This window comes from Pipra filicauda, unplaced genomic scaffold, assembly GCF_003945595.2.
Source record: "Pipra filicauda isolate LSUMZ 115617 unplaced genomic scaffold, ASM394559v2 scaffold493_size893225_pilon, whole genome shotgun sequence".
Classification (NCBI taxonomy): Eukaryota; Metazoa; Chordata; class Aves; order Passeriformes; family Pipridae; genus Pipra; species Pipra filicauda.
In genome coordinates, this window is record NW_024104635.1 from 736,189 (window position 1) to 876,813 (window position 140,625).

Sequence of the window (140,625 nt, forward strand, 5' to 3'; positions counted from 1 at the left end):
TGCCCAAACACTGGGAGTACAAACACTGCACCTCAGCATCAGATAAGGACTGTTGTGAGCAGCACAGAAAACCTGACCCACCCGACCAAGGGATGGCAAATGCTTCCCACTGGGATGCTCTTAGGTCATATTCCACCCCAGGGAGCCACTGTCAGGGAACAATATATCAAATTTGCAAAGCAGTTTTTACCTTCATAATGAATCCACACATATAAAATATGGTAGGTTTTCCAAGGAAATTCTGGGAAGTTACACACTCTGAAGGTAGAACGATTAATTCTGTCCAGAAAAACACTACGGAGTAAATTTTGAAAACACTGCTAAGTTTTGGAACCCTACACTCTTCCCAGAAGGGATTAAAACTTCATGGTTTTGCATAGAAGAAATTTTAGTCCATCAGAGTTTTTTGTTCTCAGTGGACAGCATTACTTTTATTACAGTTTTCATTTAACATTCTTTCCCCTTTGCTTTTTTTCTTTAATTTTCTTTCTTTTTTTTTCTTCTTCTTTTTGTTATTTTATGTTTTTCCTTTCTCTTTTCTCCGTCCAAGACCTTTTGAGACTAATTTAATAACATGGAAGAACAAATGAAAGCAACGAGAAACCAATCTATGGAAACTAACAATCTATTTTGCTCATACATTATTTCAGAAATGGCTTAGAATGCCTCACTTGCCCTGCTAATTACACAGTTATCCAAATAGCCCAGATGAATTTTGAATTATCTCCAAGAATTGAGACTCAGCTGCTCTGGGCAACCTGTTCCAGTGCTCTGTCATCCTCATGGGAATGACTTCCATCCCAAGTACCAAAGGGCAGCCCCATCCAAAAATGGCCCCATACACTGTTCTATAATGAAACATAAATGTTTAGGTGAAACCAGAAAAGCTGAACCTGAAAATTCATGTTGGCAGTCAAGCAAATCATCACAAGAATGAACTGCTCATTCTACTTCATATCTTCTTGTATATTCTTATCTGCTGTTAGGGAGATGATTCTCAGCTGGAGGCTTCAGTCTCTGTTTATTTTCTGTAACATGAATATGAGGATAACTCTGTATATTCACACTCAATACCATCACGTCCTTTGATAAAATTATAAGATAAGAGAGCAGAGAACACCAAATCACCGAGATCCCACTATTGATTTTAGTGCTTCTGGGTGGGGACATGAACCACTTTGGGGACATGAACCACTTTGGGGACATGAACCACTTTGAACCAAACCCCACAATGTCTCTTCCATGTACATCTCCTTCAAGATTCTAGAAAAAAAGAAAAACCTTCGTCAGTTTAATCAGACCAGTGAAGTTGTGTATTGATGCAGCATGGTGGCTATTGTATGTATTATACTAATATTTCTCTGGACATCCAAAAAAATACAGCTAATACTGAGAAACCATGGAAAGGAAGAATAAAAAAGACTTGTATGGTATCTAACTTGTGCTCAGTTTGCTCAGGGCCTGAGGCTTCAGCATCCAAATCCCCTCTCTCCCCTGCACACAGTCCCAGTTGGGATCACAGGATGACAGGACTGTTTAGGCAGATGGACAGAATTTGATTATTCTGTGCCTCTAGGACCTCACGTTTTAGCATATTAAAACTATTAACATGGCTCCATTCTAAAGATAAACAACAGTTTCTAGACAAAACAACAGCTTTTGTTTGCGTGAATGCTTTTTGCTGAATCTGAGCAGCATTTGAGAACCATACATTCTTTGTTTAATGTTCCCTGCCAGCAATGAGAACACCATTTGGGCTATGAGCTCAGTGACATCACTGCTGGAGAATGAAATGACTTTCCTGTCGACTTAAAAAAACCTGGACACCATCTAACTTGTGAAAAAGGTGATCTCCACTGCCTGTTCCCGGGATATACGTGCCTAGGGATTGACGTTTCCTGATGGATACACCTCTTCTGTTTGCAGAGAGGTCAAACACACCATGCACAAGGTGGGCCCCGTAATTCCTTTTTCCTCTATGCACTGCAGAAAAAGGAAAAACAGAGCTAGCACTGAAAAATTGCTCCTTACAGGAAAATTTAAGAACATGCACAACCTATTAGATCAGCCCAGGGATCCCATCTGAATTTGTCAATCTATCAGAATATCCCACCCAGTAGAACTGGGAGTCCATTGCACCTTATTATCTTATGTATTTTTATATCTCTGTCTAGTGACACAAAATCTTTAGTACATTTATTGTATACTGCTCTAGTCAGTTCTGCTTTATCAGTCTCTGTAATTTGATGTAATTATTTAACGTCATCACTTGACTGCAGTGCTGCGAAACAGTCTCTTCAAATTTCAAGTAAGCACGGAAAGTCGATCTAAACCTAAGTGTTTGTTTATATCATTATCTGCTACTGAATTCTTTTATTTTGCAAACTAGAAATTGAAGTGGAGAAAGCTTAAGGAATGCTCCTGTGGTCAGACATGACGTGTGGCAGACCAGGGATACGCAATCACAGTCTCCAGCACTCTGAGCTATTGCACAAACTCATTTCTTCTGAGATTCAAACTTTTCTTTTTTTTTTTTTTCCCTTTCTCATCTCCAAAATGCCCCTCTCTTTAGAGTTTTTTCCTCCTCTACTGTAGAATTTTTGGACAATCAAAGCCAATCATAAGGTATTGGATCGTGTTACGTTACGTAATTTCTTAATTGGTTTGGGGTTTGGGGCTGTGACAAACTGGCTCTGAGCTTCCCCCCAGCTGTCTCTACTTGTCTGAGCTCTTTCTCAGTGGCTACAATTCCTGTGTGATAGGTGCCATCATTATTTACAGCAGCCATTGTCTTTCACTGGGTTTAAGGTGTTATCAGGCTGCTTATGGACTTTACCAGCCAAGTGTTCTGTGTGCTCCTGTTATAGAAAAAGCACTTCCTAATGTGTCTTGTGTTCTCAGAGAGCTGGGCTGGAGAAGGTTTGATACTTATGCTGTGTCCACAGACCCCTGGGACTTGTTTCCTAAGAAAGCAGGACTTGCACAGCCACAGTGCCTGTACTGCCCCTCTGGCATTCCTGCTTTCCCTCCACAGAACACATGGAATCCCTTACCAGCTTCAGCCCAAATAAAAGAGTGTTATACAGGTGTCTCTAACAGTTCATCTTACTGACAAATAAAGCTAGAATAAATAGAGATAAGTTATTCACTGTGCTGGCCAAACTTGATACTCCTTTATTGTTCATTAACTTTTTCTAATAAACTGGTCTTTTGTACTAAAATATGACAATAAAACAGTTTTCTAGCACTTAGGAAGGCCCTGAAGAAGGAGGAGGCTGAGGCCTTTCTTTTGCCCCAAGCCTTTGGTATCTTAAGCTATAATAGTTAACTTTGGGGCACATGGGTTTTATCTGACAGAAATGCAAAATGTATTTTCTTTAGCACAAGCTGCATTTCCAGAAGAGAAAAATGTTTACTATTTCTTTAAAATCTCTTCAGCCTTACTTATGTCTAATAGAGGGCTTTTTTTCTGCTCCACTCTGATGCATTTCCTCATAAACTGAATTATTCCACAGTTCTGTGGCTTATTTATACACAGGCTAAATTTAAAACTGATGCTGTATTCCAGACAGCAAGGGCTTTTGTCTTCAGTGAGGATGCAAAATCCATTTCTTTCTCAAGGTATACAGTTAAAAATTTGAGTTTTATCAGGAAGAGAGGTAAGCAAATTGCTAGTCAGGAGAACATTGCTGTGAGATCCTCTCTTTTTCTATACCACCCACTTTTTGTGCTTCACTTAGTTCAACCTGGAATGTACCTTGGAGTACATGCCCATTTGGTGGCCTGTGACTCCTCCATCTCTACACAACCTATGTCATAAATATAATCGTGCAGGAAGAAACTCGAATTTTTCTGTTCAATGTCTCACCCAGGCTGTAAGAGGACAAAGTCCCTCCAGTGTCCTGTGCTAACACACCACCAGAGCTCCCCTGTTTGTGCCACACACGACTCGTGCCCTCACTTTTGTAGGAATTGCTACACATCCCACTAAGGTCTCCAAAAGAGAAAATCCAAGAGCCTTTAGGCCGTGCCTTAGTGCAGTTCATCAGAGCAATAAGCTATTTCCCAGCTCCACACCAGCTGGATAACACTTGGCTGGCCTTGGCAGAATCTCTCATTCTTCAGTCATTTCAGCTTTCAGGGAAAAACACTTTCTTTGTAGAAATAAGCTTATGATCTCTGTCAGAATGAACTCTGGTGCTGGCCATCCTTCCACAAAACCTGGATTTTATCCTTCTTCTTTTTTTGAAGCCAGCAGGAACTGAACAGATGGCTTTGAAAACTGCCCTTTCAGTTCTGTGTATGCACCTATCCTCACACATCACAGGCTCACATGTACCGTGGGAGGCTAAAAATCCATCCACTGTAATTCCAGCTATCCTAGTCTAGACTTGGGACTCGGATTTCTGAGCTGGACTCGGGTAACTACACACACAAGGAGACCTGAACCTCCCAAGAATTCTGAACTCAAAACTGTCATTGCTCCAGACTGACTGTTATCCCAGCAGGAGCCTGAACCCAGGGAATGGCAGTGGATCCTTGTGCGTGGGATAAGACAAATGGCATTTTCCAGCTAAAAGGTTTGCTGGAGACTGATTATTTTACTCATTTGCTGCTCAGCAAACTCCAGTTATTATGTGTTTGCACAGTTCCTTTGGACTGGGTTTTCCCGTATATTACAGTATTAAACTGCTCACCAGTTGTATTGTTTTCCCATCTGTCTTTTCACTAATTTCTTCACTCATCCTCATTCCAGAGCAGCGTCATTGATTTCAAATCTTTTAACCAATCTTCATGACATCTGTCTTTAAATCTCATCCCTTAACTGCCGGTGACAGCATTAAAACAGCAACTAATCTTTTAATGTTAGCAATGAAATATCTTGCCTTTAAAAACAGTCACATCATTATGCAGCTGGCTGTTTCTTTTTGCCAGTTTTTCCTGTATATGCACTGTTTTTCAATCCTCACTTCCTCCCTAGCATTTTCAAATAAGGAAGCAGCACAAAGAAGCTCTTAAATTGTATCGATGGAGAAAGGCCACAGAAAATTTAATAAAGCTCAGAGCTAAATAATTTTTATTTTTATATCCTGTGTCATAAATATTTGCAGTACTCTTCCTTTTTCAATGTACTTGAGCCACCAGTGCAATATATTCTGTTGAGAAAGCCAGAGCACACAGTGGAGCACTGTTTTGTTCAAGGTGGTATGACAGTGATGGATCTGGATCCACAATATTTCCACTCTCTTGTATCACTTCAAAATGGCATCATTAGATTAGACCATGCATTATTATTAAAAAAGAAAGAGCAACTCGCCCTTATCCCTGTTTAGTGAGGGTAGAAAGAAGGAACTCTTGGTTTTTGGAGCTTGGCGTGAGTGGGTTTTGCTGCCGGAGCTGCAATTGTGCAATTTCTACTCTGACATCTAGAGGCTGCTGTTTATTTTCTGTGGGCAGGATTTTTGTGGTTCCTCCTGTGAAAGATTGCTGCTAAGAAGCCACAGGAATCAGATTTCTCAGGGTGAGAGTTCACTGTCACTGTGCTCAGCAGCACTGCCCTTCTGGGCTAGAGCACCACCAGCGAGGACCAGTGTGACTGCAGGGCCCTCATTTCACAGCTCCAAGGAATCTAGAAAACGGCAGCATACTGGGGGAAGGATTTAAACCAGCACCAAGGAGGCTCAAGTCCTAAAAAAGTATTCAAAGATTCATGCAAAAAACAGATATGTATATCTGTTTAATAATCTATTCAATGAAGTTAGCTAAAAAGAGCCGACCTTTAAAAAAGTTCCTATTTAGATAAAACTCTGCTTCCAAAAAGCAGTATCTACCCTGATTAAATGATCACCTGAAGTACTCCTCATACTCTAACTGCATCCTCAGCCTTTAACTGAGTAGGATGTCTGCTAGAGATTCAATTTTCCCTGGTCCCAGGTGCTGGCATCTGAAATGCACTTCATTAAGAATTGCAACAAAAAATGACAGAAATCACACACAAATTCACTGGAACAGACTTCACAGGACATTTCCCCATAATTCTCACGGACTATTTCTGTGCTTTGAGAATGTGAAGTACAGTTGTTTTGCATTACAGGGCTGGGAACAAACACAGGATCCTCAGGAAACAAATGTGGAGGTGTATGTGAAGCAAATAAAGAGCAATACAATTCCAGCAGGAAAACCAGGACTGCTGCTTTGTTTCTCAGCATGTCTGGTTGAGATACTTTAAACACCTTTCTTGCCCTGTGCAAACAAATTTAGTAGAAGTATTAAATTTCACTTAAAAGCTGCCTTTCATTAGCTCCTGCAAGGTTTAATTGCAGTAATTTCTGGTTTTTGACAGAAGAGCTGAGCCTTGCCTATTCCTGATTCAAAGCTCACTAACATCTGCAGGACTTACTAGGCCTGAGTTTTAGAAGTCAGAGATGACATTACATTATCACAACTTAGAAACTCAGCCTTCTCTTCTTGTAAAATAGCAAATAAAACCACAGAGTTATTATTCGTTAAATTTTTATTCTTTAAACTTTTAATTTACTGGTAAAACCACAAACAGAAAAACCCCACAAAACAAAACACACAAAAAACCAACCAACCAACCAACAAACCCTAAAACCTAATTTGATACATATTTTGGGGGCCCTGAACTAGTTGACAGAGCTGAAGAAAAGATGTCTGAGTTACAACATAGAGTTCTAAGAAAATGCCCCTCAGTGCTAAACAATGACCACAAAAACCACTGTTAGGGTTATATAGGAATATACATGTACCTTTTGGAAAATATGGAATAAACCAGAAAATATCATTATGACACAATCTTCTGACCCCTCATCTCAAAAAGGTTACATGGTGAAATTTTTAGAAGTACAGAAATTGGTAACAAGGACTGAGAAAGCTGTGACAGCTTTTAATGACAAATGACTGGACAAATTAAGCCTAGAAAAAGGGAGAATTAAATGGTGATGTGACAGAAGTCTAAAAAAACTTTTAAAAATAAGAGGAGCATCTATTTACCTTTCTAAAACATTTTCACAAAAATATTAACAAGAAGCAAATGACTACAAACATACCAAAAACACTGATTGCCATGAAAATCTTGTACACTAACTAAGAATTTCCTTGGGTCACACCTTTTCTCCAGAGGTAGAATGGAAAAATATTAAAAATACAAGAGTAAAAATTCCAAGAAAAAGTACAGTGCTGGACTCAGGTCAAGCACTGTAACTTCTTTTTTAAACTTTAAATACATACCTTTTCCCAAACTACTGATCCAAAATAAGCTTCAGGTTTTGTATTTTGAAACAACAGGTAGAATGGAGCAGGATTGTTCTTGCAAATGTGATTGATGAAGCTGAAAGTTTTCTAGAAAATTCAATGATGCCAGTTTTGTTTCAATTTCTATCTAAAGGCTTATTCATAGTACAACTCAGAAACTTATCCTTCTACAACTTCATATAAAGTGTTTTTAAGCAAGCAATTAAGAAATACAGAAAGGCTTTAATCACACAGTCCTTCCTGAAGAAAGCTCAAACAACACCTGACTAGGTCCAGCATCACTTAGTTAAACTGTAGAGCTGATGTAAAGTCTGCAAGCATTTCCTCACACGAGCTGGACAAACAAAGACAACTCCACAAACTTTTCAGCACTTGCTTTATTAATTTTTTTCTGTCAGGAAACTAAAAGTTCAGTTAAAAAAGGTCAGTCTGAGATATTCCACACAGATCAAACCCAACTTCAGTGACATGAGGACTGCTGTAGAAAGCACACTGGTTTATCCTCCCCCCCATCTGATGGCCTGTCTGTTCTGACACACACCTGCCCTCTGAGGTTTTGGCCATTCTGCTTCCCTACTTAAGCTCCTATCTAACTGCAATTGGTTCAACTGTATCAATGTGCAAAAACTGGGACATATCTTTTTGCTCAGGATCATCCTGTCCCAAGACACTTCTTCAACCACTTTTATGTTCTCCTTACTTGGTTTTCTTTTCCAGCCTCCTGTTTAATCACCATTTTGAGCCAGGTAACAACATCCCATCAGCCTGATCCCCAGGGCCACTATTTCAGCTGAGCAAACAGACCTGCTTGAACAGTCCCCTTTCAAGAAATGCTTCCTTCAAACATCTTTAAATCCTCCTGGTAATATCTCAAACTATGCATTCCTCCTTATTTTCAGAGATGAGAATAACTCGAGTTTACCTCAGCCTTGGTTTTTATTAAACCTCTCCTCCTTAGCTTGGTGTAGGCGTCTTCACCAGGGAGTTCATCCCAAGTCACCACTCTTGCTGAGCCAAAGAACAACCAGTGGGCTCCAAGCCAACATCACCAGGATGTTTTTACCCCAGGTTTACGTCCCAAATGCACGCAGGCTACACACAATTAGTTTGAGATCTATTCTCTAGAATAGAATGGGCTCTCTATTTCATTAAGGGTTCACGATCTCAGAGCTCTTGGATTATTGGCTGAATCTCTTGTGTCGCTCTCATTCTTTCTTCTGTTTCAGATCTAACCCTCAGGGTTAGTCTCCTAACCATTTTTCCAGTCCTCTCCACGTCCTCTCTTTCCCTCTGGATTCCACCTCCCTGTTATCCCCACCATCCATTTCCCCATGGCAGTTAGTTTCTTACATTGCTTCTCCATACTTTCTTCCCGTGTCTCACGTGCCCATTTTTCCAGTGTCACTGACTGAGTGAGGCTGTCTGCAGGAACACTGTGAGGGTGTCTGTAGGAACCCTTTCCCCCATACCTTCCCCACTAATTCTAACACACATTCCCTTTCAGTGCCCTGCCTCGGGGCTATAATCACCTTGATGCCTATCAAAATCTTATCTTCTTATTCCCCCTATTCACGAAATAAAAGCAACTCCTCTGACCAACTTGGCCACTTCTTCCTCTTTGCCCACCCGTGTGTCTGGCTGTTATTTTGCTTTAAGAAAATCCAAACCAAAAAAACCAAAACCAAACCAACCCAGAGTCTCCTGCCCAGGCCATCTTTCTTCCCTCCCTAGAACCTGCTAAGTGTGCAGGTTGTGATCTGTGGCAGCCAGCATTCCCCTCTGGCCAAGCTGAATAAGGCAGCATTGTATTTTAAATTGTCATTTCTTTCCAGAAAGGCATGAATAATTTAAATATTACAGCTAAGCCTGAGACACAAGAGTCAAACAATCTACTACTGAATCTATCAGTACTTACAGAGCAACAGTAATGTTTAAACACTACTTATGTTTTCCTGTGTGGCCTAGTAGATTGTCCTTTAGTTTGAGTGCAGTGTTTGAACAGGGTAGGGAACAGATAAAATAGTAAAACATGGGATGGCTCACTTAGAAATTTTAATGTCTACATACTTCTGTGTAATTCAGGTTGATTTATCCAGAATGTCACCGGGTGGTTGTGTTAAACTGTGCATAATACTGGGCTGTTGGGACATTGGAATACGCTTCTTCTTTAAGGTAGATGTTCCTAAAATAAACAATATTTTTAAAGAAGCAGTTAGTAAATGTGTTCTCATTACTCTGCAGAAGTAGCCTGAGAAACCTAAAGAAGATGTAATGCATTAGCACCCATAAATGCTCATTAGAAATGGAGTAAAACATAACTAGAACTTCTTCTCCAAAATGTATGCCACATCTCAAAACAGCAAACTTGGGTTTTTTCATCCTGAGATAACCCTCCAAAAATCTCACAGCAAAAAAAAAAAAAATAAATGAACACAATTCCAAATTTTTGCTTTCATAGTAAGAAAGCATCCTGTATTAGAAATTAATTAGCAAAATGTATGTATGTATAAGCAAAAAAAAAAGGACTGGAAGAAGACCAAATCACCTGGGTTTGATTTTCTTCTCCTGCACTTATTACCTTCCTCCTTTGCCATTAGAGCAGACACAAGAGCTGCCCAGGGAGACACGTCCAGTGGTTAGTTAAAGAATCATCGAGTTCTGTCACACAAAATGGAAATGCTCCCTTTGTGTTGTGATAGCTTAATCCTGAGCTATCAGAAACTGGCAGTTCTACTGATACCTATCCTTTTTTGTTTCAGAAAATTATGATAAATTAAAGAGGCATGCACTGGTTTACACCTGACAAAATAGTTTTCTCCATAGCTAACTGTACTCACTCTCTACTTTGCTATCTGTATAAACAGTCTGTTTATACAGCTCCTAATTCATTCAGGTAAGTAACACTCCAAACCTAGTCTCTGAAGATTGATCAAATAGTACTGAAAAACACACTTGAGATGAATTCATTTTTTAGAAGCATGAGCTTGTGACAAGTGCATTAAAAAAGCCACAAACAATAGAAGCAAGAAAGCCGAGTTGTTGTGTTAACATTGCTGAAGGGTTTTATGTGGGTACTTACTTTGCCCTCTGCTCCTGGGAGAGCTCTGCATTCATGAAGTCCAGGTCCCGGCGCCGCTCCCGGAGCTGCCGGCGCTGCTCCCTCTCCAGCAGCATCTGCGCTCTGGCCGCCTGCACGCGCTGCCTGTCCCACTCCGCGTCCCGCTGCCGCTCCTGCTCCCTCAGCCTCTGCAGGAGGGAAAAGGCTTCATTCTCTCCCTGTCCAAAGATGAACCTGCACGTGTAAAGTCTCTCCTTTTAATTCTCGTTAAGAGTTATAACTTCTTGAGGTGAGAAGCGCTCAGACATCATAACACGGGTGACTGGGTGTACGAGCTGAGCCACCCCCACCACGTGAGGAGACCCAGCTGTTGTTAATGCTCCTCACTTCTTGGCTGACATCACATGGCACTGAAGCAAGAAACTAGGCCTGCAAAAAACTCCCTTTTTTTCTCCCTTCGTACTCCTTTTCTGCCAGCTTAACAACCTGAGTGGGTTCACTTTAGGGTCATAGGAGAGCCAGGAAAAGGACAATCCTATCTTCAGCTTTAATAACAGACAGACATAGTAAAGCCTACGGTGTTGTAGGGATTAAAAGATAAAATCAAACACTATTCCTCAGCTGTCACAAATGCAGCCTCCGTACTGAGGGAGCCAAGTAGCTTCCTACTTCCCAGTGCCTAGGCCTGGACACTCCTGACTTCATAGGAAGGGCAGACCTCTTCATTTTGACTTCCTGCTTCCATGAAACCTTTAGAGCAGAAACTGTTACCAGTATTTAGTGTTTCTATTGTAATTCTATTCCAGAGACATCTCCCAGCCATTCAGAGACACTGTGTTCACTCAGATTGATTGCAGTTTGGGTAAAATGCAGATCAATGGAAAACAGAGCCTGGCAATGGGACGTGCAGGGCAAACAATGGCATTTTTCTCCTACCTTGTCTGTAACAGTATTACAACCAGGGAAACAGAACATGCATGTGAGCTTAAATACCAGGTTCTCCTGAACTTGTTCCTTCTGGTAGTGCCGAATGGCCATCAGCTGCTCCGGGCTCATGCCCTTCCAGCGGTCCACGAGCACACGGTCACCCAAGGGACTGAGGGCTTGGGCAGGGTTCTCCGAAAGGAAGTCTCCTCGAAGCAGGAAGGTAATTTCATCCATGTTGTCCCTCAGTGTTTGAGACTTGTCCAGCTCCTTTTTAAAAGCTAGTTCGTCAGCCTAAATTAAGTGGAAGGAGAGGAGCGATGTTTTGTCCAAGAGAAAACATGAACTAAGGGATGAAACAAAGTTAACACATCATAACAGATTTCTTTCCAACCTGCAAACAGTTCTCAAAAGCATCACATACAAATACTATGATCAGAGACAGGGAGCTGTTGCTACCCACTAGTCAGCAAGGTGAGAACCAGGAGGGACAATGTCAGCAGAGGGTAACTAGATCCTTGGTTTCTTTGTTCACTTGGCAAAGGGAATAAAATCTATCTCACAATTGCTGAAACAACCTTGGAAGCCAGCTGCTAAGAAACCTCTGTGAAAACATCACTCACTGTACTTTTGCACATCTTATTTTCCTTCTCTGTCTCCACTTATTCTAAGCAGCAAACCAACTACCCCAGGCAATGAGAATGCACCTGGATTCTGTTGAAATCCTTGGTGGCTGTGCAGACAGCACGCCTGCTTTCTTCTTCTTGTCGTTGGAGCTCCAGAATCTTTCGGTCGATTTCAACCCTGTACTTGTCATAAAGATCATCTAAAGGAGATTAAAATGAAATGGAGTCAGTATTCATGGATGTCATGTGTCATGTGAGTTAATCAGGGGAAGGGACAGAGGGCAGCTACAGCTACAGCAGGCTGAATTACAGAACTATTTCCAAATCCTTCCATCCAAGCTTTCCATCTTGGGATCTCAGGTGACTCACAAATCAGTTTATTACATAACCTATCTTGTCTTAACAGTAAGTGTTAAAATGAAAAAGTACCTTAAGTACTGTAGAAAACAGTTTCAAGACAAGCTAGGAAACAAACATCAGCGTTATTTTCTCTGCTCCAGAGCAGTACAGACTGGGCAATTTGGCCTGATGAAGTAAGCATACAAAACACAGCTGGGTTTGCAGCATGCCCCCACACCGTATTTGAGGGGTAAACCAGAAATGGAACCTAGGTAACATTACAATCATCACATGTTATTAAATATTGATTTCCTAAGGGGAAGACTGAATACCTTAGCTTCTACTAATTCATTAGTTTCTACTGCAAAGTAGGAACTGCTGCAGTACTTCCAAAAGTTAATACACAATAGGCTAAACCGGATTTTCATCGGAGAACTCACGATTTCAGAAAAAGGAGATTAAAACTTCCTGCTCTTTTTTGTTACCTGCCAGTTTTTGGTCAGCTAATGCATTCTTCCAGTCTTTCTGCTGCTGAAGAGACCACTCTCTTAGCTGCTCCTTTTGGAACTTCATCCTCTGCTCATAGTTTAGGTCTTCCCCTGCAAACTTCTGCATGCCAGAGATGGTACAGCGAGGGTCGGTGTCCGAAACTCGGGCGGGTCTGTCCTTCTTGAGGGCCTGGGGATCATTCAGGTCAAACTCACGTCTTGTTTCTGGTGTCTGATTCTTCTGAAATTCCTTGAGAGCCTTATTCATGTCTTTGATTTCCCTTTTCTGCTGTTCTTCCAGCAGACACATAAGCCTGTCATTCCTCTTCATGTCATTAGCTAGACAGAAACAAACACAACGAAGACACAAATCTTACAGGTCTTAGGAAAGAGTATCTGAACTGTGAGTGACAACCCAGCAAACACTGTAATGTTAGTAATATTTACTTATTAAATATTTTCATCTTTTTAGGTATAAATTATTTTACTCATGTCACAATGAAATATATGCATATGAAACAAATACAATAATAAATACTCCTAGAACTACGACGTTTCCTTTGGTGAACACCCGTGAGAACACATGAAGTGTACTGTAAACTGATTCTTCCCACTTACTCTTAGTTTACAGATACAACTAAAATACATTGAATTGCTTATTAAGAAGTAAACAAAAATCAGTGTCCCAAATGAAGGAATATAGATAGCTCTTCCATAGTTCCAATAATTTTTTTAAGCATAGCACTAAAATAATTGGCTGGCATTAACAGCTTAATAGCTCCTGCCCATTTATTAACACTAAATCAATTACAGCATTTTTAAGAAAAACAAACAACAAAACCCCCACCCTAAACTAGCCATTTTAGCATTTAAATATAAGTCACAAGGAAAGATCATTTCCTCTGTTGCCAGACTCCACATTGCTGCTGGCAGTTTCCTAAGAGTCAGAGCCTGACAGGTGTATTTTCCAGCCAGGAAGATCCCAAGCAGCTGCAGAGCCGTTGGCAGCTCCATCCTATCTCCTCTTGCAGCCCAGGGAGAGCTCAGGCTGTGGGACCTTTTCCCCCGATGGCACAGGGATGCATGGCAAGCACAGAGCCACAGAGGCTCTAAGGGCAGGGCACAGCATGAAATATCTGTGTGGCTGCATGTTGTGACTCAGCAGGGGCTCCTCTCACAGCCCTACTGTACCAGAGTCATGCCTCCAGCAACAATGATTGAGAGAGGATTCCATAGAATCCATATATTGCATGGGAGAATGGTCAGGCAGGACATGGGCTCACTCTACAAGAAAGCAATCAAAACACATGAGCCACTACTATTCTGAAAAGAACAGTGGTAAGTAATTAAGTTGGGGTTTTTTTTTAAATGCTCCTGTATACTCAGGTCTCTAAATGATGCTATTTGTCAACAGGTATTAAGAGAAAACACTGAAAATTCCAGCCTATTAGGCAATGTATCCCAGTTAATTGACATCAACATAAATCTTAACACACTAAGGAAAATATATATTGTACCAATGCAGATGTATGAACATAAATAGGACATAAATTGGATGACTGAATTTAGAGAACACATGAAGGGAAAAAAGAAAGCAGGAAGCAGATAGTGACATTTAACTGTTCACAGAAATATCATGGCATTTATGAATATACCAAATTTTTCATGTCGTGCTTTTTCAATCGCTTCTTGAATTTTCCTTTCCTTGACCTGCACATCCAGTGCATCTTTATCAATCTATTAAAATGGAAAAAAAAAAAAAAGAGCAGCTCTTTAAGAGATACTATGTTTGAATAATTAAAACCAGGGATTGTCAAGCTACATCGACTCACAATTGCACAAGACAGATATAAACCCACTACCAGCAGAGTGTCTATTACACATGACTAAGGTAGGTAACTTAAAACAAAACCCAGGAACAGCAATATTCCTGTTTGCCTTGTTTTAATAATGGCAGATATGTTCTAGCACCAGATCAGATGAAAAGACCACATTTACATGACCCATCCAGCTAGAAACATTTTCAGCTGCATTACACAGAATATGTTTTCCCCATTACAGCTGGTAATTTTACTTATATTGTTCTGCTTTCATTTATGAAGCAGGTAAGTATTTTGACAGTCAAGATGATAGGAAGTTGTAATAGTTCATATCTGAAAAAAATACAGACGGTTCACTAGAATTACATTGAAAAGATAACAGGGAATGTTATCTCACAGTCTTATCAGAGTGGGATTCACAGGGTTGCCAAAATGCCCTACAGGTGTATGATCTGTGATGAGCCAAAGTTACAGCACAGAACATCCACATCCATGGGGAGTGGGACCTGAGCAAAGTATAACATAGGGGACAGCATCCAATGGGAGCAGCTGCCTCCACTGGAGGCAAAGGAACCAGTCCCCACATTTGCTGGCAGATGGTGGCAAATTATTAGACAGAAATGTGCATTTGATTTCTTATTTTTTTTTCTTTTACTGTCAAGTCACTTAATGTATTTTAAAAAAATTTGTCCAAAACCAATGACAATTCTTCAAGAATCTGGTCAACTACTTTGATAGTCTTTGACTAAAATCTATTCAGATGAAGACAGAGACAAATCATGGCTGAAAATACACATGGTTAGTGCTGTAAAGGACAACTGACTACAGCAATCAGGCCAAGGGGAGAGGTTGTAAGCCAGGGGGAAACCGTAAGGAATCTATTGTCCAAGAACAACGGTGTCACTAAATTAAATATCAACTCCTTCCGAGGTCCCCCTGGGGAAGCCAAGCTTTCAGTATAACTACAGGGAATTCTGTTAAGAGAAATTCAATACAGGTTCATTAGTAGTTTCTGGCAACAACACAGGTGGGTCAGCGTACCGACCTGTCCCACTGCTGGCTGCCCGCGATGCCAACAGCGCTCGCTGGACACGAACCCCTCCAACCCCAGCCCTTCGTGACTCCGGGACAGCCGCCAACAACAACTCTTGGCGGTGCCTTAAAGCATCAACTCGCTTTCACCACCAACTTCAAAAGCGCCTCTAAAACATGCACGTGGGCTCTTTCTCCGTGGTTCCCTCTCACACACACGCGAGGGGGAGAAGGGCAGGCACCGGGGACGGACGGACGGACGGACAGGACCCCCCGCCCGCCCAGACCGGCACAGCCGCCCCTTCCCTCCCTGCCCTGCCCGGGGGATCGCCTCCACTTCCAGCCGTTCTGCGCACACCCCCCGGCGCCATCCCTGCCTCCCTCCCTCGCTCCCTGCCCGCCTCCCTGCCGGCCCTCACCCCAATGGTGCGGAGCCGCGCGTTGAAGATGCGGCTCCGCCGCAGGAACTCCTGCTCCCGCCGGCGCTGCACGGCGGCCGCCTCCCGCTGCTCCCGCAGCTGCCCCAGCCCGCTCATGGCGGCGAGGGCCGGCTCGGGCGCTGGCTCGGGCGCTGGACCGGGAGCTGGCTCGGGAGCCGGACGAGCAGCAGCGGCCGGGACGGGCCGTGTGCGGCCGGGACACAACGCGGGCCGTCGCCATGGCAACGGCAGCGCCGCCCCGCGCGGGCCCGCACGAGGCGGCTGGGCTGGAAGGGGCGGGGCGGGGCTGAGAGGGCGGGGCCGGGCGGGGCTGAGAGGGCGGGGCTGAGAGGGCGGGGCAGGCCTGGGCCGGGGTGACAGGGCTGGGTGGGCGAGGCGGTGCCGCTCGGCCGCGCTGGGGGATAAAGTTGGGCAGTAGGGGCCGATCGGGGCTCCCCTGTGCCCGCAGGCGAACCGCGGAGAGTCACCTCTGTCGTCCGTGTGTGGGGTGTTGAGGCGGGGAGCTGCCCCCGGGCGCCCCGGGGATGGGTTACCTGAAGGTGCTGGTGGTGCAGGATTTCAAGTCGTGGCGCGGGCAGCAGGTGATCGGCCCCTTCATGAGGTTCAACTGCATCATCGGGCCCAATGGATCAGGTAGCGTGTGCAGGGGCCGGGGGCAGCGGCCCCCGAGCCGTCAGCGCCGAGCTCGCAGTGTGCGGGCACTCGGCCCTGTGGGGCTGCTCGGTGTCCCCGCAGGCCCAGGCACACAGAGGAGCCTGGGCGGCCCCTGCACGGCCTCCTCGGCCCGGGGTGCAGGTCCTTCAGCCTGGTGCAAGGGCAGTGTCGGCTGTCTCTGTGCTTCCCAGGCCGAGCAGAAGGCTCGGTTTGCAAACGCAGCTTGTCTCGGCCGCCCCACTCATAGCTCAGCTTACAGACAGGGTTTTACTTCACTACTCCGAGTTGTAAACTGTGGCAGTGGAAACCTGCTCCTCGATTGCAGTGTGTGGGTTTTGCCACGCTTGTCCTGGAAAAGCTCTGGAATATGGGCCCTGCCTTGTAGTCCAGCCCATGGGAGCCGGGATTTGTGAGTGCGGCTCCACATTGTTATCCCAAACTGCAACTTCTTAAAAAATTATTCCCTTCTTCCAAAATCTCCATTCAACAAGTTGGATTTTATCCTGCATTTCCCCTGGGATAGGAGATGAGGGTTGTCCTAACAGAGCTGCATGGATGGGCTTTGCTTTTCATCTTAGTTTTTCCAGATTGTTCATGGTTTAGTCTGTGATTTAGGTTTTTAGATCCTGTAGTTTCTTCACTTACCTGATTGAAGTAAGACCATGAATGTAAGTTCAATATATTTAGCAGTTATAATGTTCTTTACCATCCTATCCTCACTGTTCTATATTGGGGAGTCTCAAAATTATGGATGCTTTTTCCAGGTGCTCTTCCAGTCAAATGTGAGTACATTTTATAGATGAATCCAAAGAGAAAAATTGTGACTATATAATCTCCGAATTGCATCTTTTTATTTATCTATTATCTATTTAACTCTTTTCCTCCTACTATTCCTCCTTTCCTGATATTTTTGAGAGTAAGTCAAAATAATGCCCAAGTAGCAAAGTTTAAGGCTGAAAATAATTAAGCTGTCAACAGAAGTGCTCAAGACTAAAGGGGGAAAACCAAAAGAGGATTCCATTAGGAGAATTTTTGTGGAAGGTCTGTGACCAGAGAGCTTTGATGCTATGGTGGATGGATCTGGGAAAGTGCTTGTCTTCTTCAGGAGCCTGGTGTTGTAGTGGAAAGTTGTGGCTGGAGTGCTCGTGCAGCAATGCTCCCTCATTGCATTCCAGAAAGGACACAGCCAAGGAAGGAGTGTGATGTGGCTCACTCAGATGGAGAAATGATCTCTGGATTTGTTCAGTAAAGCTGAACAAATGAAAAATCAGTTTTGTGATGATTTTTATTACAGACAGGCTTATTTTCTGCCGCTGGTGTGTTGCATCTTAGAGATGTGTTTCTTTATTTGCAGTAGTTTTTTCTCAATAAAATCACCAAATCCCAGAGTGGTTTGGGTTGGGAGGGACCTTAAAGCCCATCCAGTCCCACCCCTGCCATGGCAGGGACACCTTCCACTATCCCAGGTTGCTCCAAGCCCCGTCCAACCTGACCTTGGACACTTCCAGGGCTGGGGCAGCCACAGCTTCTCTGGGCAACCCGTGCCAGGGTCTCCCCACCCTCACAGGGAGGAATTTCTTCCTAAAAAAATTTAAAAATGCAGAATAAGAAATAGAATTAATGAAGAACTTTGAAATTCTGCATATTTTTTTAGCTGGTTGTTAATCAAATGCCTCCTTTCATTTCTGCCACGTCAGAGCAATTTTTAAACATTTCTTTTAAGGGAAATCTAACATAATGGATGCTGTCAGCTTTCTGCTGTGTGAAAGGACAGCCAATCTGAGAGTTAAAAGTGTTCGGGAGCTCATTCACGGAGCACACGTTGGGCGACCAGTCTCTTCCACAGCCAGTGTGAAGATGGTGTACTGTGAGGAAGATGGGGAAGAGAAGACATTTTCAAGAGTTATCCGTGGTAGGTGGTAGAGACTGCTGCAATTCTGTCTGTTTGATGTATAAAGAGGGATGTATAAATGATGTATAAATGGAGACAAGAAATACTCAGCTCGGAATTTCAGATGCCCAATGTCATTTCAGAGCTGGGTGGGTTAATATTTCAGTATTAATACACAATTTGGTGGTGGTATAAATAAAAAAAACATGCTGGGGCCAATTAGTTAAAAGATTCAACAAGTGATTATTGTATGTTCTTTACTCTCTATGTGTCTGTAGATACTCCCTTGGGATCTGTAGATGGAAATGGGGGCTGAAACCTTGCAGGCACGAGCACTGGAGCACGCCAGTGCCATTTGGAAGTGTGAAACTAGAGTTTTCATACAGAAAACTGGAATTATTGAGAGGAATAAAGGAATAACTGAGATCTGTTTTCTTCTTTGAGGAAATTGCTCCGTTAAATTGTTCTACTGGTTTAGTTCTTTTCCAGTGGGTTTTGTGTTGCAGCAGTAATTTTCAGTTACAGTTTTCAGTAGTAATTTTCTTTTTTCTTTCCTCCTTTAGGCAGTTGCACTGAATTTTTTTTCAATGACAAGGCTGTCAGCCGATCTGCTTACATATCCGAGCTTGAAAAAATAGGCATTCTTGTCAAGGCCAGGAATTGCCTTATTTTTCAGGTGAGCATTCAAGGTACTTTGTAAGGAAAATAAAAGCCTCTGAGGTTATTATTTCATAGATACACAGTTATCTGTTTGATAGAAAAGAGGGCACCCTTAGCTAACTACAAGCCAATATATTTTTTTCCTGACCTCAACCAAGAACTACAAGACTACAAAGTAGAAATAATGGGATTGCGTGTACAGAAGTGCACTAGGAAGAAAGAAGCTGATCTGGAAGAAATTGTGTGCTTGTATTATTCACAGGATGTAAGAAAATATGTGTCTCTATAAATGCTTGGTGTGTTCAATTCTAGAAGTGTTAGGAAAAAAAGGAATTTCATCTTAAAACACTTCTATCAGTAAAGATGCATCGAAGTGTAAAGGATATTTTGGTTCAGGCTGAGGGATTGATAATTCTGCTGGGCTGTTAGTTCCCAAGAATTTAATGACATGGGTCAGAAGTGCCTTAGCCTTGTGATGAATATGTTGCACAAAATTGTCTTCCTTGCAGTTGCTGAGAAGACTCCCGAGGAAGAACTGATTTTTTGCCTCTTACAGAAACCTTTATAATATAAATGGAGATCCATCTGTACTATATGCTCCTAAAGAAATCCATTAGGCAGCAGAAGGATCTACAGTGCTGCATTATTTACTTTTTTGGGGCCATTTTGTTTCAGGGAACAGTAGAATCGATTGCAATGAAGAAGCCCAAGGAGAGAACTCAACTTTTTGAACAAATCAGTAATTCATGGGAATTGGCCGAAGAATATGAACGAAAAAAGAAGAAAATGCAGCAAGCAGAAGAGGATGCACAGTTTAATTATAACAAGAAAAAAAGTGTTGCAGCAGAACGGAAACAAGCAAAGATAGAGAAAGAGGAGGTAACTCAGTTGTTCCTTTTTTTTGGTTGTAAAGATACCAGATTTTTATCAGATCTTTTATGGGCTTAAATACAGGTGGTTTTGGTTTTTTTTTTAAAAAAAACAACCACACATTTCTGTTGTGCTTGATCTAGGGTTTTTTTTTCAGTATGGCATACTATATAATAATTTGGTATAATTTATAAAGGTGAAGGAATACATATAATAAAATCTAAATAAATGAAAGCATAGGTTTGCTAGTATGATTAAGTATTGATTTAAATGTTTGAGTTTTATGATTGGTGCACATTGCTGGAATTACAGCTACTGGTACAGCATCTTATTTCAGTTTGGGCTTGAAATTAGACTGATAATGATGGAAAATCATTTTTATAAACCATAAATGAAATTTTAATGTTGGTAGGCAGAGCATTACCAGATGCTAATCAAGGACCTGTATGAAGAAAGGATACAGATGAAGCTTTTTCTGCTTTATCACAATGAAAAAGACATTGGCTTCCTGAAAACCAGTTTGGATGAAAAGAATATGGAGGCTTATACCAAGAAAGAGGCTCTTTCTGCAGCAGAAGATTCATTTAAAGCCAAGAAAAAAGTGCTTGGTGTACTAAACAGGGACCTACAGCATATGGAAAAAGAAATGAAGTAGGTTTTCCCATCAGATTCTGTGATAGTTGAATTAAAGCATGATCTGCACTGGGAATTGCTTGGCAGGTGTGCGTTTCCTGTTGCACACGTGGGTGAGAACCCAGTGCTAGGGGAGTCAGTTTGTAATTCACTGAAGTAATACCTAGACGTGGTTTTCACCTCCCTTGCCATGCCCAGGTTGTCAGTAATTTCATTATATATAAATACCTGTTTGCTATTACACTTTAGAAGGTTATGCTTCACTTCCTAAATGACTATTTTCAGTGGATATTAAAAAAAAATCCCCGCAGTGGAAACCCCTGGGCACAGCCACAGCCTTGCTCTTGAAACCTGTTTGCAGGTGTGGTTGGGAGGGAGGGTTCTTTTCTCTCCTCCCTCTCTCCCCTTTCCTTTGCTCCTTTTTGCTGCGTGGTTTTGTTGTTTTGTCTGTGTTTTGTGGTGGTTGGCTGGTTGGGTTGTTTGTTTTGGGTTTGCTTTTGGTTTTGTTTTTTAGGACTCTGGAAGCATCACTGATTCAGCAGAGACCCCTCTATATAAAAGCAAAGGAAAACACGTCCTACCAAATCAAGAAAGTAGAAATGTCTAAAAAATCTCTGAGGGACAAGGAGAAACAGTGTGATAAGGAAAAGCAGAACATAAAAGAGCTAGAGATAGAACTGAGTGATATTGAGAAGGCGTGGAGAGCGTTTGAGGAGAAAGCTGAAGAGGAGCTAAAGCAGAGAGCAGCACGTGTTGAGCTGGGAGAAAGTCAGGTGAACTGGGAGGCCCAAAAGCAGTGGTTACTAGAGAAGTCCAAAAATCCCCCCCCAAATCACAGGGAAACCATTATTTCACCAGTGACCTGTAATTTCTGGTGGTCTTTTTGTTCTTGAGCTCAAACAAAACCAAAATTGCAAGTTTTATATAGAGACATGGTACCCTGTGGGAGGGCAGGACAGAAAACATTCAGCAGGGTGAGAGTGTGACAAAGTAGGCAATTGCTGCTTGAGGCTGGAACAACATGAATCTTCCCACTTTCCAGGGAGTTAATTTATGACTTCTTTGGTTTTGTCTAGCTGGAGCGTTACAGAGAGCTAAAGGAGACAGCAAGAAAGAAAGTTGCTACACTAACCCAGCAGATGGAGAAACTTCGCTGGGAGGATAGAGGAGATCAAGAAAGGCTGAAACTTAATCGGAGGAAGAAAAATGAAGTCGAGGTATTTGTGTCAAACTAGAATTATGTTTGAAGGAGAAAAACGTGTCCCTGCTCCTGCCTCGGGTATGACTGTCTGTGAAGGTGTGCTCTGAGCTTTGACATAATCAAATCCACAGCAGAGGGGAGACATTGCAAGTGTTAGTTCAGTTGTATGAGAACTCTCATACCCTTATCTCATGGATATTGAAGCAGGTGCACAAAGAGGTTAACTCTCCATCCCTAGAGCTATTTAAAAGGTCACAAGAATTTCAGGAGTTAAATTAAGGCTTAATAAAATGCATAGGTAACAGTATTTTTTTTCTTTTCATTTGCTTTAATTAGTGTATTTTTTTTCAAAGGGAGTGACTGAAAATACTTGTTGGTTTTTGTTGTGGTTTTTTTGGTTTGTAGTTTTTTCTTTTTACTACAGTGTTTTGTGTCAGTTTGGAAGCTCTGAGCCTGCTTCTTTGTGTGTCCTTAGGAAAAAAATATTGATGTAGGGCCAAGAAAAGCACCTCTTTTTTTTTTAACACCTGTAATTTACTAATTCTACGTTTAAAGTTGTTTTAAGTGTTGGTGTCATGATTCTCTGTCATAAAGAGGCTTTCTCTAAGCTGTAGCTGAACATGAAAAATCCAGTAATGGCCTTGATAAAACAATTTCCCTCTATTATTCATGGTGCAATTTGGCATCTGTTATTGCAAAAGAGATGCTGTTACTTCAGTGTGAAATACCAGTCAGGAGGAAAAGATCTGCCTCAGTGCTTGTTCTGATTAATTCAGCTTTCTATCTTGCTGTAAGCTGTGGTTTTCTGGTTTGTTTTGGACACTTGTGTTTGTGATTGCATAGGAAATCATAAAGCAGACTGTGGAACAGATAGAGGAGCATAAGAAACGCATAGAGAAGTTGGAAGAATATGCCAAGATATGCAGGTATGGGTAAAAAATTAAAAAATCATTTGATTTTTTGTGTATTAGGTATTGTCAAAAATAACACAGCACGTTTCTAATTGCTTCTAATTATTTTCTTTAAAATTCTAATAGGAGTTAGAATCCTTACCAATTTTACTTAATAGCTTATTAAAGTAATATGGCTATTAAAGTAGCTGCCAAAATGAAGTAGGAGGTATGATGACTAATCCATATTTTATTTGAACCAGTTCTATAATTACTTCTAATTTCTTGCAAATTCTGTCACTATGGGTATGGGGCTGTTAGTGGACAAATTTAGCAAGGGAACAGGGCAGTTCTGTAGTCGTGCTGCTCTAGAAAGCATTAATACTTACCTTGTGTGTTAGCTCAGTTCTTCCCTCCTGGGTCTTGTCTTCTGCCTGGTTTTTACTCCTCGTGAGGTAAGGCGACTGCAGAATGACCTGAATCGATGCTACAAGTGTGTATAAATGAAATAATGCTTTTTATTTGTGCTTCTGTCCGAAGCGAATCGTTAGCAGAGAAAAAACAGCAGGAGGAGCTGCTGGCTGAGGAGATTGAGACCTCAACAGTGAGAATGGCTGAAGTGAATGAGGAGCTGAACAAAATAGTTGGGGAGCTGCAGAATGCCAGGATGGATTACCACGAGGGCAGGCGGGAGCAGATGAGAGCAGAGATCCTGGAGAGTCTCAGAAGGCTGTACCCGGATTCCGTGGTAATGGGATGGCCTTATCCCAATGCTTTATTTTAGAGCTAAGAGTTCTGCCTTAGGCTGAGGAAGCAGCTGGGCTAAATTGGACAGGCTGGATCCCAGTGGATCGTAGTTGGCCATGAATTTCCAGTAGATAAAACATGAAATACCTGAATGTGTTGTTCCTGAGACAACACCGTGAAAGACCTGTCACAGCTCATGCCAGTTGTCTCTTCATTTGTTTAACTTTGATAAGGATGAAACTGTACATCTGCAAGAAGAGACCAGTAGCTACGTGTGAACAAGCAGAAAAACTGTTCTTGCATGAATTCAAGGGTTATGGTGTTCAAAGTGGGCATCAGTAGGTTCAGTCCTTCAGAAAAAGCTCAGCTGTGCTTGTAAGGACAGAAAGGGAACAAAAGATCTTTGGGGAGCATGTACAATAAAGAGCTAATTAGTTTTACTTAATGGTGTTACTTAATGATTATTTGGACTATGCAGTACAAGAAAAACTGATTTTATTCTGTTTATGCTACTAAAATAAGCAGATACTTCTTTTTTGGGTTGAAATTAAAATAGTGCCTCTCTTGCTGCCATTTTCCAGTTCTATTTATTTAAGACTTTATAGACATTTTAAGATTTTACTGAGTGTCAGATACTTTCTTTCTCTCCAAAAAAGATGCTCAGCTAACTTTGTCACTCTCTTATGCTTCTGGAATTGTATGCTAGAGATTCTCAGTAAAACATTGAGATACATAACTGCAACCTTAGAGAAAAAATTAGATCCCCTCAGAAGGCATACTTTGCATGTTGGGTTGATGACTACTTCAATTTCTGTTTTTTCTGATGCACAGCCATTGTGAGAGAGTGCAGCTGGTAGATGTGTAACACATTTTCCTCTTACTGCTTCAGCCTCTTGTGTGCAGAAATATTATTCCATGTCTAAAGTAGCATATTAATATTTCTCAACATTTTAATCTTCAGTTTGGAAGATTGCTTGACCTGTGTCATCCTATCCATAAAAAATACCAGCTTGCTGTTACCAAGGTGTTCAGCAGATACATGACTGCTATTGTTGTTGCCTCTCAAAAAACAGCGAGGGATTGTATTCAGTTCCTGAAACAGGAACGGGCTGAACCCGAAACGTTTCTTGCTCTGGATTACCTTGATGTGAGTACATTTTTCTTTCTCCTGTCATCAGCAAACTGATACACTTGTAAATCTTGATACTGGATCATTTAAGCTTCACAAAAGTAGGTTTAAGTGTTAAGGCACAGGACTTGGGAAGTGAATTCTGTGGGGCTCTTGTTGGCCCACTGCTCCAGCCTGCTGAGGTCCCTCTGGATGAGTGTCTGGCATATCAGTCATTCCTCCCAGCTTTGTGTCATCAGCAGATTGCTGATTGTCCTCCTCCTTGTCCCTTTCTGAGCACAGGAGTGACACTGGTGTGTCCCTAATCCTCAGACACCTCTTGCAGTTGCCATTCTGTTACCTGCACATCCTGTGCCCAGACCTCTCAGATTTGGGCCTGCTTTATGGTGACAGCAGGAATTCCAGGCACTGCTTCTTTGCTTTCCAGGTCAAGCCAATCAACGAGAAGCTGAGGGAGGTAAAGGGAGCTAAACTGCTGGTGGATGTTGTGCAAACACCATTTGCTCCACTGAAAAGAGTGATTCAGTTTGTGAGCGGGAACAGCCTGGTCTGTGAGACAGTGAAGGAGGCCAAACACATCGCCTTTGATGGACCAGTGAGGCTCAAGGTGAGGAGCTGCAGTTTGCTGCACGTGTTTCCCACTGCAGTCATGGATTTGATGCCATTTAAATCATTCTTTTCTACATGTGCTGTGAAGGATTGCAGGTAAACACGGAGTGGTGCTGTGCTGTCTAATCCCACACAAACAAACCACCAGATACTTCACATGGTTATGTTTGCCTCTGTCTGGTAGTAAGTGTAAGTGGTTTCCTGGGAAAAGGGGGAGGCAAATTGGAGGATAGTTAGAGTCCAAATATGCTTCTTCATATGGTCCTTGTGATAAAAGGAGGGTGAAGGAGGGATAATCCTGCACTTAAAACTGCCTGATTTAGAAACTCAGACTTTATCTTGTGAGGGGTTTTTTGAAGAAATGCTTTCAAAAATCTTTAAAATATCTGCCAGAATATGCTGGTTGTAGATGTGGACTGTGTTAAGGACTGGAAGCTTCTCTGTTACTTCCTGCAGTTGTCTCTTCTTATTCATACCTGTGTTGCTGCAGACAGTCTTTTATGCACTTAGTGTTAACTGTTTAAAATCTTGATTAAAACAGCTTGAAGTTGAAGGTGAGCATGAAATCATGTTTACTTGGAATCAGGTCACTAAAGCACCCATGTTCTTCACTAAAATTTGCCCTTCCTGGGTACAAACAGGCTGTTTTCCTCTACTCCATTATCATGGGGCTTGGTTTGTTCTACTGAGCCAGACAGAACCTTCTAAGTGCCACACAAGTGTCTCATATTAATTTTCTAAATACAAGGAAATGATACAATTTCATTTCATTTGCTGATCAGTTGTAATAATACTAAAATGTGATTAGTGCTAAGAAACAACAGGCATTCTCTGTGGCTTCATGTATCTCATATTAGCAGGTTTGGAACATGAAAAAACATTGAAGTCCACCTCAAATGTGGTTGTTGCTTGTTTGACTGCCATATCTTGGGCACTACTTTGTTGGGTATTTTGGCTGATTTTGTTAAGATCTATTTGGGTTTACTTTTTTTTTTCCTTCTAGACAGTGTCTCTTGATGGAACTTTATTTTTAAAATCTGGAGTGATTTCTGGAGGATCCAGTGATTTAAGATTTAAAGCTAGATGTTGGGATGATAAAGAAATGAATAAAATGAAAGAAAGAAGGGATAGCTTGATTCATGAGTTAAAGGTAGGTCTCTTAATAGCACTTACTGCAAAAGTCATGGAAGTGTAGAAGTTGTCTGACTCAGTTCAGCTCTGGGAAGGGGATTTTCCAAAGAGGTGATTTTCAAAACTCATAGAAGATGCAGACAGGACACAGTAGCTGTTTATCCTCTTCCAGTTAATAATAATCCATTGTGCATCTTGTCCTTAGCTGATGGAGTGGTTCACAGATGGAGAACCAGGATAACACTCTTGGTCCAAGCTGCCTCCAGGAAAAGGAGCTGCTGTTCAAAGTACCTGGAGACTTGTAGTGAGAAAAAGATGATGTGATCTGTCAACATGAGAGTGTTTGCATGGACCAAAACCTTCCAGTGTAAAACTATGTCATACCTCTAGTGTTTGTTTCTATGAGAGGGATGGAGCAGGGATTTAGGAATCTGCAAGCAGATGCTTCCTGTGGAGAAGTAAATCTGTTACAAAATTCCTGTGGAGCATGACCAGTGCTGCCAGCCTTTACCTCGAATGAGGCCCGTGTCAGTGAGGCTGAAATCTGCACACGACTCATTTTCCAAGAGGCCACCTCATATTTACAGTGCTTTTTCTCCCACCCCAACCCTTCCCCAGACCCTGATGAAGACCAAGCGTAAGGAGGCCGACCTGAAGCAGCTGCGTGCCCAGAGCCAAGGAACCCAGACACGGCTCAAATACTCACAGAGTGAGCTGGACCTCATTAAAAAGAAACACCTTGCCAATCTCTACATGGTACCCTGCCAACTCTTAACCATTCTCAGCTTTAATAATTGTATTTTTTAAGCTGTCATTACCTGTGAAATAAATGCTGCTTCCTTACATAGTTTTTTTAATTCAGATCAAGTTTTGCATGCGGCAGTTACGACTGAGGGATTGATAAAATATAAAAAGCAAGACTAGAAAGTACTTTACGTGAGCCTTTTTCTATTTTAGGTTTTAAATTTGGATCTCTGGTAGCTTTGGTATATCATTTAGTAACATTCAGAAGTCTGTAAGTCAAAGTGCACTTTATGTGGTGCTTAGTTTGCTTTTCTCCTCATTCAAACTAATCATTGCATGCAAATTGGCAATGATAGTGAGTAAGTGGCATTTGAGAAGAAAATAAAGGTTTTAATCAGAAAAATACAGTTAATCTGGAACAGAGCTGTCTCTTTAATTTCTAGAAAGTTGACCCTCCTGTTAAGAAAAATTACCATATTTTTCCTTTCTATCCAGGAAAAATCAAAGCTGGAAAGTGAACTGCTAAATATTGAGTCTCAGCATGACATGCTGAATGAAGGAATAGCACGAAGAAAAACAAAAATAGAAGAATTTCAGACAAAAATTAATGAGGTAATGCTTTCTGTCAAAACTGTGACAGCCTATGCTGTTATGCTGCAGAAACTTCTTATGTTCCTGCTGACTTCTAGAACTTGGACAACTTTTAACTTTATAAACAACTTTGTCAACAAGACTTCTAAGTTATTCCAACAGTCATCCTCTTCCTTTCTTACCAGGCTGGCTGGGAACAGAGGTGCACTTGGATGTTAATGTGTCCCAGCTCTGCAGTTACTCGAGGTGTATCATACACATGTAACTTACTTCCTGGCCTCTGCCCCATTCTCATCAGTCAGCCTTGGGTTAATCTGGCTGGAATTCTGCCTGGAAAAAGGAGCCAAAACTGCTGTGTGTTCTCTGTCCTGCCTGTGGTGCAGGCACGAGGGAGTGCAGATGTCTGTCATCTGCAAGCACTGGCACTGTCATTGATGGTTAAGCTCTGAGAATTCCAGACCTGGGGAATTTTGCTTTTGCTTGTTCTGAAAATAAAAAATAAAAAATAAATAAAAAAAAAAAACAAACACCAAAAACAAACTAAAAAATGGAGGCTTTCCAAAGGGTAGTGTAACTTGTAACTTGAAGTGGTATTGTATCCCTGGCTGAAACAACCTGAGTACTAAAGCAGTGTAAACATTACCAGGTTCTGACCTGTAAAGTTCTCTTAAAAGTCTGTTCAACCCATTAGGTTTCCTTTCTAATAGGCTGTTGCTATTCTTCATTCAGTCCTGTCTTACACACTGTACCTAATAATTTACCTGCTTAAATTTTTCATAAAAATCTTAGGATTGGTTTTGCCTGAGGCTTTTGTTAGTATGCACTGTATAATTAGGAGGTGAAATATTCCATGGCACTGTTTTTGCTGTGACTTTGCTATAATTGGAACACAGTAATTAATATTTATGGATCCCTTGAAAGGATTAAAATGAAGAACTGAGCTGCACCAAGAGACCTGTTGTATCTGATTAGTGTCCTGTCCAGCTTTCTCTTCTTCAGCTGGCTGGGAACAACAGGCAAAACCAGGGCAGTTGGTCACAGTGATTACTTTAATTGTCTTTGGAGTGACCAGGTGCTGTCAAGAAGAACTTAGAGTTACATCTTGCAGATCATATGCCTTGTGTCTGGCATTTGGACTGAAAGAGTTATTGGAAAATTTCAAGTACAAGTTACTTCTCAGTACTTGTTTGCTGTTTCTTAAAGTACCTTAAAAACCCAGCCTGCAGCATGAAGCGATTGTCCAAATGTTTTACACCTGTGAGTGACCAAACATCTTTTTTTTTTGCTCTGTTTCTCTGTATTCCAAGGTGGAAGACACTGTTTTCCGAGAATTCTGTGAAGAGATTGGTATAGAAAATATCCGTGTGTATGAACAGGAACACGTGAGGCAGCAAGAGGAGATTGCCAAGAGAAGGTGGTGTTTGGCACTGATTAGTAAACCAGTGGCTGGGATTAAATTGGGCACACTGGGCCTTGGGAAACCCCAGCCCAGGAAATATCACAAAAGCCCAGGAGACAGTAAAAGGTTCCCCTCTTACTGCAGGGGTTAGTTAGGGATTAGTGACACTGCTATGCTTTGGGCTTATGAGACAGTTCAGATCAGTGACAGCTGGCAACAAACTTGGAAGGTAACATTTGCTATTTTGGTAGCACTGCTGTAGAAAAATAAAGCAAAGAATAGTTTTCTAAAACCCACGTGGAAAAATGGCACTATCCCAGATTGAGAACAGCATGAAGGGTCACTCATGTATCCAAAATCTGAAGGAGAACTGGATGTAGGATGCAGGCATTTGGTATAGGAACATGATCTTAAGGACAGCAGGCTCTGAGGTTTCTCACTGGCAACCTCACCTAGTATTTGTGTCCCAGGCACATGTCCCAGGACCACAGATTTGTGCCTTATGAAGGAGAATGTTGAACTAGACCCTTGAACTCCAGTGTCACTCTCCATATTGAGGTGGCCATATTAACTATTATCACTGTATCCTTGTGACTTCAGCACATCCACAGGATGTGGTGTGGTGGTCCCAAACGTCTGCAGATTTCTGTGCTCACGTGGGAGATACAAAAATGCAATCTGACTCCTCAGAGGGGAAACGTGCCTTGTCCCAGCTTACAGTGACAGTTAGGAGCCTGCTCTGTATGTGTTGATTTGAAGTCCTGTGCTTTGCCTAGGCTGGAGTTTGAGAGCCAGAAGACCCGACTGAACACTCAGCTGGAGTATAATCGGGATCATCTCCAAAAATTAACAAACTCGGTCAGCAAGTTGAGGGAGACCATAAAGAAAGATGAAGCTGGGATCGTCAGGCTTCGGGAGGTAACTCTGAAATCAGTCTCTGCCTCTGGGACTCTTCTGGGAGAACAGAATGCACTGAGTTACAATATTTAAAAAGTGTGATGCTGAGTAATTCTGCAAGGGGTTCATTCAGTGCTGACTTCGTAATTGTTTAAAAAAATGCAGATGCATTTTAACCTCGGAATAACCTGCCATGCTTGGGTACTTACTAATTATTCAAAATAAGTTTGCTCAAAATTGTGTATTGTTGTGTGTACAGTGTTATATTGTGTTCAGTTTTATGTGTTTAATTGATACGAAAAGGCAACATACAGCTACAAATAAAACCAGCAGCACGTGGCTCAGATTCAGTAGAAGATTTCACGAGTAAGACTAAACAACTCTGGTGCTTTACATCTTTAAGGTACTTCACAGCCACTAAGATAATTCTGTGAAACCAATTCAGATTTTTAATTGAGGTAATATGTGTGGATTCCTCCTTCCCAGTGTTCTTGATTCCTTGTTGTGCTCATGGTGCTTGTTAAATAAACTATGTTTGTGGTACACAGAAAAGGGAAGGAGAAAAGATCCGTAATAGTGCTCTGAATAAAAAACAAAAGTGAAGTGTATAAAACTGCTACAAAGTGGAGGAAAAAAAATCCCACAGTGCCTTTCAGATTTTGTGTTGTAACACATTTGAATGTAACAGGTTTAAACTTATAACTCTTTCTTTGTGTATAACAAGGCTCCACATCAAGAGTTTTGATGGGACGTTAAAAATGTAAATATTTTTATGCAGGATGAAGAAAAGCTTTTAATAAAAGTGAATGAAATGGTGGAGGAGCAGCAAGAACTTAAGGATAGATTAAGTACTCATAAATCTCAGGTTACAAAAAGCCAAACTGAAGTTGAAGAGTTCAGAAGGAGGATGTTAACTCTTAATAGGTAATTCCTACATGTACTGCTGGGAAAATGGTTAATGGGATAATATTTAGCAGAGATTTGGTGCTCAGATGTTTGGATTTCTCTTGATGTGTTTTCTTGTGAAAGACTTATTAGGGACATGGTGATTTGCATTTACAGTAGGTGTCAGTTTAGCAGTGTTTCTGGGCAATAGGGAGTGACTTGGGGTAAGAGTGTAGTATTTACATTTGACTGGGGGCGTGTGTAGTTCCCTGGTAGTTTCACAGTTTAAGTTGTACAGCACCTTCAATTAATTGGAATTTTTTTTCTGATTTTATTGTTATTTTCTCCAGACTTTTCATGGGTTGGATACCTTAAACTGATATTAACTTTAGGCTCACTATTTTGTCCCACTGTTTTAAATCAGCTGCTTTGGGGACAGATTAGACTTCAGTTTTGTTATGCTTGCTGATTATTGATGTGCTTAATGTCTCTTAACCAGGAGTTTAAGATACGTTTAAAACCCCTGTTGGCCCAGTGTGGTTAGATAAACTTGGGGAATTTTCTATGAACTCCTGGACTGTATGCCTAGGAATTCATGTCAGAGTGTGTCATTTAACCATGTAAGATATGACATTTCTGGTGCTGGTAACTTGATGCTATCACAGGAATTTATTGCAAAGAATCAAGCTGTGCTTCAAGGAGAGTAGTGACAGAAGAGACTTGATGGAATGTTAGAAGGATCGAATCTCCCTCCGTGTTGTGCAGAGCTGAACAGAACAGAGTTGTGGCTAGGGAAGGTGGGGTTTGAAGATGCTGCAGAGTGAACTTGTCAGTACTCTGAAACTCAGGCTCCCTCTGGAGTCCTGTGGGAGAATGGAGAGGATGGCACAAGTACAGCCCCCTTTTCCCGAGTTCAGTGGGGACTGCAGGGGAAGGAGCCCTCATGGTGCTTGGAGACTGGTTTTCGTGCTGTGTTAGTCATGCTGGTTTTCTCTGGATGTGTTTAGCAGTGATGCTTCTGCTCTTGAGTTGTTTCATTCCTTTTGTGCATGTAGGGAAGCCACAAAACTGCAGAAGGAAGCTGCAGCTCTAGAAACTGCTCTGGAAGAGAAGAGACTAAAGAGACATAATCTGCTGCTCGAGTGCAAGGTGCAGGACTTGAAAATCAAGCTCCTCTTTGGAACACTGGATGACATCAGTGAAGTAGAGGTACTTAAAAATGTTTACAGAAGATAAATATCCTGGGGGAGCAGTTCCTCAGTCATGAATTTAAAGATCCTCATTCTTTCCTTACGGGAATATTTGTCTCCCATAGTAATGTTCAAACAAATGTGTTGGTTTTGTGTTTTCAGGCCTCATTCGTTCAAGGGAAGGATTTTTGTTGCTTTTTGTAGGCAGAGATATTGTTTGCAAGTATTTTTACTTGAAACATATTCCTGTGGAATATCTAGAATCACCATGGTACAAGAAAATTGGTGTGAAGATGTGTAAGAGGACACGCAGGGGCAGTTCAGAAATATAAATAAATATGGCATATACGTGGATTGAGATCAGATTAGGTCAATCATCCATAATATAAATGCTGTATAGGAAATGATCCTTTTGGCTTGAGTAGATATTCACAGAGATCAGGGATAGGCTAAGATAGAAACATTCCTGCTATCAGAGGTTTGACTATTTAGTTGTCTACATCTTCCCTCTTTTTCCAGCATATCTTTGGTGAGGAGAAATAAACTTTCTCCACTGTTACAAAAGAAAAGAGCTGTGAGTTTGGAAGGACTTTTAAGGAGTGTGTGAATTTGGAAGGAGCCTTGTTGAACCCCTTCCTTAGAAAAGTATTTTTGCTGGAGGATGGGTATGAACAGGGCAGCAGAAAATGCAGTGAGGTGGGGTGGGTGGTTTGTGAAGGGAGAGAACAAGAACTGCTCCTGATCAGAGGATGCAGGAGCTCAGCTCTCACTATTTGGATAAGGAAGAGCTGAAACCAAGGAGGTGTGAGCAGTAGGAAAACCAACTTGGATTAATCAATGCTTTCACTAAGAAGACCAGCAGGATTTGGTGGTGGGAGAGGGACTGACAATGAGAGGTAGCACGTCTCCTTTGAGGGAAGGTGGCTGTTGGAAATTCAGGCTGCAGGGTCCAGAAGACACTCTGGTTGTGCTGTACAGAGCTGAAGCTCTTTCTGAGGCCAACTGAGCAGAAGAAATGCCTCAGCTGACACCTTCAGAGCCTTCCCTTGGAAGGGGGTTGAATTATCTGGGGAATATAAATCCTTCCAACCAGGAGATTTACAGTATGCCCATGGTTGTAACTACACTACAAAAAAATTGCTGCTGCTTTCACCTTGATTTAAACTGAGATTAGCAGATGTTTTCACCTTTGTTTAACAGGTGCATGGTTTAATTGGACTCATGAGATCTTAACTGTTCACTCCCTCTGGGCCAGGGCAGGAGCTTGTACCATGTTACCACTGTCTCTTCATTTCAAATCCTTTCAGTTAATTGGTGTAACAGTTTAAAAGTTAACTGCTGTACTTCTGAACTGGAATGTCCCTCATCTTCCAGCTGGGAACTGAAACAGAAGACACCCAGACAACGTCAGGGATCTATGAGAGGGAGGAGAGAATTCAGGTAGACTACAGGAGCCTAGCAGAAGACCTGAAGGTGATCTTTTTGTTTTGAAATTATTGCAGATGGGAGTGTTTGATTTTTCATTTTGGTAAAAAATATTTTATTTGTTGAAATTATTTGTTCTTCACCCCTGTCTTGAAATGAAACACTGCTAAGCTGAAGTGCATGTGTCTGTGTACTCTAGTTTTGCAGTCACATGTAGCACTGCTGTGTGGGATTTCTGGATGGGTCAGACTTTACCTTTAAAGCTTCTCTGAACCACAAACATGGAATTCAGAAAGAGTTAATATAACCTTGGTTTTTCCTTCCTGCTTTACCTTCTGCCTTGAAGTTCCAACACTATATGTTATGGCTCAGAACTCCAGGACCCAAGGATGGCTGCTGGGGGTTGTTACCACTTCTGTCTGTGGTATTTGCAGAGACTGAGACTTCCCATCCTTCCCTCTCTAACAACCCATTAGGTCACATTTTTCTCAGCAGGTTTTGTAATTTTTTTTTTCCCTTGAATCCTAAGAAAAGTAAGTAAATGTCAGAGGCCAGGTACAGAGCGAAGGATGGATCTGTCATCACTGGAACTTGTCTCCAAGAATTCCCTGAGAACCTGCCTTTGAAGGTTTTCTTTACAAATCAAGTAGTGAAGCACTAATCCTGCTCTTGTGTTGTATTGTGAAGTGAGGGAAGGGAGTTGCCTCTCTGTTTTAAAGGTCTTGTGGAAGAATACTGAGGACCTCCTAGATGATTGTGAGAACTAAGGCCCTTGAGTGGCATTTTTTGGTTGTTTCCAGTTAAAGCTATCATGAGTGGGGTGGTTGTCTCAGAACCCACAAGTGCTTGCCATGTGTGTTGAAGTGTCTTGGCCTATGAGCCGACTGGATCCCTCCGAGATTCCTTTTTCTTCAGGACCTGCAGTCTGAGAAGGACATCGAGGCTCGTCTGAAGCAGATGCAGCAGGAGATCAAATGCAAAGAGACCACTCTGCTGAAGACAGCTGCTCCCAACCTGAGGGCAGTGGAGAAACTCCAGATCGCCCGGGGCAAGTTCCAGGAGTCCATAGACGGTAACAGTCCTTCATGGCCATCTCTTTTGGGACTGACAGTTTTCACCCTCTTCCCTGGCTTGGTCCTGCTGGCTTTGCCTCTTTCAGATACTGAGGTATTTTTTTGTGCTCAAGTGTTATCTCAGTTATTTTTTAATGATGTGTAAACAATTGTTTAGCATACAGGTGAGTATGCAGTTGAAATACACATTGAGTGATTGGAAAGAGACTTTGTTGCCCGAATGGCATCATAAAGTATTTTCACTTGCTTTGTGAAAATGACTGCCTTTTAATCTTAAAACTTTTTACATTTTTCCTACATAATTGAAGGAACTGTGTATGTTGTCCAGAACTCAGACACGAGCATTCCTTCAAACTGATGAGTATCCCCAGAGAGCATTGCAGCCACGAGCACAGGAAGGGTTCTGGAGCTGTACCAGGTCAGTGCTGGAGCTGCTTAGGGCTGCCCAGCCTCCAGAAGGAATTAGGAGAAGAATTTTGTTCCTTGCTCCAATCGAATATGGTGTAGAGGAGATGGAATACACCACAACTTCTCAGGTTTTGGGGCCTCCATTTGAAAGGTTTCAGAGGAAGGAAACTCTTTGTATTGGTATTGCTCCCTGTATGTGTATTTTTTCTGCAGTAAGTGTTTTCCTTGGTGCTGCTTATGGTACCCAACATAGATTTGTTCTGTGTATTTGCTCAGAGGCTTCTTACAGAGGAATTCCTGTGATCTGTTTTCCTCAGCTTTTGAGAGCAGCAGGAAGGAGGCCAGAACGTGCAGGCAGGAATTTGAGGAGGTGAAAAAGAGGAGGTATGAGCTGTTCAGCAGGTGCTTTGAACACGCCTCCATAGCCATTGACAGGATCTACAAGAAGCTGTGCAGGAACAGCAGTGCTCAGGTGGGTCATGGGCTCGGGGGCTTGGCCCAAGAGGCCTCACTGGATGCTTTGTTACCAAAGTAACACTCGGGCTTTGCAAAGACAGTCTCAGTCCTGGAGAAGGAAATGGCACAAATAATAAAGATGCACGAGTTCAGGGTCAGAGAAGGGAGATGACAAGCCAAAGCATGCTGGACATTAGACAGAGAAAGGTAATCTCTTAATAAAATTGGGAACTGCTCAGAGTGAGGTAGTTTTACTCTTTGTGTTTATCAGACTTACAAATTATAAGGACACAAATGTGAAATGTAATTGAGTAATTCATTTAAAAATAACACTGGTTTGCACATCTAGTGATACCAATAATAAGCAGTTAAAACAGTCATTAATACAGACAAAACTCAAAATCATAAATCAGTGTTTTGTACAAGGTCTTGAAGCTCTGTGTATCCCATTTAAATATTTAGGAAACACAGACATAATAAGTTTGCAGCTTTTAAGAAACACATAGGAAAATTGTCCCACAATTATCTTTGTTACTGTGCCTGTATTAATGCCAAAAGTGAAGAGGGAACTCCCTAATGCTTTGGTTACATCAAGTTCCATAGACTGTGGAGTGTTTAAAGGGTTCAGGATTGGATTCTTTTCTGTTTTAAAACATCAAATTCATCAGCTTCTGTGTTTTCCCTCAACATGTTGTGTATTGGTTTGGTTTTCTTCTGCTGTGCCTGTGATCCAAGAGGAGACATTTGAAGTCAGGGTTAAGTATGGAAATTTCTCTTTTATCTGTCTCCCCCTGTGCAGAGGGGAAGAGACTTTATTCTTTTATTGTTTCTTTTATTAATGGGAAAAACAAACCACGTAGCAAAGATCTTACCCATTGTACTTTTTAGTGGTTTGGAAAAATGATAATTCCTTTAAAATAATACTTTCAATTTTTGGCCCTGGGAACCAGGATACAAAGTATGGAGAAAGACTGCTTTTATTAAAGTCTTTCTCCAGCTCAAAGCTGGGCTCTGTAAAGCTAACCTTCCACAAAAAAGGCTAATTTTGCAAGTGTATTGTCTTCCAAGCTGCTTTTTAAGTCTAAAATTCTAATAACTAAAAAAAAAGCAGTTACATAAAAGGTGATAAAATCGAGTTTGTTCAGTAGTTGAAAGTGTGCAAATAACAAATAGGTGGTGCCATTTCCAAACTGGTTTTGTTAATGAGCCTCCTGGTTCCTTAACAAAACCATATTCCCTGGGAATTTGGTAATGCTGCTCTCAGGATGGATGGATGAAGCCAACTCCCTGATTTCCACATTAGCTCAGGCAGTGTTTAAACCCAAACCATTCCCATCTTAATACTTTGATAAATGTCCCTGTTAACAATGCCATGTGTGTGTTCCCAGGCATTCCTGAGCCTTGAGAATCCCGAGGAGCCCTATCTGGAAGGCATTGGCTTCAACTGTGTGGCCCCTGGCAAGCGTTTCATGCCCATGGACTGTTTGTCAGGAGGGGAGAAAACCGTGGCAGCCCTGGCCCTGGTGTTTGCCATACACAGGTAAAAACACTGCCCTGGGATTGTCCAAGGGGGGAAAGTACTGTGGGATTCTCCAAGGATCTGCCTGACAGGAAGAGAGACAGTGTTCCATTTACAAACATGTTAAAAAACCTGCTAATGGAGTACTCAGGCGTTACTAAAGTTCTTATTCTTTACCTTATTCTTTGCCTGTCACGACTTTAATATTATATATTAAATGTAGAATTTTATGTTAATTCTGAACTGTTAATTCAGTTATTGTGTATTATTTAATATTGCATAAGTAATATCTGATTATTTCATTAAAATAAATATAAATCTAATATTGCAAAATATTATCAGAATTTTATTAGAGAGTAATTAGAATGTTTATTAACATTTTGGCTTCTAAGTGCAAAATACTGCCTTGCCTCCTGCAGCTTTAGGCCAGCACCCTTCTTTATTTTGGATGAGATAGATGCTGCCCTGGACAACTCAAACATTGATAAAGTAAGTTATCCTTTATCAGTATCTGACACCTTTTGTAGAAGGGTGGCTGCTTGGACTGCAGGGTGTTGGGATGCAGAGATTGATTGCCCTGACTGAACCTGGTTTAAATTAGATTAAGTTTAGGGCTGAAGTAATGGTTGTGTGAGATACCAGACATGGGAGAGGTTTAAAATCCTCAATCTAAGCGTGTTTGATTGGTGCCCAAGCTGTGAATGTGAGAGAAGAGGTGAGGAGGGTGAAGGTGTGAGCTAAGTCTCTTTCCATTCTTTCAATTTGAGGATTTATTAAAGCAGATCTGCAGAAATGGAACTATACTGTGAAATCAATGAATTCTGTAACTTACTAAAGGCAGTTCTTCCATTAAAAAATTATTTCCATGTCAAGTAGATAGGACTGTGCAGGCAGAACTGTGCCAGTACATTATTAAAAATGTACTGGTTTTCCTTTAGCAGCATTTAATTTATATTGAGGGACACTGCTGTCTGCAGTGAACTAATACATATTTCAGATCTTATTATGTAGCCAGTAACAAACTTTACACACCTTTTTTTTTTTTTTTGTTAAGCATTCAGGAATTTCCACTTTGCTTTGTAGTTATATTAGGTAAAACTGTTTTTCATTGGCACAGGCCTCTTTCTTTAACTTTACTCATTGGAGTGAATGATTTTGTTACGTGTTTTCAAAAAGCAGCAGATCTGAGGGCTTGTCTTGAGACCAGGGCAAGTATCTGGCTTAAGAGTTGTTTATTTCTCATTTTGCCCAGCTTATTTCACGATGGAATTCGGCAGCTCTCACAGTTCAGTTCTCTCCTCGCCATTCCCTGATCACAGCGTGGTTTCAGGCTGCCAGAACTAACTGAGGAAATGTTTGCTTTCTTTCCAAAGGTCTCGAGTTTCATCAGGGAACAGGCCCATGAGCAGTTCCAAATGATAGTGATTTCCCTGAAGGAGGAGTTCTTCTGCAAGGCAGACGCCTTGCTTGGAGTGTGTCCAGAGGTAACAATCCATTAGGGGCAGGTTTTGTTCAGTGATGCTGGGGGGTGGTGTGGAAGTGCTGGTTCCCACCTGCAGTGTTTGGTGGCTGGGTGTGCCCTGCTGTGCAGGGACAGGCTCCAGGGAATGTCCTGTGGCAGCTCAGGCTCGGTGTTGTCTCTCACACTTATGAAATGCTTATTTCAAGTAAGAGAAACATGTTCCCTGCTGTGATCTCCCCCTTCCCAGCACGATGACATCATGTTCAGCAAAGTGCTGACCCTGGATCTCACCGAGTTCCCGGAGCAGGAACAGCAGGACAGGGCAGAGAAGCCCAGACGCAGCTCTGTCCTGGGGTAGCACGTGGACAGAACCAGGGCACAGCAACAGCAACTGGGTTCACAGCTGACTGGGGCAAATGTGAGTTGGAACGTGGCTGTTGGAGGTTGATATGGGAATGTTTGTTCACTTTCCAAGGGAAGCAGTTTTGCAAAACAGTCATGGAAGGAGCTGTTCCTCCTTCGTGCAGTTTGGTTGAGGGGTGAGAGCGCCCGAGGTTGGTGCTGAGGTTGTGCACACTGCTACACAAAGTTCTCCCCCAGTGTTCGGGGGGGTTGGGCTGTAAAGATGAAGGGTGCAAGTTCATAAGCACAGCATCCCCAAGCTGGGGTACAGAACACTGTTGGAGGGAGATGGAATCACTTCATCTGGCCTGTGTTCCCCCTCTGTGTGTGCTAAGAGCTTCCCATGGTTTATGGTTGTTCATAATAATTGTAATGTTCACAGAGCAGGTTCCTTTTGTCCCCCAGACTGCCTACACACACCTGCCTTGTTGTGTGCTGGGAGCCCTGGGTTTGTGCTCCCTGCTGGGCACACAGGAACATTCCAACCACATCCAGGTGCCCACTGCTCCTGCAGGCAGATGTTCATCAAACACTTGTGTTATGGCCACACTTCGTTAATAAATTAATTTGAGGCATGAATTTATGTGAGTGCCTTCATTGAGAATCCAGTGACAGATGTGGAAAGACCTCTGGCAGTGTGAAGGGTGGATGGAGGAGCAGCCTCAGTGGTGTCCAAAGGTCTCTGACCTACAGCAGTCTGGGTGCTGCTAATACACAAGTCCTGGTTTGTTTGGGGGGTTTTAACCATTTGCTGGGAACGGGTGGTTGAGACAGAAAAATGCAGTGAAGAAAGGAACAGCCTGAAGAACGGGGACAGCTGTTACACAGGAACAGTTTACTTTATATATTTTATTGAAAGAGTGTATGTCACCTTCAGAGATGTCCTTCCAAATTCATTACACAGCTTGAGCAGAACAGGGTAATGTCATGGTCAACAGGTTGGTTTTCAGTAAGTACCTTACTCCCATTTGAAAAAAAAAAGGTTATGAATGAAGTAGAAAAAGAGCCCTGGGCAATGGAATCGCCACCAGCCTTGAACATGCCCCTCTGTGGGATCAGCTTTTCCAAGCCACTCAAGTAATAATTCTGTCTGTGTGGTGCCCCAGTGGGAGAAGTACCAGTCCCTGGGGCAAAGAGGTGCTGCAGTGCCCCACCTTCACCCTTAGAGTAGTTCAACCCACAGCAAAGGTCCACACCAGGAATTGTCTGCAGATCCATCCCAGGATACTGACTGGGCTTCATTCCACTGCAGCAGGACTCTGTCACCTGCTGTCCAAGGCAAGGGGCAGCACAGCCTGTGGTGTAACAGCTTGTAAAACATGTCCACAGAAACCCCCAGCAGAGAGGTCAGGGAGCCCTGTGGATACAGCACTGGTACAGCCCTTCCTGCCTCACCAGACTCAGGAAAACAAACCCTCGTGCTGAAAGTGAAAAGCAGGTGGGTCACTGTGCTGTGGGCTCCAGAACTGTGGAACACCACTTCCTGTTCCTCAGGGTTTAGGGATCTGAAGCCTGGAAGCAGCCCTGTGCTGACAGACCCCTGGAGTGCAGCCTCCACAGCACACCCACAGTCCAGTTGATGGGAAAGGAACCGAAACCCCTTGGTTTCACAGGCTTCTGTGCCAAAAGGCATTTTTGAGAGATTCCAAAGTTACCTCTCTTGTGCCTTCACCTGAGCAGAGTCTGGTCCAAAGGGCTTGAGAGAAGTTGCACCCACTTGTCTGACCCTGCAGGTACAGCCTGAGGGTCTGGCCGTGCCAGGGGAGTGACTGGTGGCTCCAGCTTCACACACATCACACATTTACAGCTTTAGAAAGGAAAGGCTAATATGTACAGTTTTATTCCACTTAAAACCATGGAAATACCAGCTCAAAACTTTCCATGCAGCAGACGTAAAACACCTACTGTTAAAAAGCTTCTGGGGTGCTTTGGTGTTTGGGGTTTTTTCATTCACTAATGGGTGTATCTGACTGCTTGATCCTCTTAGGAGAGTCAGTGCCACTTTCTCCCAGCTTCCTTTTAGCACAGTCCACACATGAAGTTCCTGGGGAGGGAGAAGGAAAAAACCCCAAATTGTTGCTACATACATGTGCTTGGTGTAATTTTTACTATAAGCACCAGATACAAAGGTAAACACAGTCCTGGTCCCGTGAGGTTCTTGGGTTTGGATTCTGAATTATATATAACAGTAACCCTGCTGAAAGTCTGTTTTACTTGGTCTGTATTCCAAATTACAAGTAAACAGGAGCTAAAATCACCTCTAAGGAGCTTTATGTTAAGAATAAATTGTGCTCAAGTTTTTGGTTTCTCCTTTACTGATGCCTAATTTTACTTTATTGAAAATGGGATTCGTGAACTCAGTTGCAAGACAGGTAAGCCTAAGATCCAGTTGGAATTACAAACCTAATCTCTGACTTTACACCTGCCCACAGGTGTCTGGGACCTTGTGTGCTCTGTGGTTGGGAAAGAGTGGGGGGTTCTCCTCCTTCACTGCCTAAGACCCTCCTGCACAGTAATGGAATACTACTTTTATACACTTCTGATGTTCCCTGCAGCAGCACAGAGATCTCAGGAGTGGGATCTTTCTACATTGTTTCAAAGGGAAGTTTTGCTATTTTACACCATAAACTGGAATGTATTATTGCTCAGCTTATTCTGTGAAGTATCACAAAGTCCCTGAACAGCTTAGCTGAAAATTCACCGTCAGTACCACACGCTTGAGATTCACTCTTCCAGACCTCCTTAAGGAAGGCTTTGGAACAGAAACCTGAGCTTGGAAATCTAAGTCAAAACCTCATGGATATTAGTATTACCTTAGAGTACTCTAGGCAGCATTAATAACTTTTTATATACATTTCCTGGAGCTCTTCCTTTCTATCATTTATCATTTGATAGATAATGAAACCCAGCAGTTACCTGCTGATAAGCAGAAAGAAAATCAGAGGGGAAAAAAGAGAGCGTGCAGCAGACTTTGGGAGGTAAAGTAGAGCAGTGCCCAGTAATCATTTAGTTACTTTGGAAACAAGAGATGTATTTTTCTCTCTTTGGTAGGATTATGGAACTTTCTGAGACAGTAAAAATGTTACTTACCCAGCAGGGTTGTGCTGTCCACCCGATCAGCATCTAGAGAAGTGTGAGAGAGCAGCAGCACAGGTTACCATGCAGAAAGCTTTTATAATTTAGGCACCATCCCAAAACAGCAAGGTTGTGTTTAGAATCCCCAAATGGTTTTTGGTTGGGAGAGACCTTGTAACTGAGATCACAAGGCTTTCAAGTCTGGGTAAGGTCCCTCTTCTCACGTCTGATGCCAATCAGGAATTCCCAAGGAAAAGGGGAGCATTTTGCAGTCATTTCCATTTAGACCTTAAGCAAACCTGTCTTCCTCCCTGGCTGCTCTGCAGTAAATTGGATTCTCCAGACTGAACAGGCTCTAGGTACTGCTCAGACTATGAAAACTACATCCATCAACACCAGCAGGCTGAGTTCAGTGTCTGGAACTGCACACCAACTTACTTTTAGTTGTCTACACTGCAGATAAACGTCCTGAAACCTCCATGCTGTGCTAAATATTTTTTTCTAGCCTCCATGGAAAGAAAAACATAATGCAGTCTAACTGGAATATTCATCAGGTCACAAAAAGCAGGCTATAATTTGGGCATGCACCTGCAGTTTTCTTTCAGGGGGAGCAAGGGGAAGGTTCCTGCTCTGCACCACTTGGAGTAATTTTAGACAAAACAGTTTCACTGAGTTGATAAATAAAAGAGCTGTCAAATAGTAATTCTTCCCAAGGTCATTTAGTTATTTTCCTCAGTTCTCAGGATAAACCATAGCAGACCAGTCCTTGTTTGGAAAACATGAAAGGAATCTCTTTCCTCTGACAGAATTGTTTCTCCCCATTAGCCCTGACTGTGATAAACCCAACGTTTATTGGAGGCACGGATTTAATTTCCCATTCTATGCTTGATCAGATACTGTGGCTCAACCAGGTTATCCCACCAGGTAATTCCTTCAATTCCTTCAGTCTCCTGACACGACAGATTTCAGATAATATAACACTCAGTAGGCTGGAATAGTTCACGCCAAAAAAATCCGCAAAGTGAACATCTTTACCAAATGCTAACAAAAAGGCAAATTCAGAATTCAAGATTAGAGTTGCAAGAATCCACAGACCTCCAAAATCCACAGATTTCCAAAACCAGATCTGGTCACAGTTTGGCCACGTGTTCCAAGCCTGCATGTCCCTCAGGAGCCAAGGAGCTGCACACGAGGTCAGCACCTCGTGCAGGGCTCACACAGGGCACTGCTGGGCACCTGTTCAATCCAGCCTGTGCTGGTGAGGAGGCCACGTGCCCTGGATTTTCCTTACCTGGGCTCCTCTGCTTGCAGATCTGAGCAGTGAGATCCTGGACGTACTCTGGGAATTGCTGGAAGCAGTCCCCGTAGGACACCACCTTTATCCCGTGCAGCAGCATGTCTGCCTGCAGCTTAAAAAAGTGGTCTTCGTTTTCTTTAAGCACCAACATGTAATGCTCTAAATCCACTTTGTTCTTTACTGTGTAGAGAAAAAGGGCTTGGAATATCTGGTCACGCAGAGTCTCCCCACAGCCCAAAAACAGGAAGGACTTGGTCCGGTACAAGTTCTGAAGAACTTCCTGTGAAGGGACAGAAACAAACAAAAGCCACATTTACTTCAGCAGGCAAAGCCAAGGTCAGGACTTCTAAAATAAGGCAGGCTGAAAAGGAGCAGCAGAGCAGAACCTTCACTAGGGAGCTGAAAGAAGCAAATGTTTTAGGGCCAGGCCAAACTGACATTTTGTAACTATTGTTTCTACCAGAAAAGAAAAAAAATCCAAGTTATACAAATACATGGCGGTTAGAACTAGGTGACCTCTAAGGTCCCTCCCAACCCAGGCCATTCTGTGAAGTTTAAACAGACACATAAGTGTTGCCAGCAAGGGAAATTAAACTGAAAGAATTGTGATGACAGAATACTGGGCTCCCGTTAGGTCAGTCTGTAAATAAGGAGAATTAATATTCTTGACCGAATGTTTGAGTTCCTAAACCAGCTAAGATACGACATTCAGACAAGGATCCAGAGCTGGTAGCAGCTTAAGCCCCTAAATCACGAATCCAAGCAATCATATGGTGATGAATCCTTGTCCTGGTGTCCAGTATTTTGGGGCTCCTGTTCTTTCCTAAGACAAATACAAAGAACTGCAACTGAGACATCCAGCTGAGGGGTTTGACTGTGATTTAGCAGGAGTATATGAGGGCACTGCCCTGGCAACACAGCTGCCTTTCTGAATAATTCTGAATCATTTCTCTGGGCCCCAAGTATTTTGTTTATATGACCCCACACAGCCCCAGCCTTAGGTAACATGTCTGCAGTGATTACGATAAAACAGTTCGGCAAAACATGGTAAAAAATGTAAAGATCACACAAACCATGACTTCAGGATCCTGAGTAACATCCTTATATCCCGAGGGATCGAGCACCATTCCACAGGGATCTGTGTATAAGCCATGAATGTGAAGAACTCCATATTTTACGTGGCCTCTCGCCCACTGAAGAACCTGAAGCAAATCACACAGTTATAATGGACCACAATCACCAGGATCCTGGAAAACTAAACAGCTGGACTGACTTATAAACCACTTAAAGCAGCAATAACTCCTTTTGCACTTCCCTGCAGCAAGAGATTGTAATTGCTAATCACACAGCTCACTTGAAATCATAACAAAGAGGTGACAGCTGATCCTGCAGCTGCCTCTGCCTTTTGGGGCTAAACAAGCATTCAACCAAGCAGCAAATTCCAGCAGCACTGACAGGAAAGGTATGAACAGCACAATTTCACCAGCCAGGTGAAATCCTGCTTGGGATTTTAACAATGACTTCACAGAAGTTAAATAAATCTGTGGGTTTTTCACAGCGAATGTGGGGAACTGGTCAATAAATGGGTCACTGAAATTCTCCTTGGTGACTGTTACCAGATTACTCAAAATAAAGAGACACATAAAAGAAATGTCTGGGCATCTGATGCAGCTCATAGACATGCTCTACCAATTAACAAGCTTTAGTCTTGACACTGTTTAAACAGGAAAACATTTTTCAATGAAGCTTTCGAGCTGCCTTGTCTTATATTAAATCTACTAATTTTACTGCTCTCATCATACCTTATCCCTATCTTTAAGGTCTAAAGATTCCATAGGTTTGCCCTGTTGCTGACCAAATATCTCAAGCAAATTATCATAGTTTGTGGTCAGAACCATTGTGCCTCTCTCCATGAGCCTCAGGATGGATTGCAGGACCACAGGGTTCTGGATGTGCTGCTCCAAGTTATCAAACACCTCCATCAAGCAATCCTGGAAGAAGTTGGGCTTCGTGTCCCCGGTACGCTGAGGAGAGAGCAGAGGAACACTTCATCAGCTCCATGATCCCTGCCTCCCACAGGAACCCACTTCACCTGGATACTTAATGCCAGAGCACGGAGGGCTTGCACAGCACACCGAGCAAAACCACCCAAAATAAATCCCAATTTATTTTCCTGTGTTGCCTCCACTCAGTGTAGCTCCAAACATTAGGCTGGGTTTCTCAAGAGAGCTTGTAATACAGGTACAAGAAAACAGCACTAAAATTACCATTCCCTGGATTCAGAGTCTGGGATATACTACTGAAGGTGGCAATTTCTTTTTTTCTGTTTTTCCCTTCCTGGCTGAGAAAACTGTTATTAATGATTAAATCTACCATAAACACAGACAGAGTCCCCTCAACAGTGGGGTAATTATTACACTGGGCCTGTAGAGAGGCTGCCCACATGGCTGCAAAACATTCCCCACAGCCTACACTTGGGGCTATGTCTGTCACCCTGAATATTTCAGCTAAAAGGAAGACTTGGCAAAGGGCTTAACAGAGTCTGAGAACCTCTGGAAACTCAGTGGATGGTTGAGAACCTGGGCGTGTAGGGACTGTCCTTAGGGAAGTGATTCACTCTGTGTGGCCAAGGCCATCAGTAGGGTCAGGGCCTACCTGTATTTTCAGGGTCCTCCTAGTTTTTTCCACAGAGCTGCAAATTCCCCTTTCATTTCCCAGAAGTGAATCACAGCGAATATTTAACAGTCAGGACTCCTACTTGCATTAATTCTGATGAAAGCTGACTCACACTAAAACCCAGGGATGTTTTAGGCTCTCCAAAACATACGATGTGTTACGTGATTGCCCACAAAATGGCCATTTTCACCAGAAAAAAGGTCAAGCTTTGGAAACAGGTTTTTGTTGGTAACCGAATAAAAGCACAAATAGTTTTAGAAACGAGCAGAGGTCACAGACATGCTCACCGGTGACATCTTCCTGATGAGATCGTGGGCAACCACGAGCAGGTCCCTCTCTTTGGTGACCTTCTTGCGGAATTCCGCCACGTCCCCGGGGTGCAGCACCTCCAGCTGCTCGGCTGCTCCCAGCACGGCCTCGATGCAGCTCCTCCAGGAGCACAGGGCCGGGATCCCCGGGGCCACCGCGGCGCTCACGCCCGTCCCGAGCACCACCAGCAGCTCCCGCGGCTGCTTCCGCACCAGGCTCTTCAGGAACTTCCTGGGAAACAGGAAACAAAAGTTCCTTGTGCACAGCGCATTTCCCGCTCATCCTGAAGGCAGGATGCTTCAAAGAAACGATTTTTTTCCGTTATTTTTTTCCTGGGAAGCAGCAGTATCTTCATTCTCCTTTGTGCTCAGTGCAGGATATGTGAACACAGCAGTCATGCTGGTTCAGATCAAGGGTCCATCCAACCCACTGCTCAGATGTTACTACCCACAGATCCCTCTCAGAGGTGAATCTGTGCTGTGTCCACACTCCCTGCACAAACCAGCACAGGGACCTGTCAGGACAATCCTTCTTGATTACTCAGCAGAGAAGTGAAAATGCTTTTAAACCATACAGCGAAATCACTTCTGTACAAACAGGGATTTCAGTAACACAGAATCTCAAAACACCCCTGACTTTCCAACTACCTTTACAGATCTTTCAATTCCTGGTGACATGGATGTTTAACTAACACCTCTTGCTTCACAAGCACCTGAAACTGTCTAACTCAAACTACAGTGTTTAACCTGAAATGGCCTCAGGCAAAGCAATAAATAAATGTAGACAGGGTTGCCAGCTCCTGCCTACAAAGAAAATGCGTCTGATGACCTCCCATCCCTGCCTGCTACATTCAGCCCAAATTGTTTCCTCTCAGGAAGTTCATTATTCATTCCTCACAAACGGCTTAACTGAGCATGAAGCACTTGGTCCGTGGAGAAACTAGTTACTGGAATCACTTCAAGTTTTCATGCATGATGTTCTTGTATCCAGTATCCAGTATTCTGCCCCCTGTGGTTTCAGACTGTCATTGAGACACTTAAATAAATACATATATGTGTGTACATAGACACACAGACACATAAACATGACCTTTCCAACACAAGTTACCTGGATTTCTGCTCACTTCTAATTGTGGCTCGTTCTGGTGAATCCATCTCTGAGCCCTGAATAAAACAAAAAGCTTTATTAATTACAGTAGAAATTCTCAAATTCAATAAAAGCATCATCTCACCACAGGCGAGATATTGCCAAATGTTGTCAATACCAACATTTCAGACCTCGCTGTTTCCTTTTAGCTCCCGGAGCTGGTTCCTGGAAGCAGGAGCTGTGCAAGGAAGCGGGAGCAACAATCGCCCACCCCTCAGGGCTGAAGAGCTGCAAGTGAGAAGGGGTCAAACCTCCCCGCGGTCGGAGCACCGGGAACTGCTCTGGAACATCCCCTGGCACTGCCCAAGGGCGGGGGCAGCTGCTCGCCCACCAGGTTCCCTCGTGGCACGGTGGGAGCCGCAGTGATGCGGGAACGCCGGGATGGGAGCCGGGTCCTGGCTCCGAACACACGGCGGGGACATCCAAACACCTCCGAATTTCACCTTTTGTTGCTGCTCAGGGCACCAAGTTTCATTTAAGGATCTATCTATGAAACAAGAAGACTGAAGCTCCGAGCCAAAGGTTTAACGGGACGAGTGTTTCCAGGGAGTTCCACGTCTGAAAACCGCCCCGAGCGCTCCGACCCCAAGGCAGCCGCGGGCAAAGGGATGCTCCGGACCCCGCCCGCCGCTTCCCCCCGGGAAAAGCCAGGCCGGGAGCAGGAGGCTGGGCAGGACAGCCGCTCCTGCCGATCCCGGGAATGACCCGGAGGGATTCCCAGCCTTGCCCGGCGCCCGGGAAACAGCCGCACTGCCGGCGCGTTCCGGCAGCTCCCAAAGGCAGGGCTTGCTGACGGGCTTTGCCTAAAACCGGCCCCAAACCCGCGGCCCGTGGGCGGGCGGGGGGACACGGACACATCTGAGCCCCGGGGACGGAGATGGGAACGGCCCCGGCTCCCGGGAAACGCTTAAAAACCCTTAAATCCCCTGGCAGGCAAACCCCCAGCCCCGCGGGGTGTGACACACAGCCGGGCTCGGCGGCAGCAGGACGGGACCCGCGGGACAGCGGGGTCGGTCCAAGGGAACGGGGAGGCGACCGGAGCCTTCGGGAGGAGAAGGACGGGGGCGAGAGGAACGCAAAGCTCAATCCAGAAGGAAGAAGGAGCAGGAGGAGGCGGCAGCGTTACCTTCCGCAGCTCTACCGGCGAGGCGGGGCTGGCGGCGGCCGCAGCATCCTGGGGCGCGGTGCGGGGACAGCGGGTGGCACAGCGCGGCTCACCTGGGCACGGCTCACCTGGGCACGGCCCACCTGGGCACGGCTCACCTGGGCACGGCCCACCTGGGCACGGCTCACCTGGGCACGGCTCACCTGGGCACGGCCCACCTGGGCACGGCTCACCTGAGCACGGCTCACCTGGGCAGGGACAGGGGGCAGCTCGGCTCGGCGCATCCCACCGCCGACAGCCACAGCCTCCTCCCCTCCCCTCTCTTCTTTTTTTTTTTTTTTTTTTTTTTTTTTTTTTTTTTTTGGCTCCTGATCTCTTAAAGCCGAAGCCTAAAGCTCCCGAGTCCCCCCAGCGTGGTTTGTTCCGGTGCTCGGTGAACAGCCCGACTCGCTCTTTGCAGCTCTGTGCACGAAATCCTGGCTGTCAGAGGAGGAAAAAAGGCTGGGATTGTGCCAAGGCAGGCTGTTCCAGACCTGTACCCCCAAAATTCCAGTCGTAAAACTTGTGTTGGAAATGAATCATTCTCGGGTTTAATGTGGTAATTGGAGTTTTCAGAGCTATATATGGAAGCAATTCTTCCCTGTGAGGGTGGGGAGGCCCTGGCACAGGTTGCCCGGAGAAGCTGTGGCTGCCCCATCCCTGGAAGTGTCCAAGGCCAGGCTGGACGGGGCTTGGAGCAACCTAGGCTAGTGGAAGGAAACAAGATAATTTTTAAGGTCTCTTCGACATGAAACCATTCTGTGGTTCTATAATTCTACTCATGGTACCATTTCACACAGTTTTAAAGACCTGAAGCACTTCTTGGCATAAACTCCCCAAACACAGGCATTAAAAAATTTCCCTTGTTTCTCTAGTCAGCCACTTCCATTGTTTTCAGGTACAGTTGGGACTCACAGGTTTTGCATGCTGATGTGACAGACCTGACCCTTCTGGTTTGTTCATTAAATGGCAGTGTGGATGAATACTGTGGTATAGTTTTAGGAAGAACTCTGGTAAGGATACCCAGTTTTTACTCCATATCCAGTGTTTTGGCAAAAACACACTGAAATCACCGACTTTTAATTGGTGTAAGAACACCGTGTCCTTGTGAGCTGTCTGTAATATTCCCTAAACATCACTCCTCACCTTCTCATTTTCCTTATATCACTGTACTGCAGCCCCTAGAAAGGCTTAGCAAATATTTGGAGAATCATATTCCTAGTGACAAGGAAGGTGGAGGGTAGGATCAGGGAGAACAGGAAGGGAGAAGGAAGAATGTAACCAATGTCACCTGAAAACTGAGGTGTGATGGAGCTTGGGAAGCTCTGCAGAGCCTCTGGCTCTTTGCCCTTCACCCTCCCCTGCTGCCAGTCAAGGCAGCAAGGAATTTTAGCATGCTGATATTGAGAGTTCAATAAACCTGAAGGGCAAAGACTGTGTTTTAAAAGAACCAGGTGATATTCTTCTCCCTAAACCCCAGAAACAGTGTATGAAATCCAGCTTGGAATGCTATTTGACACTGCATTGTAATGACATTGGAATGTATTACTAAAGAATTTGTTGAGTGTCTTAGAATATTTTGTCAGCTGTAGATAGCAGTTAAAAGACTTGCTAAATATTTGCCTGAGCTTGAGCCTCAAGGTCAGGCCCATCCTGTAGATTTACAGTGCCTAATATTCTTCTTTGGTTCACATTCATTAAAAAATAACGTGAGAGGAAATTTCTGTGAAGAAGCGCCTTTGAAAGAATTTCCATTTTTCAGTCTGAATCAATTAATCTGAGAAATGTTATTATCTTTTCCTGTAAGTTTTTCTCCTTTTATATCCTTAACCTATTATTTTAAAACCCCAACAGTACTCACAACAATAATACATTACATAAGCTCTGGATTTCCTTGCAAGGAGTTGGGAAAGTCACTAAGGACAAAGAATATCAATACTTCCCAATTAAGCACATTAAAAAAGTAACCACATAAAATACAACCAAAGGGAGGCTTAGATAATGTTCCAAATGTACAAGAGGTGACATTATCTGTTATATTACCATGGTATTATTCTGAAATGTGAACAATTAAATACGACAGTGACAGGCCAACACCATTAAGAGAAAAATGACAGAAAATTCAGGAGCAGAAGTCACAGTGAGAAGAGGATTTTGGAGTGAGTTGAAACCTGTGAACTTTGAAATAGAAAGGAGTTTCTTTCAAGCAGCAACAAAGAAAGGCAATGGAGGATGTCTGAGAGGCAAAACACACACTTCAGGAAATACCTACAGCAGCTTCCCACTCGATTCAGACAGAATGGATCCCTGTCTCGTGGTCAATCTGTGTGTTTATCCAAGTGTACCAAACAACACATTAATTCTGTTGCTTGTTTGGGGCTTTTTTGCAGACTTTGGAGCTATTACTTGAAAGGATGTAGTCAGGCTAAGAAATGCAGCTGGTGGGTTTTGGCTGGGAGAGGCAGTGCATCTGATTGTTCAGCTGTGGTTCCGTGCACTGAGGTGTGATGCTGGTTTGCTTTTGGCATCCTGCTCTTTGAGAAGCTATGATAAGTTAAATCCTAGTTCACTTTATGCCAGAACCTGCTGGTTTGAAAGAGAACAAGTAAAACTTGTCACGAAAGTTTACTGAGGTTGCTGAAAAGTATCTTGAAGACACCAACTAACTCGTGTCTTGATTTTTTCCATAGCAGGGAGCCAACCTGCCCCTGTTGATTGAGATAAAATTCCTTGCACAGTGGAACTGCTGGTTACTCCCTGTGAGGGGATTGCTCTTTTCTACTTCAGAGCTGACTGGATCTTACTAGTTTGGCATCTTGGTAAACAGAACAGTTTATAAAATACTTTTAAGAAGGAAGATAGTATCAGAAATGCAAAGTATGTTTCGAAAGGCAGAGTCAGTTCACTCAGAGTTCACCCCTGATTGAATGTAGAGATTAACTTTAAAAGACAAGTTTTGACTTCCAGCACTATCTGTGTGTCCTGCAGAGTGACAGGATCTGTAAAATAATTCTGGATGTAATCGCAGGTGTATTTTTAAAGCTGCCAAGTGACAAGCACATCTTCAGAGACAGACAGCAACAAGGTCTCCCCACAGTCAAATGTTACCTAACAGAGCATAATTACAGGCAGTGCTGCCTTCCCTTGCACCTACCCCCTCACATCTGCCTTCTGTGAGCAACACTAAAACCGTGAGCATTTCAGTACATCACATGTGAAAAAAGTACATATGAAACAGAGTAAATGCTGGGGGAAATGAGCTCTGTTAATGCCGTCTTTCTGACCTTGACTTTAGTTTGAACTTGTTTGTAACAAAGTCTGAGTATATGAGTTTGCTCTGAAGAACTGAGGAGTGTAACTGGCTGGAATGTCCTTTGATTAAAGAGGTTGTATTTTGCACTTTTCTGACAAAAAAAAAAAAAAAAAAAAAAAAAAAAAACCAAGAAAGGATCTCTGTCACAAGGTCCTTATCTGTTCTGGACAGCAACAACATGTGCAGCAGTGGGAGAGGGAGGAAAACCATCACAGAGAGACAGAACTGTGATGGAAAAAAGGAGCAAAACAAAACCAAAGAGAAGACAGCTTTAAAAAAAATTTAAAAAAAAAAAAGAGAAAAAGTAAAAGGAAACAAAACATTCCAGAGACTGGAAGGAATGGATTTAAACCAAGCATATTACTGTAAAGAATGGGCAGAGAAAAAGCCAGACTGGGTGTTGCAAATACTCAGATTTTGCCTGAGTAAGTTACTGCTGTTAAAAAACATAACTGGGTCAGAGAAATTAACCTTGGGAATATTATTTTAAGACTTTGTTTGTGAAATGGCAAAAAGGTCTTTCTTGGTTGTCAAATATCAAATGCCTGCCAAAATATTTTCATAAATAAAATCCATATAAATGAGGGACAAAAGCAGAGGTGTTACTTGCTCTGTCAGAACAGATCAGATGTGGTATGAAATAATAAAGTTGGGTTTTCCCCTGGTCAGTGGGCTTTTATCTTCCAATGGTTACTTCTTTTGTATTTAACAACCTTACAAACACAGCCCTCTGCTTGAATTTGCAGCCATAGCATTCTTTTAACATTGCTGGGAGGGTAAGGTTTGTGCAAGACATACAGACAAAATTCCATCCTGTGTTTTCAGGGCAGGAGACTTTAGAAGCAATTCAAGGACCTTTGTCACCCAAGTGAAGAAAGGAACTGATAACAGGAGAAAAGCCAACCTGCTGTAAATACACAGACACTTGTCATGGTGTGGGGGTGCACACACACACACTCACCCCCCTCATCCTCAGAAGCTCCTGATATCCCTTGACCAAACCAGGGGAGCCCTGAGGTGCTCCCTGATCCCACAGGAGCTCTGGCGTGGTGGAGGTGGGAACAATCAGAACCATCAACTGCTCAGCCAAGGTGGGAAACCAAGAATAAGCAATTATCCTCTGTGGCCCCGGTAAACCACTTACCTGAGTAAATAATTGTAATAAACCCCATGGAATCGCTTTGTAAATGTTAAAGTGCTTAATGACTAAGTGATGCTAAACCCTTTTGCACCTTGATTTTTGCATCTGTATCCTTTACACCCTGACTCCTTTTTCATTCTTGCTTTCCATTTAAATAATTCCAAATGGCTTCTCATTTGATCTTCCTGTGTATGCTGTAGCCTAGTAATAAGGAATAGAGTAAGCCCAGGCTCATTGCCCAGCACAGGCATCTGTTTTGCTCACTCACAGAGCTCTCCCTCTGTATTACATACAGACAATTCCATCTGGCTCTCCCCTCTTCTTTCCCTCTCCCATCACCCCAGTCCATGATTCCTTCCCATCTTAGTTATCCTGCACAACACATTTCAGCTTCCCTTTCTTCCCATTGCCTAATTCTGGTCTGTTTGCTCTGTAAATCCCATTTGTGATCACTCTCTCCTTCCCTTCAGTGCAGTTTTATTTATTTATTTATTTATTTATCTATCTATCTATCAATCAATCAATCAATCAATCAATCCCAGGTTTTTGCAGGCTGTATTGCCCTTATCTCTTCCTTCCTCCCCTGTAATGCACTTTTCTTCTTCAGACACTTAAAACAAATGGTTTCCTTCCTCTTCTGCAGTCACAGCTGTTGAGATGAGATCACCCCTAGGACACCTTGGCAGTGTAACCTTCCCATGGCAGCACCCCAGCAGACCCTGGGTTGGAGAGTGGGCAGTGCTGGCAAAGGAAAGCAGCTGCCACTGCACCTGACAGCGCAAGGGAACGCTGGGGAGAGCGTTTCTGATCTCCAAGTGAAAATAAACTGCAGTAAATTACTTCTCGATGAGCAGAACTAACAAGCCTGCTCTCCTATACATCAGTGCCTCTCCAGTGGCCGGTTGTGCCAGTGCAGCCTCTGGTCATTCCTAAAGCTGGGTTCGTGCCAAGGGAGAGGCAGCAGGTCCCGCCTGCCTCCCCTGTGGCAGGGCAGTTACCTCAGCTGTGCTGGGCAATCGTGATCCTCTTTGGGATCACCACGCTTCACCCAAATGTGCCCGGGGGTGCCTGGCAGCTTCAGGAGCCGTTTGAGGAGCTGCTCTGTTCCCTCAGGCTGGAACATCAGGGCTCAGTGAAGCTCCTGGCAGAGATACCGGCGTGGAGCCTGCAGCCCATCAGGGCTGGGCGGGTTCAGGTGTGTTCCAGGTTTCAGGGGCGGGCACAGAGCTATGGACACGGACCCTGCAGCCCATCAGGGCTGGGCGGGTTCAGGTGTGTTCCAGGTTTCAGGAGCGGGCACAGAGCTATGGACACGGACCCTGCAGCCTATCAGGGCTGGGCGGTCTCAGGTGTGCTGCAGGTCTCAGGTGTGCTGCAGGTTTCAGGTGTGCTGCAGGTTCCAGGTGTGCTGCAGGTTTCAGGTGTGCTGCAGGTTCCAGGTGTGCTGCAGGTCTCAGGTGTGCTGCAGGTTTCAGGTGCGGCCCTGCGGCCTCGAGCTGCCCCACAGCACACACACACCCCCTCAGGGCAAGGAGGGGCGCGGGGGTCCCCCCTCGTCACATCCCTGGCACCGGAGGGGGGGGCAAAACTCAACCCTTGCCCTGCAGGACGGGCAAGCGGGAGAGCAGCGAGGAGCCGCAGCGTCATTCCCTAACGCAGAAAGGTGCGTTCGGTGGGTGAGTGCCCTGCCCGTGCTGTGCCCAGTGCCCCAGGAGCTGCCCCTCAGCCACCCCCGGGGCTCCATCGCCCCCTCACAGCCCCGTGTCCCTCAGCCGACCCTGCGGCTCCGGAGCTCTGCCTCACCCCCTCTTCTCCCAGAGATATCCCTGGATTCAGCCCTCTTTTATCCCAAACACCACAGAAAGGAGTCCTCCTCCTTCAGTGGAAGCGGGTTGAGGTGCCCCACAGCTCCTCATGCGGGGTGACTCAAATCAAACTAGGTACCAAATCAAACTAGAACACTACCCATAAAAAAAAAATAATTTAAGTGCCTCCTGGAGTTTTATCTTGTTAACTAAGCGCATTTCGAAATCTTACTGGCTTGTCTGTTTCTTCTTTCAGCTCAGAAGTGGTTTTTAAATCCTCCCAGAACCCAGTGCTCCTGCAGGCTGGAATCCAGGACTCGTGTGAGGAGTGCCCAGGGATACTGTAAGTGAAACAATGCACGCTGGTTCAGCTACAGATGATTCAGTGCCCCGTGTAGATAAGTCTGTGGAAATAATGATGTCAATATTCCTTTTATGAGAAAATGGTGCATAATAGTGGGAGCATGCCAGGCATGTGCAATACCTCGGTTTTCAAACACAGTAAAGGAATTAAAAAAAAAAATGTGGGCTTAAAGTATTAAAATGTACAATATAGGTGTTTGCCTTCAAGCAAATATCTTTTTCATCTTGGCATTGAATAATGTATCTTGAATGATGTAAGAGGAATCCTGCATTCTATTTTTGTTACCTAAATCCATGCTAATAACCTATTGTACAAAAGTGCAGCAGTATGCAAAAAAATCCAGTCTTTTCCAGGAATGTGATTTGGAGCTTTTTTTCCCCGTTGTGCAGAACAAATTCAGGGGTACCAAAGCAAACAGAGAACCATCTCAGAGGCTGAGGTAGGGTTGCTGTCTGATTGCAGGACAGATGGCACAAGGAGCTCTTGTTTTTACAAAGGAGGATCTCTGAAATGTTGCACAGTGCAAATAGGGACAACAGTACATACAAAAGCGGTTTAACTGGCAGTGCCTGGTGTATCTTAGCAGTTCCTAGAAACTAGAATGGTGTACTCAAGCAGAAACAACTCCTTTTAGAGATGAACCCCGTGCCAAGTGCTTTGTGACTTGCAGGATGTTTTAAGCAGTGCTTGGCACGGTGCCCTGCAGCTGATGCCTCTGTCAAATGGCCTCAAAGAAGGGTAAAACCCATCATGTGTGGTGATGGTAATTGCTTGGAAGATGCAGTTTGTATTAGTTCACATGTGTGGCAACTCCACTGTATAACCTACATATTCCATTCCTACCATGTTTATTTTTAGCTGCATAAGGGTGCATTTGTGAATAGTTTATTTCTGTATTGCAAAAGCAGTACACCTGTGGCTCCTGGTGTGTATTTGTGAGCATGTAAACAGTGTCATGACATACAGCTTAGGTTGGAAGAGGCCTCTGGAGATCACCTAGTCCATCATTCAAAGCAGAACTATGTCAGACTGCTCAGTATCTTGGCAAGGTTTGAATGTGTAAGGGTGCAGAATCCACAGATTCTCTGAGCACCTGTCCCAGGGTTTTCCCCCCTCCTGGAAAAAAAGAAAAATGTTTTTTTGTTAATAAAAATACCAGAACCCACTTTAACAGCAGTTATTTTATATTGGTAGTTCCTACTATGTGGAAAGAAATCATCATTTGGCTCTTTTATACTTGGGTGGTTTTTGTTTGGTTGGATTTTTTGTGGTTTTCTTTGTTTGTTTGTTTTTGCATTCAGCAGATGTTGTTAAAACACAGCCAAACAGCAGCAGGCATGTAGTAACAAAAAGCAGAACAGCACTCCCTGATGTTCTTGGCTCTTGCCTTCCAAGTGACCCTAAAACACAAAACAACCCACCCCCAAACTGCAAGATGTTAAAGACAGTGCAGCAGATTTCAAAGCTGTCTTGTTTGAGTTTATATCTCAGTGTAAGAATATATTTTAAAATATTTTAAAAAATAAAAGATTTTAAAATGTTTTAAAATAGTTAAAATAGTTAAAAATTTAAAGTATTTAAAAACTGAAAGATAAGGTTTTATGTATGTTTAAATACTCATAAGTTCAGACTAATACCTGAAGGCATGTCTTGAAATAAACTATGTCAGCTACAGAAATTAAGTTTAGTAAGACTGGGTTTCAGTCAGTGCAGTGTTATTTTAGTAAAATTAAATATGAATTTATCTCATAATGGGCTACTTCCATCAAGATATTGCACTGATTGACCATTTAATGTCTGTGTAATCAAGCCAGTGTAATACCCTGCCTGCAGGTAAGCTTTTGGAGGTCTGGGGGAGAATGTTAGTGATGTAGGGAACCCCCTGCCTTCCTGCTCCACTTCCACTGTTCCCCAGCTCTTCTCTTCCTGGCTACATTCACCCCGTGAGGCAAAAGCAATACACACGTGCATGTAAACAAATAAACGTGCCGTTTGTGTGCAGCAGGAACGTGTAAACACTGAGTGAGGTGGGAGCAGAAACTCCCCAGGCTGGTGAGCAGGGAAAGGTTCCACTCCCTGCCTGCCTGTTCAGTGCAGGGGAAGGGCAAGGAAAGAGAACCAAGTGCAACTGAAAAACTACATTGTCCCCAGCCTGTGTGAGCCCTTAGGGCAGATCTTCCACCAAAATAGGGAAATCAACCCTGGGGAAGACTAAAGAGAGCACAAAGGGTCACTGCAGTAGTCCTGTGAAATCAGCTTGCTCCATGTCTTTCATTCATTCAGCTCTGCATTAGGGGTTTTCCCCCTACATATTATGCCACTCCAGTCAAAACAATAATAGTTTTAATAGAGGAAGACTGAAAAATTATAGGATCATGTGGTATTAGTCATTTGAAGAATCTAAATCAAAGTCTTCAATGGGATTCAATTGTTTGGAGGGAGTTTTGAAAACAGAATTTGGGTTAAATTTGTCACTATTCCTTATCCTGTTAAGAAATGTTTCTTTTTACTTTCACATATACCCTAAATCTGTACCTGTGCTTCTGGGTTTATCCTAAATGCAGTCACTCAATCCATTTTTAGGGTACCCATTTAAATGGAGCCCTTTCATCACTCAACCAGCTGAGACATTTGAGGAGACTGGCCTAAAGCCATCTGTCTTAACAAAGACTCCTGTAGACTTTAGTGTGTTTGGAATCAGGCTGTAAATCTCACATGCCTGAAGTTGGGAACTGTTCCTTGAGCTGTTTGGCACAAGGGAGAGGCTGGTGAAGCTGATGCATTACATTCCAGGGAACATTTGGATTTGCTTGAGTGATGCAGCATGAAAAACAATGCATATCCTGGTCACAGAGTGACACATGAGCACGGAGCGTTCAGGTACCAAATCTGTGGCTGTAGATCAAGAAAAGGATCTCTCTGGTTTTAAGAATGAACTGTCGGTTCTGCAGTAATATTTTTTTAAGTTACTGCCTGTGGATTAGTTCCTGTAGTCCTCTAATGAATTTAGTTCTGTGTACGAATTGAATGCAGTCAGGGAAGTTGTTTAAAACAGCGGACAGATAAACACCACAAAAACCTTTTACCTTCCTATCATCTGTTCTAGCATAAGCAATACTTTTTTAAGAGGTAAAAGTTTCTAAACAAGTTAAACAAAACAATATTCTTTCATTTGGCTGATGCAGTACATTTGAAATGATGATGACTTGAAGACTTGATTGCACCCGATAGCTTCTAAGTCATCATTTTATAGTTCCTATCACTGTCCATTTAAAAAAAGATCCTTAGCTCCTGTAACACAAGACACTATAATTCTGCCCAAAAGTGTATTTGTAGAGTAGGAAAGTTATGCATAGATATGGTCTGAGGCATGTCCATCACAGCTTGCAAACAGTAGCAGGAAAGGAAGTGTGAACTGGGCAACTGGATGAGCACAACAAAATATTTATTTTGTACTGTACAAGTTCTCACACAAGTCCCCCTCTAACCACATGTGAAGTGCAGCCACTCCTCACAACACTCTCTGTAACTTTGGTCAGCTTTTCACATCCTTATCTCTCACGTCCTGGTAGGTGAGCTTAACCTTAGGGCAGGACCTAATCCGTGATTCAGTCATCTGCTTGAAGCTCTAACAGTCCCTGTTCCTCTGAGAGCATCCATCTGTTCCTTCTCTTGTTCCCCTGAAGACTCCAGAGTGCTGCCTTAATTGAACTGTGCATTTTAATGCTAAAGACAGACACACACAGCTGTGTCCTCAGGATGCAAGAGGAGGTGCCTGGTGACCAGTGCCTTCAAAGGCTCAAGGCTAACTGCAGGCTGCATGCAAGGGGGCTGCCCAATTCCAAGCAGTTTTTAAACCCTTTGGAGCAGCAGGGTGTGATGGACACAGGCAGGGAACTAACCTTTTCCACAGGGAGGTGAGCTGCCAGAAGTCAGAGGTGGGGGAGGCACTTCCATTGCCTTGGTTTGAAGTGAAGATCAGAAACGTGTCTGTGAGTGTGGCACACTCCTGTATTCCCAGTGGATGATGTTCCAGTGCAGTCACAACCCCCTGTGAATCAAACACAAGCATGAACTGCTTGGTGCAGCAAGTGAAGCTGCCAAACCTGCCACTGCTGCCCTGATGGTCAGGTATAAACTGAAAAGGGATGAGGGGTACCTGGGGCAATATTACCAGCATAAAAAATAACCATTCTCATTGCTATAGCTTTGTTCTGCAGTGGACAGAAAGGCCAGGTTGAAAATAAGAGACAACATCAGAGCAAATTCTTTTCCACACAGGAGCATGATGGACAGAGAACTGGTAAAAGACAAATGTAATGTTATAACATCTCTGTTTCAGCTAGGAAATATTTCTACCTCCTCCCACCAAAAAACCCAAAACCAACACAGACAAAGTGTTTTGATGTTCATTGACAGTTTTCAGGTTCTTTTTTTTTCCTTTGTGAAAACACATTTCTGATTATAACCATACCTTTTGCTAGAATTCTGTGTATTTAAAAAAGTCTTTTTTTCCCAATCTCACATGCTTGAAACTAAGTTCAGGCTGAAGCTCTCAATTAAACTGGAGTTTAATTGTGATGCAGAAACATAAAGAATTAGTCCCATCACGTTACCTTGTGATTACCTCATGTGCCATCAGTACTGCATGATGTTTAAGCTGAGATTTCCTGTTCCTGAGCCAAACTTGGAGATAAACCCCGGGGTTCTCCTGCAGCTGCCAAGAGCAGATCCATCATTCCAGCAGGGCTGCAGAGGGATGTTCTCCTGTGGGATGAGCCCTTGTGCTGGGCTATGGCCAGCTGGGCCAATGCCAGTGGGGGGAAGGAATCACATATTGATAAACCCACTGCAGCTGTGCATCATCTTTCAAACCTTGGGCAAATCCCACTGGGGATGTTTCCTGGCAAAGGGCTGCAGTGCTGAATACAATCTGCTGCTAAACTATGTGTCTTAACGTGGAGAAAACAGACAGGCTCCAATAGATTTGGCTTACATTACACAGCCAAGTGTGGAACAGAATCTCTCCCAGAGCTACCCATGCCAGTAGAGAAATAGCAATCCCTTGTATTTAAATAGCTTCTTTCATCCAGACGGACTTTTCTTCCAGGTAGACTCTTGTCCTCTCAGATTCAGAGCAACTTTTAATTGCATGGTTCACATTGACCTCTTAGGAAAGCAAAGAGGTTTGTGTGGATATCTGGAATACCTGTGGCATTGGCTAAGTTTGGTCGTACATTTTAACTTCAAGAGATGAGACCAGGGCTTAAAAATTACTCTTATAATGTCAGACCAAAGGACATTTATGGTTGATGTGATCTCAGTGTGGTGATGCTGCCACATCCTACTTCTGTCATTACATCTTCACTGCCTTTCTGCAGAGGTGCTTTACTGCAGAACAAATCATCAAACCAGGTTCCATTTAACCATTTAGAAACCTATCCATGAAGTGATGTAATACATAGAATGGGGGAAACTCTTTCCTAGAATTCATCATACACTTATCTGTTATTCTTAATCCAAACCATTTCAAAAGCCCTTTATCACTGACTCACCTGCTGTGAAAGCTGAATCACCCTGTGAGAGGCAGACAGGATCACTCCTCAGCTCAGTTATTTTGCTTAGGCAGGCACACAACCCCTGCAGGCAAATATGTAAAAGGTCAGAGCATTCCTTCAAGGAGCACTGGCAATACTGGGGTTGAAACTTATTGTACTTGACTTTGGCAGGGTCACAACTGGCAACAAATCGTATACAGAGGCCACTGCACGTTACCAAGTGTAGGCAGAAAAGGCTTGAACACCCTTTATAAACCCTTTGAGAGATGATAATTCTGCTGAGACTTTTGCCAGCAACAGTGGAAGATGGTATTAATTACAGGACAGGATGTGCAGCATCTGTGCACTTGTTTAAATGGGAGTGTCTTGGAACTCAAACTTGCCTCCAAAAAAGCAGCCAGCTGATTATAACAGTCTTTGGTTACAGTCAGCTTCAGCTATACACCAAAGAACTGCCAGCCTGGTACTGTTTGTGTCAGATAATATCCAGCATACTTTTGTCTCCAGGACAGCTCCACATGAAGCTCACCCAGGCAGATATTGAAAACAAGGTCAAGGAGGGAAGGGAGGACAGTGAGCAGGCAGCTGCTTACTTAGGGCCAAGACACTCTTTCTATATTGATTAGGATTTAGATTTGGGGGATGTTGGTGCCACACATTCAGTTCAGTGCAGACCAGCAGCTTCTCTTCTTCAGAGGTCTCAAGTTAAACTTATTCACCACCATCACTTACACTGATAAAGCCTAAGCACAACCCCAAAGTGTTAAATGTATGCAGGACTTCAGCAGTGGTTCCTGAACTCTCTTCATAGGTGGGATTTCTATCTGTATTTTCTGCCACACAGCACCACCTGCAATCACCATTTCCAATACATTTTGCAGGGTCACTGAGGGAATAACAACTGTCATGCAGTGCCCAAAGCAATAGCTGTGAATAGATGAACAATATTTCGAAAACACCCGGCAAATATCACTGTTAGCTCTGTCTCATTTCTGTGGATGCTTTTATTGTAAATACACAGGGCTCAGGAACTTCTCATTTTATCCATATATATTCTAGTTTTAGATATACTAAAGAAATGCTCTTAGTCACAGACACCTTGTATTTCTTCTGCACAACCATGATAACGATCAGGACATACCTCTGATATGCTCCAAACAGGAGTTTCCATCCCCTTTCTCCAGCGAGGAGCCAAAGGCAGAGCAGAAGGAAATCTGTGTTTAGAGGAATGGCAATACCATGTGGAAAGGCACAAGCAGTAGTGACCCTGTTTTGGTGTCTGTTGTTCTGCCTGGGCCCAGTCCTCAGACACCAATTCACAACATAACAAGTGGATCCTGACAGGCTTAGGAAAAGCTGGAACTGCTCCAAGTGAAGTTCTCTCCCTGTCTAAAAGCAGGATTGCATAGAAAAAAAAGAGTGAAACCCCAGAAAAAAACATCACTCCAGATACTTGCACATCCATTTCTAGTCAGAAGGACAACACTCACCTCCCCCTTCTCCCTTCAGCCCTCATGTAGCTGAAAAGACAGGGCAGGGGAGCTTTACCACGCTGTAGTCAGAAAACCCAAACACCAGGAGCTCAGGTACAAATCCCTTCAGTCCTGAAGCTTAAAATGCCCCATCTTGCAGTCACCAAGCTACAACTCTTGACAGAAGACTTTTTAATTTTTATAATCCAAGGAGAATAAGTCCCCCTCCTTGAAATAAGCATCAGTGAAAGGTCACTCAGTAATTAAAGTGATAGCAAACTACCTGTGTTAGAACAGAACCCTTATTTATTATCTGACACCATTTAACAAATTTACAGAAAACTAGGAAGAGAATAACCAGTGACAGCTTTGTGCTTATCCCAGATTGTTGCTACCACAGGACAGTTACTTCTACATACTCAAGAGGTGTAAAGAAGGGCTTTGAATTTGGCATCAATGGAAAATAAAGCAGTACATATTCCTCATCAGTTCCTCTGGAGGAACACAGACACAAACAGCTCCATCCTGTTTGTCTGACTGCAAGGAGCAGGTGAGGGCTGCAGTGATGCTTACTCCAGATGAGATGTCTCTGTTAGACAACCTCTGACCAACTCCTGGAGCTAAAGAGTCTCAAGGATTTTTTTCTTCATTCCAGGCATTTGATATTCACTGTTCATATGTGCTATATGCTATGCAAGGTGATTAACTACATCAAATCTCATTAGGACAAGGTATGATGTACTGCAAGACTTCAAAACAGCTGTCCTTAATTCCTCAGTGCTGCTCATCTCCTGTTGCCTGGCTGTGTTCTGGAGTTTTTATGGACTCATGTTGGATGGAAGAGACAGTCCTGTGGGTCTCAGCACACGGAGCAGTTCAGCTGCAGTCCCATCCTGGCTGGAATCAGGCTGGTCACTCAGAGCCCACCTGTGGTCTTGGGTCACTTGGCTGAGCAGTCTGAGGGGTGCACCTTGTCTCTGCAGAAGGACCTTCTGGTCTCCTGGTGGGCAAGAGAAAGGCTTTATTAGGTTCCAGTAGCGACTGAGCAGAGCTCACTGTCAGCACATTTCACAAAGGCTTAAATTTGGTACTTAAATCATTCAGCACCTCAGAGGCCCGTAGATTTATTTTTTAAATGAACATTTGCAATTCATCCTTTGCTTTCCCATCTGTAACCCAGGACAGCCTGGCGGAGCTGAGTGAACCCAGAGCACTTGCATCACTTGCAAGTGACTGAAAGAGGATGGAGCCCCGATACCCACTATTTCTAAAATTGAGTTAATTCCATCCCAAAGTTCACCTTAGGAATCAATCAGGCCTCCTGGATCTCCCTGGGCAGGGGGCACACCAGGCTGGGAAACATGCACAGCTGTGTTAGACAGCTCCAGCAAAGCCTCACTCATTTATTGCAACTTATTTCCTCTGGGCATGAGCCAAATAAAGTCAAGGCATTAATTAGGATATTATGCAATCTTTACAAATTCCTGCACTCCTTAAGAGTTTCCCAACTCCTGAATAGATGGAAAGCTGCAACATGTGAGAAAGAATATACAGGCTTTAAGTAGGTGCAAGTCCACTGGGGTTTTTTTTCCAGCAGTCCTTACTAAAGTCTGGCTTAAGTTACCTTACAGCTGTGTAATAATTCCAAGAGCTGCTGATCATGGTGACAGAGTATTTTCCCATTACCAGCTTCAAGATGTGACCAGCACTGGTGTGCCATCCCAAACCAGAGCAGCAGCAGTGGCTGGTGGCAGGTTTGGGTGCTCTCAGTGCAAGCTGTGGGGTGCTCAGTACTCACATGACAGCTGAGGACACAGCAGCCAGAATGCCAGCAAGCAGGAGGAACAGGAGCACACTCAGGATGGATGTGATGACAATCATGGCTCCGCTCCTTCGGCCAGGCCAGGTGTCAACTTGCAAGGGAAGTTTAACTAGGAGAGCATGGAAGGAATGTTCCTGGTCATCTCTTTTTGACCATGAGCACTCCCACCAAGCTGGTGATTTAGGAGAGGCAAAGTGATTATATCTGTACCTGAAGACATAGGTGATTTATGAGAAACAGGTTTAAGACTCAATGTCAGCATTTAAAGTTTATGAGCTCTGCTCAGCAGGTTTGCCATGAGGGCAAGTATCTGTATTCCTGAGAAATGTCAACAGCACCAGATACCATGATCTGCATCAAATCTCAAGCTGCAGATACAAACCTTTTCTTTACTAAAATGATTGTTTTGTAGTACGCAAAAGTAGAAAATTATTATATATTTAAGCCTGCTACTCCAATACTGAAAGGCTGAAAAGAATTGCTAAAACTTGAGGAAAGGACTAGCTGTTGCTCCTAGAGCAGTAGTGTCCTAAGGCAAGCACAGCTATTCAAAAGAGCTGAGCAAAGCCAGACTTACCTCTTCTGGTTTTGATTGGATCAGACCAGAGGGTTTGGTCTTTCACAATCCCTTCAGTGCTCTCTACCAGGACATACTTAAACCTGCAGGGGGAAAAAAGTGTTAAATGAGGTATTTGTAATAGCCCCCTCACTAGCAGGTTTAAACTACTGGATTAGCTGGCCAGTCTTCAGGTTTTGTCAAAGCATTAGGTGGAGACAGTCAAAGGCTGCTGATTACTTCCAGAGACCTTATAAAGAACAGATAGAATTAATTATGGAAAAGCATTCTGTTTTGTCATGCACAGCCTGCACTTGGTTCTTGTGAGCCTTGGCAGATGACAGATTCCCAACAACAGTTTTCCCCAGCTTGCTATTCCCTGTTTGAAGAGCTTTGTTATTTAGGACAGCAAGTGGTTCTGATTTCCATATGGAGGTCAAAGACTTTGTCCAACAACAGAGACCTTTGGCACTTTCCCTGCTAGAGGAGACTGTTGAAGAACCAGGCCAACATCAGATTTGGCAAAGAAATTACATTTCCAGTCCACGATTTCAGAAATGAAGAGAGAAGACAGTTTTTGCAAAACTAAGAGCCCACAGACTTTTCAGAAGCATTTATGGCTCCATGTGACTGCCATTTTCCCTCTGGTTTCAAATAGCTGGCAACAGCAAAACGAGTGTTTGGGTAAGGGCTGTCAGGGTGCCCCAATTCCCTGGATGGCTGGTTTCACCAGGCAGCAGGGTCAGGCAAGTCTGCAAGCTCCCTGGCCTCACTGGGCAGTCTCCAGCAATATGAGGGGCTTCCTGGAGCTGGAGACCAAGGAGAACTTTGGCTGCCCAGAATCCCATCAGAACAAAGCAAGCAGAGCCAGATGCACATCTGCAGTTCAGCAGAATCACCTAATACAAAATACATGGTGAATAATCTCAACAACTTTCCAGTCAAAATCCTTTTCTACCAGCAGTTTCAAATCATGTGCTGTCACAGAATTACACAGGAGTAGATCTAGCAGGTCACACAGGAATTTTCCTAGTGGTCCATGAATTTGCCCTGGCAGAGCTCAGCCCTGCTGGGGCACCACAGAGCACCCTCTGCAAGGTGCTAGAGCAAAGCCAGCCACCTTCATGGCTACACTTGTAATGGAGCACTTCAGTTATGAGCTTGTAATCCACAGTTTACCTTTGCTGAGGAGCTTACAGGCTCAGTGCTGCATCCCACTGTGTTTTAAGAGGAGCAATCACCTCTTAAGAGCTAAGGACATACCTGTAAGTCGTGCCTGGTGCGAGAGGCGGGTTACAGACATTGAGGAAGTTTGGGTCGTACAGACAAGTCCCATCATCCCCAACTCTGAAGAGGTATTGTTTCAGGACATCAGAAACTTTGCTGACATCTCCTGCGTCCACAAGCCTGGGAGGGGCTGCACAGCTGGGCACATGGAATGCAGCAGCCTTGTAGGGCCCGAGCTGCCCCCCGTGTGTTTGCTGGAAGGTGCTGTCCAGTGCTTTGCTGCTGCCCTCAGTCACCAGGGAGCTCATGGCACCTGCTGCAGGAGAGAGGTTTCTTAGCAAGGCTGTCCAAACAAGTCCAGCCCTTTCCGTTCACCCTCTATTTGGTTGGCATCTCGCTCTTCTACCCCAAAACACTCCCAAGAGAAACCAAAAATGAGCTACCAGTTTGTCTGTGTCATGATCCCACCCCTTCCTGCATAGTTGTTGGTGAAGTTTTCATACTTGTCCCTCAAACTGTGAAGGATGTCAGAGCAATATTTGCCAGTAGCTACCCTCCCAAAATTCCTCTTTTCCCAGGAGAATGTGATGGAGCAGGAAGGAGGGTGGCAAAGGCTGCTCTTCCCACACATCACGTATGGCTCTAATACACATCCAGTAAATCCTGCCGTTCCAGATTTGATCCTACAGCCAAGGCAGAGCTCCTGAGTCACAGCTCTTGTCTGCTGGCACACAAACCCTTCAGCCTCTGGTCACACAGCAGCTGGAACCATCCCAGACCTGCATGGTGTAGGGGCTGCAGGAACACGTGTACCTCCATCCCTGGCCAGCCAGGCACTCCAGTGCTTCCAGGGGAGTCTGAAGGCCCTCCCAGCTTCCAGCAAAGCATGACTCTGCATCCAGCAGGCTTTGGAAGCTTAGTTGCACCTCTCAACCCTTCCCTGCTGCAAAGGCAAGGCACAAGTCCCAAGGGATGCTCCCAAGTTCTGTAACTGCAGGTTAAGTTTTTCTGGAGAGCCCCTCCAACTGTTCAGTGCTGTCAGCAGCACAGGAGTGCCAGTTTTTCCAAAGCTGTGGTACAGTGGGAACCATTTCTGCCTGGAAGCATTCTACTGGAGCAGAGTTCCTGCAAGTGCTGTGAGAAGTTTTTAGCTATGATCCAATGTAAAATTTGGCCTGTTTTAAAAAGGACACATTTCTGGCACAGGTTAGAAATATAACTTAAGGTCAGTGGTAAGTTAGAGGAGTTCTGACACCCCTCCCTTCAGTGGGAGCCAATAGCAGGAAAACAGATACTACCTAGGACTTTCTCTTCCCTTAGGTTTGTTTCTCCACATTATTAACCTTCTCACAGTTATGTTTCCCTGCTCTCCCAGTGTCCACTTTCATAACTCTTAGTCTGGCTCTGTGAACAAAAGTTGATGCATAAACAGGATGCTTTCATGGGAGGTTTTCTGGGGTTTGTTATGTTTTGTTTGCTTGTTTAGTTTTGTAACCTTAGTGGGTAGATCAAGTCTCATAGCAACATTAAGGATAGAGCCAAAAGCTACATATTACTTCTTCAGAAATCCTTTTATCCTCAAGCTTTCTCATGTGCTGATGCATCTCCTTACCAGACCTGAGCATAAGGTGTTAAGAAAATTAAGGTTTTTTAAATTTTTCCTTCTCCCTGCTCCAGGAGACATCCAAGGGTGAGCCAATGTCTTTCCCTGCAGACCAGAGACAAATCCAAACAAAATTCCTCCCAGTCTGTCAAGTAACAAGTTTGCATCTTCTTGCCTTAAAAGCACCATTAGACATTTCTGTGTGTGGAGCCCATTTTGTACAGATTCACCCAACTGTGCAGGAATCTGGGCTGGCTGATGTCACTTCCAACACAAAGCATACTTGCAGGTGTATCTACTTATCAGACTTACATCATTCTACTGCAGTTGTAGCCTGGCTTAGACACACCAAGCTGTGCCCTTCAGGCACAGGGCAGGTCTCAGAAGGCCACCCGTTCCCAGCTGTCTGGGATGGGCTCTGTGCTTACAGCTTCCACCCACCCAGGGCCTGCTCCTTCCACTTGGTCCAGAGTGGCAACAACCAGCAGTGAAAGAGTCAAGAGCTTTTTGCCTGTTGTCCAATTTCACTGCTGCCCCCTCAAGGTCCCTTTTCCTTCAGAAAAAGAAGCTGCATCCAACATTCAGGGAGGAAGATGTGACATAAGGAAGGCATTTATTCCTGCCAGCTCACAGGCAGCTCCAGGTAGCATTCCAACAGTCTGCCAGAGCAGCAGGGATCAGGGGAAGCAGCTCCTAGCCACTGCCAAGCACTTATGAAATTCATTTTGTGAATGAAGCCATGGGCCAGGCATCTGTGACCATGGGTCTAGCATGACTTGCCTTAGTCTAAAAAACAAATCAATTAATTAGTCCTTGCAAGGGCTGGCAGATTTTTCTCCTTTCCCTGTTCAGGCTCACCCCCATCCAGCTGTGAAGGATTCCATGCAAAGGTCAACCAGGTAGTTACCTTCTGGAGAGCCATAATGCCACTCACCTGACTCCTTCATTGCATACAAGTAGATGGAGTAAGACTTATTTGGGTGCAGTGAGCTGTCAAACACACAGAAAGGTTTTTCTAGAGCAACTGTAGTAAGAGTGGGATTGTTTGTAGCAAGCTGAGGGGCTGCAATTTGAGGCTTCAGCCTTTGATCTGAAAAACAAAGTTACCAAAAAAGGATATTGAAAAAACCCAACAAAACCAGAAAAGCTTTCTCCTCTCCCTGTGCAAGCTCTGACTCGAAAGAGGGGGTCTGGCTGTTCTAACAAACAACACTGAAGCATAAAAAGGGGAGGATGCAAATTGCAGCTGAGCAGGAACCAGCCCTGGGGCATTCTGAGTTAGGGGTTTTGCTTTAAAGCAAGGTGGGCAACCCAAGGATTCAGTGAGAGCAGGAAAGGATGTTGCTTCTCCAACACAAGGGCCACATCAGCTCAGGAGGACACAGCCAAGGCTTCGTTACAGGAGAGACTCAGACCCCTGTAGTTAAGGTCCCACATACAGCCTCCTCCTCAGTGGCAGCACCAGCACAGTCAGTTCTGCAACCCTTTAGCAGAAAAGAGCGTTAATAAGGTTTTTAAGACCAAACTTACTAACATACAGAGCAAGAGATTTAGAAAAGCCTTACAGAAAAGAAAACTGCCTGGGAGAGGCACTGCAAAAAGCAAGTGGTGTTAAAAGGAAGTTAATGTCAAACACTTCCCCCCAGCTTCATTAGGGAAACTTTAACAGTCTTCCAGCAGAGTACTGGGCTGAATCCCTCAACTCCCAACACAGGTCCTACAGCAGAGAGAAGACACCCAAGACAAAGCAAACAAACAAACAAAAAACTAAGAGAAACAGGCACAAAGAAGAGCAACAAAAAAGAGAAGAGGCAGCAGATAGATGCTTCTTACCTGCACACAGCTGTCCCAAGCAGCAAAATGCTACTACAATCCAAGAGCTGCCCATGCCTGAGCCCTCCAGAAACTTCCACAAAAGGAAAAAGACTGTTGGGATGCAGCCCCTGCTGAAGAGCTCCCACATCCACTGCCTCCCTGCAGGCAGCCACACCTCCTTGTCCCCACCAGGTGCCTGCAGGCAGAAGCTGCCCACCCCTTCAGCACCTCCTTATATTCTCAGTGCCCCCCCTGCTCAGGTGCTGCCAATCCCCCAGCCCTTACCTGCTCCAGGTGAGGAAGGTGTTGCAGCTTTTGTTTCTACCTGATAATGGGTACCACTGGAGTTCTCAGTGCTGTGGGTGTAAAGGGAGGGGGTTTTTCCCACCCAAATCACTGATAGCTGGCTTGGCTCTTTACCTCCTTCTCTCTAAAAACTTTTGAAACTTCTCACATAGAGAAAATTGGGAACTGAATATCTGAACCCTGCATTCAGTCTGTACCATGGATGGTTCTCATCTGAGCAGCCTTAAGTGAGGGTACAATTGCCTTCTGAATTGTTTTCTGGGTTACATCCTGAAAAACATGAGCCTTCTGGTTCTGGTTAACCCTAATGTGACTCAGGGCAAATACATGAGGAGCAAAACCACTGGAAATCTGAATGTGACCTGTTGGACCGAATTGTTCAGCTGAGAATATTCCTGATGAGTAATTGCTGTTACAAATGGTATATTACGTAAGAGCTCAAATTAAAAAATTATTAATCATCCACTTAAAATAGGCTGAGAGGAAAAAGAAAGTATCAGGGAGGTCTTACAGAATTAGTGGGGCTAACGTGGTGTCACTGCAGCAACTCCAGGTTTACATGGGTATCATCACCCAGGTTACATTCCCAAATCCATCTCCTTTATGGATATAAAGGCTGTGGGCCCCAGAAATCTGTTTGAAATGTGTAATCAAATGGTTGGAATGCAATTTCCTCCCCATATGTGTCTCATTGCACTCCAAATTCTGCACGTCATCCTCAGTGTGTTTGGTTTGACTTTGCTCTCACACAACTTTTTAGGAAGAATATGGAATACAGGAGGCACCCTGGATTTGTGCTGCTGTAGAATAAGAATGAGTTGTATTATTCCTTCATACTCCACAATGTACTCTAAACCTGTACTGGTAAAAGTACTCAGATAAATCAAATTAGGCCAGAAAAGATCTTACCCTTCTCTCTTTTATTCCCAGGAATCTGGTTTGTAACACTTGCACTGTGGTGTTAGTTGTACAAGCTTGGTGCTGCTCTGCTCGAGTTTTTATCCTTTAAAGCAGCACATAATGATGCACAGAACCTGTAAGGTTTCTGACTCCACAGTAAAGCAGAGTTTAACAACAGCAATATCTCTTTCTCCATCATAAAAGCAATACTTTCTCTAAACAGTTTCCTGTAAAACCAGATCCTGAATTCTTTAGACAAGTAACCCTTCCAGAGCAACAAGCAGTGGCTTTTTTTTCCCCTTAGGACAGCAAATAGACACATTATATGCCTAATCAAATAAAAAATAGACAGCAGGACATATTGAATGGCAGAATAAAAAGAAATATTCTACTTCGTGGCATGCAAGCCACTTTCATGTGGTACAAAATACTCTTCCAACTTTGATTAGAAAGCATTGCTCCCTCGTGCACTTTCTAAAGCATCAAAACAACAAACAGGGGAAAAAAGATACCAGTTTTAAGAATCAACTGCTTAAGGCTGTTGATCATAAGGAAGTTTTTTATTTAGAGGTAGAACTTTTTTGGTTGGTTGGTTGGTTGGTTGGTTGGTTGGTTGGTTGGTTGGTTGGTTGGGTTGGTTTTTTTTTTGGTCACAGGGTGACAGTTTTACCCAGTTTCCCATGTGGCAGTTTTTCTAAGCCATCATCTTTCAGCTGGGTACCAGCCCATCTTGTGGCAGAACTCCCCAGCCAGGAGGGACAGATTGCCTGTAGGATTCTAAAATTGTTGAGTTCACTCCATGCTCAAAAAGGCTCGAACAAAGGTAGACAATGAACATGACAATGAACTCTCTCAGCACCATCTGCACTGGCAGATGTGTCCTAAATTAGGGCCAGACCTCATCCTTGCTTACATTTGTGTGAATCCACATTAACTGCACGGAAGTCAAGGGAGTTGGTCTGGATTTAAAGGATGTTACCCTGAACAAAGGGAACCTCGGTATAATTCCAGTGTTCCCTGAAGGAGGTGCAAGAGAAGACATCAATGCAAACTCCTATGTCTTCAGTTAAGCAACAATGACAATTTTCTTGCTCTGTGTTGCCTTGTGGGCAATTCTGGAATCATTTATAGAAGCCTCTGGACTCAGTTGGGATTTATTGCTCCACGACAACAAAATTTTCAAGGAAATGAAAGAGCATTATGATAGAATCATCTCATGCTGATATTATTTCTTTTTATAAATGGCTCAATTTAGATGTTTACACAGCAGAAGACAAAAACTGTATGTTTTAACTGAAAGAAAAATATGCATTTTAATTGTTGGGTAACAAAGCTGGTGAAGGGTTTGGAGCACATGTCCTGTGAGGAGCAGCTGAGGGAGCTGGGGGGGCTCAGCCCGGAGAAAAGAGGGCTCAGGATTGAGCTGATCACTGTCCAGCTCCCTGACAGGAGGGTGGAGCCAGGTGGGGCTCTGCTCCCAGGGAACAAGGGACAGGGAAGGAACCGGCATCGAGCTGTACCAGGGGAGATTCCGGCTGGGCATCAGGAGGAATTCCACCATGGAGAGGGTGATTAGACGTTGGGATGGGCTGCCCGGGGAGGCAGCGAGGTCACCATTCCTGGAGGTGCCCGGGGCAGGACTGGCTGTGGCACTCGGTGCCAAGGGGTAGTGGACAAGGTGGTGCTGGGTCAGAGGTTGGACTCGGTGAACTCAGAGGTCTTTTCCAACCTGATTGATTCCGTGGTTCTCCGATTTGTTTGCTGACTTAAACTCAAGGAGAACAAGGGAAGAGAAAGCCCACGTCTCCCTTGGAAACCCCCATTCAGTACAGTGGCAGCATTTCAACATATGTAACTGATTTGTACCTCAAGAAAATGAGCTATTTCTTCCTTCCCCACCCCTGAGCTGCTCGATCGGGAGGGAATTCCTTACTCCGCGTTGCCACCTGGTGGACTCAAGGGTGACTCGGTGCCTGCTCCGAATTTGGGGTTTCGGAGCATCGGGGGCTTTTTTGTTTTCCCCGTTTGCGATTTCTTTATTTTGTTTGCTGAGGAGAAACAAAGGGGAAGCCCAGAAAGTGTAACCATCGCAGGGAAGGAGCGCAGAGAGCATTAAAAAATGCGACAACATGGCACAGGCATCCCAGAATTTGTCAGCAGACAGGGAGTGTCTGATAACATTCACCCCCTGCACTAAACAAAGCCTGGCACATTTCTCTGTGCCTCTGTTGCCATCTCTGGCTCACCTTGCCTCGTTTATTCCACTCTTTTCCTTATGCTTTGGAGTTTTCAAGGGCTGTATGGAGTAAGTAAAAACCCCTGAATTTCTGCTGCTTAGGAAAAAAAAGAGTCAATAGACTCATCATAGTTTGACACCATTTCTATTACAAATAGCAACCTCATTAATTTGCACTGACACCTAAAAGATTCTTTGAGAGACATTGAATTTTACACATTAGTAATTTGATCAACAGAAGAAAAATCTCAACAAATTAATGCCTCAAATAAACATCCCTTGTCCAATTTAATACTAAATGAAGCAAAAAATTACCACAGTGAAACACCTGAAAATCTAAAGAGAAAAAAAAAACCACTCCTTGGGAATATCAAACATTGTTTTAACTGTATCTTTGAAGGGGAAAAGTTTGGCTGCAGAGGTGCTTCATTTATAAATTGGAAAAAAACCTTCTGGTTAGAAAAGCCTATGGAATTAAGAGATCATTTTCCTTAAAGAAACTACACACTCATTTTAGGAGAACAGTCTTTCTGGAGTAGTATCTAAGGCCACAAGAATTGATTAGCTGAGAAAATTAATAGGTGTTTTCATACTTTGCACTTCCAAGGCATTTGGTGGCTAAAGATTTCCATGCTCAATGCTCACACATGGTTGTGTCATTGCTACCTATAAAAACATCCTGGAACATGTTCAGCTCCAGAAAAGGTCTGGAAGAAGAACTGACATATCTTTGGTGCCCAGCAGGGACATCCTATGGGTGCATTCCAGTGATGTAGGGCAGGAGTTTTAACATTTTTGTCACTTCATTTGCACATAACAGTTTCTTCCACGGCCCTGCTGAAGTGGCCTAAGTGCAAGCAGCAGGAAACTGCCATTTGTGCCGGGGAATGGGCACTGCTGAGGACACTGAGAGTGACACTAAAACCGGCAAAAAACGTGTAATGGTAGAGGTAAAGCAACACACAAGCTGACCTTGGGAGGATCAAATGTGTAGCCAGCTGCAAATAATGCCCATCGGGACAAGGGAGGGAAACCTCGTCTGCGAGCAGGGGAGAGCTCCCAGCGGTCACCGGGGGAAGGACCGAAAAATCACCGGGAGGAAGGGACTGACCCCACAGAGCAAACTGCCACTGAAAAATCACCGGGAGGAAGGGACTGACCCCGCAGAACAAACTGCCACTGAAAAATCACCGGGAGGAAGGGACTGACCCCACAGAGCAAACTGCCACTGAAAAATCACCGGGAGGAAGGGACTGACCCCACAGAGCAAACTGCCACTGAAAAATCACCGGGAGGAAGGGACTGACCCCGCAGAGCAAACTGCCGCTGGGAGGCTGAGACAGGCAGCTCGTGTCATCCTCTGTGAGCAGAAATTGGGGGATGTTTTTACTAAAATACTTGCACAACATGCTGGAGATCACGGGAAGCTATGTCTGCATAACATTCCATCAACTCACTATGGCAAAGATTTCACTTTGTCCCAAAGTGCTGCATGAAGAGAGGACTCGGTCACAGCGTGTGAGAGCCTCAGCAGGAGGAAAAGACCAGGTGGTCTCATCTCTTACTCTCATCTGTGAGAAAGGCGGGAAGGAACATGAAGCCTGGCAACCTAAATGATTCTAGGATTCTGAACAAGAATAATGTTCAGGTCACCTGAGAACAGTATAATCTAAATCAGTGTCATCTCTCATCCAGCCATTTCTCTGTACTGGAAGGGTTACAAAAGCTGAATTTATACTAGTAGAGATATTATTCTTCAGGCTTTAACCTTTAATATTCAGAATTTATTTCCTCACAGTACAGGATCCGATTCTATTTTTACTTAGGAAATGTATCTCACTTTATTTCACATCCATTACTCTAATGGAGTTACTTCTGAGGTGAGCAACAGTTGGCCTTTAGCTACAATCATTTTTATTTTCTTCTAATTAATGATTTTTAGAGGTTTATACATTGTCTAACAAAACAAATTACTATTCATCTGTTCTCTAGAAACACTGCCTTTGACTGTGAGTTTTTCTAGATAAGGTTGTAATGTGCTTTTCAGGAAGAGAGAGAATACTCTGCAGAGTCAGTAAAGGAAAAACTGAATTCCAAATCTTCAGCTCGAAGGCAGTGCAGCCAAAGTATCTGCTGTGCCAAGAGTGTCTTTGGGCACTTCAAGCACCAGAAGGAAGAAGTCAGGCAGTCAAAGAATCCTGCTGCTGAACAATACTGAGGAAGGGAATTAAAGGAATATTAATTTTAATCTGGAAAATATGTAGAGCATGGCCTGGGATTAATAGGGATAGCAGAACCTTGTTATTTTGATTTTTAATTAAGAAGACATTATCCAGGGAAATTACTTCCAATAGGAATGACTAGAGGTGACGTAATTTGAGGAAAAGTAGTTGTTTGTTCAGCTTCAGCTTCAAAGTAATCTTGAATGCTTTCTCTAGGAAGAAATATTGCTTTCCCTCGATCCTCCTGGAGCAGTCCACCCTGCCTGCAGCAGCAGCTCAAGCCATCTCCTCAGCTGGCAGTGCCAGAGGAAATTCCCAAGGGCTGTTCTGGTTTTGCAGGTTGCTGTGCACAGCTGCTGGTGTTTAGTTATGACGTGGGTGCTTTGCACATCAGAACAACTTCACATGTGTTCATCTTTTGGAACCTAAGCAGCTGCAGCTTTTGACTGGCACTTTAGCTGATATTTCCATATTGTCAACTTTTATACCTTAAAATTGTGTGTAATAGGGATGAGTTGCAGGTCATAGTGAGTTTGTAGTCACTATTGTATTATTTTGCCTTTTATTTCTTTGTGATTAAAAAGACCAAGTATTTTCTTCTCTTTTTTTCCACCTAGTCTTCTTCCCCTTCTGCTTTATTTTTATCCCTTTGTTTTCACATGTTCTTACTCAGCTCTGACTCTTCCCAAGCTGTTGCTCCCTGAAGTCACATGATAATGTGAAGCATCTGGGTTAGGACAAAACATACATTTTGCTGTAATTTGGCCTATTAAAATGATCAGGAAAATGCAAAAGGGCTTTGCAACAGAAGCCTGGAGAGCTGCAGTCTGATTTCTGCCATGGGGAAATCTTTTAGCAGCAAAACACAGAAGGCACCAACAGAAGTGAGTACAGTGTCAAGATTTTCCACAAGACAAGCAAAATCTATTCAGGCAAGCCAAGCTTTGTTGGTTTGTGAAATCAAATTAAGTCATCTCTTTGTGTGTGCCACAGGACTGTGTGGAGGGGTGAAGAGGGAACAGAGCAGTCAGATTTTACCTGGTGACGTTGTGCAGCCCTGCTCGTGCTCTCCTGCCTTTCAGTGCATGTAAAGGTCCTTTTTGCCCTTCACTTCCCCAGAACCTATTTTTAATTATCATCTAGATTAATTATGCCCAGATTAAGAGTGTTTTAAAGCACAGTCTGGACTGAGATTGCAGAGAGAAGGTGGCAGAAGAAAGTGACTCAGTAAGACCTAAAAAAGCAAACCAAATCCCAACAGGCAAAGGAAGTCAGTAGGAGAGTCAAAGCCCAGAGCTGCAGACCCTCCAGCAAAGCACCCCCTGCTCTGCACTGCACTGGGTGGCTCTTTAAAATGGGATGTTTTGTCTTTAATAGAGAAGGAATAGGTAATTAAATGAAGACAACAGGAAATGGCTTCTGCTAAGTGATCTGCTCTAGGGAATGGTATTCTGGCAGAGAGAAGCTTCATCTTCCATGTAGTACCTGTCACTTTCTAGTTTAAGGAGAATTTAGGAAGATGCATTGGAGAACAATCAGATAATGTAGAAGGAAAGCTACTTGCTGTCTGTCTGATAGTGTTGTGCAATACCACAGGGATATCACTCATGGGCTTGAAACCTCAGAATGAATACTTTAATGAGGACATAACTGAAAATATCAGGGGAAGCATAATAGGTAGTGCCCTATGTGTCTAAAAAAATGACATCTATACCTCTTAAAATAGCTCTAACATCTTCTAGAGCAGGCAGACCTGTGCCACAGCACTCTGTGAGTTCAGGTGAGTGAAGAATAGGGGTTGAGGAATTGAACAACAAACATGTCACACCTCTAATCGTTTCTCAAAGCTTGACTGGGCTGGATACCAATAAACATGCAATATTTCTCAGGGGTGATGGCACATCCAGGTGATTTGGTGCATTTCTATAAAACGTCAATGAGGTCAAAAATTTAAACACAAGAAGAGCTCAGATACATTACTGAGTACACAACCTGTGATCTCCTCATGTTCAAACACCTGTAGTAAACAGCTAAAAAATATTTTGAAGAGGGGGAATTCTATTATTTTATGTATGAAGATACTGTTTTGTCAGTCTACAAGTTTTCTTCTTTTCCCCTCATCTTATGGCTGCAAACTGCACAGTGAAACAGCAGCAGCTGCTGAGAGGGGAAAACACAGAGCCAGGATTAACCAGTTGGTTCGGAGAGAAAGGCTTCTTACTGATGAGTTATTTGTAATTTTTTCATTGGGTTTCTCCCAGTTCCTTCAGGCTGGTCCTGTAAAACCAGACTGAATGACTAAGGACACTGGTGGTGTGAGCTGAGAGGACAATTCCAGCTCAGTGAGTTCATAAGCAGAAAAACTAGCAGAGAGGCCACATGCCTACATCTCTAGTACCCCAGAAAAATGCAAGGAAAAGGTTTTGCTCTTGGTGTATAGGAGATTTATCCTCCCTTCTGTGTGCTAGTGGTGGTCAGGCAGGGCATTGATGGGGATATCACCGCAAATTCTCAGCACACAAATGATTGGCAGAAACGGGAGAAGCCAAAGCAGAAATGCAGCGATGTGTGTCAACCAGCTCCTGATAAACTTCCCTGGATGCATCCCCCGACCTGGCTCAGCCTCAGGCTGTCACGACTGTGTGGCTGAGAACATGCTTGCAATGATTACTAGTCTGGCATTTCAATTTAAAGGCGGTCGATTGAATCAGCTTAAGTATTAACCAATTTTGTCCCCATTTCAGCTAATTGGGATCTCAGCAATGGAACATCCCAGCCCTTTCACATCTTGTTACAGAGACATATTTCTGGCACAGCTGGATGACTGAACTGCTGCTCAAAACAGCCATTTTCTGTCAGCTTCTCCAGAATAATTCAGGGAGGGCTTTTTTGCCTTGTTTTCATGCCTGAGTCAGCATCTGGTAATTATTCTCTGCGTGTGCCTTGCCAAGCTGTTCTTGTCCTCTGCTCTCTGAATTGGGTGATGAAGTGCAGTGGCATTGCAGGGAGGTGTGTCTGCCACAGACACTGCCCTCAGCACTTAATTCTCACACCCCAGCGCCAGGAGCAATGATCACTTTGCTTTGTGAGGAGTTTTCAGCCACTTTAGTCCCACCACACACCTTTTCCTGGTCAGCGTTTTCCTGAGCAGAATCTTGCTCAGGACTTTGTCCATTTGCCACTAATTTGCTCTGACAAGGCCTGAGGGAAGGTTACTCTTTGGGGATATTTTTTGTCGAAGGCCTTTTTTGTTGACAAGTTGCAGAGCTCCTTAGATTGTCTGTGGTCAGGCCTGATGACAAGTCATTTTTCTCCAAAACACTTCCCAAGGTACTTTGATGAGCAGCTCTAGTTTTCACACTGGATAAGGGATCTGGCTGAGCTTGCTGTATGAATTAAATGTGTACATTTTCTGGCAGGACAATATGGAAAAGTTTGCATGGTGTTGGAAGTTTGGAGCCCTAGAGTGTATCCCTGACTCTGGAAAGGGAAAGTGGGATGTAGCTGGAGGTGGGATAACCTTCACAAACACGTGTAATCTTTGCTGTGCTGATACTGAGGAAGCCTTAACAATTGCAGCATTTTTCTAGACAGGCAAATCTGAAGTTTGCTGAGTGAAGACAGAAAGCTGTATGAAGGAAGAGGTGCAAGCTGAAGCCTCAAAAATGTCTCTAAAAGGTCTCAAAAATGCCTCTGGAAAAAGAAGCTGCAAAACTCCCCCTGTAATTTGGGAAAAAACAGTCCTGGGAAAAACAAGCAAACATGTGAGTCAACATTGTCACCAAAGATGAAGAGGCTTCTGAAAGTCAACAATGTAAATTGCTTATTAAGGAAAGCAGAGTTCTGAGTGGTAGGTTTATATTAACTCGAAGACCTGTTACAAATAAACAAAGGAAAAAATAAGAAACAGAAAAAATCAAGCCTGTGGACAAATCACCCTGCAGAGATGGAACACTGGCAAGCAGCACAGGAACCCAGTGATGCTGACGAGGAGATTCAACAGTTGGAGCCAAAACTCCACTCACATCACAAACAGAGCTGTGAAAAAGCCTTACAAAACATAAACCCAGTGCAGTTTCAGGTAAAGAGGAAAAGCTTTAAAAGAAAGCAGTCACAAAAAGCTGGAATTGGTAAGGTTATCAGTAAAGTCAGTTAAAAACCCTCTGAGAGAGGGGAAGCTTTCTCATCCATGTCAAACAGCACTTCCTTCAAAATGCCAAGGATGACCTAAGCACAGGCACAAGCTGTGCAGGCTTTGGGGCCCCTTCAGTTTGCTGCAAAGACAGAACTGACTTAAACAGAACTAAAGAACTGAGGCAAAAGTAAAGAAAGAGTAAGTTTTCTTTCCAGAAAACCAAGGCCTCACCAGATTTTGCCCTAAGAATAGTCATCAAGGAGATAATTGAATAGCGAAAGCCACCAAACCTCATATATTTTAGGAAAGCTTTTGACAGGCTTCAGCTTCGGTGTCAGTCTGGAACACCTCAAAGTGTTATGAAATCCAAGGAAAATAACAGGCATTAAAACTTTTATAGCAGGGCATAGCTTTGCATTTTGAGCAAACATAGCTTCAGTGAACAGTTTAACCCACTTAATTGGTGAGCAAATAATTACTTGAAATGTGAAAGTGTGCTTTTGAAAACTTTCTATTCCATATTAACTCGCAGAATGGCTGAGGTTGACCCACTGCTCCAGCCAGGTTACCCAGGACTGGTTACCCAGGACTGTGCCCAGATATTCTGTTGGTATCTCCAAGGATGGAGACTCCAAAACTCCTCTGGGCAACCTGTGCCAGTGCTCAGTCACCCTCACTAGGTGGCTAAAAACTAATTCTCAGAAGTGTGGGGTGGCTGTACTTTCAGTGAATATGAGAGCTCATGACTAGTTAAAACTGTACTTGTCATGGATCCTAAACAGTTCTTTCTCCTTTAAAATTCAGATGCATTTCATGCCATTTCATGCTCTCTATTCAACTGGCAATTGAACAGACCTATTATAGACTCATATTTTTTATGGTGTGACTCACAATTATTTTAAAAAATCGTTATCCAGGTAATGTAACATTATGTATTCTGGGGTTTCTGCAATTAGAGAAAGCTGCTGCCACCCTTGTATCAGTGTCTTTGCTTTAGCTCAGTGATCCTTAGGCTGTGTGCTTCCAGCAGTCTCAGACAGGGATTCTGGCTCACAAGCTAATAATGACTTTCAGAAATGCACCATCGATATCATTCTCGCTTCGTGATAAAGGAGAAAAAAGCTGTGAAAAAGGGGGGAAAGAACCCATTTTTTCTTGTGTTCGTGGCAAACAAACACTGCAGATAATAACAGTGCTGATTCAGGGGCCACTGCAAGCTGCACTAAATGAGCTGAGATTCTCTGAGGCTGTTGGTTGCCTTTCTCCTAATTCCTGGGGATGACTCCTGCCCTCTGGCCCTTGACAATACCTGGCTCACACTGGCTCTTCATTTATATCCCAGGTTTCCCATTTGCTCTTGCATGTCCAAGTCCACCACAAAACCACCCTGTTTTCATGGGGCCCCTCCTGAGGTGCTGCCTTAGGATCTGAGGGATCTCTTAAGTTTGCCTGAGAATGACTGCCTTGAAGGGTGGAGGGATAATTCAGGAAACCCTCTCCTCATATATATATTTTTTTTTTATTTAGGAAGCCTTTTGATTAATAGACTTATTCTACTATATGATAAATGGGGGGGGAGGTTATTGTGTGGCAGGTTCAGTTGCCTTCTGGTTACTGACATTTCAGGGGGGGCCATATTTGCACAGTAAAATGCCAGTTTTAAGAGACATCCTGTCCCAAAATATTTGCATCCAGTTTTTTAGCAATGCATAAATCCATGGCAAGTGCTCTGAAGAGAGGTTTTGCCCTCAGTATAAAAGAAGTCCCAATTCTTCCTATGTCAAAGCACCTCTAGACAAAACAACAATCAACAAGTGATGTTTCAGTAATATAACATTTTAAATTTGGACACTTTACTGTAAATTAAACTTTTGACTATTCTTTGGGGTTTTTTCACTTATTTCTGTTTCTTCTTTTGTTGCTGTTTTCAAACAGGAACAAAGTTTGCTGCTTCAAAGTTTACTCCTGAGTAAATTTCCTTAGGAAATGTTTATCCACATTACACAAGGGGGAGTGGTTTTAAACTGACAGAGAGTAGGTTTAGATTAGATATTGGGAATATAGCAGCTGTCCTGTACCAGTAAACCCCTTACTGGTGACACAGGGCCCATCTTCCTTTAAGAGATATTCGAGATTTTGTTAATGCTAAAAAGGCATTTTGGAAAGTTCTTGCTGGAGGGCATTATACACCTGTGAAATACTTGTATTTGCAATTATTATTTGAGTACCATCTTATTGCTCTGTGTATTTCTCTGCTATGGGAAGTTCCATCATTTAGGGAGTGCTTGGAAAGCTTCTGAACTGTGTTTGTGGCAGGTAATGAGGAACCCAAGGGAAAACAGGCTTTGTGCAAGTGATCCCCAGCCTCTCTCTTCCCTCTCCAAACAAAATCAGAACATCAGCACCCACTGCTCACAGTACAACATAATTTCTTTTGAAACCACCCTTCCATGCGAGCTGTCTCTTCTGCTGGAATAAATCAGCAGTGATACTCCTAATGAGAAGTGCTGCACGTGGCAGTGAGGTCTGAGCCTGGGCTTAAGGGCAGGAGAAAATGAATTTTGATGCAGACAACCTTTCTGAGCACAGTGCTGGCTGAGGTGAATTGAGATGACTAAACTGCACTGATTAGGAAGTCTGAAATATTCGTGGTTTTCAGGTGAAAAGAAACAAGGACACTTTGGGACAGGGGAACCTTTGTTTCTTGTTAGTACATCTGTTGTGTTCAGGACAACTCCCCTCTGTTTTAGCCTATTTTAGAGCTACTGGATGAAGTTAAGGAGTTTCTTGAGAAGCAGTGCAATGGAAGGGGTTGAAACGTAAACCAGGGCTGGATTGCAGCTGGAGGTGTGTGCTGTCAGTGGTAGGCAGGAACAAAGCAGGGATAAGACAGGAGGAGCTGAATATTTAGCTATGAAATGCAGTGAGTACAGCACTGTTGGCCATCTCTGCTTTCCAGTCCCGCTCCTCTTAGGCTTTGGCTTCATGAGAAACCCTTCTAGAATACACAAAGGGTTGCACTTTGGGTACAAGGGGTATTCTGCACACATTTTTTTTCTCAACACAACATGTGCCCCTTCTACATTTTTTAAAAATTCTTTTTGGAACTAGACTAAATGACCCTGCAAAAAAATACTCTTGTGGTGTGACAATGCCAGCAGTGAAAGGTGAAACAGCGTGTCACCAATCAGCCCTGCTGTGTGCACGTGGGCCAAAGAACCTCAGGCCAAATGTTCTGTGTCAGGTTCTTAAATCTTCATATTAGATTTGGCAACAACATGCTTCTGGAGCCCAAAAACCTTTTAGTATCTGTCCCCTGAATTAACAACTTGGTGCCCTTGGAAGCCTAAGCACCTTAAGCATTTCTCAGACCTAAATATGTGCCACAGATCTTTTGAAAATCAAATCACAGTGGCCAGGCCAAAATGGAACTTGGGGGTTCAAACTGTACTTTCCTGTTTGTAAAAATGTGGATAAATACCTGTAATACAGAATCTCTCTCTTCTGGGGGGCTGCCAGTGCTCTCACAGTCTATCCAGGGAAGGCACAGGGTGGTCTATCCCCCTCCTTTTTCCTAGAGCTGAGCAGGCACGCGCTGTCTGCCCCAGGTACTGCCTCAGGTGAGGGATTCTGGAGCAGAGTCTTTGCTGCACCACTCACCCCCTGCATGGACCCCAATTCCCAGCTGCTCTGAGAGCCAGGACACAAGCCTGGGCAGGTTGGAAGGGGAGAAGGGGTTAAAGCCAATGCCTTTGTTATTCAGGTCAATCCTTTCATAGTCTCTTCAGGCTTCATAAATTCAGATTCCCCTTCGTGCTGGGCCAAGGGGAAAGGAGAGGGTGATACATCTTTAAGTACTGAGGATGAGATCACCTTCTTTTTATAGAAACTGAAATAATCCAAAAGCTGCACAGCAGCAGGCTGAGCACGTTTCTTGAGGTGGATAAAAACAGCACTATCTGGGAATTTCTTTCCAAATAAAAAGGGAGCACATACCCCGCCAGATCTTATCTTGAAATATGACTCTTGGACACTGCTTTTATTTCTTGGAGAGAACTGGGGGGTTTGACTGGTTTTATATTATTACTTCTTCAGTTATTTAATTCTATTTTTACAGTCATGAAAGCGAAAAACAGGTCCTTCTTTTTTCACCAGGTATGACTGAGAAATCATTAGAACAGTTTGAATCTCATCTCAGAGAGGAAAAGCCTGATGCAGTGATAGAGCAATTACTAGCCAAAGAGATAAAGCAATAAAGCCCACATAGAAAAGTATTCTGCCCTGATACTTTGCATTTTCAGACAGGCACATAAGAAAAAGAGTGAATATTGTTCCACATGCAAAAACACACACAAACACACACACAGACACCCAGCCTGAGACTGGCAGAGGCCAGAACTGGGATTCCTGCAGAAGGGATGATGACATTACAGGGCATGTCTGCAGACGTGTTTGCCCCCCATAAACAGCCCAAGAATGTATTTATTCTAAAATTAGAGTCCAGCAGGTGCCTCCATAAATCAGAGCAACGCCTGCATGTAACCACACGTCGTGCAAGCTGAGTGACATCACTTTGTTCTGACTGTTCTGTACCCTCATTGCTTACGTAAGTCACGCTACAATCAGCCCTTCTTGTGCTTCCTAATTTTAGGAAAGCTCTGGTAGTTTCGTGCAAGAGCTGGCTATGTTGGCAGGTTTGTCTCTGGCTGGTTTCATACCCCGTGGCTTTACCTGGCAGAGGAGAGAGCTCCCAGAAGGTGCAGTTATTTGAGCCCGTTCCTTCGGGGGTGGCCGGGTCAGGTCAGCAGTCACTGCCTGGTTCCCTGAGCCTGCTGCTCCCCGTGCCCCTTCAGAGGACAGGCTGCAACCAGGATTTCAGCTCTTGGTGGGAGTGGGGCTGCAGAGGGTGGGGAGTGAGAAGTGCTGAAGATCTGGAAGTGCTTGTGGAGTGAAGGGGCAAGGAACTGAAGCACTGCTGTGGGGTTCAGCGCCTCGGGTCTGGATCCCATCTCCCAGTCACAGGATCTCTGAGCCACGGAGGAAATAAGGCAGACATTCAGGGTGACAACTGTAAGGAAGTGTTTCTCTTGGTCATTATCAAACCAGGACAGTGACAACAAAAAAAAAACAGAGCACAAGGGTACAACTGGGCTGCTGGATCCCTGTACAGACCAGAGGGAATCCATGCAGCTCAGGATATCCATTTCAGGCAAACCCAAACTGCTTTGAGGCCCCGTGCCTGTGTCCATTCAACTGTGCCCTGAGAGCGAGTATCCAGTGGGACAAGTCCTGGGAATCCTGGCTGCCCTGGCCCTCCTGCAGCAGGGCTGGCTCCACACCAGCACTGTGGGCAGGGCTTCCCACAGGGAATGCAGCAGCCTTCCACTTTGCTAACTGGAAAGCTCTTCCAAAGCCAAGTCCTGCATGATCTATTTGGGGATGTGTAAAGCAAGGAACTGGCTGAGAGAAAGGACCTCCCCCGTTTTTTGAAGCCTGTGTGTGTGTGTGTGCACGTGCACTCCACAGTCAGTGTCACCTTGATTTATGGGTGCACTTGCTGAGCTTTCCCGGGGTGCAGGCAGACCTCTGAAGGGGGGTATTACAGTGTGCTGGGTCCTTGTAGGAGTGGCGTAGAGCAGAGAACCCCAAAATGGAAAAGGTGGTTACAACAGAGTGTGAACTTCATTTCAGAAACAGTGTGTTGTCCTATAGCTGTCCTTTAGGCTTTCACTTTGACAAGGCTCTCAGAAATTCAGCTGTGAAATTTCACTCCACCTTCATTAACAGCCAAACCCCAAGTACGTGCCATGAAAAGCAGATAGTGCATAACTATCCAATATAACCATCCAAGACACTTATATTAAAGATTTATGGTATTTACCAACACAGGGCTGGACCCTTAGCACTTTAGACTGGCACAGCTCCACTGGTACATGGCCAATACATCCCAGCTGGGAGCCCAGCCTTCAAACCTTACTCCAAGGAAAGCCATTATCCATTTCAAGGAGGTTTTGCTGCTTTGCTCTTTTTTGGGGGGTCTATTATTTTGTAAAGGGAAGGCCCTCTTTTATGTACTCTTGCACAAAGCAAGGTATGTGTGTGATAACTTTGCCTTTGATTGGTTTATTTTAATTGCATTCTCTAAGTTTATAGCAGGAGGGTGTTTTGATTGCAAAAATGTACAGAAATGCTCAGATTACAAAGTCTTTAATTATAGCTCATGTTTTTATTTTTCCTCGGACCCTAAGTGTGTTCACAGAAACCAGATGGATTACAATCAGAAAATGGAATGATTACTGATACCTTGTTTTATCTTCAATAATCATTACCTAGCTCTGTCTTACCCTGAGGAATTCAAACTCCTTCTACCGTGGAATAATCAGCATTCTTACACACATTCTTACGGTTTTCGCCATAACTTTCTGATTATTTCCAAACAAATAACCACATTTTCATAGAATCTGTGATAAATATTCATTTGATTGTTGGAAGGCTGAGGCACAGAAAGAATCATGAACAAATTTCCGCTCATTTGGAATACCCCATGTGAGAGAGCAGGAACTATATATTTTTCATCTCCGTTGTATTTTGTGTCATTTGTCCAGGCACAAAAACCTCAGACTTAATTTAGGCTGAGCTCTTCTCCAGGAGATCATATTTACTAGATGAATACCTAGTTTCTGCAACATCTAAACCAGAGATATTCCAGAAAATCTGTTCCCTACCCAGTCCTAAATCAACTGAGCAACAACTAGGAAAGAATGTACACTTCTGAATGTTTGTTTAAACGGTTTTGGGATTTTTTCGGTGTCATTTTCTAAAAACCAGTCATTCCAGAAGTTACATTATCACTTTAAAGCAGTCATTTCAAAGACATTGTGGCATTGCATTAAATAATTGACCTTTTTTTGCTGCCCAGCTAAGATACTGATACTTTCCTAAACTTCAAAGCAGGGTCAATAAAAAGAAGGCACGTGACTACGTGAGGCACCTCACCACTGAACGAGTTTAATACCTCTAAAATGAAAACCTCTGGCTTTTTTTATGAAGGTCCGTTTTGTTGCACAGACAGGAATTAAAAAGCCCACCACAACCCCGGAGGCCAGCACGACTGACTTTCTGCCTTCAGCCATGGCTGAAGTGCTGCAGAGCCTGTGCTGTGATCCCTGTAAAGCCGTGCTTGGAGCGCAGGGGGGGTCCTGGGGCACTTTGCACTGCCCTGGCTGCTCATCCCGGCGGGGATATCGGAGCAGGGACGGGCACTTGGAAAGGGGCTCGGGATACCCTGCAGGGATGTGAGACAAGTGCTGAGCCATCCCCGGCAGGCCCCCCTGGCAGCTGGGGACGGATGGCAGTGGAAGAGCTGGCGTTCCCATTCCAGCCTCGGCGGCAGGACAGCACCTTGACTTCGGTTTCCTCTGACTGTCACAGAACAGCAAAAGATGGAGAATTATCCTTGTGAAGTGCACTTACCCAGAGAATAGGTTTGGCCGAGTCCTGATCTCAGTTCCCGGTGATATTGTAAGTTCTGGGTTTATAAGCAGTTAATGGGAGAAAATGTGCAGAGCCCTTGTCCCCTTCAGCCAAGCAAACGCTGCCCAAGCCGGGCAGTTCTCAGCTGCTCAGGGCGAGCTGCATTTTCCAGTGGCACACGTGGCAGAGCAGCTTCCAGGTGAGTGTAAAGTACAGCTGAACTTGCCCAGGCAGAGCTGCCTGCAGTGCCATCTGAACCAGCTTGTTTTGAGGTACTCGTGGTATTTCTACACGTTATACACTGTAGACACAGGGAATTCTTGGAGATGGAATTCTAAACCAGGTCCAGCACTGTTCCTGTGGAGTTACTTGACCAGTGCAGAATAAATAATGCAGCCATTTTTATTTGTTGCTATTTTCTGTCAGCCTTCCTTAACGAAAAAACATGCACAGAGATGATAAATTGTGTTGTAGCTTCTTTCAGTTGTTCAGAAACCACAAACCATCATACATCTGTCTCTCAACACACAGGAAATGAGTGTCTCCCAAACAGCCAGAATTCAGAGCTGCAGGTTTATTTCCACATGGCTCAAATACTGATGTCATGACAAATGTGTATTTTTTGAAGGAATTTTGTTTATACGTAAAGTTTCATCTCAGAGTCTGAAAGGAACCAATAGCTAACCATTTCTTTGATCAGGAAGAACATCAAATGTGTCTCTCCATGGTTTTGTGTGCTCTTATCCATAGTTCCCAAGCTTTCTGCTGACTTTCATGGCTGTTTTACACAGATTCTGTTATAAAGTAGCCTAACATTTTCTACAATCCACCCAATGTTGTCTTCAGCAGAGCTTCCACTACACACAGCTGTCTACCATGGGGAAGGAAACGTTCTTCTCTGGTATTGCCTCAGTATATCCATTTATTTTGATTAGGTTTGCTGTAATCTCCACATCAGATTCACCTAATGGCAGCTATTAGCATCTCTCTGATTTATTTGAGAATGGTAATGAAATACATGAGTGTATTATAGCATAGAAACTGAGGAAAAACAGATCTACTGTTCCACCCCACTGAGGAACAGAACATAAATTACTTCATATTTTTGCACACAGGATATTTGCTCTTGTGCAGAAATGTTCTTGTGTCTAAGCAATGACCCAATATTTTTCAAAGAGCTGTATTAAACCAAAATCTCTTTATAACCAAAAATTATTGTATTTAGTTTAGAAACAAATCCTTTTATAAAGTTAGTAACAAATCTTTCAATTAGCCCTCAGTGTCATGGAACCCTCTCAGTGCTGGACCATTGGAGCAGCAGACCCAGGCTCCTCTACACCAGGATGAGTTTCAAAACAAAGTCGTATGTCTGCTTGCTTTCAAAACTTGTCTTATGTCTTTGGTTTGCTCATAAAGATGTGATAAAAAAAACATTTTGAGAGTTATCAGCCTGAGCTGTGAGCAGGGTTCCTTCTCCTCATGGGCTGCAGGATTCATCCAGGTTTGACAGAAAGGCTGAGGCTTGCAGCCAGCTACGTGGAAGGCAGATTTTTATGGATGAAATGTCAGGTGACATCCCAGTTAAAGACCTGGCACTCTGGCTTGCTTTTGTTATGACAGTTTCTTTATCTTGACTGCTGCCACGTGTGACTTCTGAAAGACTTCTGACGTGTAATTTCTAAAGCTTTGTGCATAAGCAATAACTAGTGTGTTTAATCTCCTCAGGACAGGCACTCTCTTCCTTTCTACGTGCATAATAATAAGACCCAGCATAATTTAGTGCCTGTGGATGTTGTGTGGGATACTGGAACATCCAAAGCTATATATGCATGGCATTTTCCCTTTAGTTGCATTTGAGAATATTACCCTCTTTCTTTTCATGCTGCCTAACAAAGAAATATGGTCCTCACAAGTGGAGTTGTCCCTTTCTGCCTGCAAAGCCTTACAGGTGTGTTTGCCCTGCACACGGAGTGCACACAAGAGGAACTCTGGCAGCTGTCCATGACACTCCCAAATGGAAGCACTTGTCAGAACTAACACCCAGCCAGGCATCCATGGGCAGGGAGTGAAACACTCACTAATTACCTCCCAGGCCTTCCCATTTCCTTGATTGAGCCTGGCATGTAGATCCAGCCTGTGAAACCAGCGCTCTGCAGGGGCTTGGTGCTTGCATTAGGGACATCAGCTCTTCCTGACAGGAAATCACTTTGCTCCCTTAATGTTTCCACAAAGAACCAGTGAGAGGCAGGAAATCATTCCGTGAATTTGGCATCTGATGTTCACAAACTTCAGCAGTCCCTGTAATCAGCTGGGACTAGGTGTAAGAGTTGGCATGCACAGGAAAGCCTTCAGCTCAGAGCTGCCATTACAGCATGACTTGGCACTCCTGATGTGCAACACTGCCTGGAGAAAGGATTTTCCTGACAACCACACTTCGGGTGCATTGGCAGAGACAGCTGTGGAGGAGGAAGAGATGTTTGCAATACAGCGTTTTTTTTGGCCTTAGCAATCAAATCCACATTTCAAGAGTGAAAAGTTTCTGCCTAAATTCATGGCATCAAGTAATCCTCAATGTTCTATAAGCAATTAGATCTGTGAAATTCAAATTGCTGTTCTTCAGCTTATTTATGTTTAATTTGCTAAGGGAAGCCTTTCTTCACTGGAAAGAGGCATCCCGCCTCCTGAAGTGCCTCTTTTTCCATTGCACTGCATCAGGAGAGGCAATCCCACAGCCTTCTGCCTGAGATAAGCACACATAAGCTCCCTAAATCTAACAGATGTCTCTACCTTTTAACCTGATCTGGGGAGCACTTTTTATAGTCTAAAATATTTGGCTAAGGAAGAACATGAGGGGCACCCAGAAACCGTGGATGGCCTGAGACTCTGCTGCTGCCGTGAACCATCTCCTCGGGCTCTGCCTGCAGCCGTGTGAGCAGCATTCCCTGGGAAAGCATGGCAGTGTGCAGCTGGCCAGGGAACAACCTGCCACTAAAGGGAAGAGCACTGGACACTTCATGCCTTCAGATATCTCACTCTTTCCTCCTGCCAGGACCCAAATGCCTTACAGAGTAAGCTTGTCTACAAACAGTAAAGAAGCTTTGACTTCTAACACACACAGTCCCTCTGAAGCACCATTTGGGGGATTCTTTAGGCACTGCTAAAGGAGGCTACAAGCCCAGTTAAGATTTACACACACATAAATTGCCTTTAACAGGAGACAGTGTCTAAACAACGTAGGAAAACACATGTACACCCTTCAGCATTAAAACCATCACGTCCAGTCATGGAAAGCTCTGCTGTATTTCAAACAACTTCTGGTTTGTGTGAACTACCAACATGCTTATAGGAAAAGGGAAGACTAAACTCATGTCACTACAGTTTTAACTGGTGAACCCTTGGACAAGTCATTACATATTCTAGACCTAGGGAGTGACACAGAAAAGAGAAAGAAATTAAACCAAAGTTGTTAGCTTGATATTTAATCACACTGTCTTATAGGTTCCTCTGGAACATCAGTAGACAAAGGAATGTAACAAAGATAAGCCAACCATCAATTGCAGTACTCTAAGTTTCATGATTTAGGATAGCATTTTTGAACAATCTGGACATTAATGGAATGTGAAAATATTGAAAACCAGGCATTTTGACATATCCCCAAAGCACTAGTTCCACTCCAACTCCCCCAAGAAGTTTGGCTGCATGTGCAGCATACCCTTGAAGATAAGGTGTCTCAGAGAATCTGAGCTTAGCATTGCCCCAGCTGTAAATACCAGGCTGATAGGAAATCCTGGGATTAGCTTAGACCTGCTCATATCAATAGGCTGGGAAGAGTTGACAGGTGAGGACAGGTCATGCAAACCTAGTTCATTTAACATTGACTGTTTGCTTCTGCTAAACTTAGAATTATTTTTTGAAAGCATTTTCTTTCTCTGAATGTCCTGCTTCTGCTGGAGAAATTCCAAGGGCCAGCCAATACTTCCAGTCAAGGAAGTATTCCATGAGTGACATCACATTTACATGGATGGGGAAGCCAGAGCTCCAAAAAGATGGGTGTCACTGAACACTCCTGCTACTGTGATTTGTGCTGACACGTGGTGTATCAGGGACTAAGATGCAAGAGTCCTTACACTTTCTCCTCCCAGTCCATTGTTCCAGCTCTGTCATAAAGCTGTTGCCCTTTGTTGTCACTAATTACACCTGTGTAATTAATTAGGGTCTGTGCTGAAACACTCCTACTACTCTCCAGATTCGTTTCTCTGTACACAGGCTATCTTCATAAAGACTAACTTGACTCTTCTGATGGGAAAAAAATATGAAGTTCTGTAAGAGCAACCTAGCCTAAAAGTTATCTTTCTGCCTCAAAATAAGCCAGCCAAACTGACAGGCAGCTTGTGCCACTGAGGCCAGGATGAAACTACTTGTCTTTCACACCTTACGGACTTAGTGCCCAAGTCTGAAACTCAGGAGTTGATTGTTTGTAATTCAGCTGGTTGCCCAAAATTAGGACTATTCGAAGTGACCACGAATTGTTGTGAACTCACTAGATGGGTACCTGTTTAAGACATACAGGTATAATTTCTATCACTTTTTTTGCAAGAAGAGCAGGTCCCCCGATTTATGAAAACATTTATTGAAAGGAATAATAACCCCTCTGGGCCCTAATAAATGCTTTACAAGCCCCTAAACAGATGAGACCATTTTCACAGCTTAAGCTACCCCAGCTAATTGCATTTTCTCAGTTCACCACTGGTGGGAAAAGAAGATCCCATGGAGACAACTGAGTGGGCTCAATAGCTCCGTGTGCAGAAAGGCTGGTTACCTCACCTTGATTCAGCCTGCAGAAAACTGTGGTGGTGACTCATGCTCCAAACCAGCACCAACACACTGTAACAGCTGCAGAACCAGCTTCCAAATAACATCCCTGTTTCACAGGGCTCCTTTCCCCCAGCTCTGACCAAACGAGATAACTGTGTTTTGACTCCAGAGGAAAAGGCAACGTTTCAAGTACTTTCATCTAAACATTAATAGTACCTTGAGCCTTCAGATCTTCTGGAAAGTAAAATTTCTTTTGCTCTCTGCTCACAGATTCTTTCTGATTTTACCTGTTATTAAGGATATTAACTGATGTTCATTAAAATTAATACTGAAATACTAACATAATTATACAATAGAATATAATTAACATAGCACTAAAACCAGTTAAATAGAATCACTCTATTACCCAAATTGAGAGCTTTTCAAACACCCTTTCAGTTAGATATTTCTAAAAAAATTAAAGATTCTGTCATTACCACTTGCATTCATACAGTTGTTACTCATACTCAAATTGGATTTTGGCCCAGAAGGTACACGCTAATTCAGGAATTAAAAACCTCATTTCCAAATTCTCACAGAATTATTTAGAAATTACTGCTGAAAAATCAGTTTATTTTTAGAAAGTTGTCACGCATCTTTTCCCAAAAAGAATTAAGGACTTAATCACTGCATTCTTTACAAACTGTGCATGATTTGATCGCTTCTCTGAAGAAGCAGTTTCTGTTATATCTGTGTTTTGGGGTTTAATTTGCTCCTTTGAGCATATTCCATGGCAGTTAACTGATGGAGGCAGGGATAGCAGTGACCAGGGTGGGGCAAGGAAAGGGGGAAGGGCCAAAGAAAGCTAAACAGGCAGAACACCTCTGACTTCAGAACTGCATGACCTGAAGGATTCTGCTGTGCATTCAGAGGTGTAACTGTAAAGGATCATTTTAGCTGAAAAAAAAAATAATCTTGTAACATACTGTAGATAGAATTTCCAGTAACTTTAATCGTATGTTTAATCCTGGGAGTAAAATTAGGCCTGTGCTGAACACTAGGAAGTTCCAGAAGTAATTTTGAATTATCTTTCGAGCCGGCCAATTTAACACAGTTTATAAAGGGGGGGCCCAAAACTGCCATGTCCTAAGTCAGAACGCCTTGATGCAGTTAGGGAGGCAATTAAGGAAAGATTGCAGAATTAATTTTTGCATATAAACTGCCTGGATGGCCCACTGACTCATAGATATGCCTTCAGCAGAACACAGCAGGCTGCTGAAGATGGCAATACCCCAATTTAAGACTAAAGTAGGATTAGAATCTTTAATTTGCTTAATCTCTTCAGCACAAAACTTCATTTCATGCCCTGTGTCTTTAAGCTAGATATAACATTCATTTGCCACATATAGCTGTTATTAATCTTAATTTCTTATTATCAGTAAGGAAAGACATGAAATAGAAGAGGCTACTTTGTGTGCTTGTAATGGGTTGGATAGAACTTGCAAAGCCTCAGAATTACAAAGTGTGTTCCTGCAGGAGTTTGTGCACATACAGAGCTCAGGGCACACAAGGAGCACTGGTCTCTGACAAGCCCTCAGTAGCCACCCAGCTTTGGCAGGGGCAGGACTGTCAGGCAGGTGTAGCATAGGACTCATCCATCAGACAGACATGGAAACACATTCAATGAGCCCATCTCTGCTAACTTGAAAACTCATTTTCACTGTTAGATATTCACACCCCATGTGGTCCTATTAGCAGGCACTGCGGGCTTTCACTATCAGCTGCTGCTAAAATAAATACAGGAAGGAAAGTACAGCCATGTATAAATAACTTGCTTGGCTTTTGTGTAGCAAAGCTGGCTGCTATTGCCTAGTGCAGAAGACACACCTCACAACATAAAACCAGATGGTTATAGTGACAGCATGGTTCTAAGCATCCATGAAGAAGAGCTTTAGGAGCAATATGTAAAGATCAAATACAAAGCCCCCTCCCCAGCAAGAGCTTGGCTGGACGGAGTGGTTTGTTGTTCTAAAATGTGCCATGGGATCTTTAATAACCAAAATCAATTAGTGTTCCAGGTTTCTAAATGATCCTGAGGGTACTTAATAGCCCCTTTAAGAAAGCAAACTTCATCTCCCCTGTTTTCTGATCAAGAGCTGTGATCTGCTAGGCAGACTATTCTGCTAGGGGAGCCTACAGGAAAGAAAACAGCTGAGGAGCTTGTCTTTATGTTTTGGTAGAAGCCAGAGAAAGCTGAAGGCAGGGCTGGGGGCTGAGTAAGGGCGGGAATAACTTTTCATTACCCCCTGGCATAAATAACTCTCAAGAATGCATTTATAGGGCCAGCAAGTGACTGCAAAGCTCCATTTTCTCTGAAAAAGAGAACTATCAGTTTTAACAATGGAAAAGGTGCTTCAGTCCTGAGATTGTATGACCCCATTTTCCACTTTGTGGAAAATACTAGATATTTTACCAGCAAAACACTGTGTTGACTTCAAATCTGTCTCCTGTGTCAAAGTCAGCATAGGGGCCTTCCACAGAAAATACTCTTGTCTGTACCCATGTTATGGGAAATGAGTGTCTGATTATTAGTTTATGTGTGATTGTTAGTTTATCAGTGTCAGAAGTTGACATGAAACTGAAATTGGAAATATGGGGTAAATGTATGCTATTTTGGACAATGGCCATGCAGTATTTGAAAACTTTTCCTTCCTATTAAGCCATAGCAAAAAGCCCAGCTCTCAAAGGATGACAAGTCTCAAGTCCTCTCTCCCCTTTGCTCCTTCCCACCACCTGCAAGGCCTGCTAAGTTTCAAATGGGGCTTCAGAGAGAAGAGGCTGCCTCACCTTACAATGTTTATTACAGGAGAGCACAAGGCAATCCTATAAACAGAGAGTGTTGAGCCAATTGTCTGCAGGAGAACTGAGCAGGTGGTTGTATTGCTGTCCAGCTGTGGCTTAGAAAATCCTTCATTTCTGAGCTGGACAGGTTGCCCAGGATGGTTGATAGTCAGGGATGCGGGGTGGGCTGTCTCGGGATGACGGGTGATGTCAAGGATGCAGGGGGTGTTATCCCGGGATGACGGGTGATGTCAGGGATGAGGGATGTGTTATCCCGGGATGACGGGTGATGTCAGGGATGAGGGATGTGTTATCCCGGGATGACGGGTGATGTCAGGGATGCGGGATGGGCTGTCCCGGGATGACGAGTGATGTCAGGGATGCGGGGTGGGCTGTCCCGGGATGACGGGTGATGTCAGGGATGCAGGAGGTGTTATCCCGGGATGACGGCTGATGTCAGGGATGCAGGAGGTGTTATCCCGGGATGACGGGTGATGTCAGGGATGCGGGATGGGCTGTCCCGGGATGACGGCGGGTGCAGACCCGCCTCCTGGGCGTGCCCGGGCGATTCCCGGCGCCGTTCCCTCCCCGCGGCCGCTGTTGCAGGAAGCGGGGGAGCGGCGGGGCAGCGCCGGCGGAGCGATCGCGCTGTCCCGGCGCTGGGGCGGCGGCTCCCGGGGAATTCCCTTGCGGAGCGGCGCTGGCGGCGGGTCCGGGCGCGCTGCCGGCCGGGGCCGTGCCGGGCGGGCGGGAGCCGCCTCGGCGGGCGGCCTGCCATGAGCTCATCGGCGGCATGGCCTGCGCCCGGAGGGACGGGGAGGCGGACGGCGAGCCCGACCGCTCCCTGCGGCACATGCTGCGGGCGATAGCGGAGGAGCGGAGCCGCGCCGGGCTCCGCCACGACATCAGCGGCCTCGGTGAGTCGGGCGGGGCCGGGACGAGCCCCGGGGCACGGCGCGGCCCGGGGGAGCCGGCGGCGGGACCTGTTGTGTGCCGGGGCGCGGGCGGGCACCCGCCTGCCTCCCGAACCCCCGGGAGCCTCCCGGCTCCCTCCCGGCTCCATTGTCTGAAATGCCCTTGGAGAAATACGGTCGGGAGGCACGGCGCGCATCAGCCCGTGTGCTGGGGTTTCGGTGTAGGCTGCGCATCGCGTGTTTGGGGATGCGGGCAGAGCCGATTCCCGGTGCCTCTCGCCGGTGCTCTCCCCCTTGCACGGCGCTCAGGCGCTCTCTGGAGATTCGGAGCCTGACGCCTCCCTCCTCTGAGTAAATGACTTCACGCCGCTTGCCATGGTCTAGTAAGCACAGAACGTTGTGGCTCTTGCTGGTCAGTCCGTTTTGTAAACCGCGGAGGTTTTATTTATTTACCGCCTTGTTTATTTACGTCTGGTCCATGTACATTTCTCGATGTACATGTCACGTGGCGTGGCTTTATTTGGCTTTTGGCAAAGCTTGTGCTCTGTAAAATAGAAGTTTGAGGTTGAAATTCAGTCCACTTTTGGTACACCAACTCCTGAACCAAAACACTTTGCATCAGGAAACTCTTTTGGCCAGGGTAATGGATAGAAATTATTCATTTTTATGTGCAGCAATAGAGATCATAGAAATCATTCCTCACATCCAGAACTTCTGTCTACATTATTCAAAACTATTGTATATCTAGAACTGGACCTGTGCTCCAAAGGGGTGGATGCCCAGAAGTCCTTGCATGGGCAGGGCTGGAAATGATGAACACTGATGTGCAGCACTTCTCTTGTTTCTTCCATGGGGCCTTTATTAATGGCTTCTCCCTCCTCGGCTCATTTATAAGGCCCTAAAAGTCTCCTCTGTTTCTGTGTCTTTAAAAGCTCAGAAGAAGTTTTTATTGAGGTTTTACTGGCTGTGGGATGTGGATTGGCATGGGGAATCTGGTTCTCTGCCTGACCTCTATGCACTATTATCTGCCAGTGCTTGCTGCGGTCTCCCTGGGGAGGAATGGGCTCTCTATTCTTTCCTTTTGCTTTGCCACAGAGCCAAAGCTTGTGTGGACAAAGAGAGATGATTCTTGATTCTTTATGCTTTTTCTAATGGAATTGGATCTGCTTTAGTGTAGTGTCAAAACATTACAGGGAGAAATAAAGTGTTGTGGTAAAGAAACTGTAAACAAAACAGGGGGGAAAGCCCACAAAGTCTAAATACCTGTGAGATTACATTCATTGGAAAGCTGTTGTTGGGCATGTTTGGCCATATCACGTCTGGATGGAAGCAAAGATTCCCAGGAGCAGGAAAACCACCATCACTTTCTTTTGTTGAAATTGGAAAAGGCAAAAACTGTGGTGGCTGGTAAGACCATACAAATACTCCCTCTCTGCTTGCGTTTCAACACACATCCACAACAGCCCACGGTGAGGAGTCCTGCTGTGTAACTTTGGGATGATCACACAAGGAATAGGACAGTGCTGTACCTCTCTTCTGCCAGGTGAAGTTCTGAAAGCCTCAGGAGAACTGCCTCGGTTGTGGCACTGAGGGGCTGGTCCTGGCTGTGGGGATGTGGCTGTGTGTCTGTCCCCGTGTGTCTGTCCCCGTGTGTCTGTCCCCGTGTGTCTGTCCCCGTGTGTCTGTCCCCGTGGGGAAATGTGCATTCTCTGGTGTGCTGCGTGTTCCCTGGTCTCCAGTACTGCCACTCCCAGGCAATGAGAGCTCTTTCCCCTGCACTGTGATTTATTACTGGGCTAGTAAAGAGTTTAAATACCTCTCTGAGGGAAAACACTGAGCTTTTGAAGTGGTGCTCAGCAGGAGCTGTACATGAACAGAAGGTTATCAGGTGTAATTCTGTGGCTTAAATTAATGCATGTCTGCTCTGCACTAGGGAATGCTGCTGCAGGTGAAACCTGTTGTGAGTTTTTTCCGAGTTGCCTTCAAATCAGCTGTCAAAGACTCCCATGGTGGCTTTTCCCTGAGTGTTGTTAACTCCTCAAGGATAAAATGAGACTCACTCTCCTTCTGTGTGTTTCCTTTAAGCCCCATTGAAGAAAGAAATTGCTGTTTTTGCTGACACTGGGTTTGGGTGAGAGGAATTGCTTTGTTTCAGGAAAAGCACGTAAGCATTTGGACAGGCCTTGTCCAGAAATGTAAATCCCCTTGCGTGGGATTTTCTGTAATGTCCTGTTTGTATAATGTAGAAAATGCAGCCAGTCTGACATTGTGCTTCAAAATCACGCCTGGTGTGACTCCTCAGCAGGCTGGGAGGGGTGATGTGTCTCAGCATCTGCCGGGTGTTGGTGTCACCAGCTGGGCAGAGCACTGCCCTGGTGTTGTGCACGGAGTGCTCCCTGTGAAATGCTGTTGGTTACAACATTTCTCTGGCAAAACATTTCCCCTCGGGGAGGGGCTGTGTCTCCTCGGCCAGGCTCTGTGTAAAGCTCTGAAGTTACCTTTTGGCCAAAGCCCTGAACTGGGAGGATTTTATTTTTGGCTGTTCCTGAGACTACTGTGTAATGTTGTCAGATGTTTAATTTTCTTGTGTCCCTCTGTCCTCCAGTGACAAATTGCCCTGCTTTTAGTGCAGCAGAGCGTGTCTGGGAGGAGGTGTGACTGTATTCATACCGGAGCTGGAAATGAGTAAGGAAATGGAATAGGTGGATCTGAACAATTGCTTGAGCTGTGGCTGCTCAGCAATGGAGATGTGTAGCCAGGCAAAGGATGAAGAAATAACAGGGATCCTGAAAAGCAGGATCTGGCTGCCCTTAAAGCAGCTGAAAACTGGTGCTGCCAGGCACTGAGGTGTGTGGTGGGAGCCTGTCCCAGGTGCCCGTGGAGAGGCCCAGTACTCTCATCAGTCATGAAGTGTTCCCTCTGTTTGGTTTTCTGGGACTCGAGCGATTCCTGAGGACAGGGGGGTGGAGGAGGGAGTGCTTGGCGTGGGGGCAGCAGGAGGGGGAATGTTCATCCTCCTGGACTTGTTTGTGCAGCAGTGCACAAACCTCGGGGCTTGTCATGTGTGGGATGATTCATGGGCCACACTACCTTGATGAATAACTCCTGGAAGGAATTCTCCAGCCTTCCTGAGAGAGGGGAGGGTGAGGTGGCACACAGTAAGTGCTCGTGCCTCTGAGTGTGGGGAAAACATGATGGAAACATGACATGGGAAAACGTGGGTAGAAGGATGAATGGTGGAAGAAGTTTTTGGAAAGCAGAAGAGGTTAAAATGAAGAATTAAAAAGAAAAATTAATAGTTTGGATTTGAAAGTACTACATTCGGGCCTTAACTTGTATCGTGGTGTGGTAACTCTTAATTAAATCATAATATTCAAGAAGGATCTATTTGCTTCTGTAACTTTGAAGAAAGTGTAGCCACAGAGTAGGTGGAGGTGCCTGCAGAGAACTTGCTGCAGCACAGAACTGGTTTGACAGGAGTCACTTTCTTGCAGACACAAAATATTCTTCATTCATGGTTCTTCCTGGAGTTAGTTCAGGGAGTTGTGCAGTCAAAGGTTAGAAGCCACAAAAGCAGGGAAGCTTTGTTTTCTTTTGATTATGGATAACAAGAAGGTATGGAAATCACATCTTCCTAACAAAAACTTGAGGGACATATACAACCAAATTCACCAGCTATGGATAATGTCCCCTGGAATGAGTTAATTTAATTTATAACAATTTTATTTCAGTTAAAAATACAGTTTTTATTACTTGTACCTTAATATTTGTAGCAGTTGTTTTGCCCTATTTATAAAGCGTTTTGCAACTAATGAACATGAAATGTTCACAAAAAAATGAATAGTCAAATACTGAAGAGGAAAAAACAGATACCAATCTAAGTAACTTATAAACAGTAAAATAAAACAGTGTTTATAGAGTAGCTTCCTAATAGGCTAAAAAAAATCACAACGTTCCAACCAGGAAGACTCTGTATTTCTTTTCAGGAAAAGTTCTAGAAAGTACAAATGCAAAGCAAGATCAGAACAGATTATTTAAATCAGATTTAAAGTAGGTACTTTGAAGTCAAAGTGATTTACCCAGCTCACCCTGGGTGTTGAAGCTCAGATTTGTGTGGGAGAAAGATGTTTTTTTTTTTTTGCCTGGCAGAGAAAACTGTCTAGGAGAGATTTGTGGGATCAAGGATGCACGGAGACATTTGATGTGTGGCTGAGTGCTTGGATGGGGTGGGGTAGGAAAAACCACAGGAGGAGCAGATTCTGGGACCCAGTGGGTTTGGCCATGGGGTGGGAATGTGTCTGTGCTTGTCCACCTGCCCCGTGTGCAGGAGCAGTGGGGTGAGGGATCTGTCTTGCTTTCTGTCCCAGCAAGGCACCGGGGCTCTGTGCCCTGGGATCCCATCCTGTCACTCCTACAGTCAAGCACAGGGTATTTCAGAGAGTCCAGGTGGGATCAGATCGTGGGGAATGGGGGTCAGCTCTAGGGCTGCAGCCCTCCAGGGTAAACACCTCTTTTATGGTGGTTCATTTGAAATTCTGTTTTGGTTGTTCCTTAGAACCTTGTTCATGCTGATGTCACTAATGGCCTGTCAGGCTTTCCATCACTCACCACTGATGGAACCCTGTTTCCAGGGGATTTGTCACTTGGCTGTGAAGGTTTAGCTTCTGTCAGGAGCATGACAGACATTAATAACAATCAATAGCATAATGGACTCTTTATTACAGCTTTTACCTATTTTTTGAGCTGTTGGGTTATTAGTTTGTTCTTTCTTTTTAATAGAGATGAAGCTTTATGGGATTTTTCAGGTCCTGCTCAGGAGTTACAGGTTCAAATTGTGAGAGTCAGACTGGAGATGCTGAAGGAGGCAAGATTATTTACGTGCCAGCAGAAGTGCTGGATACCCAGTTTTTTGAAAATGAGTCTCTCTGGGTGAAATTATGAATCTGTAAGCCTGGCAATGGGAACAGTCCGGGTGCTTGGAAACACCCATCTCTTATGTCCATAATACTGTAGTTCCAGGTGCTGCCTTAGCTGGTTTTGCTGTTCAAGCAAAATCTTGAGTAGGGCACTAAGGTGTAAGTCCGTTTGGAAATTTGGGTTCTGGGTTGAACTGTCATGGGAGGTCTGTTTTAGGGATTGGGATACAGCTTAACTCTAAGGCTCAGAACGGATCTTTTAAAGATTGGACAGCGTGTCCGTGGATTCGTTCTGAGAAATGAGAAATTGAGTTTCCTGAAGGATGAAACATGTCCCCCCTCTCACCACCACTGTTCAGGGTGCTGATGAACAGCAGAAGCTCAGAGGATGCAAACTTTTCAAGAGTTGAAGTACGTGGTGTCTTGTGTTCCAGCTACACTTCTGGAAAAATAAACCCCTGCAGTTAAGTAGTTGGTAATGATTGGGGCCTCTGGTGGTCTAGTGGTTAGAGTGCCTGACTCTCACCTCTGCGACCTGGGTTCGATTCCCGGCCCCCTGCGCAGGTGGAGCTCGTCAGCCTTGGTAGGCAATCCACCTAAGAGAAGGTCACTCTAAACAAACCTACATCCTGGGGACCTCACTGCCACTGTCCAAGCTTTGCTCGGCCCCGGCAGATGAACCTCAGGACTAAAGGGTGGGCTCAGTTCAGCGCACGCTGTGTCTCACCTAAAAATCCACTGCGCAGGCTGGAAGGGTTCATGACCTTTCCCAAAAATCTTCGCTCGCGAAGACTGGCCATTATTTATTTAATGATTGTTCCATCTACTTCTCCTTGCAAACCGGCTCAGTAGGATCAGGGTAGCAGCTCACTGACATTGAAAGTATTACCAGGAAGCCAACAATGAGGGGGGAGGAGAAAGTCTTGGGCAGAATCAATTGGTGGTGTCAGGAGCCCAGCCCACTGAATAGTGAAGCTGCTTTCTTCAGCCAGTGCTCAAAAGTGTGTGAAACAAGCTGCTTTTGGTCTGTTTGCAGCCCCTGGGGCTCAGCTGGGTGAATGTCAGGGAAGCAAGGTTGCCCTGTTTGGTGTGTGTGATCCCAAAGAGTGCATTGATTACCTTTCTCTGGGCAGGAAATACAGTGCAGTCAGGATATGGGAACAGCAGACACAGCATCATGCTGCTGCTGGGGAGGAGCTGTGGTGGCCTGGGCACACTGCAACAGCACTTCTGGTCCCTCAGTCGGATCCAGCAACAGTCCTAAGTGATTTTTTTCCCCTGAATTCTTACTGTTTAAGGCATGAGTACCGCATGTGAAAACTGATTGGGTTTTCTGCAATCTTGTTTTAGAAACAAGGCTGTAAAAGTGAAGTTGTTATTTTGGTTTGCCTGTTCTCTAGTTCAGACTGTGTACTAGTACTGTGCAGAAATTGAATCCTGAAAACAGTAACATTCTGTATCTGGGTGTTCCTTAGACATATTTGCTTAGGGGTCACCAGTTAAATCCCTTTAGGTGAATTTTGCAGGCAGGTAGTGTGTTGTGACATGAAGAGCAATTCCTTTTGGGGCAGAGTGAGGAAACAGCCACTGTTGCTGGTATTTAGGCTGCATTTGGTGTTTCAGAATATTGCATAATTGTCTTTCTTAAGTCAGAAAGCAAAGCTCATGGCAGGCAATCAACAGTCCTTCACATTAGGACCAAATTTGAAGCATTGCAGGTGTTTCCAGGTACGCCAGCGTGCTGTGGATGTGCAGAAGTGCATGTGAGGTGACCCAACCTGTTGTACTGTCTGGTTTCCCTCGTGGGAAATACGTCGTGGGACCCTCTGGATGTGCTCGGTGGGTCGGGCTGAGACTGTCCCTGGCTTTGCTGTTGCTGTTGGGATGATGAAAATCTTTATGGCTCAATAATGACCCAGCTCTTTGTAAGCAGCCACACAGAGGTCCTGTGTCAGGAATTGCCCAAGGCTGCCTCCATGCCTGGATTCCAAAGGTCAGGAAATATGCATTAGGTGTAGTTCCCACTCTGTCAGTTTGTTGGGATTGCAGCGTGTGGGGTCTTCTGTAGGAATATCAGTGAACACTTGGGTGGGGTTTCCCTTGGGCAAATGGATGTGGAAGGTGATTACTTGTGATGATCTGTGTCTGGCAGTAACTGGGATATAGCTCCAGTCCCTGTGTGTCTGACTGCCAAGCTTGGATGGAAGGGAGAAGTGCCTTGGGAGTCCTTGGTCCTGTCTCACAGGGCTTCGTGTGATCAGCAACAACTTGACAGATGGATTCAAATGCCAGTGAAGTTTGAGCTGTCTCTGCACTGTGAAGAGCTTGATTTAATTGCCTGGAGATGGTGGAACTTCATCCAGATGAGGGTGGAACATCATCCAGATGAGAGAAGTGTTTTGAAATGGATTTATAGTATTCTGCTAAGATCTGTGAAAGATTTCACTGTAAATTTATTCCTCTGCTTTGCTGGAGCACAGATACAAGAGAACTTGAATGTCCAGCAACACTGTATTTTCAATAAGGAACGTGTTTACTTATATGCCTTAAAGGACCCTGGGAGGTGGGTTTCACATTTCCATAAAACTCAGTGCTCCATAATAATGCACAGGGTGTTCAGTGGGATTGAAATACTTAGTCTTGAGGACATGAGTTTACTGCCTCATGAGGGTCACTCCATCTTAGTGGTGGCCTGATCTCATCCTTTCAGGAGCAAAAAGAAGGCTCATCACAGGACACCTTGGAGATAAAGCTCTGTAAACCCAGACACTTTCCTGAATGATGATGATCCAGCTTTTCACATACGTTGTAGGAATGTTTAAGTGCTTTGTTTTTCCCCTTGGTTTTAGTGAGTAGTTTAATTCTGCCTGAATAATGAAGATGCAAATAGATGAGCCGTGTTCTTCATACCAAGGGTGAGTAGTCACCACATCATGTGAATTGTTAGTTGGCCATGTTTTACATGAATGAAGGGGAACTGATTTCACCCTCTTCAATATTACAAGCATAGATTATGTTATGCTGAGTTCATCGACTCTGCAGATTCATTCTGGATTGTGTTTCATAAGTGTTTTTTTTTCCTTTCAGTTAACAAAGGAACAAAGGTTTAAAGGTTTGTGTCAGGTGCTTTGGGGATGCAGGTGCTTTAAAATGTTCCAGGATCAGAATAATTCACTTTCTTCTGTTCAACAACTGTCAGGCCAGCTCACTGGAGCACTTGGAGCAGGCTGGTGTCCCGTTTCTGGAAGCTGTGCTGTCCCCTGTCCCTCCCTGTGCCATGGCCAGCAGCACCACCTGCCCTACTGGCACCAAACTTGTGCCAAGTGTTGCTGTCACCCACCTGATGCTTGCTGGAGACAGGGAGCCCACAGTCCCCCTGAGGTTTTTAATGTCCTAAAATTTACAGAAAACAAAAGGACTGGGGAAATTGGAGTTACTGTGGCTGTGTCTGAAGCCTTGATGTGTCTCTTCAAATGCAAGATTTCTGCCTCAGTGCTCTGATGATTGAATAGAAGAATATTATATATATAATAATATATTATTATATTCTTTACTTCAAAGCTATATTGGAACAGTAAACTATGTAATCAAAATCCCAGGGGAATTGTTCATAAGCCCAGTGGTGGGGAAAGGCAGAGAAAGACATTTCCTCGTGGTGCTTGTGCTGAGGAATTTTCTAAAGAAGACCTTTCTTTCTCCACTCACATGTTCCTGCATGAGGCCTTTTAAGTGTCATGAGAGACAGAAGAAGTGATTTCTCAGCAGATGAAGATTGTGACTGTTTGTGGTTGTTTAGAAACTATTTTCTGTAACTCTTTTGGCCTGGAGAGATTGCCTGTCGAGGGTCCTGTGGTGGGTGGGACAGAGACCCAGGGCGGGAGTGCAGAAGAACCAGAGCTGAAGTATCAAAGCATGGCCACGTTGCAGGTTGGAGCCCAAAAGTGAGGAAGTCCCGTAACTCTTTAGGCCAATGTCGTGTTTCCTGGGCCAGGTCACTCTCTAACACCCATGGACAGGCCTTCAGGTCTGCGGGGACTGGGAGCTGTGCAGGTCTGTCCACGGGAGGGAAGGTGGAGCAGTGATGCTGGTTACCTGTGGAAAGGAATGGCATGTTTGCAGTGGCTCAAATGTTAATGGCAGACTAAACCTCTGTCTATGAAGTAGAACAGCAGCTCTGCAGTAGTTGCTCTGCCCTAAGGACTGGGATTCCCTGGCTTTAGGGCAGGGTTTAGGTTCTCTGTGAAGGTGGTGTGTCACAGGTGTTACTGAAGTTCCTCCTTTTGTTCTCTCCTTTAATTGATAATGACCCTTTCTGCAGAGAGCCATTTTTTTTCTAGTTTCCAGTTGCCCTGTTGTGGACTAAATTAAAATCCTGTGCTTTCCTTGGGGCTGTCAAGAAACAATCCCGTTCCTCACACGTACGAGGTGGCTGCAGCACAAAAACCTGGGGTGCTGGGGGGGGATCAATGGTCTCCAGACCTGCAGTGCCTGCAGGACAGCCTGGGAGTGGTTCCTTGTACTTGGATGGTTTCACAGTGAAGTGATCAGCTGTTAGAGGAAACATTTTTCTTCCTCCTATGAGTGTGATTTGTTTAAAGAGAGGGGCCTGCATTGGCTGTACGAGGAGGTTTCACTGGGATGTGTGAGTGGGCAGGCAGTTCATTTTTAACTGATCAGCTATATTTGTTATCTTAGAAGCCTGCATTAATAACAGTGTTAGTGCTGAAGGGAGTGCTGCCTAGTTAACTGAAGTATCTTGGTGCTGGCAAAGACATTCCGTTTGTTGGACAACCCAAAGCAGGGTTTGCAAAGCGCTTGTTTTTTAAGAAATATATCTTTCTCTAGGCTGGTTGTCTTACATGTGCATGTCAAGTTGGACACCCAGCTGAGAGATGCAGTGTCAAGCAAGTGTTTTTTTTTTTAAATCTTGGCTGCAAGATGGGTGAAAGTGTTGGTTGTCAGCTTCTCAAAGCGAGTGGGTTTGTGGTGTAGAAGGTAGGTGAGAATTATGGCTCCCAGCGTAAAGTTGCCAAGTGCTCACTCAGAAGCTGCTGCCGATGTTTCTGCTCAGGACAAAGAAACTGAATTTGGAAAATGCCAGTGTGTGGTAGTAGGCATGTGTGGGAAATAGCTCTGCTTCCCTGCAAACTGCTGTTGTGATGGTTCCTTCTTCCTCCTGCCTTGCCAGCACGGTGCTGACCAGCAGCCTGCAGCAAAGATAAGATGCTGGGGCAGGCACGTACATGGAAATATCAGTAACAACCACGCTCTTGGTAGTTTTGCGTGGCTGGAATACTGCCAAAATCCAGTTTGCTGGGCTTACCTGACCTACCCCAGTAGCCTCTCAGCTAGGGCTTTGACAGTGGTATTTATTAAGTGTGAAAACAGAGACCTTGGATGTCACAAATTTACTGGACCAGCAGTCTTTGATCCCAGGGATTGCTTTGGCAGGGGACAAAAATAGCACTTCTTTTAGCAGTGAAAATGCACATTTGTACTGTTACAGAGAAGGTTCTGCACTCCAGTAGTGCCAGCATGCTTTGTGAGTTGCCAAGTGACCTTCCCAGGTTGGATTTAGGTCTTGGCAGGTTTGGGACTGTTGCTGGGTAGTCCTGGGAGCAGTGGTAGGGAATGTGTAAGCTGTTGGGTCCTCTCTCACTGGGTTTAAAGTGATGCATCCCATGGAATCAGAGTTGCCTCTGTTGAAGGAGGATGGTCACACCTGCAGTAAATCCCCAGAGTTGCACCAGCTGTGAAACAGCACCTTTCTGCTGTAGTTTCTTGTGAAAGACATCACCGGGTGATCCCCCCTGTGTTTCCCTAAGGAGTAAATTAAATCTGTGGAAGTGATGCTCCAGCCCCTTGTGGAATTGCATGTGGTTTGAGAGAGCTTTGGGTGCAGCTTCTGGGGGGTCTGAACTACCACGTGCTGTGAGAGGCTGAAGTACAGCAACGTAGCTGATAACTGGTGGGTGAAAGTGGGTTTATTATTCCTCTGCATGCAGTGGCAGGTAACTGTATCCTGTCCATTGTGTTGACCCTTGCCAGGATTAGATATTTAAAGATGCCTCTAAGATACTGTCTCTGTTTGGTGTTTCACACTGACCTATGATATTTGATGATTTCTCTCTAAATTTAACATCTAAATTAACATTCCTCTCTAAATTTAACAAATTGCTTTGTCTTGGAAAATATTTCTCAAATTATTTATGGCTCTGTTTGATTTCCACTTTTTCAAAGTGGATACCTGTAGACAGTGCACAGTAGTTTATGCTTTTAAATTCTGTGGGCTTTGATTCAATGTTAAGTGTTAACTAAAATGATGTGTATGAAGTAATAGCAAAGAGGAGACCTGCAGGAAGAGATGTGAACTTCAGGAACACATTTTACAATTCCTTTCCTAGAGGAGATTGTGTTCTCAGCAGTGATGCTATGCAGCAATTTCCTGCAGTGGGAGAAGAGCAAGTGCAAATGGAAACGGAGAACTGAAACAAATGTGGATCGGAGAAAGTAAGGTCTGTCCCCCCTTCCACTTCTGAGTAACACAGAAACCATCCCAAAGGAAATAAAGAATAAAACCACAGTGCCCAAAGTCCACTGAGACTTCTTGGTGCTTTCGTGTGAGGGAAGAGTTGGTTTCCTTCAACATCCTCATCGCCTGCATGAAATGAAGTAACAGGCAAGGTTGGGGGGGTTTTTCCCCCGGGATGCAGGGAATCAAAGGGTCCAAATTTGAGGAAGCTCTGAAGCCCCAGCCAAACCGTGTGGCTGCTGTTCAAACTCAGGCTTGTTCAGTTATTCTCTGTCTCTTTTAGTGGCCTTTCAAAACCCTGCACAGCTGTGTGTGTCCTTTGCACTTTGCAGCAGCATCAAATACCTTCCAGCACTAATATCTGGCACTGCATGGCTGGGGTGTAAACCTCAGCAAGAGCTGCAGGGTCAGCTGAGTTGGTCTCTTCACCTGTCTTCAACAAAAATGTTTTGAGGAATTGGACTTGAATAATACATGAACTTGTGCTGGACCTCTGCAAGGTCGTTCTGTGCTGCTCTCAGTGAGGGAAAACCCAGGGAAAACAAATGTGGTAACGGTGATCAAAGTGGCAGATGATGTGTGAAGTTCAGAAAGCAGAAATCAGTGTTCCAGGGGTTTTCTGAGGTGACCAGAGGCACTCTAGAAAGCAGCTGAGGATGTAGGTAAGATGTGTCATTGGTATCTTGAGTGGTGAGATGGGTACTGGGCAGAAGACCTTAGTTTAGTACAAAAATAGGAAGGAAAAAACCAAAACCACAAGAGGATGCTTGATAACTGTAGTATTTGACCTCTCACAAGGTAACAGCTCTTCATGGGGCTTGTTCTACTGGTTTTCAGCTGTTTTCTGGATAAGGAGGTGCTCAGTTTGACCTAGAAAAAGCAGTTGGGTCCATAGCATAACTTCTCCTTGTGCTGTGTATTGTTCTCCTTGCACTGTACTTTGCAGATGTACCTAAAGCCATGCTCGGGGAACTTGTGTGAATCCCTTCTCTCCTGGGTGACATTCAGTAAATCAGAAAACAGTGGAAAAGGGTGGTTTGGATTCAGAAACAGCTGAACAGGATCTTAGGAGTAAGGAGGCGACTGAGAAACGTGTGTTGGTTGATTGCTCTTCAGTTTGGAGGGTGTTCCTCAGGTGGGTGAATTGTTTCCATTGCTGATGAAGTGGGTTTTTTATAAATCTAATCATGGAAAACTAAAACATATTAAATGTTGAGCTTTCCTGCGTATGGAATTTTGGATAAGGAGGCATCCAGAGCAAAGAGCTCTGGGATGGATTTGGGTAATTCAGACCACGGCTGTGTTTGACGTGTTGCCTGTGGAGGCTCTGGGGTACCCTCCTCTAGTCCTGTCATGTGTCCACTTGTGCACGAGCACATTGGAAGTCTGGAGTGTTGTCCTGGCTCTGCACAAGGGTGGATTAGTCCTTTTAGTTGTGCTAGAGCTCTGCAATGAAAAGATTTGAAAAGCAGGGAAGAGGAAACAGTTTTGTGTAAAGGCATGTTTCTGCCACTGGGTTTGGCTGATTTACAATCATCATCTTCACAGAGCAAGTTGGTATCACCTGGTTTGGGAGCTGTAATCATTCCTCTCTTCAGTGCAGCTGAAAGAGGACATCAGGTGTCAGAAACTCTGAGGCAAAGGATGGAAATCAGTGCTTTGCCACGGAAAGTTTCCATGGTGTGTGCTCATCTTTAATAGTATAGACTTGAGAAGGCTCAGAGGAGGGCAGTGGAGGTGCTGTGGGGACCGGTTCTGTTCAGGGGATGCTTAACTGGTAGACTAGGCCTTCCCAGCCTGGAAAAGGGATGTTGTGTGCCATAGATGCTTGTGAGGTGGGTGGTGTGAATGCAGTGTGTGGGCAGTAGCTGCTCACTGTGTCGTTCTGTGAATAAAGCCATTGCTTAAAGTTGGAAATTGATAGGCAAAAAAACCCGACCCCCCAAAAAAACTCACAAACCAAACAAACCAGCTGACATGTGGTAAAAGCTGTGGGGTTTGTGGTCAGAAGGAACTGGAGGTTGTGAAGGTTTATGTGGGTCCAAGGAGGTGATGAGCAGGTGAATAAAACAGAGCTGCAGTGGGAGCTGCCACGTGCTCAGGTCTCTGGGACAGAAGCACTGGGAGCTGTGAGGGAACTGGGGAGAAGGGTAACACACTCTGCTCCTCCCTGCCCTTCTCCAGTGTGGGCAGTTCTTACATGCTGGATTTGTATCCCTTGGAATTAAAAGGAGAATATTCTCCAAGGGATTGCCTCATCAGGAGTGCCCTGTAACAACATTTCACTAGGTAAGGGGTCACACAGAAAGAATTTGAAATATTCGGTTTCATACTTTGCAGTTCTCGTTTCTCTGAATTTAGCTACTTTGTGGTAGCCAGATTTCTGTGCTGCTCTCTTTTTTCCTCACCTCCATGGGCTTCTTCAGTTCTGAAGCTGCTGGGGAGAGGGGGAAGCAGCTCATCTTCCCAGACTGAAGTGGAGGAAGGGGGGCTGAGTGCTTCCTCACCTTAATTAGGAGAGGGTGGGGAGCTTCTTGCCATTGTCATCCTCTCCAGACCACTTGTCTGGTGTCCAGCCCCAAACCTGGGGAGATGTGACAGACACAGTGGGATGAATTCCTGAGTTTGTGCCCGCACAGAGCCCTGTGTGCAGGTGTGCATTTCCTTGAAATCAGTCCTTGCTTGCTTGCAGCCAGGTTCTACACCCTTTTATGGATTTCTTGGCTCAGCTCCAGCTGTTTCCTGGATAAGCATATGAGCTAGAGAACCCAAGTTTTTCTGGCTGGGATAATACTGAGTCTTCTTTGTATTGCATGGAGTGTGTGCATGCCACACTCGTGGGGTAGGAGAACAATTCCCTCCACTTCAGGGTGGGGAGGAGGGTTGTGTCTGCAGCAGAGTTGGGTGTTTAATCTGTGGCATCTGTCTCACCCCTGTCCCTGCTGTGACCATGATGCCTGCCTTCCTTTTCTAGCAAGAGTTCTGCCAGAAGAACTTAGGTTGGGAGTGTATGTTGTGTTTTCTGACAGATTTAGGCCTTGTGTGCTTGCAAAAGCTGCTCCTTTCCCAGCCCCAGGATTTTGGAGAGAGGAATGAGCTGCAGGGCTGTGCTCTGGGTGCTCAGCCCTTCCCTCTGGGTTACCTGCCTTCCAGCTGGGGGCTGCCAGTGCCCCTCTGAAAGCTCCCCCAAGTCCTGCTCCTGTAAGGTCAGAGTGAAGGCGCTGTGTGGTGTCCCTGCAGGGATGGGAAGGAGCCTGAACCTTGGATTTCTGAAGATCTGGTTGGCTGGCAACTGTTCACTGGACAGGGAACATCCATCCTGATTTTATGCAGTCATAATTACAGCTTTATAACATCAAAGGTAGCTTTAATCTGGGTGAAGCACTTCTCATATTGTCCTTGTAGAACTCTTGGCTGAACTCAAAACAAAAACGAAGTACAGTGTGAATTGCTTAGAACTCTGTTTCCTCTCCATGCTGGGGCTGTAAAGACCTTCATAAGCATTTAATTAACCCCTAAACATCTAAGGATGCTCATTTCACAGATGATCACACTTGCACTGTGGCAGCATTGGATGAAATGGGTTTTATGATGTTTCCCAGTGAAGAGTTGCAGGCTGGAGGAATAAAAGCATAGGAGGAAACCTTGTCTAGCTGAAATTACTGTTCCTCTGAGCTCTGAGTGGTACGTGCTGAAAAAATGATTATGCACTGAACGGGAAGTCTTTTCTTCTATTGCTTTGAGGCAAAATAATATCCTGACACTTCTCTTTATCCACTGATATTTTTTTTTTGGAAAGCATTAATTAAAAAAAAAAAAATCACAACTTCTTACATGGATCTGGAGAGTCAGTTCCCCGAAATGAATGCTCAGTATAGAAATCTAATAGGTAAAAGAAAGACATTTATTACATAGCAGTTGGCATAAATTTGCTTCTAATGAGGATAAAATTCATGTAAATGAATAATTACAGTAAATTGTGGTAATTAGGATTTATTCATGACAAAGGTCTCATAATTATATAATCAACTTTTGGTGAATTAAGATTTATAGTCTGAACTCTTAATTCCGTTTTATTCCATTAGAAGTAGGATTAGCTAGGGGAGGAGTGTTTTCAGGAAGCTGACTTGCTGTGTGCTCTCAACTATGGGTGTTTCCAAGTTTCTTCTTGGAAAAGCTGAAAGGTTTCCAGTGAGATGCTGTAAACCATCAAAATCACTGTAATGTGGGGATCTAATAGTTGGAGGCATTCCTGAGTGGACATAATGGATCTGACAGTTTAAGGCTTCAAATTGGAATAGATTTTTACCCCCTCTCAAGTTTTAAGAAGTTCTAGTTACAAATAAAAAGGTTGTTGTCTCCTTTCCAAGCTAATGCTATTTCATAGTAGATTTTTAAGGCTGATTCTCCTCGTGTGCTGTTGCACATCCTCTCTGCTTCTGCTGGAACTGAATAAAAGCAGCTGCTTTGCTGTGATTTGGCTCTTTTTGGCTCCAAGACAAGTCCTTCAGCCACTGCAGTCACAACAGTCAGAGCATCCTCGGGCTGCTTTTAATTACAGCAGCGTCTGCAAGTATCCCTGAGGCTTGGAGGGGAGCCGTGCCTCTCCTCAGCTGGGCTTGGGATTGACAAACATCCCGCGTGGCTCTCAGGGCTCCCAGGGTTTTTTCCCCTGCATTGTGCTGCAGTGCTGGAGTAGCTTCACTGCTGCAGCACTCCTGTCCCCAGGTTTTGTGTTCAGACCAAGGCTGAATTCCTGGAATCAGTTGGCCCTGCTTTCCCCGGCATATGTGGGTTCTCTGCTATAACCACCTGTGAGTAGTTCAGGTGAGCGTGTTCACTCCTGTGCTTCATGGCCTAAAACACACCCGATGTGTCAGCAGCTCGTGGGCAGCTTCCCAGAGTTTTGCAGGTACTGTCAAAATCTAGGAGTGGTTTAACCCTCGTTTATAATGCTGGAGTTAGATCTTGATTTTTGCATTATAAATTTAGGAGTGGCTTAACTAGAGTTATTTCGTTCCCTTGTGTATGAAAGAAACCCAAAGCACTGTACTTCTGAACACCAGAGCGCTTTCAGAGATGGGTCTTACAGAATGTACATTCTTTTTGTTTGTTTGTTTTTCCTTCGGTGTTCTCAGAACTTCACGTGAACTTGGGGCAATCCTCTTTCCCCCTTTCCTCTCTGCCTCTCATGCAATTAAGACTGGGAATCCAGGTGCTCAAACCCCGTGGGATTTAATAAGTGTCTTGGAGCCCATTAGTGACTATACTGAGCAGTGATAATCCTGTCCTTTCCCAGCCTGGTTTTGGGAGTCTGAACACGCCGGAATCCACCCTTGCCTGGTGGGCTCTCAGGTGCTGTGCAGTCCTGTTCACCTGTGCCCAAAGGAGGGGATCTCATGATGCAGATGCCCAGCATCCTGTACCTGACCCTATCCAGTGTTTGATTCCATTTCTCTGCTGGAAAAAACAGATAGCACATAAGTACTCAGGTGTTCAGCGGAGATTTTATTTGGGATTGCACATTATGTTCTCTGCTGCCTTAAGTAATTGCAATTGCTTCACTGCAGCCATGCAAATAAAGCAATTGCAGCATGGCTTGGAATTAACCTGCACTGGGAACTGACTACTTCAGCCCTTTGCTGTTCTCCCTCAGCCTTTTTGTGTGGTTTTTTTTAATATAATCAACCATATACATATTTTCAAATACCACCCTGCTCGATGTTGATTAACATATTCTGTGTACAGTCCATCAGTGGGATTTCATTTTGTTTTCAACATTACATTTTGATTTAGTTGGAGAGACCTAATATTTTGCTTTCAGTCACCCTTTTGTCTGCTAAAAAATTTGCAAGTCGAATCTCCTGCCCACCACAGTAATTAAAGATTGGAAGAAAGATTTGCTGGGCAAATAACGCACACAGAGTGGAGTGGGAAGACGTGCTGAGTTACACTTCTCCTCTTGCCTTTAACAATACGTGAGCATTAGGGCACAGAAGAGGTGTAGCACCCTTTGCTGTTTCACTGCAGTTAAGTGCTTTGAAGAGTTTCACAAAATGAGGTGTCAGCTCTCCTGTGCCTCCTCTTCCTGGGGAGATGCCAAGCGTGGTGCTATTGCTGGTGTCATTTGCTCCTTGAACAAGAGGCTTTGTTGCCTCTCCCTCATCCCGTTTTTCCCATTCTCCTCCTGCTTTTTCTTGTGTAACTCACAAGTTTCAAGGGGATTTAAGACTTGGGAATTCATCATTTCCTCGAGGAAGAGCTGAGTTCTGTTCCTGGTTAGGAACTTACAGCTGAGCTCGGCTGCCCCGCGTGCGGCAAAGACTTCGGGTGGCGTGTTAAACACAGCCAAGGGGGACCTGCTGATTCCACAGCTCTTATCTCTCCTTCCTTTTGTGCCTCCCAGGGTGTTTCAAAGATGACCGAATTGTGTTCTGGACGTGGATGTTCTCCACGTATTTCATGGAGAAGTGGGCCCCCCGGCAGGACGACATGCTCTTCTACGTCCGCAGGAAACTGTCCTACTCCGGCGGGGAGAGCACGGACGGCAAAAAGGTGAGCAGGGACGTGTTTGAACGTGGGAGGCTTAGCCTGGCGTGGGATGTGGTGCTGTGGAGTGCCTGAAACATCCCAAGAACTACAAACCAAGGATAAGGAGCCTCCAGTTCTGCCCGGCGCGTGGCGTTGTGCAAAACCGCCTGAGGAGGAGATGCTGTGGTTGGTGCTGTGAACACCAGCAGCCTGTGAGGGACCTGCACTGTCACAGGCCTGAGGAAATCACAAAGTTTGCTTGCTTTTTGGGGGGAGTTGGCTTGGTTTTGCTTTTTGACGGTGATGCTTTGTAAATCTGAAGTGCGAATCTGTAGAAAGGGAGGACAAAGGAGGAGGAAGATGGTAGCTCTGGAATCCCTAGAAGAACCCTGCCTGAGATACCAGAATATCAGGAATTACCACCTGTTGGGTACTCAGTAGCAGAGTACAAACAGCCTCCTGGAGCTGGGATGCAGCAGTGACAAACAGTAGAGAAAATACTGTATTCTCATCATCTGCACTGAGGACAACATGCCCTCCTAAAAAACTACTGTTCCTTGCAAACACATGATCAGGTACCCTCGAGCTGCTGCACAGGTATTTCCCCTCTGGAGATCTGAGAAACTGCTCAGCATTCCATGCCAGTTTTCATCTTAGGTGGGGAAAACAGAAGGAAGGCAAATCCATTCACAGGCCCCTGATCAATCTCTGTTTAACACATTCATCAGCTTAAAGTGTTTGAACCTCTTGTGGAGAGGATTCAGGGATGTAAAGCCTTGCATTTGCTCTCAGAGCTTTATTTAAGCCTCCTAAAAGCACCATAAATAATTTTTGTTTGTGAGGAGGTTTTGTAAGTGGTAGTTACTGCAAAATCAGCATTAGTGAGCTGCTTGCTGTGACAGCTGGGCTGGGGAGTGGGCCTTGCAGAACACACAGCATTTTGTAACTCCCCCTTGGCTGCTGGCATTTTGCTTGACCTCTGAGAATTGAACCTCTCCTGTGACTTTGAAGTACTTCAGGTTCTTTGTGAAACTTCCTGGTTGGTGACTCTTTGGTACTTGTGCAGCCTTGCTCCTGTTTGATTTTAGCTGACTGCTTTGCAGTTCCAACTCCTCTTTTACCTGATTTTTGAGCCTGTCCAGCGCAGTAAGACACCAAAAAACTACTCTTACGCTTTGAATTATGACTGCACGGGGTTTTATTTTACTTTGTAGTTTTGGACTTCTTTCTTGAAAGAAGGTGTCAAAATAGCAAAAGTCATGTCATTAAAGGGGAGGGAGCTAGAGACTGGTACCTGTAGCAGCCAAATAGAACTGTGATCCTCCCTGCCACCCACCAGAGTGCTCTGGCTGTTTGTGTGAGTGCTGACAGTGGTGGTGTTTGTTCCCTGGAGGACACACTCACGTGGTGTGTTCACATCATCTGCATGCCCTGGTGTGATGGGCTGTGTCAGTGGGAAACAAATATCCATTCATCCAGGGTTTTCAGGTTTTGTCCTGTGTGACTTAAAGCAGTTCCGGTTCCACAGGTTTTTTTTCTGTGCTTACTGGAGCTGAAGAGTGTCAGCAGTAACATTTGACTTTAAGTTGAAGTGCAGTAGAGGATAGGCAGGGAAAAACCTGGTGGGATTGAGATTAGAGGTTCTGTTCAGTTTTAAGACTGAATGAGAAGGGCTTTGGATTCAGCTTAGTCTCAACAGCTTGAAGCAATAAATTATGATTTGGTACCATTTGGTGTGCCAGTAGGTGCTGATGGTGAACTTCTCTACCATCCTAAATTTCATTTTAAAAGGCCTTTTAAATTCTCTGCTTTGCAGACCCACTGCTCCAAGTGACTTTCCATTTGCTTCTCTTTTCCATCCCACCAATTTCTAAACTGAGCATGTATGGGTGAAGCAGCAATTAAGCTCCTAATATGTGAATGCCAGTGCAGAACTGCCATCTCCAAATCTGGCCTGTATCCATTGCACACTCTTGGATCCCAGAGAAGGGTGTTCAGCTCCGTGTTTCCTTGGCACGTCGCAGTAACGCTCTTGCTGTTTTTCTTGCCAAGTTTTGAGGAGACTTCTTCTCTCAGTGCCTTTAAACAAAACCACAGACCCCCTGTGTCAGGTTCTGTGCAGGCCAGGGCACTGTGGAGCGTAGCTTTTCCCAAGGTTAAGGAATTGTGTAGGCTTTTGTGAGGTGGAATCCCTTTGAGTTGTTGCTGTTTACGAAGTCAAGATGCAAAAAGCCCTTTGCTGCTGCCTCACACGTCAGCTGATGTGACCTGCTGGAAAATGTAAGGTCTGATCCTCACACTTTCAGAGTGTCCTGGGCATTGCCTATACCTACAGCTTTGAAAGGTTAGCATGGTTGGACTTGGGATTCTGATTTTCAAGTGATGTTAGGTCAAGGTGGAATGTTTCTGGCTTTTTCTTTGGAGTTTTTAAAGGATTATGCTTTGTTACCAGCTGCAAGCTGCTGATCTTTCTGTAGAGAGCAGCTTTACTTTGCCCTGAGACTGTGGAAAATGCAAGTATGTGGTGTTACAGCTGGGAAATGAAGGTAAAGCTTCAGCGACAGGCCAGCAGGGCTGGGTTGTAGTCAGCCTTTCATCATGCCTGCTCATCTGAAAAGGGTGCTGGATTTATAGGGCAAAGCAATAAAAAAAGATAAATTCAAGACACCCTTGGTATATGTTCTGAGCTTGCCTGGATTTTGGAGTAGGTCCTGTTTCCTTCAGCACCCTGTGAATGTGGAGGAGTAGAGTTGCTGCCAAATCCATGGGATAGTCATTTGGGCTGTTAGTCCTCAAAAAGCTTAAGCTGCTGATGTTGTGACTGCAGCTTCAGAACCAGAACTGAACGGGAGCCATGGTTTGCGTGTTCCTGTGCCTCTGGACCTGTGACCCAACACACACTGGCCGTGGGGGGACACCAGTCCATTTCCACAGCTAAATCCACGGCAGTGCCACACCACCACCTGAACACAGCAGAGAAACAAATGGCCAAAACCAGCATCTTTTTGGCCAAATAAATTCTCTCCTCATTCGTGGGTGGTAAGTGGGTACAGGCAATGATGGCAGCATGTGCAGGCCAGTGCAGAGCCAGCTGTTGTGCCCCAGCCCGTCCTCTGGGCTGAGTTCAGGGAGGTGTTGCAGGGAGCTGAGCAGTGGCTCCTGCACAACAAGGACAGTGAAAAAGGAACCCTGGTGTTACCAGGTTGATACTCTGATTTTCTGCAAGGAGAACAACATCTTCAGTGCAAGCATTTGGCCTTTGGCAGTTCTCTTTTCCAGAAATCCCTGTGTTACTTTGCTAAATGTGTGAACATAAAGGAGCTGCTACCCCAGAGCCTCTGCCCATGGTGCACTTACAGAATCATAGAAGAGAATCATCAAGTTGGAAGAGACCCTTGAGATCCTCAAGGCCATTTCCATTTCCTCTGTGTGCTCTGGCAGACTGCTTGGCAAAAGCCAAGGCAAGGATGCTGTCCCTGGTGTGACAGGAACATCTCCTTCCCACACAGAACTGGATCCAGCTGTCTGGGAGCTGGACTGTGCTTGAGACACGCCTGGCAGGCTAACAGCAGTCAGGGTGGTGATGCTCTCATCTCCTGCCCTGTTTCCAGAGTGAATTCCAGTTTGAGGCAAAGCAAGTGTGCAGCTGAAATGTCTTGTCACAGTGGTGTCACAGTCAGTACACTCCAGGCTCAGGAAGGGGTATGGGCTGCAGGGGCATTTTTAATGAATTGCTTTATATTTCTTCCAGCCTCTGAAGAACTCATCTTAAGCAGTCAGAGAGGGTGACGAGAAGGCTGGAATCAGAAGTGAATTTAATATGAATTGCACTGACTCAGGTGGCTGAGAAGGTGCTCTGTTCTCTGCCACACAGAACAACTTTGCTGGGAGGTGAAGAAGCCCAGCCCCAGTTTTCCCATGTGATGAATTATAATGAATAATTCAGCATCAGAAATGCAGCATATCTGTCTGAGGCCCTGGGGAGCTGAGGGGCAGAAGAGCACTGCTGGGCTGGGCTTGCACCCTGGAAAAGGCAGAAGTGGCTGCTTGGAGCTCCCTGAGAGCCTCTTCAGGCCACGGGTTGAGCAGAGCACTTAGTGTGTTTGATCTGTGGGTGACAGCCAGCTCAGCCTGATTGTGAGAGGTCTGGGAATGTCTGGCTTCCATGTTGAAATCAATATGCAGTTGACTTGGAGCTCTGGAATAGCATAACCGTGTCTCTAATAACACCAGTAATTAAAACTTTAATGTCTAGTCTGCGTGCCAGGGTGTTTTCCCCCATTTTCTGGTCAGTAACCCAGTGTATGCATTTCTACATTCAGCAGGGATGATTTGCAGCACTTTGATTTGCTGCCATGCTGCAATGTTCCTTCTCCCATGTCCGTGTGTGCTGTTGTGCGTGTAACCTGCCATCCCAAACTGTGCTGACTGGATTCAGCAGAAGGCACACTGGGTGCTGCAAACAGTTCCCACACCCTTCGTGACTTAGGATTTGCACATTTTTGCTTCCCCTCATTTTTTTAATGATAAACCTATGTAATAAAGAAGAAAGAGAGTGAAAATTCAGTGAGAAAACAGAGTCTCAAGGCCGTGCAGGATCCAACAAACCCGTGTTTGGTGTGTGCCCTCAAAGGAGGGGGCCGAGCAGTTTTCTGGATACAGGAGAGAGTTTTCTGCCTTTGCAGATGGAGGAAGCTGCTGTTTCTAGCTGCCAGCTGACGGTGCAGATGGCCCTGTGTGCCTCTGACTCTTGTCTCGTTAGGGATAAATGGGGCCTGACTTTTGAACTTCACTGCTCAGTAATCCCGTTCATGTGAGGTGATTGCTGCTATTTTAAGCCCTAAATATGTGCAATAGATGTTGCAAAACGTGCTTTCCCATCCTGTTCTCTTTCTCACCAGTTCTTCTGTTGCAAAACTTTAACTAGCTTGGCTTCTTCAGAATGGGAAATATTGCAGCTACTCTTGGAACCCAGTGGGGATTATTGACCTGAATGTGTCTCCTATTTACAGATGAGTGTGACAAAATGCTTGTTTGCATTTCTCTTTAGAAAGTGTGTTTGTTGGTAGCCACCCATGAACCCCGCGGAGTCTGAGACATCTTCTTGCTGTTCTGCTCCGTGCAGAGACACCAGAAATTAATCATCTTTTCAGATCATCTACTGCTCTTTCTCTCTTGGTTTGCCTTTGGGTTATGCAGAGTGGCTGTGGGCACAGAATTCAAGGGAGTAATAGTGAAGTAAATGTTTCGAAATGGATGGGCTTGTCCATAGCTGCCCTTGGCCTCTTGCAGAGTGTACAGCCTCTGTTGCAGTGGGCTTTGTTTCAGCTTTACAGCCACGGTGGGTGTGGAGTTGCCATGGCTACCGGGCATTCTGCTGCCTTTCCGTGGGCTCCAGAGCGTGTTCCAGGAGGATCAGGTGCAACTCCTGAATAATTAACGGCATCCAGGAAAGGGGGGTCGGAATTCTGTTTTGGAGGGTGTTTTTCTCGTTGTCCTCTGCAGTTACTGCCCATGAAAATTTCAGTAGCCATAATCCCAAGAGGAAAGCTCGGGATGACCTTGGTGTCTGCAGGGCTGTTTCTCACTCAGCCCTGAAGACACTCCCTGTGCATCCATGATTTTATTGCTTTCATTTTTGTTAAAACCTGCTAGAAGGAATAAATGAAGCTGCTGTCCAAAGCTGAGGTTCTCCTGCGCAGACCTGCCTTTCTCCCCTGTTCTCCTGCACATCCCACGTTTCCCCAGTTCAGTTCCACACAAAGCCTTGCACAGTCAGCAAAATCCGATCCTGATGGAAAACTGGGAAGCTCCACAACATGCAGCTTCTGGTGTCAGTTTTGTGCTTGCAAATAGGTGCCTCTAAGTAACAGTTCTCAAGGAGAGGTGACGTTTCCTTAGCAGGTTGAAGTGGAAGTTTACCGGAGAGATTCTAAGAAGCTTCCTGGCCTGGGAGACCCTGACATTGACTGGGAAGAGAGTGTCTACTTGAACCTCATCCTGCAGAAGGTAACAGTGGTGCTTACCTCATTCTCATGGGCTATTTGTGCTGCAGAGGGTTGGGGGGAGGCTTTGAGCTGTCCCCTTTCCTCCCTCGCTTGGAGGATTTGAACACTCCTGGAGGACAGAAGGAAACACTGGCTGTAATTTTGCCTTTCAGAATCTAAATGAACATAAACTGAGATGCTGATGATTTTCCTCAAAAAACCTGAGCTGTAAGCATTGAGGCTGGGCTGAGTTTTATGTTCTGTCACAGAGTTTTACAAAAGAAAGGCTTTGTCCACTTTAATGGCTTTTGAGAGGGAAAGGGATGTTAGGCAAGCAACGTTTCCATTAGAGTCCACAATGGTGGTGCAGCTAAGAGGGGAGGGGACTGCTAAGTGGAAATACAGTGTCATATGTTAGACTGGGGGTTTGCTGCTCTTGACATCAGAACTTTAATAAAACTCTTTTTCTGGTGGTGGAAACATGAGGCACAAGTTATTTCTTTAATTAACCCGTAAGTTTGGTTATTGTGTGTGTTATTTTGGTGCTTAGGGAAGCTGAACGTTACTTTAGTCACTTGAGATCCCTTAAAAGTTTGCTGATTATGATCTCAGAATGGGAGACATTGCACACATCCTGGAAGACAAATTGTTTTCATTCTCCCTCCTTCCTCCCAGAAGTCTCATTGCAGAACTTCTCTGCAGAGAGCAGCTTCTGCCTTTATTTGATGCTCAATAAAACCAGGATCCATTTGCCACACTCGGAGTTCAGAGATGCTGTTACAGCTGGGCTTTGCACTCCAGAGCTGTGGCACTGGGTCCTTAAAAGGTTTTTCAGGTTGCTGCCAGGCTGTGTCAATGTTTTCTGACCTCTCTAACATGTCACTTGTGTTCATTACTGTGTCTCCTTTTCCCATTTTGGAGGGAGATCTTTTCCATTTCTACCTTAGTGTGCTTGGGGGGGGTGGGTGTGCTGCTCATTCCCCCAGCTGACAGGAACCTGGTGCTAAACAACATTGGCAGGAGTGTCCTTACCCAGGGCTTGTGCAGCAGAGATTGCAGTGTCACTGGGTTAATATTGGCAGGAGTGTCCTTACCCAGGGCTTGTGCAGCAGAGATTGCAGTGTCACTGGGTTGATGAACAAACACAGCCTTGAAAATTGTAGGAGGTTCAGTGTTGCAGAGAAAATGGCAACACCAAAACGTCTTAGTTTTTAGACAGCCGAAAAAGACTGAAGACAGAATGTGTTCTGCTTCCTGCACACGAAGGTTTTGTTTTGCCACCCCTCACCCTGAGTTTCTCTCCCTGGTGCCCTGTTTCAGCTGGACTATGTGGTGACCTGTGCTGTGTGCACGCGCTCCGACGGAGGAGACATTCACATCCACAGAAAGAAGTCTCAGGTGAGCTTCCCCTTCTGTGGCTGTGGATCAGAGCTTGGCAGCCAGGATTACCTAATCCTAAAAACTGCTCCAAAACCCGGGGAGTGGTTCTCAGGCTGTGCTCTGACAGATGTGTCCTTGTGAGGCATCTCCGGTCCTTGTGTGGTGACGTTTCTTGCCACTCGTCTAAATGGGAGATGTAAATGTCCCTTATAGCCCCTCTCACAAAATTGGGAAGGTTCCTGCATGCTCTCAGGGTGTGTATCGTTGCCTGCTGGATTTGGGGGGAGAGGGAAGGTGGTGCTGGGGAGGGGGGAGCGTGCCCAGCTGTTCCCCAGGCTGAGGCTAAACCTAAAATTGGGTTTAGCTTTAGTCTTAATGAGCCTTCAGGATAAATTTGTGATGTAGTCAGGATGAATTTGTGATGTAGAGCTGTTAAACTGGAGAATTTACTGGTTACCGATGTATCTCCTTATTTTATGAGATTCTCAGTTTCTCTCTTAAACTGCTCGTTCCTTCCATCTCCACACCAAAGGCTTTAATCACTTGCTTGTGTGCAGTAAATCCAGGGTTTAGCACAGTGGAGGAGACTGAATAACAAGCATGGAGGGGATAGGAACAGGAAACCTGAGGCTTCTTCACTCAGTTTCCAGCAGACCTGGCAACAACTTCTAGTTAGCAGAGATTGTTTAAAAGGCTGCTGTTGCCTTTCAAAGGCTGTTTTCCCAGGCATTTCCATTCCCTTAGCTCATGCAGCTGCTTGTGTGGCTTTACAGAAATAAACCAGTGCTCTTTAATCCCTTAATTTTGTTTTACCATTTTTAAAGAACTTTTATTTTGCCTACAAAACTCTAGCGCTGCTGATTATTGTCTCTGTAATTTGCATTGGTTAGGCACATAATTTCCTTCTTCTGGTGCTGTTGAGACACCACACTGCACTGCTGATGTAAGCCAGTTATTTCTCATTGCTTATTTTCAGTTTTTACTAATCCAAGTTTCACCCTCAGTTAACTTCTGCAAAATTTTTTTGAGAAAAATCTGTAAATATTATTTGCAGATTTGAAAACTATGAGGAAGAGGGTGAGGGATGTCCCCTCACTGCATGTGAGCAGAATGAGGAGGAGGTTTTTTGTTCCTCACTCCTAGAGGCTCCTGCTGTGGGACTGCTTGTAAATTATTGGTGCAAGTATCATTTTTTGAGGAGTCTTATTACTTTCTAATGATGTTTCTGGTCTTGAAGCAACCTTGCTTTTTAATAATCTATATTTAAATGTGCGTGTAGGCTTCATAAGTACAAAAAAGGCAAAGCACCCCTGTCATGATGTAATATCCTGTCTGTAGTTATGTTTTGTGTTGAATGGTTTGCAGCAAGAGTGTCACAAGCCTGTCAGCCTGGGCAGACCCAGAGCTTTCAGCATGTCCACAGTAGGCTAAGATTTGACAGAGCTCTTTGATTCAAAGCTCTGTTTGAACAGGGGTGAAAGCAAAGAAAGCTGCTTGGTATGAATTCTTTCTCCCTCCTTACCTACTTGTTAATCTTGCTGGAATGATAAAATTTAAAGCCTTCAGCTATTTAAATACGTTTTGTGGTGTGAAGTCACCAGAGGAATTCGGGAACTGCTACAGAGGGAGAAGTGTGCAGGAGGAAGCTCAGCGGATAGAGAAAGGAGCAGGAGCACAAGATGGGGATGAGAAACCCAGGGCTTGTCCTCCCGAGGGCCACACTTCCCATTGCTGGGGGAGGTTGGTCCTGGCGAGGCACTGAGCCAACAGTAACAATTAAATGACCTGAAATGGAGGGTGCTGGGTCAGCTGCTCCACCGTAGCTCTGGGGCTGTGTGTGTGCTCTTGGCAGTGCACTGCAGTGACCTGAGGGCAGCTGGGGGTGGTTTTCTCTGTGATGACATGTGGGATGCCTCAGCTGTGCCTCAGGAGGGTGAGAGGTCAGCTCCACACGGGGACATTTACTGTGGAGCCAGCAGTGTTTGATAACCTGCCTGTGAAAATCCGAGGATTTCTCAAGGGTCGTTATTGCAGATCTGGCCGTGGGCAGAAACCAGCCCAGCTTTGCTTTTGCAGGATGTCCAGCACCTCTGTGTAAGTGAGCAGGGCTGGGCTGAGGTGTTTTGGTGTTCCTTGCCTTGTGTTCAGGGTGTCCATCCCTGAGCACACCTAACTGAGAAGAGGTGTTTGTCCTCTGTCTTCCTCAGCAAGTGTTTGCATCTCCGAGCAAGCACCCGATGGACAGTAAAGGAGAGGAGTCCAAGATCAGCTACCCCAATATATTCTTCATGATTGACAGCTTTGAAGAGGTGAGTTCCTTGTTGCAGCAGCAGCAAAGTTTTGTCCTATTCTGGTCTTATGTCTGATTAGCTGGTTTCTTGTACCTTCCCAACAAATGTTCGTGGCTGGTTGAGGGGTTATTGAAGCTGCCCTGGGCCTGAGGACAGCCATGGGAATCTGAATGTATTTCCATTGGAACAACTGCAGTTTGCCTCCAAGTGTTTCCTCTTGGATCTCTGGCAGGTTTTCAGTGACATGACCGTGGGAGAAGGAGAGATGGTCTGTGTGGAGCTGGTGGCCAGTGACAAAAGCAACACCTTCCAAGGGGTGATTTTCCAGGGGTCCATCCGCTATGAAGCTCTCAAGAAGGTCTATGACAACAGGGTAAGGAGCTTCTGAAGGACACTGCCCTTTGCAGCAATGGTGCTCTGACCAGATTGTCTTTGTGGCTGAGGCTCTCAGCTTTTTGTCCTGTTAGATCGGGTGTATCAGTCCTTTTTCTGGCTTTGAGAGTTACCTGAAAGCTACTGCTTTTGACTCAGACTCCAAAAGGAGTGAAGGTGATCAGTAGTCAGGAGCATGACACAGGAATGGACCTGAACAACAGTTTTCTGGGAGCCCCTTCATTTTCTTGAAAGGTCATAGATGTTTCTAGTTACTTCAGAGAAGGTATGACTTCCTGGGACATCTGAAACTCTGGTGACTACCTTGCTTTATGTAAAGCATATTTTTCTCCATTCTGTTTTGTGCTCATGGCTGTTTTCAAAAGACCACTGTGGTCTCACTGCCACAGAAAGAAGCTTTCTTTGCTTTCCTACAGAAACATGAAATACCAGCACTTTCAGCTTCAAATTCAGTACTTAGCACTGAAATCAAGAGTCAATAAACTTCTCAAACGGTTTGTTATGAAGACAATCCTGAGATCTTCAGAAACGAAAAAAATTCCCACAATATCTACTGTGACTGTAAAATTCATTTCCCTTTGTTTCTACCCTTGTCAGGAGAGGTCCTGAATAATTTCCCTTCTCCCTCTTTTAAATGTGAGCAGTTATACTCCTCTAGCAGTTTGAGAGAACATGAAAGAAGAATTATTTCTTTCCCACTGTCACCTTGTGGCCTCACAGAATCAGCAGGTGGGTTATTAAAATACGTGGGAATGCAGAATCACTGCAGACACCAGGAGAAGAAAGCCCTGCCATGGAAAGACAAGATTTGATGTGGTAAAGGCACCTCATATCCCAGCAATGTCCTGACTGACAGCACAGCTGCTTGACACTGTTTTGTTAGATGGAGTAAAATTGTTGGCTCTTCAAATACTCCACTACAGCCACAGGCAAAACTTGTAATTGGATCATTCTTTTTACAGAACTTTACAGAGGCTACAGAAGTAACCTCTCTATGCTTTTGAAGGTTACTTGATTTCAGTTGTTTCAGGGGAGGTTTAGATTGGATATTAGGAGAAATGTCTTGACCAAAACAGCTGTCCAGCCCTGGCACAGCTGCCCAGGGAAGTGATGGAGTCACCAGCCCTGCACGGATTTACAGACATGTGACACTTAAGGACATGGTTTAGTGGTGGGCTTGGCCTTGTTTGGTCAAGGATTGGACTTGATCTTAAAGGTATTTTCTAACCTAAACTATTCTACAGTTCTGTAATTCTCAGTACAATATGAGTCATGCTCCATAATGGGCATCTCAGCCTTTCATAAACTGCTGGAACTTGCCATAAACTGCTCAAACTGTCAGATAAGTCTGACTTAGTTGACTTGACCAAACCCTGACTGTTTTCATATTGGTCTGTTCCTTTTTTCAGTTCTCAGTTCAGTTTCCAGTTCAGTTGTGGTAAGTGGAAGTTGAGCCCCTGGGCCAGTTGAGGGGGTTTGAAGGTTTGAAGGTCAGGGCTGTGCATGGGGCTGGTTCTTTGGCCTCAACAGTGTGGACACACAGCTGTCTGAAGTGACTTACCACAAAGGAGTGCCAGGGTCGTGCCGTGTGCTTTGCTGGTTCAGGGCATCTCATGTGTGTGTCTGTTGCTTTTTGGACTCTAACAGGTGTCCCAGCACAGGCTGCAGTGAGGTGTGCACGTCCCTGCTTGTGCTCAGAGTGTGGGTCTGGATAAAAACCTTCTGGTTTATCTCACTGTGCCGTTGGTAACTCTGCCTTTTGCGTAGCTGAGGGAGTCGGTTCTTCTCAGAGCCTGTGTTTGGCTCTGTAAAATCACTTCAGATTTTGGCTTAAGTGCTTGCTAAGAATCGCTGTCCACTATGGTTTTGACTTGTTCTTGGATAACTGCTTGCAGAGATGGCTGTTTTCAAGTTGCAGGGCTGGTACTGCATGTTCTCCTCTCCTGTGCTGGTGTGTTGCAGGTGAGTGTGGCAGCGAAGATGGCCCAGAGGATGTCCTTTGGCTTCTACAAGTACAGCAACATGGAGTTCGTGCGGATGAAGGGCCCGCAGGGGAAGGGGCACGCCGAGATGGCCGTGAGCAGGGTCTCCACGGGGGACACCTCCCCCTACGGGACAGAGGAGGATTCAAACCCAGACTCCCCAGTGCACGAGAGGGTAAGCAGCAGACAGAAATGCTGGCTAAAGGTGGAGCATGACCAGGCTTTGTTCCAAAGCCGGCAGAGGGGCTGGAACTGGGCTTAACTCACGGCGAGGTTCTGAACCGAGGTTTGCCTGCGTGTGTTTTGAACACAGTACAGGAGATGGATTTTTAGCACAGTTTCTCCTGAGCGAATGCTGGATACAGAGATGACTGGATGATTCATACTTCTGGAGGAGTGCTTTGTTGAAACAACAGCAGTCTTGATGCCAGGGAAACTGATTCTGCCTGTTTTCCATGAAAATAATAGATTCCGTTTCTGTACGAGATGGGATTTACCTAGGAACATGGGATCTGTGTGTTATGTAGGTTGCTTGCTAAACCTCACTGGAAATGGATGGTACTGTTAGACTTTGGCACTGAGGAATGCTGCCAGTGTGAGGCCTATGAACAGTGTGGATCTAGATGCAGTATCATATTCATATGGATGCTTAATTTTAGTGCAAGTGCAGTAAAATGCCAGTAGAATCAGACTGTAGATGCTGTTTTGGCCCCTGTTCTCTACCACACAAACACAGCCTGGAGGAATCAGGCCTGGAGAGGTGACATGATCTTTTTGTCTCCAAGGCTGCCGGTGTGAACTGGAAAACATCAAATTGGGTTTGATACTGTGTTATCATTGCTTTTTGATAATGGTTTTAATGGTGATGTGTCTGTTTCTGGTTTTCCCCTCCAGCTGTGATATGAAATGGCCCCAGAATTAAAAACAGAGACGAGCACAAATTAGCAATGAAGTGCACTGGGGAGAGGGTCAGTTGGGTGTTACAATGCCTTTTTTTTATTATTTTAAATTAGTGATAGAGGGACAATGTGGAGTGTTTCTGCAGTGTAACATCAGCCTGGTTTGGCTGCCATCCTCACTCCATGTATTTATGGGGACAGATAGGGGCAGTATCAGGTGCCATCTCAGGGAGAGTTATGGGTTGTTAAATTGGCTGCATGAAGAAGGAAGGATGAGATAGAAGTTCCTTGCATCCATTAGCAAAGTAGCTATCCCTATTTTGTTTTTCCATTTGAAATGAAACTATTAAAATATTGTTGTCAAAGCCAGTACATCAGCCATGCATTTCAACTCTCTCCAAAATAGATGTGCTTGGCCTTAATTGTGGATTATTCAAGGGCAACTACTGCTCTGAAGGAAGGGTTTCTTGATAGTTTTGTCCCTGTGTTTCACCACAGACACTTCTGTCCCCGTATTTGCCATCACTTGAACTAATCAAATCAACAGGGGCATCTCAGTTTAGTTTTCTCCAATCCTGTATAGAAACACGACACACACACAGCTGTACATTGACTGTGCTTCTGCCTCAGCACATTGGGCTCAGTAATGGCCTTGTGACCCAGCTCCCTGGGGACACTGTGACCTTCCACAGGGATCCTGTGGGACAGCCCTCTCAGCAGGGAAACCACTGCCTTGTGGTTGCCAGAGAAATGAAGGTGCACCATTGAAGTGTGTCCAATACAATATGTTCTTAGCATAATGAGTCTCCTCAATTTCAACATGCAAAAGTAAGATTGACATTCTTGCTGCCCAGATGATTGATCTTGTTCCTTCATGACTATAAACCCTCGGGAAAAGTGGTCATTATTCGCACGACAGCTGAGGGCGATGATGTATCAAAATATTTTTCCTCTTGATGGGCATCTTGGAGCTGAGGTGACTCTTCAGGTGACACTTTGATTTTTTTACACACGTGGCTCACAGAGGGAAAAGCAAGCCTTTGTTTGTCCTCCCCTCTCAGGTGACCTCTTTCAGCACCCCCCCGACCCCGGAGCGCAACAACCGCCCGTCGTTCTTCTCGCCGTCCCTCAAGAGGAAAGTGCCCCGGACCAGGATTGCAGAGATGAAAAAGTCCCACTCGGCCAACGACAGCGAGGAGTTCTTCAGAGATGATGATGGTGGAGGTGAGGGACCTGCTGCCAGCTGCACACGCTGGGCTGGCACAGGGGCTGTGGGAGGGGACCCCAGCGCCGGGTTCCCGAGAAGGTTTGCAGGGTGGGTAAAGGAGAGCTCCACACAAGAGCCAGTTCCTCTCTAAAGGTGGGGCTTTTCACAGCCTTGAGCATCTTTTTGAAGGTTGGAGCCCACAATTCCTAAATATGTTTAAACCTTATCTCTCTCCTTTATATTGGTCCATTTGAGAGAAACTTGAGCAGCAGAGACCCTCCCCTTTCCCAGATGCCACACTCTTCCAGGTATTGTGGGGTAGGGCACACTCTCAGCTGCAAGTTCTCTGAATTCCCTGATTTTCACCCTATGGGACAGAAGAGGGTTCAAATGCAGACTCCCCAGTGCATGAGAGAGTAAGTAGCAGAGCTGCTTGATCCAGAGCTGGTTAAAGTTGGTGACAAAAACATTTACTTCAACTGGCTTTGAACCAGTTCTGAACTCTCTAAAGAGAAAACCTCATGAGTTTGTTTGTATTACAGTTTAATGCCTTGTGGAACTCTTCCTTTGAATTTTAGTTGCTCAGTGGAAAACAACCACCAAGATTAAAAAAAATGGAGCCTGACTCAAAATATAGTTTTGTAGTATAAATCCAATCACATCGCAGTTTTGTGAGGCAGGAAACTCACAAACATCAACGTCCAAACTGCTTTTCATATGTTTAAAAACAATTCAGTCAATAAATCTGTCTGTTGGCGTGCTCACAGATAAACACAAAGGTGATTTTCAGGTCATGAGTTCTGCCTGTAGTAGCAAAGATACTGCCCATCAGCAGGACTGGACCAGCTTAGCTAATAAAGAACTGCACATGATAAAACAAGCTGAAGTGATAATGTTTATTGCAGATTCTGTGCAGCTTAAACTGGCTGTCAATAAAAACCTTCCCTCTTTTTACTTAATTTGTCTAATCAAAACATGTGTTTTAACCCATGTTATCTAGAGTAGCTAGATACCACGTGTTCTTTTTGTTTGGATCAGGACCTGCTTTCAGTCCCAGACCTTGGATCACTCTGATCCAAAATTGATATGTTGACTTCAACATCTGCTTCTAGCACTGTGGGACAGGGCTGAGTGTTACAAGGCACTGGAGAAGAGGTTTACAAATGGTCCAAAAATGCAGCATATGGCTGTGGGAGAGACCTGCAGTTGTAAAAGCCACATCTGACTTACAGGGGACTCAGTATCCTTTTGTTTTAAAAGTTACTTGTGGTTATGTAAAGTAGTTATGAAAAGAATGGCTCTGCTGAAGGGTGCCAGGTCTGCAGGAAGCTGGGGCTTTAATGCTCACTCTCCCCCTGTGTGCTAGATGTCAGTTTTCTTCAAAACAAACAATTCTCTTCTGATACTCTGGTGGATCTCTGCATGAGCAACTACTTAATTTTAGGGATGTTCTGTGATTCTGTGTATGAGGGAGGACTGGGCCAGGGTGCTGCTTGTGCAGTGTGGCAGCAGAGGGTTCGTTCCCTGTCCTGGCTGCTCTGTCAGCAGGAGGCTCTTTGCACTGCTGCCATTTAGTAGCTCCAGTGTAAATGGGGAACTCTGTGCCGGGCAAGGTCTGACTGATTTAAAAAACCAGTAATAGTCATGTCCTGCATGTGGTTTGTCTCTGAACCTTGAATAGGGGGCCTTCCTCTTTTTTTTGACCTTCAGAAGTGTTGCAGTGAAGTGCAAGAAGTGCAATCCCTTGAAGCTCTTTGCCTCTCTGTGCCTTTGCAGATCTGCACAACGCGACCAACCTGCGCTCGCGGTCCCTGTCGGGGACGGGGCGCTCGCTGGTGGGCTCCTGGCTGAAGCTGAACAGGACAGATGAAAACTTTCTACTCTATGCACACTTAACTTACATCACTTTGCCATTGCATCGAATTTTAACAGGTGAATTTTGGCGTGTATTGTGCAAAACCAGAGTCCTTTGGTTCCTAGGCAGCCTTCTGCGTTGGGGGATTTTGCTGCTAAGTCAGAGGAACAAGTGTTTCTCTGCAGTCCCACTGTATGCAGGGATTGATTTCAGTTTGGAAGAAATTACAAATTCCAGTAAAAGTTGCTCCTCTGTAATTAAGAATGGACTTTGAACAGTGTTTCAGCAAAATAATTATTCCTTATGATAATTGTGTTGATAATCTTAGAGCAAGTTAGCTGGAGTTACCAAGCTCGCTCGCTCTCCCACCACAGACCTTTTGGAGTTCACAGAAGATGTATTGTTCCTGCTGGCATTTAATAGTTGCTCAAGTGGGTGGCACAAATGCCTCCCCGCTCAAATATTTGCTTTGAGCTTGAACATCCTCTCTGAGACTCCATTTGTTGAACATACGGTTGCAGGAGTTGGAGCATATATTGAGATGCACAGAAATAGGACATGAAATGTCTGGGCTCCAGGGCAGAATTTTCCTCTGCAGTTTTTCACTACCCACATTTGTTTTAGTTTGACACATCAGGTAGAGCCCGTTTCCAAGGCCTTTTTGTGATCAATGCACTTGTGCCCAGTGGCAGCTTTCCAGGAAGCAGGAGCATTGCACGAGGGGCAGGGTGAAGTGGGAAAGGGGCTCATCTCCCTGGGAGAAGCCTGTACTAAGATATTAAAATCCCAGTGACAGTGATCAAAGTACGTTTTAAAATGTCTTGAGTTTATACATATTGATAAGATTTCTTTCTGTGCTAGATAGTCCCACTTCTGTCAGCTGCTCCTCGTGTGTCAGGTGATCCAGTCCCTCAATCATCTCTGTGGCCCTTCACTGGACTCCTCCCACTGTGTTTAATTCTTTATAAGCGTGGCTGGAGCCCTCTGGAGCTGCAGGTCAATTTTTACTCATGTCATCCTCTTTGTGCAGTTGTGTTTGATCAGCCTCTTAATTGTGTGCTCCCTTCTCCCATGTTCTTTGTTCTTTATGCAGCCTTCAAAAGGACATAGCAGCCCAGTTTCCAGTTTTCCCAGTGTACTGTCTTTGCCAGCATGTTGGTTTTACTGTCATACTTAGAAAGATGCCCGTGATCATGACAGAAATTTTACAGGTTCATATTCTGTCACATTTGGACAATATGGAGCTGAGGAGCCAAAAAGAGGAGTGGCTTTTATGGTAGCTTTTTGAGGGCAGAAATGTAGGCTTTGGGCTGTAGAGAAAGGATGAACCAGTTGAATGATTTGTCCCCACATCTTCAGATCCAGAAGTCTCTCAAAGGGGCTTGGGGGTGTTGCATTTCTCCCTTCAAGAGGGGGAAAACCCTTTGGCATCTCTTGTTAATGGCACTTCATAGAATCATAGAATCAGCTGGGTTGGAAGGGACCTCTGAGATCATCAAGTCCAACCCTTGATGCATTACCACTTACAGCTGTTTCCCTGGAAGATGCTGCGTCCCCGTGTCTGACACTGTTGCTTCATCCCAGTGTAAGCGAGGGTAGATCGGCTGTCCTCTCCACCTGGTGGGCTGGATTTGCAGTTTCCCATCCCTCAGTCCCTCCCAGCTGCATCCCGGCGGACTGGGACGTTTTAGATTCCCGGTGGGCTGTGCTGCAGTCCATGTGCTTCCCGGGGCTGGGGCCGCTTCCAGGAGCTCCCTAAGGTCGCCGTGTGTTTGTGTCCCTTGCGCAGATATCCTGGAGGTGCGGCAGAAGCCGATCCTGATGACATAGCCGAGCGGGCCCTGCCTGGAGCCGAGTTGCCAAGTGCCTATGCACAGCGGGTTCCCGTGCCAGCACTACCACCTAGTGTCGGAACACAACCCCCGCGGGAAAAAAAGGGAAGTCCAGGAATACCAGCCGATCAAAAGTGCCTCTTTCTTCCTTCCTCTGCTGTCACACACCGGATGCCCACGTCGCTGGAGTGTTTCTGACTGGGAGGGGACTCTCTCAGCAAGATAAAACGAGAAGGGGCTGCGTTTAAACCGAGTCAACGCTTCATGGACAGTTTGCTACTGTGTTTACTTTATAACTGAGAAACCAACCATATGTACAGAATGTGCTAAACTTTATACTCCTTGAGAGAAACATTCTGGGAATTTCCTACTGACTTGCTGACGGACACAGTCCCACAGACTCTGGCCATGCCCTCTCCTCGTGGGAACGGCTTCGTGCGGGTGGGGGGCCAAGGGATGAGACAGTCGTGTCCTGCTGAGGGAAAAAGAGCCTGCAAAGACACATTGCCATTTTGGTACGTGCAGCAGGTCAGGCCAGAGCTTAAAAGAGGCTGAAAATGTTCCCATTTTTCGTGTGTCAGTGTTAGGGCAGGTGAACTCTGCTGACGGATTTCCGTATCTACCAAAGAACAGCAACATTTTCATCCTCACGAGCTGGCTAAGAAAACGAGCCAGGGAAAAGAAGGCTAAAACGTGCTGCTATAGTAAAGCCGAGGTTCATCTCCAGTACTAATGCTGCTTATCTCTCTCTCAGCTGAGTCAATGCCAGTTTGAGTCTAAAATGGAAAAACAGGAGGCCGTGATCGGACTCCAGGGCCTAAAACCTTCCCAGTAACCAACATCCTCCTGCATGCACTGGACTTGAGAGTACGTAGAGTCATCCTTGTGGTGCCATTTGTAGCCAGGAGCTTGCCCAGATCCCCCATCTCCTGGTTGTTCCATACTGAAGCACAGAGAGTTTTCTGGAAATACAAAAGATGGAAGCATAGTTCTGTTCTGAAAAGTGACTAAAAATTGCGTAATGGGAGGTCTCAAAGTGGTGTGTCAGGAGCTCTCAGGAAAACAGCCTTATGTTTACACATGAAGTGCAGCTCTCTCTAAACAGCAAAACTCTGCTGTCCTGGATATGAAAACAAAATGATTGAATACTGAGACTACTGTGCTCTGGCTCACTCTTTTGATATGGGAGCCAGTCCATACTTGAGTTTATTTAGGACTGCACAGCTGGCACAGCAGTAGGAGGGCTGACGTGTCGTGGGGCATGTCAGACTCCCCACACGCACAGAGGGAGAGCAGAGATGCCATTTTTGTCACTTTTCAGACTCTGAGCACCCAAACCTGACGCTGTTGCTGCAGTTACCAAATGGCACGTGCTCTGAGCCTGGACCTTTGTCTCCCTCATACCTGGCCTTGCCCAAGTGCTTTGCTGTTGTTCTCTCAGTAGCATCTAATGACTTGACCTCTCAAACAGGACTTTCTGCTTTTTTTTCCTCAGGCTAGATGCCATGGAAATAGCTCCACTTCAGCATAAAGGCAGACTAAATTTGCCATTCAGCCCACCATGGTGACTCCAGCGTGGTAAGGAGGTCTGTCTGTGCTTGAGGCCAGGCCTGGGGGCTGTCACCTCCCACGGGGTGGCAGCAGTTCTTACACCGGCAGCATGAGTGTATGACAGGGACAGCTGACCGCTTCTAGTCGGCTTCAAATGTGTTGCAGCAGCACCAGGAAGGTGTTCACTTGGTCACTGGCACCACAGCCACTTTTCAGTGCAGCCCTGGCCTGTGGCCCACGTGGTTGTGTGAGTGTGCACGTGAGGGTGTTCCCACCAACCCACTGCCCCAGGCTTTGTCCCTGGGCCAGGGCACAGGTGGAGGCCTCACTCAGCAGCTGAAGTGCCCTCTCAAGGACCTTGCCAGGCAGCCTGGTGCTTACCTGAGATCCCCAGGTAGTCAGTGCCTGATGTCAGTCCGTACAAGTGTTCTCCCTTGGCCCAGGCTGGGAATTAAACCACTCCTCAGCTGGAGAACAAGCCTCTCAGTGTGCTCCTCATTCTGCACTTTCATACTGCTGGACTGGGCAAACCAGTGCTTGGTTTTCCTTTAGATATTCACTGGGGAGGGAAGGGAGAGAGGGTTGGTGTTTGTGCTCCTAATGACAGCTGATACCTTTCAGTCAGCCAGCCAGAGGAATAACACGTGAGAAAAGGAAATGTATCCAGACAGGAACTCCAGTGGTAGGTGCCTGAACACTTCTCAGTCGACAGGAGTTTGTAATGCTCCCTTGGTGTTGTGTGTTGTGTTTAGGTAGCTTCATTTTGTGTGATTTGAAAGACTGAGCAAACCTTGCTGTGTAAGATCTCAGAGCAGGTGAGGGGTGATGCAGCAAACAGTGCATGAGTTTGAAGGCAGTGTTACCGAGGGCACAGCTCAGATCCCACACCTGTCATGCAGGAGGTGTCGTCTGCTTTGTTACATGTACGTGGGTGCATTTTGGTGTCTAGTGTTTGAAGGGCTGCAATGTCCTAAAAAAATCGGTTTATTTCTTGTATCTTGCTAGTGGGATGTGCTATAGGTATGTGGAAGACTCACCTTTTCTGGTAGAAAAGGACTACAGGTATGCCCTCGTGGCCATCCATGGAAAATAGAGGTCAAACAGTCTACTGAATGTCAATAGTGCTTTTCAGAAACAAAGATGTGCCAGATTCTCAGTTATTCCTTCTCTAAACAACTGACTTGGACTTCTTATGTATAGCCCATGGTTCCCACTTTCCGTTATCAAATTCCACATTTTGTTCCGCTTTTAAACAGACCCTGAAAGTTATAATTTATTGTCCTTGTGTGGACAGACTGACAGGGAAGTTCATCAAAGTTCTGCTTGGGTCAGGATGGCACAGCTGACCCCTTAGCATGCTATTGCACTACACCAAAAAAGAAAAGGGAATGTTAATAGGAACCTCTCACCCCATTAATTTGGAGGGTGGTTAATTCTGTAGCTCCTAAGCAGTAAACCATTTTAAGCCTCTGTTGGCCATTTAAATAATTGCTGGGGATGGAGCTGGTGTGTCCTGCAGGCCATGAAGGCCCTTTGGCTCTGAACTGTTGGAGCACAGTGGGTTCCACTGGTTCTGGTGGTGTTTGAGGATGCAGCACGGGGTTAACATGCTTGGGAAGCTTTGCAGAACAGCTTTATTTATTTATTTACAGAATCCCACCACACCTCCTTGCTCAGTTAACTCCTTCCATCCTGCTGCCCATCTCCCCTGGGGAGATGGAGGCTTGGGCTCTTCATGGATGTTGTGTATTGTTAGGTGTCAAATGCAAGGATGTGCATCTTCTCACCCTTTGCAGGCTTTTCACTGCTGTCAATTTAACAAGTACAAAGCCTTTTTTTATTTTCTTTTTTTTTTTCCCCAGAAATCTCTTAAATCGGCTATTTTGTATTAGCAGATTATTGCTCTGCCTTAGAGACACCACGTGTGTGAAGTTGTGTTCTCTGACTGCCAGCCAGCACAGGGTGGATTCCAAGTCTCCTCTCAAAAGAAGCTGTTTTCCGAAGCGCCCCAAGTCTTTCAGCTGTCTGGGCTAACCCAGTCTGTGTGGTCCCCATTCCTTCTCTTCCATTCTCCTGGTCTTCACTGTTTACAAGGCCTGGCTGTGTTGGGCTCTGGGTCGCTGTCACTCAGTTTTCCATTTCTGGGCACGGTGTGCTCTCCAGAAAAGAGATTTGTTTGCACAGGTGGCTTTTCACAGTGAAGTGGTTTTCCCAAAGTATGTTCTTACACAGGTTTTAATTTAGACAGTGAAGTCCTTGGCTCTGCAGACAGATTTCTTCCAGCAGACCCTCATGTGCAGAATCCCATGTGGTCACTGAAGTTCTGTGTGGATGTGGAGTCCAGAGAAACAGTCTGTGCTCTTAGACTATTGACCTGCTTCTTGCCAGTCCTTAATTGTTCTTGTTCCAGATGATTTCTTGTCCTGTATTTTGTAGTCTGAAACTTCCCCATATTAAAGACAGATGTAAGACAAAACCTTCAGAAGTGCCTAAGCCCTGTTGTTACCCAGCAGGGTTTAAGAACAAATTTTTGTTTAGGAAATTAATGTATTAGTCTTAAATCCTGTCTGTGTTGTGTGTAGCAGTGTCAAGGAATGACAAGTTTAAAGTTCTTGGAAGAACCGTCCGTCTCTTAGGGACTCGCCCTTTGTGTTTGAAAGGCTCTCATGGTTTCCAGAGGTCACAGCTGAAAGCTCTGGAAAATGGATTTCCTGTGGTCACAGCAGTCAGAGGTCTGTGAATGCCTTACTGTGTCCTTGTGGGGTGTGACTGGCAGTGTGTGGTGCTGGTGTGTAGGAATTCTGTGTCACAAGTAGGTGCAGTAGAATCCAGTTAAAGGCACTGTGGAATAAGCAGCTTTTACACCAAACCTTAAAGAAGAAGGAGTATTTTACACCAGAATGTAGCTGTTGGGATACCTGGTCAGGGGAACACGAGTCTGTGAGCGGGTTGCAATGTTGAACGTTCTCTGTGTAAATATATAAATATTCTCAGCTTCATTTTCTCAGCCTAACACATGTTGCATGGTTTGGGTTTTATTTGCCCCATCGGTTCATCAGTGTTGCTTAAAAGGTGATGGGTTGGAAATCATGCTGGCACTGTACTGAGCCCTGTGAACAAAGAGCAAGGAGAACGTTGTGCACCAAAAACAGAGGTGACTTTGCATATGGCAGCAGTGAAGAAAATGTTGGACCCTGCAGCCAATAAACAGACCTCTTAAACGACCATGGGCTCTGTTAATCGTGTTTTTTCTCAGTGGTCAGTCTCTGACAACTTGGCATTTGGTAAGGGAGAAGAAGGTAAGAGTCAGTGTGGTCCTGAATTTGTTTGGAAAAGCTTTTTGCCTTTAGAACAACCCTTTTAAATTGATCCATGTTTAATTACACAGTCATTAACATTTAAGTTTTTGCAGTGCATGGTAGTGAGGACTGATGGCTGTAATGGTTTCTTCCTGATTAGTTCAGGAAGAACTTCAGTGAGGGTTTGTGCAGTGGCACAAAAACGAGCTCACCCTTTGTCCCTGCGCTGCCCTAAACTGTGTGTTCTGAGCATTGCAGCACGTGCTGACTCACCCCTGCTCTGTCCCCTCCCATCTCCCCTGGACACTGCAGTGTGCTTATGTTTGTGGTTCTGCTTTTCCTGCTGGGGAGATTCAGCAGGAGCAGTTTACAACTCTACAGACTTTTCCAAGTCCTGCACTCAGCCTTTAATTCAGATGTATCCCTTGTGTTCATCCAAACCCTGCTGGAAGCAGCGAATGCCTTAACCCTGCACCCCGTGTGGGGGCTTTGCTTTGCTCCCCAAGGACAAGAGGGTGGCCAGAACCTTCTTTCATCACTGCAAGTGTCAGAGTGGGTTCTCCTTGGAAAATGGCAGTGATGGATGTAGCATCAAGGAGCAGGAGGAGTTATTATCCAGGCTCTCAGCACGAATTCGGAATGCCGTGCTCCCTGCTATGGATGTCCATGGTGCCCTGCCCAGCACAGGAGGAGATCAGCACAGGTGGCTGATCACAGGAGTCATTTCTGACCTCACTGTAAAGGTAAGGAAACACAGATTTCAGGAACTGCCAGATTAATTAAGTTTGGTATGTAATCCACCATTTTCTCTTCAGCGTTAGGAATTTGCTTTTTACAGTGGAGAAACCACCTGCAAGTTTTCCCTGGAGTTGCAGTCAGCAGAATTGCCCCAAGCACCCACCAGTTCAGGTGGAGCTCCAGAAGTAGTTTAGACAAAAGGTTTTGTACTGTGTTATTGCCATCTGTGCTCTAAGGTAGTAAAGCAAAGTCACACTTTTTCCTCAGTGGTACTGCCCAGACAGGACGTTTCTGTGCCTATCTTCAAAGCCTTTGCAGACTTCCAGCCATGATTCTGTTCAGTGTCACCCCTCAGTAAAGGTTAAGATGTCCCTAACAGTAATACCCACCAAACTCATTATGTTCAGGATGCTCAGGTGCAAATAAGAATTTCTAAACAATGCCTTAAAAAAATGAGCAGTACACAAACCTACCAGAAACGTGGGTAAGTATATTGATGACTACTTCAAACCATGTAAATTCTGCTTCTGTTTCTTTATTCAAAACAACCTGAGCAGTTTGGATAGAGATGAGGCTCTCTACTGATACAAACTTCAGGTCTGAGTGAGGAAGGGCCAGGGCAGGACATTCCTTCTTTTAGCAGCAGGGTTTTCCAGGCAGCAGTTTACCTGCAAGCAACTGGTTGTAAAATTCATTTTATTAATGGTGTTGTGCACTCAAAATGACTGTGACTGACACAAGACAAATGAATCTCCCATTCATTTATTCACATTTTCCATGGATTTTTGTACACGTCCTCAGTGTATCAGAACTAATGAAAACATTGGTACATGACAAGTTATGTAAAACTTAAGGATCCACTGAAAAATTCAGAGCATTTTGAAATCTATTAACAACTAACAAATCATCACATTCAGCATTTTCATTGGATTTAAACTAGCTCATGCCACTTCAGTTGTTTAATGTCAGTTAATTTCTGCACACAGGCACCAGCTACAAAATTTTCTCAAATGCAAATAAGTTAAGGCATCAGAAAGAAAGTCTTTAAGGACATTTTAAATGTTACAGTGCTGCAAAGGGAGCTGAACTGCAGTTTGTAACAGCAAAGCAAACCTCCTGATTCGTTTATGTTCTACAACATGTTCGTTTGAACTGTAAATTTAAATTAAACTTTTACATCCATCAACCAAAAACGATTACAGGAACACACTGCCGTGCTCCCAAATAGATAATTTTAAGTACATTACAAACAAAAAAAAAAAAATCCTTGCATGTTGCAATTAATATTTTAAAATGAAATTCAAACCAAGTGTAATAATCCTCCCTTAGCAATGATTCTGAGAATTAAAAAGCAGAGATCTTGATTTTTCTGGGTGGGGAGGTGGGAGGGAAAGGAAAGATTTCTAAGCAGCTGAAACTCCAAAATCAGAGTAGCAGGAGGAATGGATGATCCATAAGACACTCAAACACCTACGGACAGTGAAGGCATTAACGCAAACGAGGGCAGGAACTTGCATCTTTAACATCAGGTGTCTGATATCCAGCTGTTAAATACATCAAATGTCTCCCAAGATACAGGAATGCCTCCTGGAGTAGCAATTCTGATCAAAATTCCTTCCTTGGATAGCATGAGCCACTTTGTTATGAAGGCATTAGTATGTTGATGTCTGTGCTCTCCACTAACGTTTGCTTTTAACTCATTTTAGGCCTTTATTTCTATGTCATAATCTCTGACCTTTTACAGCATTTGTGTATTTTAATATTTCTCGACTAGAAACTGAAGCATCATCAAAAATGTCTTTGTTCTGACAGTGCTGCAGAAGGGCTGGGCTCTAGACCTGAGCACCAAGGGAAAAGTGTGTGACTTCCTGCTCTGTAATCCAGATAATGGCAGGGTCACCAGGAACTGATGTTGATTAAAGTCTGATCTGCAGTAAAATTCTTCCCTGTTCTTTTAGGGGCAACTTTCCCCATGTAAATGTTTACAGTTGTATGTTTGTGCATATATTTGACACGCTAATGAATACAACATCCCAATTATTTACCTTCCCCTGCCTTTGCTGATAAATGCACACACTGAAGAATTCAGGTGTCTCATCTCAGTCTTTCCCACAGCTAGGAGAATACCTGACTTGCTACCGTGGCTTTGGTAAGGTTTAATTTATTATTACTCTACTTCTTTTCCCTTCCCCTCTGTGCTCCCCCTTGGAGCCAGGGCAGAGCTGCACTGTCAGAGCTGGGCCACGTGTGCAGAACCCCAGCCTGCCCCACTGCAGAGGCACAGCACGAGGAGAGAAGGGCAAGGTCAGCCTGTTGGTCCACATTTCTCTGGACGAAGGAGCAGTTCCACAGCCAGGAGCTTTGGGAAGCAAACGAACAGAAGGCTGAGCCCACGGGCACACCTGGACAGAGCTGCTCTACCAACCTGCCTGCAGGAACAGACAACACTCAAAAGACAAATGTAAATTTAACTGAGCCCTTGGACCCGAGACCTGAGCCTGGACTGAAGTGGCAGGTAATGTTCTGCTTTTCATTCATGCACAGTGAGCACACACACCCTCCAATTCAGGCAGCAGCAAGATTTTTTTTTTTTTTTTTTTTTTAGAAAAAAAGCATCTTATTTTGAGGAAAGTAATGTCACTGACTTTTTATGGTTTAAGTACTGAGCCAGATGCAGAAAGAAACCCCCAAAGGCACCAGTTTATATTTCAAATAATACCTTAAAATCTCCTCTTACACTTCAGTGTTAAAAATGCAGTTCCTGTAGCCAAGCGTAGCTGAAACGTGAGCAAAGGCCTTTGTTTTTGAACTTTGGTCAAGAGGGCTGTAGATCCTATCAAGTTTTTCCTCCTTTTAGTTAAGAGGGGGAAAAAAGGCCATAACCTGAATTGTGCAGTAAATTAGGCCTAGAGGCAGCTTCTGTCCCCCCAGAGCAGGGGGGACAGGTGAGATGTGCTGCACCTCAGCAAATGGTGCTACTCCTTTTTCCCTGCCCACAGGATGCCAGTAGGGTGGATTTCCAGATGGCCTGTGGGAATTTTTTAAGGAAGGGCAGGGTTTTTCCTGTGTGTCACATTAGCCAGAGGCAGGGTGGCATGTTCATTCCATCTTCCAGAGCTGAGCCAAGAGAGCACTTCAAGTTTAACATGAACCCCGAGCTCTCGGAGAGGTCCCAGAGCTGGGAGTGCAGTAGAAAAACAATTACTAGGGAAGGAGTTTCCAGCAAACAAGATTTGCAAAAGAAAAGGATTAAACCAGCAGAGTCTGATATAACGCTGAGATGGAAACCAAGACCAGAATCAGTGTTCTGATCCATCAATTATTGCCACATGGGTAACTTTAACACAGCTGACAACTAAGTTGTAACCCAGCGCTCCCTACGTGCAACAGAAAGCTTGTCCTAAAGCTGCACATTGTGCAGCACAGCACTGCAGCTTCAGCACAGGGGCAAGGAAAGGCCAGAGGCAACACAAAGGTCTACAAAAGCCCTGAAGTTTGGCTGTGGGAAGAGCTCTGCTCAGCGAGTACCAGCAGCAGGACAAATACAACACGTACAGCTCTGCCTCAGCCGGGTTGCAGGTGTGGCCCAAGGAGGGAGGACAAACACCTTGGAAGGACCATCGTGGAAGTGCAGCCCTTGGCCTCTGGTGTGTCAGGAGCCAGGGGATGCTGGTGTGGTCCCAGATAAACTGTCTTCCAGTTGTCTGCTTCTACTATTGCACATCATGAGCTTGTTGCTACAGTAAGGACAGAAGTGACAGTTCTTCTCTAGAAAACACCACTGTCAACAGGACTACACAAGCAAATTTTCTTGTCACCATCTGCAGTCTCTGAGTCCCAAAAGCACGTGGGTCTGTAAGAGTTCAGACACAGCACAGTACAAATCATCTGTGGTGGGGTGCAGCGTTGTCACCCAGTCAGAAACCAGTCTCACCAGAAAGAATACAACAGACCAATCAAAATTAAAAACTGGAGTCTACAAACAGTTTCAACAGGTAAACTTGGACATCCTCCCTTCTCAAAGCAGGAGGTGGTTGCATTGCATCAGTCTGTGAGGAAGCTCTGGTACCGTGTTTCTGTGCTCGGATTTCAGTCCGTTTGGTCGAGCCGTGCTAAAAACATACGCCTGGATTTATATCCATGTGCTTTATCCAGAAGAGGTCCTGCATTTAGACACTGAAAAATGAGGGAGCACAGTCCAACACTTGTGTTCTATTAAA

The 140,625-nt window shown here is 44.6% G+C and overlaps 6 protein-coding genes across 14 annotated transcripts in view; 2 read left to right on the top strand and 4 right to left on the bottom strand.

Annotated features, from left to right (window-relative positions):
* Window positions 1-7,475: 7,475 nt before the first annotated feature.
* Window positions 7,476-16,174, bottom strand: RIBC2 (RIB43A domain with coiled-coils 2). Its single transcript, XM_027742854.2, has 7 exons — window positions 15,982-16,174; window positions 14,366-14,447; window positions 12,708-13,049; window positions 11,965-12,083; window positions 11,327-11,551; window positions 10,355-10,521; window positions 7,476-9,457 (listed from the first exon to the last, which is right to left on the bottom strand). Exons 1-7 carry the CDS (start codon window positions 16,096-16,098, stop codon window positions 9,376-9,378), a joined length of 1,134 nt encoding a protein of 377 aa, XP_027598655.1. The 5' UTR covers window positions 16,099-16,174; the 3' UTR covers window positions 7,476-9,375.
* A 212-nt stretch (window positions 16,175-16,386) lies between these two features.
* SMC1B (structural maintenance of chromosomes 1B) lies at window positions 16,387-39,447 on the top strand. The gene is made up of 25 exons (XM_027742632.2): window positions 16,387-16,635; window positions 18,380-18,568; window positions 19,111-19,223; window positions 19,883-20,086; window positions 20,490-20,728; window positions 21,225-21,483; window positions 21,787-21,927; window positions 22,755-22,837; window positions 23,342-23,549; window positions 24,510-24,695; window positions 25,105-25,284; window positions 26,290-26,436; window positions 27,036-27,173; window positions 27,657-27,773; window positions 29,060-29,166; window positions 29,928-30,069; window positions 30,827-30,972; window positions 31,989-32,142; window positions 33,498-33,596; window positions 34,464-34,620; window positions 35,347-35,501; window positions 36,874-37,025; window positions 37,424-37,493; window positions 38,378-38,488; window positions 38,714-39,447. Exons 1-25 carry the CDS (start codon window positions 16,527-16,529, stop codon window positions 38,822-38,824), a joined length of 3,717 nt encoding a protein of 1,238 aa, XP_027598433.1. The 5' UTR covers window positions 16,387-16,526; the 3' UTR covers window positions 38,825-39,447.
* A 236-nt stretch (window positions 39,448-39,683) lies between these two features.
* Window positions 39,684-48,742, bottom strand: FAM118A (family with sequence similarity 118 member A). 4 transcript variants are annotated; one of them, XM_027742670.2, is made up of 9 exons: window positions 48,725-48,742; window positions 48,498-48,619; window positions 47,333-47,388; window positions 46,204-46,456; window positions 45,043-45,264; window positions 44,314-44,442; window positions 43,235-43,520; window positions 41,959-41,991; window positions 39,684-40,912 (listed from the first exon to the last, which is right to left on the bottom strand). In XM_027742670.2, the coding sequence occupies exons 3-9, from the start codon at window positions 47,377-47,379 to the stop codon at window positions 40,815-40,817; spliced, it is 1,068 nt and encodes a 355-aa protein (XP_027598471.1). In that variant the 5' UTR covers window positions 47,380-47,388; window positions 48,498-48,619; window positions 48,725-48,742; the 3' UTR covers window positions 39,684-40,814. The 4 variants fall into 4 exon arrangements, with proteins under 4 accessions (XP_027598471.1, XP_039242508.1, XP_027598461.1 ...); XM_039386574.1 differs by lacking the exon at window positions 48,725-48,742 and adding an exon at window positions 48,635-48,684 and having other exon boundaries at window positions 48,498-48,589; XM_027742660.2 differs by lacking the exons at window positions 48,498-48,619; window positions 48,725-48,742 and adding an exon at window positions 47,494-48,271.
* A 14,338-nt stretch (window positions 48,743-63,080) lies between these two features.
* UPK3A (uroplakin 3A) lies at window positions 63,081-69,264 on the bottom strand. Its single transcript, XM_039386586.1, has 6 exons — window positions 69,210-69,264; window positions 68,311-68,466; window positions 65,810-66,089; window positions 64,568-64,650; window positions 63,967-64,099; window positions 63,081-63,168 (listed from the first exon to the last, which is right to left on the bottom strand). The coding sequence occupies exons 1-6, from the start codon at window positions 69,262-69,264 to the stop codon at window positions 63,081-63,083; spliced, it is 795 nt and encodes a 264-aa protein (XP_039242520.1).
* A 25,433-nt stretch (window positions 69,265-94,697) lies between these two features.
* KIAA0930 (KIAA0930 ortholog) lies at window positions 94,698-135,593 on the top strand. Of its 4 annotated transcripts, none has more exons than XR_003544742.2 (11): window positions 94,698-95,015; window positions 112,867-113,015; window positions 118,893-119,000; window positions 120,299-120,376; window positions 122,566-122,667; window positions 122,882-123,022; window positions 125,005-125,199; window positions 126,985-127,147; window positions 128,907-129,062; window positions 130,775-131,684; window positions 132,313-135,593. XR_003544742.2 is itself a non-coding variant. In XM_027742317.2 (10 exons), the coding sequence occupies exons 1-10, from the start codon at window positions 94,892-94,894 to the stop codon at window positions 130,813-130,815; spliced, it is 1,257 nt and encodes a 418-aa protein (XP_027598118.1). In that variant the 5' UTR covers window positions 94,698-94,891; the 3' UTR covers window positions 130,816-135,593. The 4 variants fall into 4 exon arrangements, 2 of the variants coding, with proteins under 2 accessions (XP_027598118.1, XP_027598132.1); XR_003544747.2 differs by having other exon boundaries at window positions 130,775-131,332; XM_027742317.2 differs by having other exon boundaries at window positions 130,775-135,593.
* Window positions 135,594-137,151: 1,558 nt separating this feature from the next.
* The window catches only part of NUP50 (nucleoporin 50), a 15,330-nt gene continuing 11,856 nt past the window's right edge, over window positions 137,152-140,625 (bottom strand). For all 3 annotated transcript variants that reach the window (XM_027742298.2, XM_027742306.2, XM_027742281.2), the window contains exon 8: window positions 137,152-140,625. This exon is cut by the window's right edge and continues 369 nt beyond it. The gene's annotated coding sequence lies outside the window, so the exon portion shown is untranslated.

Coding starts and splice junctions, on each gene's coding strand:
- KIAA0930 (XM_027742317.2), top strand. CDS start 94,892: ATGGCCTGCGCCCGGAGGGACGGGGAGGCGGACGGCGAGCCCGACCGC. Junction 113,016..118,892: donor AGAGCACGGACGGCAAAAAG/GTGAGCAGGGAC, acceptor ACGTTTCCTTAG/CAGGTTGAAGTGGAAGTTTA. Junction 122,668..122,881: donor TGATTGACAGCTTTGAAGAG/GTGAGTTCCTTG, acceptor GATCTCTGGCAG/GTTTTCAGTGACATGACCGT.
- FAM118A (XM_027742670.2), bottom strand. CDS start 47,379: ATGGATTCACCAGAACGAGCCACAATTAGAAGTGAGCAGAAATCCAG. Junction 46,457..47,332: donor AGAAGTGAGCAGAAATCCAG/GTAACTTGTGTT, acceptor CCTGTTTCCCAG/GAAGTTCCTGAAGAGCCTGG. Junction 45,265..46,203: donor TCATCAGGAAGATGTCACCG/GTGAGCATGTCT, acceptor CTCTCTCCTCAG/CGTACCGGGGACACGAAGCC.
- RIBC2 (XM_027742854.2), bottom strand. CDS start 16,098: ATGAGCGGGCTGGGGCAGCTGCGGGAGCAGCGGGAGGCGGCCGCCGTG. Junction 13,050..14,365: donor AGCACGACATGAAAAATTTG/GTATATTCATAA, acceptor GTTTCTGTCTAG/CTAATGACATGAAGAGGAAT. Junction 9,458..10,354: donor TCCCAGGAGCAGAGGGCAAA/GTAAGTACCCAC, acceptor TGTTTATTTTAG/GAACATCTACCTTAAAGAAG.
- SMC1B (XM_027742632.2), top strand. CDS start 16,527: ATGGGTTACCTGAAGGTGCTGGTGGTGCAGGATTTCAAGTCGTGGCGC. Junction 30,973..31,988: donor AGGATGTTAACTCTTAATAG/GTAATTCCTACA, acceptor TTGTGCATGTAG/GGAAGCCACAAAACTGCAGA. Junction 37,026..37,423: donor CTGGTGTTTGCCATACACAG/GTAAAAACACTG, acceptor TGCCTCCTGCAG/CTTTAGGCCAGCACCCTTCT.
- UPK3A (XM_039386586.1), bottom strand. CDS start 69,264: ATGGGCAGCTCTTGGATTGTAGTAGCATTTTGCTGCTTGGGACAGCTG. Junction 68,467..69,209: donor CTTGGGACAGCTGTGTGCAG/GTAAGAAGCATC, acceptor TTTGTTTTTCAG/ATCAAAGGCTGAAGCCTCAA. Junction 64,651..65,809: donor GCACCAGGCACGACTTACAG/GTATGTCCTTAG, acceptor TTCCCCCTGCAG/GTTTAAGTATGTCCTGGTAG.